Raw genomic sequence first — 144,179 nt, 5'->3', positions numbered from 1 at the left:
TGTTTCTCTTTTTGTCCCTCTGTTTGTCCTTCTGTTTCTGAAAACCTTATTTCCAAAGCTGTGTATTGTATAATACTGAAACCTTATGCTCTTTCTGAGAAAGACGTCTCACTCGTTATAGAGAGGTCCGACTCATTTTTAGAATCTAGCAAATGGGAAGCTGAGGTACACAAAATGGTCCTGCCGACAGCTGACAGTGTGTGTAGTGCTATGAGTCAATGTGTGTATAGTGTATGTAGTGTGTGTAGTTTCTGCGAGTGAGAAGTGAATGAACAGTGTAGCCTTAGCCTTTTACATCATTACATAATTTATTTATAGAACAGTACTGTACACTATGGATAAACCGAATAAGACAGCACTGTTTTACATAGAATGGCCTTGTATTCGGGAGGGTGGAGGCTCCAACCTTCGTCCAGCCATCCTATCTTAGGTTTTCTATGGTTTCCCTAAATTATTTCAGGCAAATGCTAGCATGGTTCTTACTATAAGGTCACGACCGTCTATCTACCCCTTCTTGTCGCTCTAGACCTGTAAGTCTGTAAACGTCTTTGTATGTGAATCACTTTATTTTTGTTGTTCTTAAACTGTAATATCAAGACATTTCCAGTATCCTTATAAAAGAGACCTATGGATGAATAAAACTACGGCTAGTACTACATTTTATATGGTTTCTCAGGTTCAGTTGTGTATCCAAAAGCGTAAGATTACGTTTCTTTGTTCCGATCGGGGCTTTGTCCAGACATGCAATGATCAGTATCGGTCTTTCAGTGAGTCAGCCGTGGATATACGTCGAACTCCACATTACTTTCAATCTTATTTAATAGTATTATGCGTATTTGAAAGTGTTTGGGTTCTTGAATGAAATTTTTACTCTGCTGCGGCGTGTGTGTTGATATAAAAATTTCTGGTAGATTAAAACTGTGTGCCGAACCGAGACTCTAGCTCGTGACCTTTCGCGGGCAAGTGCTCTACCAACTGAGCTACCCAAGCACGACATACGACTTCTCTTCACAGCTTTACTTCCGCCAGTAACTCGTCTCCTACCTTGCAAACTTTACAGACTTTACAGAAGCTCTCCTGCGGACCTTGCAAGACTAGCACCCCTCGTAGAAAGGACATTGCGGAGACATGGCTCAGCCACAGCCTGGGGGATGTTTCCAGAACAGCGGAGTGTGCGGTGATGTGAAACTTCCTGGTAGATTGAAACTGTGTGCCCGACGGAGACTCGAACTCCAGACCTTTGCCTTTCGAGGGCAAGTGCTCTACGAACTGAGCCACCCAAGCACGACTGACGACCGCTCTTCACAGCTTTACTTCCGACAGTAACTTTCGCCAGTACCTGTGGTAGGTAGGAGACGAAGTACTGGCGTAAGCAAAGCTGCGAAGACGGCTACAGAGCCGTGCTTGGAATGCTTCAGTTGGTAGAGCAAGGGTCCCGAGTTCGAGAGTCGGTCTGGCACACGGTTTTAATCTGCCAGGAAGTTTATTTGGATTCTTTTCTGAGTCTGTGAATGTGTGGAATTTGTACAATCATGAGGTCCGATTGTGGACATTTGTATCTATGGTTCAGAATTATCTACGTTTCTTTTGACTAATAATTGAAACTGACTTGAAATTTCTCATGCATTATTTTTTCGTGAACTCATTCTTTACGATTCAGGGCTATTAGAATCAATGGCACAAGCGCTCTTGTAGCCTTTTTCCTGAGTAGTAGAAGGTGCGAGCAGAACTTCCTGTAAATGATCTACCTCCGGCAGAGTCCGGCCATTTAAAAACTGTCTTCAGCAGATGAAATATCTAGCCGATTTTCAGTCCAATAAAGATAAGTCGTGAGTTGCAGAGAATTCGAGACAAGTCTTGTTGCTGTTAACATTTCGAGAAGTTAGATTTGAGCAGTTCATTTTGTTGTTAGTGGGTATTAGGCCATACGAAAAGCAGTTCCTTCTGCATTCGGTACGTCTTTTCTATAACAAAAGATCCATTCACACTCGTAGGTTACTTTAACTACTTTGAAAGCTCCTGTATACTCCAATGTTTTTTATTCCAGTCTTTGATCACAATAACCATTCCTTTGACGAAGACCGGTTTCAGTCAATAACGACTATCTTCAGATCTGCACTACACCATGTCCTGATATGATAAGGCAATAATGGCTTCGCCTTATCACAATAGGATATGGTATAGAACAGATCTGAAGATGGGCATTATTGACTGAAACCGGTCTTCGTCAAAGGAATTGATATTGTGATCAAAGACTGGAATAAAAAACATTTGACAGTATTGGATCACTGTTCATATTCGCTACTATGTCGCAGGTGGTGATCCTGTATACTTCATTGCTCTACAAAAGTTCTCTTATTACTATATATTTCGTTGTCAGTAGTCAGATCGCGTAGTTTGTGAATTCATGAGCCAAATCTTATTGAAAGGTATTATTTTTAGGGCATTAATACTGGATCGTAAATTATATGCACTCTTAGCTAACTAAAAAGCTGGAGTAGCGAAGGCTTTCAAAGCTTACGACTGCCCCTAGTACACGTATGGCGCTGTTGCCTTCCCGCATTACGCGATGCAGACGAGAGCGAAGTGGCGTTTTCTGCAAGCCGAGCTCCCTGCAGGCTGTGCTCCCACGGCGAGTTTCAGACGGCGTCTCGGCTTGCGTGACCGCGAGGCGTTTTCTTTCCACCTCGTGCCCCGGACCGCTGCACGCTCTGTTTATGGCGTCGCATGAAGACTTTATTTTCTCTCATTGCCATAACCTGCAGCTCTCTGTTACTGCGAAGAAGCTCTCGCGAGGCACGGCAGCTCGGCAACAGCCAAATATTGTGGTGTCACGTTCATTTTAATCGATTTATTGCTCATTCAGTATTATCTTTGATTAGCATTCTGGAAAGAAGCAGAAGTCTTCGCTATACTGAATGAAACCTAGCAAGACTGGAGATAACCCAAAGAACTACAGACCAATATCCCTGCTATGTATCTCCTGTAAATTATTCGAGAGATTATTACTGACTAGATTAATTCCGTACATTGACCCCAACGTTCCAACATACCAAGCCGGTTTTCGAGCAAGCAGAAATTGTTGCGATCAAGTGCTGTCCCTTACAACCTACACAGAGAAAGGCTTATAAACAAGATGAAAACTGGATTGCTTCTTATAGATCTTCCATCAGCTTACGATACAGTGTGGATCGAAGGGCTATTGTTCAAACTAACTGGAATCATGAAATGCAAACAGACCTACACACTACTCAAGAACATGTTAACAGGCAGGAAAATCAAAGTCTCACTTCATAGCAAGAACAACAAGAGCGTGATTCTGAGTAAGGGTCTGCCACAGGACTCGACACTAGCACCCGTCCTCTTCAACCTGTGTATAGGTGGCATGCCAGAAACCAAATCACGTAAATTTGCATACGCTGACGACCTGGCCATCGTGTATCAAAGTAAAAATTTCAACAATATCGACGAAACAATGAATGCAGACCTGGAAGCCCTGGACACATACGGGGTGCGACAATGAAGTAATGAGACTGATTTTCTTTGCAAAATGTGGCAACCCTGCAAGCTTCTGTAGGGACAATATCTTTGACCTCAGTCTGTGAGCTGCTTCTAGTCCAAGCGGCATATCGACGCAACTCCTCAGTCGTGAGTTGTGCTGTAATAAGTTAACACGTGTTTGTGTCTCTCGTCACGGAACTGGAACCGCATAATATTGCGCAACGGTATGCCATTTCTTTTTGCGTTAAATTGGGTGAAAACGCGACGACAACTTAGGTTAGCTTCAGAAGGCTTTTGGAGAGGAGGTTATGTTCAAATGGTTCAAATGGCTCTGAGCACTATGGGACTTAACTTCTGTGGTCATCAGTCCCCTAGAACTTAGAACTACTTAAACCTAACTAACCTAAGGACATCGCACACATCCATGCCCGAGGCAGGATTCGAACCTGCGACCGTAACAGTCGCGCGGTTCCGGACTGAGCGCCTTAACCGCGAGACCACCGCGACCGGCGAGGAGGTTATGTCTAGAGCTCAAGTTTTTCATTGGCATAAAATGTTTAGTGAAGGCAGAACGAATGAAGAAGATGAAGACCACAGTGGAAGACCATCAACCTCACAGGCGGATGTCAACTTGGCCAGAGTGTGTAAACTCGTACCATCTGATCGAAGATTATCCATGAAAATGATTGCAGAAGAACTGAACATCAATCGAGAAACGGTTCGTCTAATAATAACTGAAGATCTTGGTATGAGAAAGATTTGTGTAAAAATGGTCTCCAAAACTCTCACACCACAACAGCGAGAAACACGGAAAAATGTGGCAGCCGATCTGTTAGAGCAAACGGAAATCAATCCAGAATTGTTGAGCTGTGTTATCACTGGTGATGAAAGTTGGTTTTTTCAGTCCGATCTGGAGACAAAACGCCAAAGTTCACAATGGTGCTCAAAGGGATCACCCAGACCAATAAAAAGCTCGCATGTCAAATTCAAAAGTGAAATGCATGCTTGTGTGCTTCTTTGATTCCATGGGAATTATTCATAAGGAATGGGCGCCTCCTGGACAAACAGTTAACCAATATTACTACAAAGAAATTTTAGAAAGACTTCATAAAAGAGTTCTTCATGTCCGTACCAACATTGCTGACAATTGGATTCTGCATCACGATTATGTGCCATCTCGTACTGCTCTGTCAGTACAGCAATTTTTAACCTCAAAACAAATTTCAGTACTACCACAGCCACCTTATTCACCAGATATCGCTCCGTGCGACTTTTTTCTATTTCCAAGAGTCAAAACGTTCGTCAAGGGACACCATTTTCAAACAACACAAGATTTCCAAGAAGTTGCGATGAGGCTCTTGGAGGATATTACAGAAGATGAGTTCCAGAAATGTTACCATCAATGGCAGAAGCGCTGGAAAAAGTGTGTGCAATCAGAAGGGAACTACTTTGAAGGTGACAACACTAAACTTGACTAAAACGGTAAGCAACTTCTTTTTTCACATCAGTCTCATAACTTTATTGTCGCACCTCGTATTACTCCAAGTGGCACCTACACCCAAACCCCAATAAAACAACCAGCAAAATAATGCACGTTAACAACAGAAAGGCAAATAGGACAGCAGGTCATACATGAGAATAAGACTAAGTACTTGGGTGTGAAACTAGATCGCACTCTAACATATAACGCACATCTAGAAGACACAAAACAGAAACTAAAATCCCGCAATGGTATCCTTTCTGAACCGGCTGGAACGACATGGGGATTGAGGGCATCAGCACCAGCTCTTGTCTTCTGGAACGACATGGGGATTGAGGACATCAGCACCAGCTCTTGTCTTCTGGAACGACATGGGGATTGAGGACATCAGCACCAGCTCTTGTCTTCTGGAACGACATGTGGATTGAGGACATCAGCACCAGCTCTTGTCTTCTGGGACGACATGGGGATTGAGGACATCAGCACCAGCTCTTGTCTTCTGGAACGACATGGGGATTGAGGACATCAGCACCAGCTCTTGTCTTCTGGAACGACATGGGGATTGAGGACATCAGCACCAGCTCTTGTCTTCTGGAACGACATGGGGATTGAGGACATAAGCACCAGCTCTTGTCTTCTGGAACGACATGGGGATTGAGGACATCAGCACCAGCTCTTGTCTTCTGGAACGACATGGGGATTGAGGACATCAGCACCAGCTCTTGTCTACAGCGTAGCTGAATACTGCTCACCAGTCTGGATGAGAAGTGCACTCGTAGCTAAAGTGGACATCCAGCTGAGGGAGACAATGCGAATAATCCCGGGAACCCTCAGGGCCACCCCCTGTGCCTGGCTTCCTGTCCTAGCCAACATAGAGCCCCCTGAAACCAGGCGATCACAGCTAGCCCTAAGAACATACCAAAAAATCCTAGACAACCTAGACCTCCCTATCCACGAAGATCTAACAGCTACAAACAGGCTTAAATCCAGGACAGCTTCCTGGAAAATCGGCGAAGAGCTTTAAGGCTTCAACTCAAAACCAACCTGGAAGGAACTATGGACCGCAAGTGCACACAAAAAATGCGATTTAGTGGACGACCCCAACAAGAAGATTGTAGGACTCAATCTCCGAAGGAAACTGTGGACAACTTTGAACCGCCTAAGAACTGGTGTAGGTAGATGCAACTAATGAGGTAATGGGGCCTGTTAGACAGCTCTGAATGTGAGTGTCCGCCAACTCTCTTACCGGCTGTTGTTAATTTGCTTGACCTGGAGCCGCTACTTCTCGGTCAAGTAGCTCCTCAATTGGCATCTCGAGGCTGGGTGCACTTCGTACCAGTCCGCCCATCAAGGAAAAATCCCTGGCAGTGCCAGGAATCGAACTCGGTTCCTCCAGAGGGCATTCAGCTTTGCTGGTCACTCATCTACCGAAGAGGACCTCCTGCCTTGATAGTGCCTTCAGTTTTGCGAGGAAGAGAGTCCACAAGTTTCTTCAGGTATGCCACACCCAGTGAAAGGTGGCTACACTGAGCCACAGCGCCAGAGATCGCGCTAGAGAGTATTGTTCGGCCGCCTCCACTGGGAGTGATTATTGAGATGTCGTAATGGGCAGTGCTTTGGGAGAACTCGTGGTAGTCAGTGCTGAGATGTCGTAGTGAGGAGTGTTTGTTGAGATGAGCTAGTAGGCAGTGCTTGCTGAGATGTGATACTGAAAAGTTCTTGTTGAGATGTGATAGTAGCGAGTCGGTGTGGAGAGATTGTAATGTCTAGAGTGCTTTTCATCAATATAAATTAAGGTAACAAACTACTTTTCTTTTCTTTCTCATTATTTCAATGTCCTGAATAATGCGTCATTACAGGTTCAGTCAACAAAGCATCTGGCTTGTGTTCTTGTATTAGAGTGTAATTCTGGTTTTCTTGAGTAATTGTGGTATTTCTATTTTCTTTAATTAATTCAGTATAAATGATATTTAAAATTTCTTGTGTTGTTGAAGAAGAACCGTGCCAGATGCGTACGTTGAGTCATACTTCCACACACAGAACAGTTACACTTGTGCTTTGGTTTCGTAGGTTTTATAGTTGCTGGGGACTTAATTAATTAATTGTGTTAATGAAAATTTCCATTTTATTCTTTGTTGTTGTTCTATGCAGTCAGATTGCGCAATAATACTAGTCAGGGCCAACCGTTTACGAGACTTCGTAATCGGACAAACAGCTACTAAAACAAAAAATTAAAATTATTTAGTAGACAGTAGTATTGTTGTAGTAATTTGTGGTTTAGTAATTGTAGTCTATTTTGCATGTGTAGATTTGGTAATTGTCATTCTTCTAATGGTATTTTTTTCTCAGAATTTGATTTGTTGTCTTGTACACGCGTTTGACGATTTAGTGCATTTATTTCAATTGTTCGTTAATCGTGTTTGAGGGAAACATTTCGAGTGAATGGTATTGTTGATGATAAAGAGTCATTGTGTGTAATTTTCGTACAGTGACGAGTTTTGTATGTTTTGTAAATGATTACGCGATCAATGAAAAAGGCAAAAATGATGAATAGTGAGAATGACGAAATTGTTAACATGGCGAACTCGCCAACAGGGGAAAACAGTATGATGGATAATGAAGTGGAAAACAATTTAATAAGTCGGGAAAATAGTCCGGAACCATTTCAAAATTTTTCACAATCAAAAAATTTTCAGAATCCGAGATTAACGACAGAAGATTCTGGAATAGTATCGAACTCAGATAGCTTTACAGCTATGCAGAAGGAAGTTAGTTTTGCGGGAAATGTTAGGGGCGAAAAGAATTTCGAACCGGGTAATATGGAGCAGTTGATGGGTGCTATATTACATTTGGGATCACAGATGGGAAATTTGGGATCACAAATAGGAACAATTAAAACTGAGATGGGAACTTTGAGATCTGAATTAAAAACAGAGATGGGAACTTTAGGATCTGAATTAAGAACTGATATGGGAACAATGGAAACACGGTTAGACTCACTGGGATCACAGTTGGGATCACAAATAGGAACAATTAAAACAGAGATGGAAACAATGGAAACACGGTTAGATTCACGAATAGGGACATGTTTCAAAAACATGAAAGATGAATTAAAGAAAGAAATTAGAGAAGAAGTACAACCGATTTTGAATTCTCACAATAATAGATTAATTGCAGTAGAGATTAGACAAAGGGAACAAGATAGAGAACAGGAAGAAAGAGATCGCGTGATAGTACAAAAATTTTCAGAGTTAAATTTACAACGTGCACACGATAAGGAAGAAATATTTGAGAGAATCGAGGAATCCGTACCAAATGACAGAATAAATAACCTAACACAATAATATGAACAGTTAACTACCAAATGTGTTAATACTGAAACCCGAGTCGCGACACTTACGGAAGACGTCAATAAACAGAAAGAAAAAATAGGTGACTTATCGGAAAAAGTTGAGGAGATTTCAGATAAATTGACAAATCTTAGTTTACATGGGGACAGAGAGTCGGATGATACAGCTCCATTACCATTTGCAGAAACCGAAGAGTACCAGAACATAAATAAACATGTTGAAAATCAGGGAAAATTTAATGATCGCGTTAAAAGGGAATTTGAGGTATTACGAATGCAAGTCAAACAAATTGAAAGCGAAATCGTAGGAAAAGACAGCAAAAGAAATTTAGAATCACAGATATCAGAGGGGTTTGAAGAAAATAATTTGTTTCATTTACGAGAAGCAACAAGAGAGCGCCAGGCGCGTGAACTTGACAATAATCGACATTCGGACTGGGACAGACGCGGTAGGTCTTTGTCGCCACGAGGCGAAAACTTTGACTATAAACACTTTTTGACTGTTCGGAAATTTAAGATCTTTCGCGATTATGAGAATGACATACATCCATGTTCATGGTTAGATCAATTTACGTACGCACTTCCACCAAATTGGCCACTAGGTCACAAACTGAAATTTATGTGCAGCTATTAATGTCCTCAGGGGATTCACTACACTAAGTGAATATGTGCCGTAGCGCTCACAGGGCCCCGAGCTGTAGTGGTGCTATTTCCCTTTTAGTTTTCTGCACCGCTGCCTACTCTTTCACTATTCTTTGCATCTATAAAAAATAATTCTTCTACTATCAATCTATCTAGACAGTAGGTAAAGATTACCCGGATATGACGATTTTACCCGAAAGTGACTTTGGAAATTACCGTTTGGACTTACTATATTTTCTGCAGCATTCATTCGTAGCTTAAATGAAATTTTACCTGTTTATCTTCGTGACAATATTACTTCATATGTTGACGATATTCTTATTGCTAAACATTCTTGGAGTGAGCATAACAAAATTTTGGATTCATTTTACGTATTTTTGCAAGAGTTGGCATTACTGTGAACTTGGAAAAATCTGAATTTGGTCGTTCTCAGGTGAAATTTCTCGGTCACATTATTTCTACAGAAGGTATTCTTCCTGATCCAGAGAAATTAGACGCTATTCGTAATTATGCTGTTCCTACCACAAAACGTGATGTTCGTAGTTTCCTTGGTGTCTGTAATTTTCTTAGACGTTTGTTAGATTGGATGATTTGGCCACACCTCGTTTACACATTTCAGTTATGCACATTTTGGTCCCAGAAAATGCTTTCATAAATTACGAGAAAATTGCTACTTCAATAATATGGAAAAACGCATTCGATCTGTTCTTGCCAAATGTAAGTTATGTCAAAAGGCTAAGCCGCCAACTGTTTCTCACAGAGCACCGTTGTTTCCTATCATTCCAGCGAAATTAAAGGACATGGCTGCAGTCGATTTGTTCGGTCCAGTGGTTCGTTCTACTAATGGTTTTGCGTACATTTTCGTAGCAGTGGAATTGACATCAAAATATGTGTGTTTTACACCTTTACGCAAAGCAACAGCTCGTTCAGTATCTAACGCTTTCATCAAACATTTTCTTAAAGAAGTTGGTCATGTTGATAAGGTTATATCAGATAATGGATCACAGTTTCGCTCTAAAATTTGACTTCGTACTCTACGGCGTCGTAAGATTAAACCAATTTTTATTTCACTTTTTCACCCTCAATCTAATGCTTCAGAGAGATGGATGAAGGAAATCAATAAATTGTGCCGTCTTTATTGTCATCAGAATCACAGAACTTGGGATCAGTATCTTCATATTTTTCAAAACATTCTGAATGAACTTCCTAATGACTCAACTTCTTTACCGCCTCTATTGATATTAAAAAATAAAGTACCAACAAATCGCATTTCTGAAATCGTTCCTTTTCCGCCTTCACGGAAACTGCGGCATTCTGTAGTTGTCAACCTGGCTCTACAAAATATTGCATCTGCGGCTGCTAGAAGAGAGAAATCAGCTAAGCGTCCTGGTCGTTTAAAAACTTTGTCAGTTGGTCAGAAGGTATTAATTAAGTCCCACCGTTTGTCTCATAAAGGAAAAGGCTTGTGTCGCAAATTTTTTCTGCTTTATAACGGTCCATATAGGGTTCGCAAAATCATTCATGATAACACTGTTGAAGTAGAAACTCTTAAATCTCGACGCTCCAAGGGAATACATCACATATCGAACGTAAAAATTTTTGTGGAATGACATACTTTTGAGAAACCAACAGTTATACGTAAACATGTGGAGAATGCAAGGATACCGCGCCGTGTTCCGGCGGCGGCAGATACTCAAAGCAACAGTGAAGTCTGCGCGCCGCACAAGGCAGTCGTTGACCGCAAACAATCACTTTCTACGTCACACGTCTACAGCTAATCGAGCGCTCAGTGCGAATGCACTGACATACGTAAACAAATACACAGTCTAATTTCTCGGATTAAATTCAGTATAAAGCTATGGTGACTTTATAAATTATGTTATTAACGTTCAGTATTTTTCAGGATACGGTTGTGTAAAATATTTAAGACCTTCAGGTAAATTCTGTGCGTGTCCGACGTTAAGACGACTTGCTATGGAGAAAATTTCAGGAAGAATGTAATTTCGAAGAAAAAAAAGTAATAAACTAAAAAGGGTAACTATTAATTGAGTTTATTTTTCAGGTAACATATTTCCACTTAGGTACGTAATTTAGACATAATTTGCTGCTTGCGATTACGTGACTCATACTTTGTGCTAAATTTCATGTTCTATGAATTCACTTGTGAAGCGACGTGCTTGTGTACATTTACTGATTTTGACGATGATTGATTAATGAACAGGCTTGTTATTTGTATATATTATGCACCGCTTGGCTGCACTGCTTTTTCACTGATGTCATATTTTTCTATTATGTGCCTGCTGTGCTTATTTATTTAAATTATAATTGTCACCTGATTAATTGTGCTGACTGTAGTTAGGTATGTAGGTTACACTTTGTGATTTATCTGCTTGCGCCTTCATGTTTACTTATTAAGATTACATATGAACATTTATTTGCTTATGCTGAATGATGCTAATGACTTGTTTATTACGTAAGATATATGTTTGCTGCTGTGTGTATGGATTGCATATTTACACATTTCTGTTTGTTGTCATAACTATTCTTTAATTTGCTATATATAGAAATGCTGATATGAGGTGTACGTACATGGAGTTTAGGTCACACTATGGTATTAATTATAGATTGTTTGCTTGGCAGAGCCTCGTTGTAGGGATTGTGCTGCATCCACTTGTTGACATTCTGTTCGCTACTGGTATATTGTCGCGATATTGCATGTTTTGCTTACGCTCAGTGCCTTATATTTTTAAGATAAGAAAATGAACTGCTATAATTCTACGAACGACATTGGTACAAGAAACTGCATAGAAGTCGCATGAGCTGGAGGTTTTATGGAAGGTGTATAAATTTATGCTAATAGGAAGGAAGTTAACGACATGACATACCAACACTAGGTTAGACCATTGACAGCTATTACACTGCATTCTTCGTGAGCAATTGAAATAGGAAGTGACACTTGACACAAGAAATACTCCACATGTTTGCTTCTGTTTGCCATAATTTTTGAAGTGGTGTACACACTGAAATATCACGATCATTAACACTTCGTAATCGTACTTAATTACTGAGAGTTATTCGAACTAAGTTTGTTAGAGGTCATGTATGCATTTCTTTTATTTAATGATGGACAAGGAACCAAAATGTATCTTATAATTTATAATGAGTAGCAGATTTGGATCAGATGGATTACACGAGAGGTTGTGTGTTGACATTGTGTCTTCGGATTGTATGAGATGATGAATTGAGGTTTGCATTAGGATTTTATCTGTACTTGTTCGAGGAGACTGACTAGAGGAAAGAGTTGTTATGGAAGTGAAATGATATTGGTGCTGACGTTTATATATATCGACGTATTGAAGAGGTATGATTGAGGTATTGAGATTATATGAAGTTGATGATTATTGGAGTTTTCGTGGACAAGAGGTAAGGTAAATGATATTGATGATAAGGTTTATATGTATCGACGTATTGAAGAGGTATTAGTGAAGTATTGAGATTATGTGATGCTGATGATTAATGGAGTTTTGGTGGATAAGAGGTGAAGTAAGTGAGGAGCATATTTTTTTTGTTGGTCTATATGGAACAAGGAGGATAAAGATGGCAGACTAGAACACTCAAGTAGAAGGAAGATTGTCTACACACACACTTTGTTAAATCACTAAGCAGTATATACTTTTTTTGAAGAGAGGAAGTATTTGCATATCTTGGCTCACTGACAGTTGTTCAGCAACCGTACATTTTGATCTGGCTTGGCAAACATTGGTCTTGACATGATGACTATGACGTTGACTAACTATTATTGACTGTTATACATTTCTGCCACTACTACTTGATACACAAGATGAACATAAAATTTTGACAGAATTGCATTTACACAGTTAACACTATTCAATTACACAGTAGCACTAATGTGGATGAAAGATGAGTGAGTGTGTTTTGTGTGTTTTCCTTTTATAATCCCAGAGAAGTGATCCCAACCTATCTCCTAAATATTATTTTACTTGTTTGTTGTGGCTTGCACTGACACCCATAAATATTATAGGTTTACTGCTATTTGTGTATTGTAATAGTTAATATGACAATTATCTGATATCATTTGTGTGTTTATTATTATTTGTATGATGAACTGTCTAATTAGTGAAAGTGAATATTATGGACTGTTACTTGCACTTTTTCTACATGATTGGTGCCACCTGGACATGTTTAATTTCTGCTGATGAACAGTGTGATTAGTGAAAGTGAATATTATGGACTGCGGTGAGCACCTGTTCAAAATTGCTGGGTGCCACTGATGGACTGCTTCTACCGAAATGATGTCACTTGTTGGTGTCTGCACCTGCTCAACATTGCTGGGTGCCACTGATGGACTGCTTTTACTGAAAAGATGTCACCTGTTGATGTCTGCACCTGCTCAACATTGCTGGGTGCCACTGATGGACTGCTTCTACCGAAATGATGTCACCTGTTGATGTCTGCACCTGCTCAACATTGCTGGGTGCCACTGATGGACTGCTTCTACTGAAATGGTGTCACTTGTTGGTGTCTGCAGCTGCTCAACATTGCTGGGTGCCACTGATGGACTGCTTCTACTGAAATGATGTCACTTGTTGTTGTCTGCATCTGCTCAACATTGATGAGTGCCACTGATGGACTGCTTCTACTGAAAAGATGTTACTTGTGGGTGTCTGCACCTGTTCAACATTGCTGGTGCCACTAATGGAACTGCTTATACTGAAATGGTGTTACTTGTTGGTGTCTGCACCTGTTTAACATTGCTGGGTGCCACTGATGGACTGCTTCTATTGAAATAATGTTACTTGTTGGTATTTGCACCTGTTGACCATTGCTGGGTGCTACTGCTGGAACTGTCAACTACTTGTTTCTTGGGCTATGGAAAGCGTTTATGTGAATATTTGTATAAACTGATTTTTTGTGTATTACTGTTTGTGAAAAGTTATGAGACTCTTACCTGCACATACTCGTCATTGCTGACGCTATTGATTGAACTGTTTAACCACATAATACTTGTGTAAACTATTATGTAAAGTCACAAGTATGAAAGAATTTGTATTGCTTACTGTATTTTATATATTAGGTTATTGAAAGGTCAGTGCAAAGCCAAAATTTTATCTAGTTCTATGATATTTACGCATTAATATTATCTTTTATTTTTGTCTGTTTTTTTTTTTTTTTTTGACGAATTTGGTGGTATTTTCACCACCAATGCTGGCAAAAATACCATCAAATTCTAGCCCGTGGAGGAAGGGCATATGAAAGGTGGCTACACTGAGCCACAGCGCCAGAGATCGCGCTAGAGAGTATTGTTCGGCCGCCTCCACTGGGAGTGATTATTGAGATGTCGTAGTGGGCAGTGCTTTGGGAGAACTCGTGGTAGTCAGTGCTGAGATGTCGTAGTGAGGAGTGTTTGTTGAGATGAGCTAGTAGGCAGTGCTTGCTGAGATGTGATACTGAAAAGTTCTTGTTGAGATGTGATAGTAGCGAGTCGGTGTGGAGAGATTGTAATGTCTAGAGTGCTTTTCATCAATATAAATTAAGGTAACAAACTACTTTTCTTTTCTTTCTCATTATTTCAATGTCCTGAATAATGCGTCATTACAGGTTCAGTCAACAAAGCATCTGGCTTGTGTTCTTGTATTAGAGTGTAATTCTGGTTTTCTTGAGTAATTATGGTATTTCTATTTTCTTTAATTAATTCAGTATAAATGATATTTAAAATTTCTTGTGTTGTTGAAGAAGAACCGTGCCAGATGCGTACGTTGAGTCATACTTCCACACACAGAACAGTTACACTTGTGCCTTGGTTTCGTAGGTTTTATAGTTGCTGGGGACTTAATTAATTAATTGTGTTAATGAAAATTTCCATTTCATTCTTTGTTGTTGTTCTATGCAGTCAGATTGCGTAATAATACTAGTCAGGGCCAACCGTTTACGAGACTTCGTAATCGGACAAACAGCTACTAAAACAAAAAATTAAAATTATTTTCATCATATTTTAATTAAGCCCCCATGCACCAGTTCAAGCAACAAATTGTAGATCACATCTGATAGACAAATCAAGTTACAGGGATGTGGACCGCTACGTTTACCCACTATGTAAAATTCCCAGACATTCCCTCTGCGGCTCAGACTCGTCGATTCAAGGGACCGTTCAGGCTGCAATAAGCTAACTGAGTGCTTGTCAAACCAGAAACGTAAGCCTGCAGCGTTATGGACACACTGTTATGACCTCGGAAGACTGCCCACAGTACTATCATAGCTATGATGTAGTATCGAGGGCAACATAAGGTCACAGCGACTGCTCAAATAAACATCGTGGTTCACGTTCATGGTAACGTGATTGGGTGGATCCGAGAAATGGTGAGAAAAACACCCCCAAAACATCACAGAAACACGTTTATCCTTACCTACACCCTCCACACTATAAGTTAAATGATCTTATCGGGACTTCGGTAAATTCGACACCTGCATCTTTTTAAATGAGGCAAAATCTCGACTCGTCGGGCCATAGTACACGCCTCTAGTCCAGTTTCTGTGGTGTCGGCCCAACGAAGACGTACAGCTTCTTGTGCTGCTGTTACTAATGGCCTTTTGCGAAGTACCCGACTCCTGCTGCCCTTTGCATGCACTACCCTTCGTAATGTTCCCTCGGAAACTGTGATGGACATTCATACACTAAACAACAGCAACTGCTGTCGAGCTGAAGCCGATCTCACTGACAAGGTGCGACACTCGTCTCCGGTCCCTGAAGGTTATGATAAACTTACTATCACTGTTCTTAAGCTGTGTTACGTGCTTGTGAGAGCTACTCCATTTCTTCTAGACACGCTGAACAGTCTGCGTCGATGCACCAACAGATCGCTCATCTTCATCTAGAATGAGATTATGGTAACGTTGAAACATAGGACAGCTCTTAGATTGAGATTTTCACTCTGTAGCGGAGTGTGCGCTGATATGAAACTTCCTGGCAGATTAAAACTGTGTGCCGGACCAAGACTCGAACTCGGAACCTTTGCCTTTTGCGGGCAAGTGCTCTACCATCTGAGCTACTCAAGTAAGACTCACGCCCCGTCATCACAGCTTTACTTCCGCCAGTACCTCGTCTCCTACTTTCCAAGCTTCACAGAAGCTCTCCTGCGAACGTTGCAGAACTAGCACTCCTGGAAGGAAGGATATTGGAGAGTCATGGCTTGCCACAGCCTGGGGGATGTTTCCAGAATGAGATTTTCACTCTGCAGCGGAGTGTGCGGTGATATTAAAGATTCGTACGAGAGCTTCTGTGAAGTTTGGGAAGTAGGAGACGAGGTACTGGCGGAAGTAAAGCTGTGAGGACGGGGCGTGTGTCGTACTTAGGTAGCTCAGATGGTAGAGCACTTGCCCGCGAAAGGCAAAGGTTCCGAGTACGAGTCTCGGTTCGGCACACCGTTTTAATCTGCCAGGAAGTTTCATAGGCCAGCTCCTTTCTATAACGTTTCCACGTCGACCCATCTTACTTGTAGGTTCCATATAAGGGACTGGTGCGCACACACACCACTTCTCTGCCATCATCTACGTTAGTGGTGCGGCCATATGACTTCTTGCAGTCAGTTTCACATCATCGACAGCGTTCCAAGGTGACAAATGGTCTATTTTAAAGTGGGTGAGTTTCTGTTTGGTTTGATGACAGAAAAAGTAAATATAGAAATCAGAACAATAGTCTGCCACAAAGTAGTATGCTAGTACATTGTCTAAACAAACAATTATTCAATTCTCAAGGACGGCAAACATTTTTCTTGTGGAGAATATCTTGTCCTTGTCGTACAATGTCGAACCTGTAAATAGATAGAAGATAATAATGACAAAAGACTTTCCCGTAATATCAACATATTAAAGGTTATAATGCAGGAAGTACAGATCGTTCAGAGACTGAAATACGTAACTTTTATCTGCGTTCAAGGTCAGTACAACTACAGTCTTAGGTATCATGGGAAGGCCAGTTTCTAAAGCACCCAGGTAGCTGGAAAATATTATAGACGGAAATAATGTGTGTTTTAGTCTATAGTCACAATTATTTAATTATTATTTTGCCTACTGGCTACCGGTTTCGGTACACAGTACCATCCTCGGGCCACCCCCTGGTAAGCGGTAGTCACGCTTGCCTCTCAATTACAGTCTAACACAAGAAAACGACGCACTGCTAAGCAATAATCCGAAAGGGATGGAAATGGTCGATGTGATGTGCCTGTGCAGACAAACAAATGATAACAGTTTCAGAAAAAGTGGATGATTTATTCAAGACAAAGAGCTTCCCTCTGGGGAGGGGTATCGTGCCAAATTATGTGCAATTGGCGCTTTCGATAGTCGAAAATCCCCACTCCTTGGAGGGCCCTGCCCACAATGCTCCAAATTGGCGAGGGATCCAGCGATCTTGCTGGCCAAAGTAGACTTTGGCAAAGCGCGAAGAGAAGCAATAGAAACTCTCGCGGTGTGCGGGCAGGCATTATGTTGCTGAAATGTAAGTCCAGGATGGGTCGCCATGAAGGGCAACAAAACGGGGCGTAGAATGTGGTTGACATACCACTGTGCTGTAAGGCTGCCGCGAATAACAAACAAAGGGTGCTGCTATGAAAATAAATCGCATCACTGCTGGTTGTCAGGTTGGTATTCCACCACTGTCCGGGGCGTCTCCACACATGTCTTCGCTGGTCATAGGGCCTCATTTCGAAGTGAGACTGAAGACATTTCTATCCCAGTCAGTGAGACTCCAGGCGGAAGACGTGTCTGGAGATGTCCCGGGCGACAGTGGGATATTGACTGTCGTTCGCCACACGACACCAAAATCAGGACTGATGATTAGGGGTGAGATTTCTTTTCATAGCAGGACCCCTTCGATAATGATAATGAGCGTATGGCATTGGTAGTCCGGGAGACCCGTCGCGGGGCGGTTCGGCCGCCGCTCCACAAGTTCTTTAACGCCACTACGGCGACTTCGATTATCATCCATGACACGCTTACAGTACTGTGTTCTACGCCTCCTTTCGCTGTCCTCCATGGCAAGTCTTCCTGGGATTACATTTCAGCAAGATAACGCCCGCTCACAGAGGGCGAGAGTTTCTGCAACTCTTTTTGCTTGCCAAACCTGACCTTGGCCAGCAACTTCGCCGGATCTCTCCCTGACTGGGAATGTTTGCAGTCTTATGGACAGGGCCCTCCAATCAGCTCGGGATTTTGACGATCTAACGCACCAGTTGGACAGAATTTGACGTGATATCCGCTAGAAGAACATCCAACAATTCTGCCAATCATTGCCAAGCCGAATAACTGCTGGACCAAATTGTTATTCATTTGTTCAATGACGGATGGCCTGAGCAGTTGGGTCCCATAGAACTTACCACTACCATCACTTGTTCAATTTGTGAAACTCTTTCTCTTCAATAAATCATCCAGTTTTTTTTCTAAAATTGTAATCTTTTGTTTGTCTCTATACAGGGTGGTCCATTGATCGCGGCCTGTCCGGGTGGCCGAGTGGTTTTAGGCGCTTCAGTCTGTAACCGCGCGATCGCTACGGCCGCAGGTTCGAATCCTGCCTCGGGCATGGATGTGTGTGATGGCCTTAGGTTAGTTAGGTTTATGTAGTTCTAAGTTCTAGGGAACTGATGACCTCAAATGTTAAGTCCCATAGTGCTCAGAGCCATTTGAACCATTTCAACTATTGATCGTGACCGGGCGAAATATCTCACGAAATAAGCGTCAAACGAAAAAACTACAAAGAACGAAACTTGTCTAGCTTGAAGGGGGAAACCAGATAGCCCTATGGTTGACTCGCTAGATGGCGCTGCCGTAAGTCAAACGGATATCAATTGCGTTTTTTAAAAATAGGAACCCCCATTTTTTATTACATATACCTTTGTGAACTTATCATTTCTGAGAACGCATGCTGTTACAGCGTGATTACCTGTAAATACCACATTATTGCAATAAATGTCCAAAATGGTGTCCGTCAACCTCAATGCATTTGGCAATACGTGTAACGACATTCCTCTCAACAGCGAGTAGTTCGCCTTTTGTAATGTTCGCATATGCATTGACAATGCGCTCACGCATGTCGTCAGGCGTTGTCGGTGGATCACGATAGCAAATATCCTTCAACTTTCCCCACACAAAGAAATCCGGGAACGTCAGATCCGGTGAACGTGCGGGCCATGGTATGGTGCTTCAGCGACCAATCCAACTGTCATGAAATATGCTATTCAATACCGCTTCAACCGCACGCGAGCTATGTGCCGGAAATCTATCATCTTGGAAGTACATTGCCATTGTGTCATGCAGTGAAAACTCTTGTAATAACATCGGTAGAACATTACATAGGAAATCAGCATACAGCGCACCATTTAGATTGCCATCGATAATATAGGGGCCAATTATCCTTCCTCCCATAATTCCGCACCATACATTAACTCGCCAACGTCGCTGATGTTCCACTTGTCGCAGCCATCGTGTAGTTTCCATTGCCCAATAGTGCATATTACGCCGGTTTACGTTACCGCTGTTGCTGAATAACGCTTCGTCGCTAAACAGAACGCGTGCAAAAAGTCTGTCCTCGTCCCGCAGTTTCTTTTGTGCCCAGTGGCAGAACTGTACACGACGTCCAAAGTCGTCGCCATGCAATTCCTGGTGCTTAGAAATATGGTACGGGTGTAATCGATGTTGTAGCATTCTCAACACCGACGTTTTTGAGATTCTCGATTCTCGCGCAATGTGTCTGCTACTGATGTGCGGATTAGCCGCGACTACAGCTAAAACACCTACTTGGACATCATCATTTGTTGCAGGTCGTGGTTGACGTTTCACATGTCGCTGAACACTTCCTGTTTCCTTATATAACGTAACTATCCGGGGAACGGTCCGGACACTTGGATGATGTCGTCCAGGATACCGAGCAGCACACATAGCACACGCCCGTTGGGCATTTTGATCACAATAGCCTTACATCAACACGATATCGACCTTTTCCGCAATTGGTAAACGGTCCATTTTAACACGGGTAATGTATCATGAAGCAAATATTGTCCGCACTGTCGGAATATTACGTGATACGACGTACTTATACGTTTGTGACTATTACAGCGCCATCCATCACAAAGCGAAAAAAGTGGTCCAACTAAAACATTCATATTTCTTTACGTACTACACGAATATGTAATAAAAAATGGGGGCTCCTATTTTAAAAAACGCAGTTGATATCTGTTTGACCTATGGCAGCGCCACCTAGCGGGCCAACCGTAGCGCCATCTGGTTTCCCCCTTGAAGCTAGACGAGTTTGGTTCCTTGTAGTTTTTCGTTTGATGCTCGATGTTTCCGGAAACATCCCCAGGCTGTGCCTAAGCCATGTCTCCGCAATATCCTTTCTTCCAGGAGTGTTAGTTCTGCAAGGTTCGCAGAAGAGCAACTGTGAAGTTTGGAAGTTAGGAGACAAGGGTGCTGGCGGAATTAAAGTTGAGAGGAACGGTCGTGAGTCGTGCTCGGGTAGCTCAGCTGCTAGAGCACTTGCACGCGAGAGGCGAAGGTCCCGAGTTCGAGTATCGGTCGGGCACACAGTTTTAATCTGCCAAGAAGTTTCATATCAGCGCACACTCCGCTGCAGAGTGAAAATCTCACTCTCGTGACGACAGCTTGTCAGGGAATGGCCCGCGGGTAGTACTGTGTACCGAAACCAGTAGCCAATGTCATTTATGTATTTGGCCTCCAGTAGCTAGCGGCCATACAGCCAGCTAAACGTTAAATACGAGACATTTTACAAGAAGCGTTATTCAAAGAAAGTAGAATGGTGTCACTCGTAAGAAACTCTACTTTCAGACGACGTAACTGTTGCAGAGAGAATGTGATTGATGTCACCTTTTGTCGTATTATCACAGTCACAGAGCAAGGTTTGAGAAATCCCAGTGTGGTGGAGGTGCATCCGAAAGATTCCGTGGTTGAATCTCATACGGCAGATAGTTTATATCAGCCATGTGGTTAAGCGAACATAGCGAAACTAGGGTCTACGTGTGACAACAATCAAACACAGGTGTGATATCTTCCTCTGAATAGTTGAGAAACTTGAAGTTCTCTTGCCATTGTTGAAAGACATTCTGCAAGGCAAGCGGTACAGTTCAGTGGGTGAAAGTTTGAGGTCGATGAATGTTCCGGACTTTATGGTTTCTTTGGCGAGATTATGCACTTCTTCATTATGAATTATGCCGCAGTGAGATTTAACCCACAGGAATTCTATGGTCTGCCTTTCGATTTCACACTGGATACATTGCCGAATGATTCCCAAGATGAGGCTGCTGGTTTTAGAACTCAACTTCTTAGGCGTCGAGGCATAAAGTAAGATAAAAATGAGGAGCTTGGAAACCTGAAGGGAACTGACATATTTTACGGCAGTTTTCGCAGAAAAAAATCGAAGTTCCCTTCGGCAGTTGCAATATTTCTGAGACTTGTATTGAGATGTATTTGTGGACAGAGAAAGGTACATCCTACATTTTCTTCCTCTCTTAACTGCGAACTATCAGTATATATGTACAAAAATTCCGGCCATTTCTGTTACACAAGGAGCATAACATCACGATAGATGAGTGGATTTTCCGTTAGTAACATGCCGTCTAAATGTACACGCACTTCATGGGAGAGGTTTGAATAATTGTTCATATAGATGGGGAGCGGACTTGCGCTGAGAATTTTTGTTGACAGAAGACCCCAAGTTCTACAGCTAATCACTAGAGCAGGGGGAGGCGCTATTCCGGTAAATTAAGTCGACGACCTCGAGTTTGGATCGCGAAGGATGATTTAAAAAGGACGTCCTACTGAGTAGTAATCAGTCTGTATCAGTTTCCCTCTGATATGTAATGGCGTTTCATGGTCTTTAATTAAGAGAATGTTCTCAGAGGTAGAGCCCATAGCGCCTAAGCACTGTCGAATACATCTAACATGAAATTTGTGCAACTTCCTCCGGGTGTCCTTTCACCCAGTATGGAACGCTACTCTACCGTAGTCAAGTCTGTATCGAATTAAGGTTTTGTACTACGTCAATAAATGGGTGGGATGAGAGCTGCACTAAGCTCGGAAGACTGATCAGATAATATTTAATGCTTTTTCTCTGTTATTTATTTCATAGCTAACGTGAGGGCCCCACGACAACCGAAGATTGTAGACGAAGCCCAAGAATTGAGCCTGTGATGACGCTGTGTAACACTCAAAATGTAGGACAATCTGTGAAAACGAATGCTTGGAAAGTAGGAGGTTTCCATGACGTGCGCCGGAGCCAGCTTTTCACTCAAAAATGGTTCAGATGGCTCTAAGCACAATGGGACTTAACATCTGAGGTCATCAGTCCCCTAGACTTAGAACTTCTTAAACCTAACTAACCTAAGGACATCACACACATCCATGCCCGAGCCAGGATTCGAACCTGCGACCGTAGCAGCAGCGCGGTTCCCGACTGAAGGGCCTAGAACCGCTCGGCCACAGCGGCTCGTACTTTTCACTCGGGACAAGGCAGAGAAATGCATCGCTTCACATTTCGCAAAAGAAGTAGAGTGAGTATACAAACAGCCATCGACTGCGTACTGAAATATTTTAGTCGACATGAGAAGAGCTGTTTCCAGATGCGTGTAATAGAGGACTGAGAATTTCCCCTTGTGGGAAGCCAGTCGAAACACTGTGGGGCCCGTCAGTTTACCATGGAACTTGATGGAAATCTTCCTTTCCGAAATCATACATCCTAACCCATATACATTTTTTCCAGGATACCTAGAGCTCTCATCTTGTGGAGTAAAAGACCTATGTTTACATTGTCATATGCTCCCTTCATATACAAGAACATAGCCGAGGTCTTTTCGAGAAGGCTCCAAGATATCTGCTGACAAAAGCGTGCTACTATTGACCGTTGTGCCTTTTTCCCTTCTAACTCCAGACTGGAAAACAACCAAGAGACTGTGTGGTTCCAGTCACCACTACAAGCGTTGTTTAACTAATCGTCCCAACGTCTTACCATTGCAAGAGGAAAAACCAGTGGGCCGGCACGAAGTTGACTGACAATTATGTTTGCCTCTTTTCAAGACTGGGACAATTGTTGAAAAAAATTGGAAATTTGTAGTAAGGTCTTATAGGACCAAACTGCTGAGGTCATCGGTTTATAAGCCTACACACCACTTACTCTAACTTATACTAACTTACGCTATGGACAACACACACACCCCTGCCCGAGGGAGGACTCGAAGCTCCGACGGGGGGAGCCTCACGGACCGTGAAAAGGTGTCTAAGACCACGCTGCTGCCCCGCGCGGCGGACAATTGTGTGCGTTCTCCAATCTTCCATGAGATCTTTAGATATCCAGAGTTGATTGTACATACGCAAGAGGAGTAGTAAAGTAGTAATGCATTGGACAGAATGCTGCATATCATAGCTGAATATTATCGGTGCCTAGAGAGCTGTCTGTGGTTGACTGAATTATCCTCTTCAGTTCTACTAGGGTAATAGGAGAAGCAAGGCAGTCACCACCGTGATGGCGACCTGGCATACAAGTGAGCGGTCGAGGATTTACCAAAGGTGGAGAGATTCTATCAGCAAATTCTTTTAACCAAGGATTGTATGCAGATCGCGTTTTCCTGATTTTATTGATTTTGTGTCATAATTCTGTGATATTGCTTCATCCAACTTGTAAGTAGGCTGTTTAGGTTTTTTTATTGGCAACGCCACCTCAGTATGAAAATCACTGGCTGTGCTGTGTGCAGTCTGTGGCTGCTTTGCATTGTTGTAATACTCGCCATTGTAGTGTTAGGCAGCTGGCTGTGAACAGCGCGTAGCGTTGGGCAGTTGGAGGTGAGCCGCCAGCAGTGGTGGATGTGGGGAGAGAGATGGCGGAGTTTTGAAATTTGTCATGAACTGCTCTCTCTCTCTCTCTCTCTCTCTCTCTCTCTCTCTCTCTATATATATATATATATATATATATATATATATATATATATATATATATATATATATATATATATATATGATATCAAGGTAAATACATTGTTTGTTCTCTATTAATATCTTTCATTTGCTAACTATCCCTATCAGTAGTTAGTGCCTTCCATAGTTTGAATCTTTTATTTAGCTGGCAGTAGTGGCGCTCGCTGTATTGCAGTAGTGGGAGTAACCAAGATTTTTGTGAGGTAAGTGATTTGTGAAAAGTACAGGTTAATGTTAGTCAGGGCCCATTCTTTTGTAGGGATTATTGAAAGTCAGATTGCGTTGCGCTAATAAAAATATTGTGCGTCAGTTTAAGCACAGTCGTGTAAAATTGTTAAAAAGGGGACGTTTCATATGTCGACCCTTAGCCAAGGATACCTCACTGGAATCTTCTGATTTTTTCTTGTAGTTTGTGTAATTAGTGTAGCTATTGTTTATTGCTAGCGCGTAATTATAGAGAGAATTTCCTTTGTAGTTGTAGTTTTTCATTGTTGTACAGTAAAACAGTTGTGGCATGCATGTAGATTTGCACGAAGTATTTCGCAGCTGCAATTAACTAGATATTATTTTCAGTGCTATGTTAATGTGTTCTCTTATTTTTGCTCTTCAAATTGTGATTTTCTGTGTTATCGTGTGAAATATTGTGACAATAATGGCGTGTGAAAAACGTAACACTAGGCTCCAAAGTAAACTGAGAAATAATAGTGACGACGAGTGTAGCTTGCCAGCACCACTGTGTAATGAATTAACAGACGTTCAAAGTAGTAATTTGGTAACTGTGCATAGGGAAATGGAGCGGGCGGCAAACAATGGCATGGACAGTGAAACAATTAGTGAAGAGGGAAGCATTATCGATCGATCGGTCGGCAATAGCTCGCCTCAGGAATCCGAAATGACACGACACGATCTCGCAAATACTGTAGATTCAGGTTTTGGGTTCTCACCGTTTTCTCAAATAAGTCAAGACACATTTTCTGCTTGTCAAAATGTGAATGTTTCCGGTGCAAATTCACTGCCGAAAAGCACCGAGGAACATGTTCCAGACACCAGTGCATTGTTATTACAATTAATACAACAAATGGGACAAACACAGCAAAAGCTTCAAAAGTTAGACACAATGGAACAAAATCTTCGAAAGTTAGACACAGTGGAACAAAATCAGAGACAAACGCAGCAACAGTTAGACACAATGGAACAAAATCAGAGACAAACACAGCAACAGCTTCAAAAGTTAGACTCATTCGAACAAACTCTTGAACAAACACGTGAAGATTTAACTACTGAGTTACATAACATTGAATCGAAATGTCAAAAAGCCTGTAATGACGTAAAAACACAGATTTGTGAGCATTTCCAACCTATTTTTTCGCGTCATGAAAATGCATTACAGAATCACGAAGCAGCCATAAAAGAACTGCAGACTATTGTTCATGAAAATCACGACACCTTGCAAGCTAAAATTGACTCAGTTGCATCTACCGATTCGGTTACGCAACTTGCAAAAACTCAGGAAAACTTAAAAGACACAGTAGATACGATTCAAACACAAATGGACACTCTGAAACTTGGTTCAGAAAAACACACTGAGGAAATAAGTACACTATCGGATAAAGTAGCCGAACTATCAGATCAGTTCACTAACTTATCTACAAAGGTAGATGATGATCTGAATGACACAACACCTGTAGCCTTCACTGACACTGAAGAGTATGAAGAAATTAGAAAATTCAAACAAAATCAAAATCAAATCAATACACAGTACAAAAGAGAAATCCGGGAAGTGCAAGATCAGTTGGCACAAGTAGTACAAGAATTACGTATTTCAGAGGACACTCGCGCCCCAATACGGGAAGAGGGACATAGAAATACGGAACAGCCACAAAATAATAACACAGCGCATTTCGGAAATTATGAAAGAAATTGGCAATGTGCACCGAATTTTGAGATTGAACCGCCGACACGACGTAACAATGACCGACATGCGACTCGCCGACACGATGATTTTGACTATAAGCTGTTCATTACTACACGTAAATTCAAAACGTTTAAGAATTCTGCCAACGACATTCATCCACAAGCGTGGCTCCATCAATTCTCTCATTGTTTTCCTCCCAACTGGTCATTAGAACACAGATTAGAATTTATGTGTGGCTACTTAGAGAATGAACCAGCTGTAAGAATGTGATCGGTCATTCACGATTGCCACAGTGAAGGAGAATTTTACCATGCCTTCCTCTCAGCATATTGGTCTCAAGCCACACAAGACCGAGTAAAACATAGCATCATAATGATGAAACGTTTCAAACAATCTGAATTTTCCAGTATTATGAAATATTTTGAAGACATGTTGCATAAGAATCAGTATCTTTCAAACCCATACAGGCCCTCAGAACTCATCAGCATTTGCTTAATGAAATTACCTGAACATTTACAGCATATTATTTTAGCAGGACGTTGCAAAGACGACATTGAAGCTTTTCAGGGACTGTTACAAGAACTGGAAATTGACAATGACAATCGCGGAACGCGAGAACAGGAGCACAACAATTACAGGTCACATCTGTCACAATTCCGCGATGACAGAAATAATACACGACAAGGCTATTCTTATAACGTAAATCGTGACCAAAACAGACGCCACCCATATGACAACCGTTGGCAGAGTAGTAATAATTACAGGGAAAGATCACCTCTCCATAGTAATGAACATGATAGAGATTACCATAGAAACAGACAATATGGGAACCAAAACAATTATTATCAAGGGAGACAGAATAACTTCAGACGCAACAGTTCGGCGCACAGTTACGATTCAGGAAGAAATTCTCCACCACATGATCGACAAGAAAGAAACTATGGAATCTACCGACATGACGACAGACGATGTGATCGTAACGACAGAGCTGAACTGCATCAGAACTGGCGAGCCTCAAACAGGGCAGGGCCTTCTCGTGAAGGCGAATTTGTAGAAGTTCGGTCTCCTAATCCCAATAACGGCGCGCGCCAACAAAGAGACAGACAATGACTCGCACCGCAGGCATCCGCGTGCGCCGGCTGGCTTGAGGAAAATAACATAAGCTAACCTTGAGAAAAATTCCAGTATTCTTTACCGAAGTATACTGCATGATAATTGCATTGAAGTTGAAACTCTGCATACTAGGAAGAGTAAAGGTTTACACCTCATTTCTCACGTAAAACCGTTTATTGAGAGATAATCTGCTTTTTAACTTTGTCTTTGCCATAAAAGTTTTCGCTTCACATTTCTAGTATGCTTTGTCACACTGAGAAACTGTTAACATGCAACAATGTTTTAAAGTTAACTATCCACCCTAGAACCTAGGGAACATTTTTAAACAGAAATTACGAATGCATTGTTATTGTGAACAGACGACACAGTGTTATTGTGTGTGTACATTCTTGCTTGTTAGTTGCACGATTACGTAACGACTATAAGGGTTACGTACTTAGAACATTTACCAGTACTGCTAATGAGATTTTAATGCAACATTTTGGTTTACTTGAAAATACATTCTGGATTTAAAGTACTTTCTGTGAGATACCAGATGACACAGTGGTTAGTTTATGTGACAGCTACACGATTTTATCACGACGCTACTAATGAGTGACAATTTACAATGTTGCTTTTGCGGTGTATCTGTTTTATATCTGCACAGCTTTCTGAATTCTTCTGGAAAGAAAAACATGTTTTAGTAGTAACTCTTGTGGTATAGCGACAATGAGACAGCCTTTTTCGTGGCACAACAATACGTTACAGCACAGTACTTTCCTCATCACGGCAATAAGCGTAATAACTAAGATATCTATACGCAAAGCATTTCACTTTTGTGTATCATGAGGTAAGTACATTGACTTCTGCAGAACTTAGCTTTCGGAGGACGATAACTACGACACTTCCACAGAGATTATCTTACAACAAGAGGCACAGTTTAGCGCTACAGTACACGCATTTGAGTGATTAATTTTGTACTTAAAACATTTATTTTTAAAGATATTTGAAGTACAATGATACAAAGGTATTCCGTGATACATTTCATTCCATTGCTGTAATCTGTAACACCTGAGGGTATTATTCATTTATCCTCAGGGGGGTACAAGCTTACTTTGTGTACCATGTGTGTGGCAACCACAAGGAACCCTAGCTAATATGGTATTTGCTTATACAACTTTACACATCGGTACCATATTTCTCCAACACATAAATTACACAGCTATCTGATTATTTGACAGAGAACTAAACATTCTTTTTACTACATCAGTGACAGATGTTTACGCAATTACACAGTTGGATAACTTCACACTTACGAAATTGTATGTTGTTTGTACTTTGTGAACTGTTCATATTTTTTCAGAACCATTGTGATACTATGAGAGCTTTGAATGATATATTTGGTAAGGGAGCATGATTTTAAAGTACATTTGAGGTAGATGACACTTTTGACATGAGCAGAGAATTTTTTTTAGGTTTTGAAATTATTGGAGGAAGCTACGACGATTTTGAGAGTTGACTGAGGTGTTATGATGTTATTTTTACGACGACGATGTGTATTATGCTGCTGAGGTATGTTTATGGTCAAGAAGCTGATGCTATATGAGGAATTTGATTATGCTACATGTCTGTTATGAGGAAATATTGAAGAAGTGTCGACGAATATGTATATGTGTAATAAGGTAAGGAATAATGAATTAGGGACTCTGCTTTGTGGAAAAGGATGTTGGAAACCGAGAATCGTACTTTTAGAATTATGAAATGTGTGTCAATGAGTGAATGTATCACAATGCCGACGAAAACTTTTTGAACACTGTTATATTCATAGAATTTTGTTTCTACACAAATCTACGCAAATCCTCGACCTGTGAAATACACTCCTGGAAATTGAAATAAGAACACCGTGAATTCATTGTCCCAGGAAGGGGAAACTTTATTGACACATTCCTGGGGTCAGACACATCACATGATCACACTGACAGAACCACAGGCACATAGACACAGGCAACAGAGCATGCACAATGTCGGCACTAGTACAGTGTATATCCACCTTTCGCAGCAATGCAGGCTGCTATTCTCCCATGGAGACGATCGTAGAGATGCTGGATGTAGTCCTGTGGAACGGCTTGCCATGCCATTTCCACCTGGCGCCTCAGTTGGACCAGCGTTCGTGCTGGACGTGCAGACCGCGTGAGACGACACTTCATCCAGTCCCAAACATGCTCAATGGGGGACAGATCCGGAGATCTTGCTGGCCAGGGTAGTTGACTTACACCTTCTAGGGCACGTTGGGTGGCATGGGATACATGCGGACGTGCATTGTCCTGTTGGAACAGCAAGTTCCTTTGCCGGTCTAGGAATGGTAGAACGATGGGTTCGATGACGGTTTGGATGAACCGTGCACTATTCAGTGTCCCCTCGACGATCACCAGTGGTGTACGGCCAGTTTAGGAGATCGCTCCCCACACCATGATGCCGGGTGTTGGCCCTGTGTGCCTCGGTCGTATGCAGTCCTGATTGTGGCGCTCACCTGCACGGCGCCAAACACGCATACGACCATCATTGGCACCAAGGCAGAAGCGACTCTCATCGCTGAAGACGACACGTCTCCATTCGTCCCTCCATTCACGCCTGTCGCGACACCACTGGAGGCGGGCTGCACGATGTTGGGGCGTGAGCGGAAGACGGCCTAACAGTGTGCGGGACCGTAGCCCAGCTTCATGGAGACGGTTGCGAATGGTCCTCGCCGATACCCCAGTAGCAACAGTGTCCCTAATTTGCTGGGAAGTGGCGGTGCGGTCCCCTATGGCACTGCGTAGGATCCTACGGTCTTGGCGTGCATCCGTGCGTCGCTGCGGTCCGGTCCCAGGTCGACGGGCACGTGCACCTTCCGCCGACCACTGGCGACAACATCGATGTACTGTGGAGATCTCACGCCCCACGTGTTGAGCAATTCGGCGGTACGTCCACCCGGCCTCCCGCATGCCCACTATACGCCCTCGCTCAAAGTCCGTCAACTGCACATACGGTTCACGTCCACGCTGTCGCGGCATGCTACCAGTGTTAAAGACTGCGATGGAGCTCCGTATGCCACGGCAAACTGGCTGACACTGACGGCGGCGGTGCACAAATGCTGCGCAGCTAGCGCCATTCGACGGCCAACACCGCGGTTCCTGGTGTGTCCGCTGTGCCGTGCGTGTGATCATTGCTTGTACAGCCCTCTCGCAGTGTCCGGACCAAGTATGGTGGGTCTGACACACCGGTGTCAATGTGTTCTTTTTTCCATTTCGAGGAGTGTATTTTTATATGAGACTGCCACTGTAGCGGAAACTGCTGTCGTAAATATTTCAGTAAGAAAGGTAAGTGACCTTGACGTAATGCGTCTTGAGCGGCCACCTGTGCCAGCCACCTGAAAAAAAAGCCATTAGGTGGTAAAAAAAGGGAGGCCATTATCCTCGCTATTGACGTTCCTTTGTAGAAAGCATTGTAAATACGAGACGCTAATAATAACTTGGAAACATTCTTACATCTGCACACCTGATTAGGACAAGTGTCTATCTACGAGAATTGAGAGAAATGCCATATGGCTTGCTTTATGTATTTATTTACTCATTTTGTTTAATATCTAGTTTCCAGCTGTGTTGCAGCATGGGTTTAAAAAAAATTCATTTGCTAATGTGAACACTTTCTGTCAACAGATCTATTTAATAATTATTTTATGACCCACATTCTTCGAAGAAGGAGCTCTTGGAATGGAAAGAACAATAAGAAGGGACTAATAACAGGAACTGCATACATAATTTTCTTTTCAACTACGTGGTAATTTTTTTTCGTAGAGTAAGTTTTTGTGATGCATCACTCTAGTGTTAAGATGTGACGTAAGTTTTAAACATGGCCATTTTTACTGTAATATTTTTTCTTCTTGAGCTATGTCATGTTTAGGTATAAGTTGCTGCTGTTTGCCAGGCATAGTGTTATTGAATTTGACTTTGTATTATTCTGTTAAGCCAGTTTTACTAATGATTTATTTTATTGTTTGCTGCACATTGCCTTAGATTAGTTGTAATATTACAATTGCTTTGCTAATTTCTTAATGCTGCTTGCTTCGCAAATCTGCGTTTTTTTTCATTGCTGTTTATATTAATTGTTTTATGTGATGCTGCATTGCCTCGTCCCTTAGTTTAGCATCTGAGCTCAGTAGATTTAAGTTAGCTTAAGAGGGGGTAGACTATATAAGAACCTAACTATGGAGAATAGGGAAAGAATGCTTTGAAAGTTATATGAAAACGATCTGGGCCTAAATGAGTATTGTACAATGAGCCATATTTATTTTGAATGAAATATGGTTAGAATACAGAAAAGAGGTACAGATAGGACTTTTTGGGAATAATGATGAGCGAAGGGAGATCTCCAAGAACAAAAAAGGTTTTGTTCGCAAAATACTGCAGTACCAAAAGTTACACTGAAAACGAACCCTGTCCTTTCCATTGTGTTATCCCCCTATGTGTTGGTGTACCCTTGTGTATTTGTTTTCTTCCTGTCTCTGTGTAGTTTCATAGAATTTTTTCTTTTCTAATACTATTCACTATGATGAGGAATACTGTTATCCTCAAATATAATTGGTATTAATAATATGTTATTTAACTTGTAACTATGCTTAGATATTTTTTATTCTGTTTTGTTTTAATGCTCATGTGTGAAGTTGATGTTTCAATAATTATTCTGATCTTTTATGTATTTACTTATGTCATAATTCCTGTAACATTGATGTATATGTTTATTTCTATTGTGTTGTAAAGCCTGTACTACAAATGTTATCTGTATTGTTATGTTCTTTAATGATGTATTTTATACCTTTGTAACTGTACTCTCATGTTATAAAATTGTAATTGACAGCAGTTCATCAAATTAAGTAACTTGTAAGTTCCATTTCACTGCACGCGTTTCTGTTGGTCACACTATATGGACAATATGTGACAAGTAGGAACTAATAGTGTTTGCATATGTGTTAATAATTCAGCAAGGGACTGGTTAACAGCATTGCTGGTTCTAAGGACAATTCCAAAAACTTTGTGAGTGCACAAGTGGTGGTTATGGACTTGCTATATTATCCGCAAGACTCTTCAATGGTGATTGTGCACCTGCACAGTCACAACAGACGGCTGCTGGCCATCTCTACAAGGACTACAGTGGGTCTGCATCTTTGATGACCCAACAATACCATTATTTCTACAAGGACTACAGTGGGTCTACACTTTTGCTGACTCACCAGTACCATTATTTCTACAAGGACTGCAGTGGGTCTGCACCTCTGGTGGCCCACCAGTACCGTAATCTCTACCGGGACTACAGTGGGTCTGCTCTGTGATGACCTAACTACCAATATTCTTCAAAACGTCGACTGACTCTGCTGTGGGTTTACTCTGTTGTGGCCCATTACCTGTCAGCATGTATTGGCAGCACTGTCTTTCCGTTGGACGGACAACACTACTACTTCAAGACTGCATGGAAATCCACTACATCAGTGTGCATTGTCTTTTAATGCTCAGTCTTTGAGAAAAACACTGCAATTCAACGATCAGGACTGTCTTTATGGACTGTGAGAAAATTTTAGCTTTTGACCAACATTGTATCAATAAGTGTGTGCATTTGATTTCTTTGTTATTGTAATTATAAAAAAATTTTTTTCAAATCTGTATTGGCCACTGCCCAAACCAATTTGTAAAATTTTTTGTGGAGAGCATGGGGGCTATGTAAGTAGGCTGTTTAGGTTTTTTTATTGGCAACGCCACCTCAGTATGAAAATCACTGGCTGTACTGTGTGCAGTCTGTGGCTGCTTTGCATTGTTGTAATACTCGCCATTGTAGTGTTAGGCAGCTGGCTGTGAACAGCGCGTAGCGTTGGGCAGTTGGAGGTGAGCCGCCAGCAGTGGTGGATGTGGGGAGAGAGATGGCGGAGTTTTGAAATTTGTCATGAACTGCTCTATATATATATATATATATATATATATATATATATATATATATATATATATATATATGATATCAAGGTAAATACATTGTTTGTTCTCTATTAATATCTTTCATTTGCTAACTATCCCTATCAGTAGTTAGTGCCTTCCATAGTTTGAATCTTTTATTTAACTGGCAGTAGTGGCGCTCGCTGTATTGCAGTAGTGGGAATAACCAAGATTTTTGTGAGGTAATTGATTTGTGAAAAGTACAGGTTAATGTTAGTCAGGGCCCATTCTTTTGTAGGGATTATTGAAAGTCAGATTGCGTTGCGCTAATAAAAATATTGTGCGTCAGTTTAAGCACAGTCGCGGATAATTGTTCAAAAAGGGGACGTTTCAAACTTAGCTTCTTTTCGCGCTTAAGGACTCTCTTAACTTGTCCATTTTATTTTCTTGTATTTCAGGAAATTATTCGTTGCTTGCGATAAGCAAATGCAAATCGACCTTGTGCCACTGCGTGAGAGCAGGTATAGTTACACAAAACTGGAGGGGGACTCCAGGAAACCACACAGTATTTCTTCCAAGGAATGGAAGCACAGGCTGCTTCGTTAACGGTGTCAAGTAGCATCTTGTGGGACGTCTGCGGGATACTGAGCAGCTGACGCGCTAATCTGATTCTACTGGTATCGACGAGTAAAATGGCCAGGACGCCTGCCCGATGTTCCATGGAGATGAAGGGAAAAGTATGTGAGTGCAGTCTAGATGACTTGTGGTCGTTATCGCAATTGCGAACTGATCGGACTCAAGTGAGTCCATTTTCACGCACCATTTGTGGGAAAAACTGAAATCACCTGAAGAAAGTGTGATGTCAACAGCAGAACTGTTTCGGTGTTATGCTGAGACCGTCGTAGGAGATCTATCATTTACAATAACGGCCAGTATCCTCCATCGTCTGCTATATACTTAGGCCATTCGCATTCGCGGTATTACGTCCCCGAGCTTGACAGTGAGCATTAAAATCTCCACAGACTATATACGGAAATGAAATGTCCTGGCAGATTAAAACTGTGTGCCGGACCGAGTCGCGAACTCGGGACCTTTGCCTTTCACGGGCAACTGCTCTACTATCTGAACTACCTAAGCACGACTCACGACCCGTCCTCACAGCTTCAATTCTGCCAGTACCTCATATCCTACCTTCCAAACTTCACAGAAGATGGAAGCAGTCTAAATATGTTTTCTCATGCATTGCTTTGGACTCTACAACGGGAAAGTTTGTACACTGAGGCAATGCTGAGTTCCGAAATAGGAGTCTTGATCTTAACCGCTTTTGCCTGAAGGTCTGACGAAAGTACATTTATAGATACTCGCTGGAAAGGAAACGTAGAGCTTATTGAAAGAGCGACACCGCCTTCATCGTCTTGTCGATCCTGTCTTACTAGCTCATAATCTCGGAAGTAGATGTTAAAATTTGGTTTAAGCCACAGTTCACTCAAGGTACCTCCAAATTAATTGTTCTTGGTAAGTTCTTTCTGAAGAGCTTCTCGATTAGCTACAGTAGAGAGAGCGTTCACTGGAAGAACCATATTAGCCAATATCGTTTATTTTTTTTTTTTTTTAATGTACCAGCCGGCCGCGGTTCTAGGCGCTTCAGTCCGGAACCACGCGACTGCTACGGTCGCGGGTTCGAATCCTGCCTCGGGCATGGATGTGTGTGATGTCCTTAGGTTAGTTGGGTTTAAGTAGTTCTAAGCTCTATGGGACTGATGACCTCAGATGTTAAGTCCTGCCGGCCGCTGGTGGCCGAGCGGTTCTGGCGCTACAGTCTGGAACCGCGCGACCGCTACGGTCGCAGGTTCGAATCCTGCCTCGGGCATGGATGTGTGTGTTGTCCTTAGGTTAGTTAGGTTTAAGTAGTTCTAAGCTCTATGGGACTGATGACCTCAGATGTTAAGTCCTGCCGGCCGCTGGTGGCCGAGCGGTTCTGGCGCTACAGTCTGGAACCGCGCGACCGCTACGGTCGCAGGTTCGAATCCTGCCTCGTGCATGGATGTGTGTGTTGTCCTTAGGTTAGTTAGGTTTAAGTAGTTCTAAGTTCTAGGGAACTTATGACCTCAGCAGTTGAGTCCCATAGTGCTCAGAGCCATTTGAACCATGTTAAGTCTCATAGTGCTCAGAGCCATTTAAACCATTTGTAAATGTACTACTTACGTTCCGTTATTTCTAAACTTTCCCTGTTTTGAACAATTAGTCAAGCGATCTGCGTATGACTCTAATAAGCAATGTCAAGATTCATTATTTTGTCCAGCGTGTGCTGGATATCTGACAGGTCGACTGGTGCCCCTACTTCTGTTTGTTGGACAACTCCTATAGTGGTATTGAGAAGTTTCTTGAGAATCGAACTGGAATTGTGATTTGATGGATTGTTCTTACACGAGACGTCGATTTCTTCTGCTAAATTGGATGTGGATTGTGGACATAATAATGTCGCCGAAGAATATGGGTTGTCTGTTGTAGTGCTAGATAGGCTGGGAGGTTGGCTATAAGCACAGGAGTTGGTGTGAGGTGTGTGTTGGAACAAATCGGTTGACTTGGGCCTTGGTAGCTATGCAGATGTTGCTTCAGGTTAGGAAAGTTGCTTTGTGGTGTGTTTGTGCGATTGTAGTACACCTTTGGCCGAGGCACAATAATTATTTGGTGTTTAGCTGTTGTGTAGCTTACCTGGTCCTCCCTTTGACTGGTGCCAACAACAGGTGCTTGTCTCAAAGAAGCCGACACAATCCGAGCGTAGGAGTGGTTCTCGGAAAACACAGTCCCTTTGACTCTCGCTAAACCCGCCCAAAAATGTAAACAACCATGCTTGAGCGGCGCCCATTAGACGGAGGTGGTCAGACAGCCGATGAGTTCTAGTGATTCCACCAGGAAGAGGTACACGACTCAGGCTGTCTGTAGTTCAACCATGCCTATACGGTTAATAACGCAGTTAGATCGTGTCCGCATTGTTATTTTGTGCCAGGAAGGGCTTTCAACAAAGGAATTGTCCAGGCATGGAGGAGATACGAAAACAGGAACTGTCGATTACATGCCTCGCTCAGGCCGCCCAAGGGCTACTACTGCAGTGATTCAAATTGTTCAAATGGCTCTGAGCACTATGGGATTTAACATCAGAGGTCATCAGTCCCCTAGAACCTAGAACTACTTAAACCTAACTAACTTAAGGACATCACACACATCCATGCCCGAGGCAGAATTCGAACCTGCGACCGTAGCGGTCGCGCGGTTCCAGACAGTAGCGTCTAGAACCGCTCGGCCACTCCGGCCGGCTACTGCAGTGGATGAACTACGGATTATGGCTAGGAGAAACCATTACAGGAACGCCACCATATTGAATAATGCTCTTCGTGCAGCCACAGGACTTCGTGTTACGCTTCAAACTGTGCGTAATAGGCTGCACGATGCGTAACTTCACTCCAAGGCGAGATCCATCTTTGCAACCACGACACCATGTAGCGCGGTAGAGATAGGCCCAACAACATGCCGAATGGACCGCTCAGGATTGGCATCACGTTCTCTTCACCGATGAGTGTCGCATATGCCCTCAACCAGAAAATCATCGGAGACGTGTTTGGAGGCAACCTGGTCAGGCTGAACGCCTTAGAAACACCGCCCAGCGCGTGCAGCAAGGCGGAGGTTACCTGCTGTATTCGGTGTCATTATGTGGGGCCAACGTACGCCGCTGGTGTTTATGGAAGGTGCCGTAACGGCTGTACGATACGTGAATGCCATCCTCCAACCGATAGTGCATTCATATGGGCAGCATATTGGCGAGGCATTCGTCTTCATGGACGACAATTCGCGCCCTCATCGTGCACATCTTGTGAATGACTTCCTTCAGGATAACGACATCGCTCAACTAGAGTGTCCAGCATGTTCTCCAGACATGGACGCTATCGAACATACCTGGGATAGATTGAAAAGGGGTGTTTATGGGCGACATGACCCACCAACCAATCTAAGTGATCTACGCCGTATCACCGTTCAGGAGTGGGACAGTCTGGACCAACAGTGCCTTGATGAACGCGTGGATAATATGCCACGACGAATGTAGGCATGCATCAATGCAAAAGGACGTGCTACTGGGTATTAGAGGTACCGGTGTGTACAGCAATCTGGACCACCATCTCTGAAGGTCTCGCTGTATGGTGGTACAACATGCAATGTGTGGTTTTCATGAGCATTAAAAAGGGCGGAAATGATGTTTATGTTGACCTCTATTCCAATTTTCTGTACAGGTTCTGGAATTCTCGGAACCAAGGTGATGCAAAACTTCTTTTGATGTGTGTATATTATTTGTTAAGTGTATTGGTCGCAGCTCCAATGGACAGGATTTCGTAAAGGCCCCGTCACCAGTTTCGTAAACCCTTGTCGCTACTGTTGTGGAAGCCGAGTTACCGCTGTTACGGTAGGCCGAGTTTGCGAGTTCGTGACGGCGTCTGGTGCAGTACACCGCTAAGACAATTTCTCCATGCCACTGTTACACAGCTATGGCGCAGGGTCAGGTAACAGGAGAGGAGAACGTAAGTCCTACAACACTCCAACAAATTAGTAACAAGTTCGTACAAATGAGTTAATAGGTTCACTTATCTTTGTGACTAGTTGAACCATGAAGTTTGCAACACTGCTTGTAATATAACACAAAAAAGACCCTGAAGGGCTAAGTGCAAATAATCGTAGGTAAACTTCTGAGTACATAGCAGATGCAAATTACAGCAACTGTCTGTTCCCTTCTAAGAGTTCACTAAACGATGTTCTCTGTCTAAGTCAGCTCTGGACGATGATCTACAACCAAGTGGGCGGGAGCTACTCTTGTATCTCCCATGTAGGCTTCCGCCCTTTGTCGTCCAGTCATCGGCAGATTGTACTCTGCCGGAAATTAGCCAAGCCGGTATCTTCGTCCTCAGCGCAGCCCATGGTGCTGGTGGAATTCGCGCAAGTGGCGAATCTCTATGGCAGTGGCACCTGCTCGCATCTTTGCGCCTGTCGTACTTTTGCTCTGATTTGGTCTTGTTCGGACGACACAGCACAGGATGTCGAGAGTATGTATTCCAGATAGGTCTCTCACCTACAAGAACCATCTGAGTACGCAGCCAAGAAACTTGCAGAAAGGAACAAGATCCTTAGAAAATATGTTTGCATCCAGTGTAGTGAAAACCACCTTGTTCTCAAATAACAGTTTGTTTATCTCTGAGGCCGAATGTATTTGCTCAGTTGCAAGCAGTCTTTTTCCGCGCGGAAACGCTATCTGACTGATAATATTGTTCTCAAGTGCATTTACGTTGCGACTTAGTTGATGGGGCGTTGCCGATGCTAGTCGATGGCTACAAAGACGAACTGTATCATTGACTATATGCTCGATCCATGCTGTGCTATCGATACATTTACAGGGGCTGCGCTGTGGTCACTTCTCTGTGAGTTGATCAAAGAAAGGGCGGGTCCCATCCTCTGTTCAGGATTAATCCACTGTCTTTATTTATTAAATCATCCGTATACGAATTTCCACTGCTTCCTTCGCCATCGAGTCCCAGAACTATGAATCCGAACGCTACAATATCGATATCGTTCACTGTCGAACAACGTGTCTGGCCCATGTGTATTCTTGTCACCACAAGTGTAGTGACGCGTCTTTGGTGTTTAAAATAATGGATACGAGTGCTGTAGTTTCAGTCTGCCCCCTCACTCGGAAGACGGCCGAGAGGTATACGGCCTAAATATCAGTTGAAGAAATCGAGTTTCTGCGGCTTCGCGCCCGAGATCTAATGGATCAATTCAGTCATCAGTGAAATGTGACAGGAAGACTCTACAAAAACAGACAGTGCCAAGCACTGCCGCCTTCCACAATTTGTCACAGGTCTGTCCACGTGACGAAAATAGATGCATCGGTACTATTTCATGCCGCTTAATAACGCGTTGCCTGAAGGTCACACCTGTTCAAAGAAGCAGGAACTTTTTCTCCAATAATAGGATGGAAAGCTCATGAATATGATGAGAAACTTAAGCAGGTGAGCCAACGATGAAAATAAAGAAGGCCCTTAAGGTGAATCAAAAGGAGGAGTCGGCTGTCACTGAACTTCCGAGAAAAACCTTGAGAATATTGAATCGTTTACGAGCAGGTGTGGAGCAGGTGAAGTCCAACGAAGCAAGACGGGCCTGAAATCTGAGGGCGATATCTATTGTGAATGCGAACAGATCTAAGACATGCAGCTTCTCATTTTCAATATTTTGTTGAAAATCTGTGGGACGCGAGGAAATCCGCAGTGATGTGGCTCAGTACCGGACTGAGTAGCTGTTAAAAGTCGTGTATTTCCAGGCATGAAAAAGAAAGGAGGATTTAATACTCCATCCATATAAAGCGATAATTTTATAATGTAATTCTCATTATTTCAATGTAATATATCCGTCAAGTACTTGATTATGATAAATATGACACTGAATGACCAAGCCTTATAAAAGCAACTCGAACTGCATCCTTGTACTATAGAAGTGATTGTTCCAGTTGGATATTTGTACTGCTATAGGAGAGTCTACCACGGCAAACATTTGCACCCGACCCGAGATATGGTCAACGTTATTATGCATCGAAATGTCATGTATTCTTGAAATTGAATGATTTTTAATTGCTGCTTTAGTGTTATACGAGGAAATTCATAAATTAGTTAAGGACGTGTTGGGATAGTTTGTACTGTAGATTCAAGGCTAATTACCTGTTCCATCCTTGTGAAAGTAGAGCAGTATATACTGTATGCCTGTATATAGGAAGTAAGTGTTACGCCCTAAACCTAATGGACAAATGCAGCCAGTGATCCAACTTCTTCACTGTGACCCAAGATTCAGACGAAAACATAAAAAGCCTAACCGTCTGCTACTTGTGATTTATGTCCTTATATTTTTATGAATTTTAATATTCTTTTTCTTAAACTGTTGGGTGTATATTATATATACGGTCAATTACGCTTTTATCACTTGGAAGACAGTAAAAGTCTAGTAAATAATTCAGGAACGTCATGCATAATTATTTTTTATCAGTTTACATTCGTGTTTCTAAAACCTTACATGGACGGTGTAGGGAGTACGTATCCATTATATTCTGCGAAAAAGTAGATCACATGTTGAGTTAGGCGCGGTAGCTGTGCGGTAGTATGGACAGTGTAACGCGATCTAGTCCACTAAACCGACTAGCTGTGAACAGTTTGCAATAACGCTGATGTAAATTGTCGCCCTTAGGGAGATGTAGGAATCTCTGATATTCAAATACGGCAGTCGAATTCAGTGCTTTACTCCGGAAACGCATCGTCCAGAAAAAGAACTTACACGCTATGCAAAGCGCTATGTACTCGCATCGCTGTTCGTGTAGAGGTTAACCATGCGAAGAGCGTAATTTCTTTGCATTTCACTTTATGTGAGTGTCTTATATTTTTGATGTATGCTTCACTTCTTCTTGATCTGTTTTCGACAAAGTTCTCGAATTACCTCTTGTTCCGCGTCTTGATTCTAGTTTCGTGTGTATTTTTTCAGCGTTGTGGAGGTACTGCCTGCCACAGTTTTGCATAATTCTCTGTGAACTACTGAGGGTTACCACTGCAGGCACATTTTTTGTATGAACTGAAATCTGTGGGTTCGTAGTAGCGAGCACAACCCGACGTCGTCTGTAATAATACTACATATTCTAGTTAATGCCTTATAAATATTCATTTTGTTAAATTGTGATATTCGGCACAATCAGCACGAGCTTCCTTTTGGCCAGCACACAGCTTCAGTCACACTTTTTGTATCGATATGAGACTTCCAACGAAATTTGTCTTTGCAATTCGGTCTAGCTTTTTCACTTTCCAGCATATCATTTTTGCCAAAGAGACACTATTCTGCACCTGATCTTCGATATTTACACCTACATTCAAGTTCACATTTGTGTACCGCGTAACTCAGAAGGCTTTTTTTTTAAACTTTGCAAGCATTTTGGTTTGGACATAATAATTTCGTGCGGCTCACTGGCCTGATGCAAGCGTTTTGTAAGTAGGCTGTTTAGGTTTTTATGTTGGTAACGCCACGTAGTGCTCTGTATGAAAATCACTGACTGTGCTGTGTGTAGTCTGTGGCTGGTTGGCATTGTTGGAATATTCGCTTGTGTAGTGTTCGGCAGTTGGATGTGAACAGCGCTTAGCGTTGGGCAGTTGGAGGTGAGCCGCCAGCAGTGGTGGATGTGGAGAGAGAGAGATGACAGAGTTTTGAGAGGTTGCTATAAGCGGACGATCTGGACGTGTGCCCGCCAGAAAAAGGAAATTTGTAAAGATGGATGTCATGAATTGATAGATATACAGGGTGTTACAAAAAAGGTACGGCCAAACTTTCAGGAAACATTCCGCACACACAAAGAAAGAAAATATGTTATATGGACATGTGTCCGGAAACGCTTACTTTCCATGTTAGAGCTCATTTTATTACTTCTCTTCAAATCACATTAATCATGGAATGGAAACACACAGCAACAGAACGTACCAGCGTGACTTCAAACACTTTGTTACAGGAAATGTTCAAAATGTCCTCCGTTAGCGAGGATACATGCATCCACCCTCCGTCGCATGGAATCCCTGATGCGCTGATGCAGTCCTGGAGAATGGCGTATTGTATCACAGCCGTCCACAATACGAGCACGAAGGGTCACTACATTTGGTACGGGGTTGCGTAGACAAGAGCTTTCAAATGCCCCCATAAATGAAAGACAAGAGGGTTGAGGTCAGTAGAGCGTGGAGGCCATGGAATTGGTCCGCCTCTACCAATCCATCGGTCACCGAATCTGTTGTTGAGAAGCGTACGAACACTTCGACTGAAATGTGCAGGAGCTCCATCGTGAATGAGCCACATGTTGTGTCGTACTTGTAAAGGCACATGTTCTAGCAGCACAGGTATGAAATCATGATAACGTGCTCCATTGAGCGTAGGTGGAAGAACATGGGGCCCAATCAAGACATCACCAACAATGCCTGCCCAACCGTTCACAGAAAATCTGTGTTGATGACGTGATTGCACAATTGCTTGCGGATTCTCATCAGCTCACACATTTTGATTGTGAAAATTTGCAATTTGATCACGTTGTACAGCACATACTGACGAAACTAAAATGAGCTCTAACATGGAAATTAAGCGTTTCCGGACACATGTCCACATAACATCTTTTCTTTATTTGTGTGTGAGGAATGTTTTCTGAAAGTTTGGCCGTACCTTTTTGTAACACCCTGTATATATGTATGACGACGTTTGAACATTATTAAGGTAAATACATTGTTTGTTCTCTAACAAAATCTTTCATTTGCTAACTATGTCTGTCAGTAGTTAGTGCGTTCAGTGGTTAGAATCATTTATTTAGCTGGCAGTATTGGCGCTCGTGTATTGCAGTAGTTCGAGTAACGAAGATTTTTATAAGGTAAGTGATTCACGAAAGGTATAGGTTATTGTTAGCCAGGGCTATTAATTTGTAGGGATTATTGAAAGTCAGACTGTGTTGCGCTAAAAAAAAAAAAAAAAAAAAAAAAAAAAAAAAAAAAAAAATGTGTCAGTTCAGTGATGATCAGAATAAGTAAAGAGAGAACTGTCTGAGTACGTTCAGTTTTACTCAGCTGTCTTTGTATCAAATAACGTAGAAATTTAACAGCACAGTCATTCATATTTTTTCTACGGGGACGTTTCAGTTTCGGTTGGATGCACGTCGGCGAATTGTGTGCCTCTGACATACCCCTATTGTCCAACTGGGGGAATGGGACCTACAGTTTAACGTGGCATCCGAACCACGTGTCATTTCTGATGACTCCTCACATCGTTGAGAGGTGAAGGCTAGATTAAAACTCAAACCGAGAAATCTAAGGTCAGACCGGCACTCGATCGCGCGACCTCTTGGTTTCCAGTCAAGCGCTTTACCTTTTTTCTTTTCTTTCCTTTTTTTACAATTATGGGTGACAAAGGCAAAAAGGCAACAGGAAATGAAATTTGCGTGTGGCTAGGGCCACCTGCCGGGTAGATAGGTCGCCTGGTGCAAGCCTTTTTCGTTAACTCTATTTCACCGACTTTCACGTCGGTAAGGATGAAAAGATGATAAAGACAATACAAAACCCCGTCGCCAGACGAAGAGAATCTCCGATGGGGCAGAGAATCCAACGCCGCTAGACTACCAGGTCCGACTCTGTTTGGACAAAAAGTGTGTGTGCGCCTGTCGTAAAATATTGACTGACAAAACAAAGTTAAGCGCCCAGAATGGACGAAGGAAACGAAATGGAACTACATCGGTTACGAGAGTGCATGATATTACAAAATCTATTCAACTTCACAAAGAAGTTGTCAGTATGAGCACACTTAATATGGCGTTGTATTTCCTTTCTCTTCGGTGCGTTCACTGACTGGTTTGGGAAGGGGTCACAAACCTGTTGCACCATCTGCTGTGGTAGGCCCTTGACATCCTGCATACTGCCACCGAGGCAGAGCTGACGTCCGACCTGGTCCCACACGTGTCCTACTGTGGACATGTGCGGACGAGCATTATCCTCTTGAAAAATGGCATCACGACACTTCTGCATGAGTGGGAACACATGAGGACGTAGCATGTTCGTGGCGTACCACTGTGCCGTCAGAGATCCCTCAGTCACTACCAGCCGTGACCTGAGGTCACATCCCATGGCTCCCCATGCTATGACGCCAGGAGTGGCACCGCTGTCCCTCTCCAAAACATAGGACCAATTGGATCTACATCTACATGATAATTCTGCAATTAACAATTAAGTGCCTGGGAAATGGTTCATTGGACCACCTTCAAACTATTTCTCTACCAGTACAACGAAAAACTATTCCAAAGTTGCAAATTTTATTTTTTTTATTCACTCGATGACTAGTTTCGGGCCGACACCCATTTTCAAACCATCGTAACTTAGCCAAAAACTTTATTTTCGAATATGTCAAAACAATGTCAAAAATGTGCAACGAACTGTTACAGCGTATACAGATTACTATCTATGCCGAAACTTTATTTTTTCTATTTTATATTTTTACGGCACTTACACTGTAATGAATTGAAATAATGCTCAGTATATTGTATGTATCAATGTTTTTATAAAAGGCATGAAAAGAAAAAGCAAAGGAAAATTTGCAGAAAGGGACAGAACGGAATACATAAGAAATTCGTGTATAAAATTACGTACTCTCATTATTTTGCAGTTGGCGATTTACACATTCGGCGGTGATTTTTCATTGTAAAATAGGGGAAATAGTAATTGTCTCGCTTTTGAAAACTTTATAAACGTCCCGTTTTTACACTTAGATGTTTGTTTTAAATTTTCTTTAAAAAAACAAACTTGGTTGACTTTCATGAAAGATTCTTCGTCGACGAATAGTTTGGTAGCAAAGCAAGCGTAACGCATAATTTGGTCAAATTTTGGCGAAAATAGCTAGTGATGTACGGTGGAATCTATTTTGACGCAGTCTTCTCGATATGTGATTTCGTTTTCTTTCTCGATGGGCCGATTTTACCTACAATGGGATAATATTGTTCACGTGCAGCTGCCGAGGGCTAACGGGTTACGAAGTTCTAAACGCTTTAATTACAATCCTTTTTTGGAAAGGTGTTTGTAGAGTCCTTGTGGATGCTATAAGTGCAATCCTTTCTTCTAAATTTATTTGCAATCTCAAATTTTTCTTGTCAGTCCTATGCACGCCTTTTTATGAAAATATTAATAAATAAAGATATTATGACCATTATTTTGGTGTATTTGCAGTGTAAGTACAGCAATAATTGAAAATAAGAAAATTACTCTACAAAACCGTCCTTCGACTGCTGTCCTGTACTCCTTCTACTGCCCCAACGGCTGCCGACCAATAACGCTATCGTAACAGCCTAATGTCTCGCTCGACCCGCATCAAAGCGCTACTCTCTCTAAACGCTCGGCCATCTGCAGCTTCCATTTCTGTCACTTTCATTTCCGGCCTTGCCCTGCATATTCCATGAATTTGGACGGAATCGGTGATGACGAGCGGACGTGGTCCCTTTGCAAGATTATTACCAAAAATCTGCAATTTTGAATTCTGAAATTAATTTTATTTGGCCCTCTTTCTTTGTGATAGGTACAGGCCTGGAAACCGTTGTGGCCGTACGTGGCGTTATATGCCTTCAAAAGGTCTCCGCGTTCTAGGCTGCCTATGCCTGGGACGGTAATTACCTAGTCCAGCTTCTGCTAGTCTAGTACAGAATCACAGAGAATCCTGCAGGGAATCCATTACTTGGTTGTGAAGGGGTAACAATGTGCTGAGTGCTCCATTGTATTGTGTTGTATTAAACCAAGGACCTAGAAACGACTTAGAGTCTTCGTCCTGCCGTAGCCCTCAGTGGTTCACAACCCCACAACAGGCCACAACAGTCCACCCACCCCACCGCCGCCCCACCCCGAACCCAGGGTTATTGTGAGGTTCGGCCCCCAGTGGACCCCCCCCCCCCTCTCTCTCCGGGAACCGGGAACGTGTCATACCAGACAAGTGTAACCGCAAATGTCAAATGTTTGCGTGGTAGTGTAATGGTGGTGTGTGTGTGTATGAAAATAGTGTTTGCGAGCAGTTGCCGACACAGTGTAACTGAGGCGGAATAAGGGAAACCAGCCCGCATTCGCCGAGGCAGATGGGAAACCGCCTTAAAAACTATCCATAGGCTGGTCGGCACACCGGCCCTCGACACTAATCCGCCGGGGGCGGATTCATGCTGGGGACGGGCACGCCTTCCCGCTCAGGAAGCAGCGCGGTAGACCGCGCGGCTAGCCAGGTGGGCGAGTGCACCATACACCCATTTTATTTTCTATTAGTGAGACGTGGTGGACGGGAACGTGTGCCTACCCTCATGTTCCCATGCTGTCCAACATCGCACCACTTTCATTCCAAAGGCCCCAGAAATGTGGATATTTCCACGATTCGACCAATTGGCCAAATGGAGACCCACAACGAGGCCGCTTTCAAACTTTATCAGGTGCTTATAACTCTGTCTTATCTGAGTACACGGCATCTCTGTGTCCTTACCACTCAACAAATGGTTCAAATGGCTCTGAGCCACTATGGGACTTAACATCTGAGGTCATCAGTCCCCTAGAACTTAGAACTACTTAAACCTAACTAACCTAAGGACATCACACACATCCATACCCGAGGCAGGATTCGAACCTGCGACCGGAGCGGTCGCGCGGTTCCACACTGAAGCGCCTAGCAAAGCTCGCCCACCGCGGCCGGCACCACTCAACATCTGCCACTGCTGACGCCCTTATATAATCTACCAGACCAGACCGTTCTACCTGTCACAGAGATTCGTAACTAATTACTTACGTATCCGCCTATGGTGTATACGTTTACAAAGTTACATTGGCATCCAGCCATATCTTCTGACTGATAGCTGTTTTTTGCCAGACAGTTTAATAATACACAGAAGTCGACTTTCAAAGCAGTGACGGAGCTCTTCTCCTGTTGCAAAACTTTTCTTTCACGGAATTGATACAATTTGCCATTTTTTTACGCGTGTTAACTCGGAACATACGTTAATTTTGTGTTCCAGTCTATAAATTTTTCTTGAAGTATAATGGCGTTCCGCTTCCGTGCGATATATTTCAACGACGTTCATCGTAATTGTTTCTATTTAATTTATTCTGGATTGTGAAAATTCTAGCGACGCCAGTACTCCATTCTACGACGGCAAGTCAAAAAGTATCTACACTTTTGCCATAACGCTTGTTACATTGCGCACGTAGTCTTCTGTTCTCGTACATGTCATTGTTATGCTGTTGTGGTAATGCTGTAGCAGTTTAATTTTATTTCCACCATTTTTCTTCCTTCCGTTGCAGATACAGCATGGCAGCTCCATTAGAAGTGTCCACGAAAGAGGAACAACAGGGGTGATCCGATTCCTCTGGTCGGAGGGTGTCAAAGGGGCAGAAATTCATCGCAGACTGTCACTGCAATATGGGAGAAGTGCACTATCACATAAAACTGTGTTTTTGTGGATCGAGAAGTTTAAAAGTGGTCGACCAAGTGTAACGCATGAAGAGGGAGTGGGACGGTCATCAATCTCCACTACAGACGACAACATTCAGCAACCTCGAGAGATGGTTCTGGCGAATAGGTGAATCACTATCGATGAGCTACCATCCGCTTTGAACATCAGCCATGGCTCCGCCCATCACATCATCCACAACGAGCTCGGTTTCCATAAGGTCTGTGCACGGTGGGTAGCAAGAAACTTAGCAACGATCATAAGCTCTGGGTCTGTCAACGCTTACTCACTCACTTCAACAACGAAGGTGATGCATTTTTGAGCAAAATTGTCACCGAAGATGAAACATGGGTGCATCACCACGAGCCTGAGTGAAAGCGCCAGAATATGGATCACCGACGAGGAAAAAATTCAAGACGGGGCCATCCGCAGGAAAGGTTATGTTAACCGTGTTTTGAGACTCACAGGACCCATACTGGCAGAGTTCATGGAAAAGTGAACGACTGTCAACAGTGCGGGGTACAGTGAACTCTTGGAAAAGAAGCTGAAGCCAGCAATTCGCACCAAATGTCGAGATTTGCTGTCGAAATAGGTGTTTCTGTTGCATGACAGTGCACGGCCACATACGGCCCGTCACAGTATTGAAACTATCAACAACATGAAATTTGAGGTATTGGAACACCCTCCCTGCAGCTCCAAGTAACTTTCACTTGTTTGGGCTACTAAAGGACGCTTTGCGTAGTCGCCGATTTGCCTCAGATGTGGAAGAGCGAAATGTGGTGCAAAAGTGGCTTCACGACCAACCGAAAACCTTTTATTTGGGAGCAATACGTAAGCTGGCTGGCCGTTGGGCCAAGTGCATTGAGAAGGAGGGAGATAACGTAGAAAAATGATGTGCATTGTACACCCCTAACTTAATCTTAATAATCAGTAGAATGAATAGTGTAGACAATTTTTTACTTGCCCTCGTATTACTACTCCAAGGTTCGAGTAATGCGCTGTACGTCAAGAGAGTGATCGTCAACGGAAAGTGGCTACTAGCTTAGAAAACTCCACATGCAATTGCGAGTAATGGCTAGCATATTGGTCAGGTCTAGAACCCACATCTCATTCCATATAAAGGACGACAATTATTGAACTATATGAAGTAAAATTATCATAACGTCTGAACGGTTTGCGTTAGAACGTTCAGACTACACGGTTGGCCGCCGGGCGTGATGGGAATTGTTATGCGCATGTGTTGTTTGGTTTAGCGACGAAGCCGACTCTCATTTGGATGGGTTCGTCAGTAAGCAAAATTAGCGCACTTGGGGGACTGAGAATCCGCATTTCGCCATCGAGAAGTCTCTTCACCTCAACTGTGTGATGTGCAATGTCCAGTCAGGGAATAATCGGTGCGATATTCCTTGATGGCACGGTGACTACCGAATGTACATGAAGGTTTTGGAAGATGGTTTCATCCACATTATTCAAAGTTACCCTCATTTTGACAAGATGTGGTTCATGCAAGACGGAGCTAGACCCCATCGAAGCAGGGAGTATTTGATGTCCTGGAGCAGCGCTTTGGGGACCACGCTATGGTTCTGGGGTACCCACAGGCCAATGGCACGGCCCTCGACTGGCCGCTATATTCTCCGGATCTGAATGCATGTGACTCCTTTTTGTGGAGCTATTTAAAGACAAGGTGTACAGCAATAACCCCAAAACCATTACTGAGCTGAAAACAGCCATTCAGGAAGTCATCGACAGCATCGATGTTCCGACATTTCAGCGGGTCATGAAGAATTTCGCTATTCGTCTGCGCCACATCATCGCCAATCGAACATCTCATAACCTAAATCCGAACCCATGTGGATGACCTCACACTTTTCTTTGTTTAGTGCCAATTGCCACTTTTCGCACCGTACAGAAATTATCTCTAGATCATTTTGTAATTGGAACTGATCGTCTGATGATTTTACTAGACGGTAAATTACAGCGTCATCTGCAAACAATCCAAGGGGGCAGCTCAGATTATCACCTAGATCATTTATGTAAATCAGAAACAGCAGAGGACTATGACACTACCTTGCGGAACGCCAGATATCACTTCTGTTCTACTCGATGATTTACCGTCTATCACTACGAACTGTGATCTCTCTAAGAGGAAATCACGAGTCCAGTCACACAACTGAGACTATACTCCATATGCACGCAATTTGATTAATAGTCGCTTGTGAGGAACGGTATCAAAAGCCTTTTGGAAATTTAGAGACATGGAATCGATCTGAGATCCCTTGTCGACAGCACTCATTACTTCATGGGAATAAAGAGCTAGCTGCGTTGCACAAGAACGATATTTTCTGAATCCGTGTTGGTTATGCATCAATAGGTCATTTTCTTCAAGGTGATTCATAATGTTCGAGTACAGTATGAGCTCCAAAATCCTACTGCAAATTGAGGTCAGTGATATGGGTCTGTAATTCAATGGGTTACTCCTACTTCCTTTCTTGAGTACTGGTGTGACCTGTGCTACTTTTCAGTCTTTAGGAACAGACCTTTCGTAAAGTGAGCGGTTGTGTATGATTGCTAAGAGAGGCGCTATGGTTTCTGAATACTCTGAAAGGAACCTCATTGGTATACATCTGGACCGGAAGACTTGCCTTTCTTATGTGATTTGATCTGTTTCGCAACATCTAAGATATCTACTTTTATGTCACTCGTGCTAACAGCTGTTCTGCTTTCGAATTCTGGAATATTTACTTCGTCCACTTTCGTGAAGGAATTACGGAAAACTGTATTTAGTAACTCCGCTTTAGTGGCACCATCGTCGGTAACATTTCCATCGCTATCGCGCAGTGACGGTATTGACTGTTTTTTGCCACTGGTGTACTTTACATACGACCTGAATCTCTTTGGGTTTTCTACCATATTTTGAGACAATGTTTCATTGTGGAAACTATTAAAAGCATCTCGCATTGACGTCCGCACTAAATTTCGAGCTTCTGTGAAACTTAGCCAGTCTCGGGGATTTTGCGTTCTTCTGAATTTGGCATGCTTTTTTCGTTGCTTCTGCAACAGTGTTCTGACGTGTTTTGTGTACTATGGTGGATCAGTCCCGTCTCTTATTAACTTACGCGATATGAATCTATCTATTGCTGTCGATGCTGTATCTTTGAATTTGAGCCATATCTGGTCTACACTTACATAATTAGCTTGGATGGAATGGAGACTCTCTCTTAGGAAGGCAACAAGCGAATTTTTATCTGCTGTTTTAAACAGATAAATTTTGCGTTTATTTTTAGTGATTTTGGTTGATATGATTTTGAGACTCGATACAATGACCTTGTGTTCACTAATCCCTGTATCTGTCATGACGCTCACTATCAGATCAGGATTATTTGTGGCTAAAAGGTCAAGTGTCTTTTCGCAACCATTTACAATTCGTGTGGGCTCATGAACTAATTGTTCAAAGTAATTCTCAGATAAAGCATTTAGTACAATTTCGGAAGGTGTTTTCTGTCTACCACCGGCTTTAAACATGTATCTTCACCAACAAATCGAGAGTAGATTGAAGCCTCCACCAATTATAACTGTATGAGTGGGGTACTTATTTGTAATGAGATTCAAGTTTGCTTTGAACCGTTCAGCTATTATACCGTCTGAGTCGGGGGGTCGGTAGAAGGAGCCAATTATTATTTTGGTACGACTGTTGTGTATAACCTCTACCCATAGTAAAGCGAAGGAACTATCTATTTCAACTTCACTACAAGATAAACTACAACCAACAGACACAAACACACCACCACCTACTTTATTTAATCTATTCTTTCTGAATACGGTTTGCGCCTCTGTAAAAATTTCGGCAGAATTTATCTCCGGCTTTAGCCAGCTTTCTGTTCCTATAACGATTTCAGCTGCAGTGCTTTCTATCAGCGCTTGAAGCTCTGGTACTTTTCCAACACAGGTAGGACAATTTATAACTAGAATACCGACTGTTGCTTGGTCGATTCTCGTCGTTTCTTTGCCCTGTACCCTTTGAGACTGGAGCTCTTTTTGATCTTTCCCGAGACTGTCTAACCTAAAAAACCGCCCAGTCCACGCCACACAGGCCCTGCTACCCGTGTAGCCGCCTCCTGTGTGTAGTGGACACCGACCTATTTAGCGGAACCCGAAACCCCACCACCCTATAGCGCAAGTCGAGGAATCCGCAGTCTACACGGTCGCAGAACCGTCTGAGCCTCTGATTCAGACCCTCCACTCGGCTCTGTACCAGAGGTCCGCAACCGGTCCTGTCGACGATCCTGCATTGGTGAACACTGCCTTCATCTCGCTAGCAAGACGGGCAGTCTTCAACAACTCACACAGCCGCCGGAAACCAGAGAGACTCTCTTCCGATCCATAGCGACACACGTCATTAGTGCCGACATGAGGCACCCCTTGCAGTTGACTGCACCCTGTCATGGTGTACATACCTCATATTATGCCCACTAATAAGTGTCTGGATACTTTTCATCAAATAGTGTATTTGTTGCGCAGCCTCATGTCTTTGTGGCGCAATGACTTCTCCACTTCTTCTAATATTTCAGCCACACACCATTCGACCATCTTCAAAATGAGCCGAAAGATCTTTACAGCACTCGCACCGCCCTCTTAAACCTGCGGACAGCGCCACTACGCTTGCGGCCATAGATACATAAGCGCCAGAGACGTTGATCGTAGGTAAAGAAATGTGCATGAATTGAAACCATGGCTGTGCGGATGAGCGACGCTGGGAATCGTGGATCCGTCCAATGATTCATTATGGCAGAGCACTGCATTTACACCTCTCACTCTAAGCTGTGCGAAAACGAGGACATTCTAGCATCGACTTCATCTTTACGAGCCTCCGTACGGGAAGAAGCAGTTGACATTACTTTGGCGAAGAAATTAAGAGAGATAGCGATTTCAGTTTGGGCAAACCGCTGGACCCGGTGCTTTCTTTAATATACTTGCAAAGACATCGCCACAGCACAGCTCATAATGATACATCGACTTCCGAGCGTGGATCAGCCGCCTAGCCACAGGTTCAGTTCATGCATGCATCTTTGCCGCCGATCCAACGTCTTTGGCGCTAGTGTATCTGTGACCACAAGCGCAGTGACGCGTGTAAGTAGGCTGTTTAGGTTTTTTATTGGTAACGCCAAGTAGCGTTTTGTATGAAAATCACTGGCTGTGCTGTGTGCAGTTTGTGGCTCGTTTGCATTGTTGTTTGCTATTGTAATGGCTCTGAGCACTATGGGACTTAACTTCTAAGGTTATCAGTCCCCTAGAACTTAGAACTACTTAAACCTAACTAACCTAAGGACATCACACACATCCATGCCCGCGGCAAGATTCGAATCTGCGACCGGAGGGGTCGCGCGGTTCCAGACTGTAGCGCCTAGAAGCGCTCGGCCACCCCGGCCAGCTATTGTAGTGTTGGGCAGCTGGATGTGAACAGCGCGTTGCGCAGTTGGAGGTGAGCCGCCAGCAGTGGTGTGTGGGGAGAGAGATGGCGGAGTTTTGAGAGCGGATGATCTGGACGTGTGTCCATCAGAGACAGTAAATTTGTAAGACTGGATGTCATGAACTGATATATATACACTCCTGGAAATTGAAATAAGAACACCGTGAATTCATTGTCCCAGGAAGGGGAAACTTTATTGACACATTCCTGGGGTCAGATACATCACATGATCACACTGACAGAACCACAGGCACATAGACACAGGCAACAGAGCATGCACAATGTCGGCACTAGCACAGTGTATATGCACCTTTCGCAGCAATGCAGGCTGCTATTCTCCCATGGAGACGATCGTAGAGATGCTGGATGTAGTCCTGTGGAACGGCTTGCCATGCCATTTCCACCTGGCGCCTCAGTTGGACCAGCGTTCGTGCTGGACGTGCAGACCGCGTGAGACGACGCTTCATCCAGTCCCAAACATGCTCAACGGGGGACAGATCCGGAGATCTTGCTGGCCAGGGTAGTTGACTTACACCTTCTAGAGCACGTTGGGTGGCACGGGATACATGCGGACGTGCATTGTCCTGTTGGAACAGCAAGTTCCCTTGCCGGTCTAGGAATGGTAGAACGATGGGTTCTATGACGGTTTGGATGTACCGTGCACTATTCAGTGTCCCCTCGACGATCACCAGTGGTGTACGGCCAGTGTAGGAGATCGCTCCCCACACCATGATGCCGGGTGTTGGCCCTGTGTGCCTCGGTCGTATGCAGTCCTGATTGTGGCGCTCACCTGCACGGCGCCAAACACGCATACGACCATCATTGGCACCAAGGCAGAAGCGACTCTCATCGCTGAAGACGACACGTCTCCATTCGTCCCTCCATTCACGCCTGTCGCGACACCACTGGAGGCGGGCTGCACGATGTTTGGGCGTGAGCGGAAGACGGCCTAACGGTGTGCGGGACCGTAGCCCAGCTTCATGGAGACGGTTGCGAATGGTCCTCGCCGATACCCCAGGAGCAACAGTGTCCCTAATTTGCTGGGAAGTGGCGGTGCGGTCCCCTACGGCACTGCGTAGGATCCTACGGTCTTGGCGTGCATCCGTGCGTCGCTGCGGTCCGGTCCCAGGTCGACGGGCACGTGCACCTTCTGCCGACCACTGGCGACAACATCGATGTACTGTGGAGACCTCACGCCCCACGTGTTGAGCAATTCGGCGGTACGTCCACCCGGCCTCCCGCATGCCCACTATACGCCCTCGCTCAAAGTCCGTCAACTGCACATACGGTTCACGTCCACGCTGTCGCGGCATGCTACCAGTGTTAAAGACTGCGATGGAGCTCCGTATGCCACGGCAAACTGGCTGACACTGACGGCGGCGGTGCACAAATGCTGCGCAGCTAGTGCCATTCGACGGCCAACACCGCGGTTCCTGGTGTGTCCGCTGTGCCGTGCGTGTGATCATTGCTTGTACAGCCCTCTCGCAGTGTCCGGAGCAAGTATGGTGGGTCTGACACACCGGTGTCAATGTGTTCTTTTTTCCATTTCCAGGAGTATATATATATATATATATATATAATATATATATATATATATATATATATATATAAATGACTTTTGAACACTATTAAGGTAAATACATTATTTGTTCTCTATCAAAATCTTTCATTTGCTAACTATGCCTATCAGTAGTTAGTGACTTCAGTAGTTAGACTCTTTTATTTAGCTGGCAGTATTGGCGCTCACTGTATTGCAGTAGTTTGAGTAACGAAATTTTTGTGAGGTAAGTGATTCATGAAAGGTATAGGTTATTGTTAGTCATGGCCATTCTTTCGTAGGGATTATTAAAAGTCAGATTGCGTTGCGCTAAAAATATTGTGTGTCATTTTAGTGTTGATCAGAATAAGTAAAGAGAGTAATGCCTGAGTACGTTCAGTTTTGCTCAGCTGTTTGAAAAGCAAATAATGTAAGAGGTTTATCAGCACAGTCATTCATAAATTTTTCTAATGGGACGTTTCACCCGGTCCGCGGGTTAAAAGGTTGTAGCGAGAGAGGCAGCATCAATCCATCGTCTCACGCTGAAGATGGCCTAGCAGTACACGACCGAAAAATTAGGAGACGTGGAATTTATGTGGCTGCACGACCGAAATTTAATGGATTGGTAATTTTGTTGTTTAAATATCACAATGAGGTAGCACTGCTTAATTTAACTGAAGTATGGTATGATGACTGTTAATTTTATGAAGGGTGGTATTGTGACGTAGCAAGTTATTACGCGATAACATTTATTGCAGTAAGACGCCTCAGCTGTGAATCACCGCGCAGCTGACGCTATGTGGCCGTGTGAACGGGCTGCAGTGTCACCCAGTACGACCGTATATTCATACCCCATACGAATCTAAATAAATCATACTAAATATTAAGCAATTGTTTTCAAACTTGGTATACTACTTTTTGTTATTCAGTAGAAGATCTCATAAAAATTGCAGCTAACTGTTATAGTTTTGAGTGAGAAAATTCCCTAAAAGCCATAAAACCGACACTTAGGGTGTAAAATTCAGTAAGGAACAATAACTGTTTGTCTTCCAAAGATCTCGATGTGTAGAATCATTTAATTGGGATTTTTATTTTCAAAACTTTAATTATTTCGCATTTCGTAGTATGAAATTCATGAAAAATTAATATTTGTTTATTATGTTGTCGTGGGAATAGATAGGAATGAATGAGAGTGTATGTGGTACATACGTAAAATTTGATATTACTTTCTGTAAAACATCACGCAATCGGATCGTGGGAAAGCTGTATTGTACCCACATTGCTGATGGGGTATGTTAAGGTGTGGTCGCTTTTGTAAGAAGGCAGCCGGAATATCAGTCTGAAGTGTAATCCGTTTCTAAATTAATTTCAAGATTATTTTTCTTTTCGGGCTTTTTATTAAACATTATATTAATATTTGCATTTTAGAATGATGCAAATTACTTTCTGAAAAGTTATAGCCCGAGGATAATCCTGAAGGATCATTCTGATTGGTCAGTTAGACTGATCAGCCAATCAGGATTAAGCTGTCCCCACGCGCAGAAACTTAGATATGCAGAGAGTGGGGAGGCATCGAGAGAGTCGATCGCCAGCTACCGGACGCAGAAGGTCATGGTAAATGTCACGGTGCTCATTATGTGTAAAATGAAGAAATATTGAGCTCTCGCGTTTAGTACTAGTCGTGACTAAAGCTGTGGCGCCGGCCGGAGTGGCCGAGCGGTTCTAGGCGCTACAGTCTGGAACAGCGCAACCGCTTCGGTCGCAGGTTCGAATCCTGCCTCGGGCATGGATGTGTGTGATGTCCTTAGGTTAGTTAGGTTTAAGTAGTTCTAAGTTCTAGGGGACTAATGACCTCAGAAGTTAAGTCCCATAGTGCTCAGAGCCATTTGAACCACTTTTAAAAGCTGTCGCATTTGCGAACATTTTGATGAAAGTTTGAAGTTTCTGGATTGTTTTGTTGGAAAGTTACTAGCGTGTAAACTTTCGGCATTAGTGAAAATTCCGCGTGGCACATTCTGTATTCATTTATGGAGTATTTGGCAAACACGTCTTTTATGTAAGACCACTGAATGAGACCGAATGTAGCACTCGCAAATAGTGGCGAATCAGAGACTGTGAGACAGCAAACATGATTTATGGGTACTTTTGTGTAAAATTTGTTGTTTTACTAGGAACTGAGAATGATAGAATAGTACCTCACTAAATGTGGACTTGATAGCCAAAATCGTGTGTTATTAATCAATAAACATTACTGGACTTGAAATTTCAGGACGCTTATTTCAGTCAAAAATACTCCATATTACCACCCGAAATCTTGATAAATAGGAACTTTCAGGAACTGTTTCCACCACTAGAGTTACGCGAACTCTGCTGGGTAGGTATTGGGCGACGTATTCTTCAACGCTGTACGCCCCGATAGCTGAGTGGTCAGCGCGGCGGTCTGTCAAGCCAAGGGGCCGGGGTTCGATTCCCGGCTGGGTCGGAGATTTTCTCCACTCAGTAGGCTGGGTGTTGTGTTGTCCTCATTATCATTTCATCATCATCAGTGGAAGGCAACGGGAAACCACCACTGGATTTGCTTATCTAGACGCTCATGCGGTGGACCTCTCACGAGGCTTCCCCCATGACAAGACCTGCCGTGAGGCAGAACGCAAAGTTTCTTCAGCGCTGCATTTTCGCCGTCCAGTAAGTACCTACGATTGCAGAGTAAAGGGACGTCGAGCGGAAGCCGTACTGAGGTAGGTGGACATTTAATACGAACAGTATGACGAATGTTGGAGACATATATTTTAACCCGCCCCGCCGCAGTATGATGACTGTTAATTTTTCTTAAGAAGCCTATACCTCGTATACACTTGTTCAGTTAATTGGAGGATTGTGTGAGGATGGACCAAAGGAGAAATGTATGTTCGGTAAATTCATATCGATGAAGATAAGCGCTTACGGAAGTCAGTCAAGACCCGTGACGTTCAAGGATTTGCAGAGATTTATACACTGAATAGTATACTTACATCATCCACTTCTATCTGGAGTGCGCCCAGGCGACAGTAGGACCTGTAAGATTACGTTCACCAGCTGTGGTACAAAAGTGCAGTTTTGTCCCAGATGCAAAACGTTCTCAGCTGAGCGGACCAGCAGTACTCAGCCCGAGCGGGCGCAGCATTCACCTTGTGCCCGATGCCGGAATGTGTGTCAGGGCGTCCGTGTTGCCGACTCCCGCCACGCCTGTGACCGGCCACTTATGCTACGGCCTGCATCAAGGGGCCACCAGGCTTACACTGCTCAAAATGCAATCAGTGTAGGACTGGCCCATGTATCTAATTTGATACATTGTAAATGGTTTTTAAAAGTCTGCGACTGTAGAAACAATAGGTTTGTTTACAAATAAATAAATATTCTGCTATCAGTCACGATTTTTGAGACGTTTGTATTCCTTTTTGCCTGCTTCATTTACTGCATTTTTATATTTTCTCCTTTCATCAATTAAGTTCAATATTTCTTCTGTTACCCAAGGATTTCTAGTAGCCCTCGTCTTTTTACCTACTTTATCCTCTGCTGCCTTCAGTATTTCATCCCTCAACGCTACCCATTCTTCTTCCACTGTATTTCTTTCCCCCATTCGTGTCAGTTGTTCTCTTATGCTCTCCCTGAAACTCTGTACAACTTCTGGTTTAGTCAGTTTATCCACGTCCCATCTCCTTAAATTCCCACCTTTTTGCAGTTTCTTCAGTTTTAATCTACAGTTCACAACCAATAGATTGTGGTCAGAGTCCACATCTGCCCCTGGAAATGTCTTACAATTTATAACCTGGTTCCTAAATCTCTGTCTTACCATTATATAATCTATTTGAAACCTGTCAGTATCTCCAGGCTTCTTCCATGTATACGACCTTCTTTTATGATTCTTGAACCAAGTGTTAGCTATGATTAAGTTATACTCTGTGCAAAATTCTACCAGGCGGCTTCCTCTTTCATTTCTTAGCCCCAGTCCATATTCATCTACTACGTTTCCTTCTCTCCCTTTTCCTACTACCGAATTCCAGTCACCCATGACTATTAAATTTTCGTTTCCCTTCACTATCTGAATAATTTCTTTTATCTCATCATACATGTCTTCAATTTCTTCATCATCTGCAGAGCTAGTTGGCATATAAACTTGTACTACTGTAGTAGGCGTGGGCTTCTTATCTATCTTGGCCACAATAATGTGTTCACTATGCTGTTTGTAGTAGCTTACCCGCACTACTATTTTTTTATTCGTTATTAAACCTACTCCTGCATTACCCCTATTTGATTTTGTATTTATAACCCTGTATTCACCTGACCAAAAGTCTTGTTGATCCTGCCATCGAACTTCACTAATTCCCACTATATCTAACTTCAACCTATCCATTTCCCTTTTTAAATTTTCTAACCTACCTGCCCGATTAAGGGATCTGACATTCCACGCTCCGATCCGTAGAACGCCAGTTTTCTTTCTCCTTTAAAAAATTTTTTTCATTCCTTTCTCTGTTCCTGTGCCAAGAGAATGATGCTCCTAGTGGAACGGAAGTTGTGCCGTTCCATATTATTTTCCAATAAATTCCAGTACAGGAGAACTATAGCCAGAGTGCTTCGACTCTGCAGAAGTGAATTCAGTGTATAACAAACAGAAGAGAATGGACCAAGTAGTGTTTATTTATTTATTTATTCATTTTATTTCATGTTTGCCACGTTTCCTTGTATCATTTCCCGTATGCGCCCTTCGACCGTATGAATGAGATAGTATGTGATGTAGCAGAAAGCTCTGGTCACAGGTCGTAGCACTGCATGTGTAGATTCATTCTGTGGTAGGATTGTACCAACCCCATAAATGTGAACAAGTTTAGCCAAGATGGGGGGTAAGTCAGGTCAGAGTGATCGCGAAGGCCCGAGTATTGGCTCTGTTAGGTTGGCGAACCATCCCCTCCACCACCTTTTGAACGAAGAACGGTTAGGCGAGGTGTCCGGTGGAGCACCTGTTACTGGGTCGCGGCGCTGGACAGACGTGGAGACGCAACTCTCGTTTTGGTAATTTTAACAGGGGTATTAGATTGTTTGAAATCTGCTCAGTAATGAGGTCCAGATGTTGAAATCAGGTGCGAGATTACCACTAAACCCCATAAGGGAATTTCTTTTCATAATTTATTAGAATTTCAGTATAACTTTGTGTTTGCGTCTTGGTCAGGCCACACACCATAGGCCTTAAGCTCACGGTCATATTATTGCTCTGTGCTTAACGGAAACTCACTCATTCAATGTATTTTAATCTGCTCTTTCATTTACAGTAATTTTTTGGGGATTTTTATTTATTTTCCATATGTTTTCTTTGTGATCTTGCTTTCGCGCCACGTGGTCGGTTGGAGCAACCACCACATTGATAAATTGTAGTTTCGGTCTGAAAATGTATTGCACAAGGTGAATAATCATACAATAGTGGGCGAGTGTAAAATAGGGAAGGAAAACTCTGGTGTGTTCCTATTTTTCTGGATTTCTGTTGGCTATCGAAACTTGGCCACGTGGGTTGAATAGCCTTGAAGTGAGGATGTTTCTTGTGCTCCACCATAACTATTTGATTCGTTGGCGATGTTGTGCGTCAGCAAAAATACATGCTTTAAGCTAGTGCAACTAGGAAAAGTATCAGATTTTAATGCCCATTGATTTGATAAAGACTTCCACCCCGACCTAATTCTGTTGGTAGAATCTTTGTTGAACTTGTTCTGAGTCATCTATAGCAACTGAATGTAATAAGCATGGGTTTAGGTATAATTGTCTGTTTGTATAAAATTACACTGAAGCCAGGTCTGCGCTCCCCTGTCCCAATCCATAATTACGTGGCGAAACTGATCCATGTTGACTGGAGAGACCAGTTTTGATGGTGTGTATTGTAAGAGAAACACGACTAGTTGTTGAAATACCATCGATACTGAATAAATATCAATTAATCTCTAACTTCGACTGATTATTTGCTCCCTCCATAATAAAGAATTGGTGAAAGTCAGTACCAAAGTCGAGTCCTGGGTCATGAAAGAAAATAAAAGCTATATACTGCCTATTAAGCCCTGTATAGGTGCCTTCTTTAGTGGTTCAAAAAATATCGCCTTATCCGTTGTTTTGGAATTTTTACCGGTTGGGTGAAACCTTCCGCTAGAAATTATTAATGCCCAACAATAACTCGCAGGGGCCAGTAATTTCGTGGACCACACGAATTTAAGATACCATTTACTACAGACGGTAGCTTGCAGGAGCTGTAGGACATGACAAAGCGACGGTAATCTTCCTACTTAGGTAGAGTTTTACCACCACCAGTACTAGAAGTTAACGTTGCACTGGTAAAAGAAGTTTTTTGCTTTCAGTCTTGACCGAAGCAATTTAGTGGAATCTTTTGTCAGACTGAAGTGACAAGTTAAATCATTTAGATCTTTTTGACTAAATAATTTTGGTGCAGAATCTGCTTCTGACATGTAATCGTCACCATCACATTCATTTTCCGAACTCCTCTCCTGCTGATATTCAAGAATTGCGGATGGAATTGGAACATGGAGAGATTCACTATCGTAATTGGTCATAAGGCAGAAGAAATGTTAGGATATTTTGTACCCTTCCTATTTTTTGTGTTACAACCTTCAGTGTTAACCACACTAAAGTGACAATCATGTGCATGATTTTGGAGCTACCTCCAAACCATGGGAATTGCAAAAGGCGTTGATTTCCTTTTCCCATTATTCCACAGTCTGTCCCTCAACCCATGTATGGCATACCTTGTGACGTGCAGGGTCTTGATGACGAAGCCTTGTACTAAAGTATGCATAGTAGACATTTTTCATGAAACTATTAATGTCGTGCCCTGGCTTAGAAGTTACATAGCTACCATAAACTTAAGAGACTGTTTCACTTATTCTAACACTTGTGGGAACTCGTTTCTAAGAAAATGACAAACTACATTTAACAGCACAAATACGAGTATAACCTCACAGTTGCATGTCAACAACGAATTAATGTTTCCCGTCTAACAACCAGATGAGTACGACAAACCTGGCCAACTACTCCATCTCGCTAAAATAAAATTTCCCTTACTTACAATAACATTTCTCTCCATAGAGCTTAGATTTAATTGAAAAATGAGTTTATTTTGTGAAAAAATTGTAAGTGTCAAAAAAGAAAGCGATAAGAGATCTAAAATAAGCGCAAAAAAGTACTTCAGGAACAGCGAAAATCACGCAAACATCAAAAATCGTGCTGCCTAGTGTACTTGCTCTCGATCCACAGAGCATACCTGGCCGACATCTACTGTAGATAATCTTAATGTTATAAATGTTTCCATGGGTGATACGTAATTACTTTTGTATTCAGTAACAGTAAAAATTAATAACTGACTTTTCTAAGCATGGTTTAGAAAGCATTCTCCTTTGTCTTAAAATAAATTTCCTCTTTTTTCATTCACATATACACTACTGACCATTAAAATTGCTACACCACGAAGATGACGTGCTACAGATGCGAAATTTAACCGACAGGAAGAAGATGCTGTGATATGCAAATGATTAGCTTTTCAGAGCATTCACACAATGTTGGTACCGGTGGCGACACCAACAACGTGCTGACATGAGGAAAGTTTCCAACAGATTTCTCATACACAAACAGCAGTTGACCGGCGTTGCCTGGTGAAACGTTGTAGTGATGCCTCGTGTAAGGAGGAGAAATGCACCATCACTTTCATAAAGGTCGGATTGTAGCCTATCGCGATTGCGGTTTATCGTATCGCGACATTGCTGCTCGCGTTGGTCGAGATCCAATGACTGTTAGCAGAATATGGAATCAGTGGGTTCAGGAGGGTAATACGGAACGTCGTGCTGGATCCCAACAGCCTTGTGCAGCCACGTCTCGAACCCTGAGTCAACAGATGGGGAAGTTTGCAAGACAACAACCACCTGCACGAACAGTTCGACGACGTTTTGCAGCAGCATGGACTATCAGCTCGGAGACCATGGCTGCGGTTTCCCTTGACGCTGCATCACAGACAGGAGCGCCTGCGATGGTGTACTCAACGACGAACTTGGCTGCACGAATGGCAAAACGCCATTTTTTTTTCGGATGAATCCAGGTTCTGTTTACAGCATCATGATGGTCGCATCCGTGTTTGGCAACATCGCGGTGAACGCACATTGGAAGCGTGTAATCGTCATCGCCATACTGGCGATGGCACTTTGAACAGTGGACGTTACATTTCAGATGTGTTACGACCCGTGGCTCTACCCTTCATTCGCTCCCTGCGAAACCCTACATTTCAGCAGGATAATGCACGACCGCAAGTTTCAGGTGCTGTACGGGCCTTTGTGGATACACAAAATGTTCGACTGCTGCCCTGGCCAGCACATTCTCCAGATCTCTCACCAATTGAAAACGTCTGACCAATGGTGGCCGAGCAACTGGCTAGTCACAATACGCCAGTCACTGCTCTTGATAACTGTGATATCGTGTCGGAGCTGCACGGGCAGCTGTACCTGTACACGCCATCAAAGCTCTGTTTGACTCGATGCCCAGGCGTATCAAGGCCGTTATTACGACCAGAGGTGGTTGTTCTGGGTACTGATTTCTCAGGATCTATGCACCCAAATTGCGTGAAAATGTAATCACAAGTCAGTTCTAGTATAATATATTCGACCAATGAATACCCGTTTATCATCTGCATTTCTTCTTGGTGTAGCAATTTTAATGGCCATTAGTGCATACTCAATCTGCCAACAGCCGCCACAGCGTCCGGGGCTCCTGTCTTGCCACTTCGTGGCGCGCAAGTCACAGCACACGTTGCAGTTGCAGGCACTAATTTATGTTCGCACGGTCACATGCTCACGTCATACCACGTATGTATCCTTCCGCAGACGTGTACTTAAGTCGGCGCTCCGCCCACGGAGAGCCGGTTACGTCCCGAACTCCGAGCAGCCAACAGCCGACTCCATTCTCCGCTACGGACTCCGCCTGCCTACGAGCTCGCAGCTTCGTAGGGTTCAAATGGTTCTAATGGCTCTGAGCACTAAGGGACTTAACAACTGAGGTCATCTGCCCCTTAGACTTAGAACTACTTACACCTAACTAAACTACGGTCGCCCGCCCGGTTGGCCGTGCGGTCTAACGCACGGCTTTCCGGGCGGGAAGTAGCGCCTGGTCCCCGGCACGAATCCGCCCGGCGCATTTGTGTCGAGGTCCGGTAAGCCGGCCAGTCTATGGATGGTTTTTAGTCGGTTTTCCATCTGCCTCGCAGAATGCGGGCTGGTTCCCCTTATTCCGCCTCAGCTACACTATGTCGGCGATTGCTGCGCAAACAAGTTCTCCACGTACGCGTACACCGCCATTACTCTACCACGCAAACATAGGGGTTACACTCGTCTGGTGTGAGACGTTTCCTGGGGTGTCCACCGGGGGCCGAACCGCACAATAACCCTGGGTTCGGTGTGAGGCGGCGGAGGGGTGAAGTGGACTGCGGCAGTCGTCGTGGGGTTGCGGACCACTGCGGTTACGGCGGGGACGGAGCCTCTCCGTCGTTTCTAGGTCCCCGGTTAACATAACATAACCTACGGACATCACACACATCCATGCCCAAGGGAGGATTCGAACCTGCGACCGTAGCGGTCGCGCGCTCACAACTGCCGGCTAGCTTCGTAGGGCCGTGTCGTTTCAGCAGCTGCTACTCATCAGGAGACTGCCTATGAATTACCAACCTTGTGGCATTGTGTAGTTGTTAATCTCCCCTGCTCCATAATACACCGCTGTTCTCAAGTTTCGCAGATATTATTCTCACAAGGGAACCTCCCCATCGCACCCCCCGCAAATTTAGTTATAAGTTGGCACAGTGGACAGGCCTTGAAAAACTGAACACAGATCAATCGATAAAACAGGAAGAAGTTGTGTGGAACTATGAAAGAAATAAGCAAAATATACAAACTAAGTAGTCCATGCGTAAGATATGCAACATCAAGGTGTTGTGAACTCGGAAGCGCCGTGGTCCCGTGGTTAGCGTGAGCAGCTGCGGAACGAGAGGTCCTCGATTCAAGTCTTCCCGCTCGTGAAAGTTTAATTTTTTATTTTCAGGTTATGTGAAAACTCTTATGTTTTCATCACTTTTTTGGGAGTGATTATCACATCCACAATGAAACCTAAATCGGGCAAGGTAGAAGAATCTTTTTACTCATTCGCCAAGTGTACAAGTTAGGTGGGTCGACAACATATTCATGTCATGTGACGCACATGCCGTCACCAGTGTCGTATAGAAAATATTAGACGTGTTTTCCTGTGGAAGAATCGACCTATGACCTTGCGATCAAATGTTTTCGGTTCCCATTGGAGAGCCACGTCCTTTCTTCTACTAATCGCACGGTTTTGCGGTGCGGTCGCAAAACACAGACACTAAACTTATTACAGTGAACAGTGACGTCAATGAACGAACGTAAAGATCATAACTTTGCGAAAATAAACAAGGTAAACCTTTCACTCGAGGGAAGACTTGAACCAAGGACCTCTCCTTCCGCAGCTGCTCACGCTAACCACGGGACCACGGCGCTCCTGAGCTCTCACGATCCTTGATGTTGCCTATCTTGCACATGGACTACTCAGTTTGTATATTTTGCTTATTTTTTTCATAGTTCGACACAACTTCTTCCTGTTTTCTCGATTGATCTGTGTTCAGTTTTTCAAGGCCTATCCACTGTGCCAACTTATAACTAAATCTGAGGGGGGTGCGATGGGGAGGTTCCCTTGTCAGAGGTTGTATGTAGCTTGCCTCACGGAGTGGTCGCTCAGTTTGAGGCGCCATGTCATGGATTGCGCGGACCTTCCCGCCAGATGTTCGAGTCCTCCCTAGGGCGCGGGTGTGTGTTGTTCTCAGCATAAGCTAGTTTTAGTTTAAAGTACCGTGTAAGTCTAGGGACCGATGACCTCAGCAGTTTGCTCCCTTAGAAATTCACACATTTGAACATTTGTATGTAGCTTAGTTCTTGGAATAAACAGTTGTTATTGCAAATTTCAAACTCGAGAAAAGAGCCATAAAATAATAACCAAAAATACTAGTAGAGCTCATTGTTAAGATCTGTTCACAACACCGGATTTTAACTGCTCCATGTGAATACATTTACCAGTAGCTGTACACATCAAAAATAACATTGGTAATTACTGCACAAGAAGCTCTCTCTACATGCAACAGGAGATAGACTCAACTTATATTTACCAAGAAAAAATAAACATAAAACTCGAAACAGCATTTTCTACCAAGGAATAAAACCGTACAATAAATTACCAAAAGAGATTAAAGAAATTGCACAAATACACTTATTTAAAAAGGCAGCTAAAAAGTACCTGTTATGTAATACATTTTATACAGTGAAGGATTAGTTAGCTAAAACAGAGTAGGGGATTGATAAAAAAAGTTATACAAATAAATAAGAATAATAATGATTATACATTATCCAACATTCCAAATGTTTTTTCTTCTTTTTTTCCTTTCTAGTTATGCATAGCACAATACTAACACCTCTTCCTCTTTCTTAGCTCAACACCTCACTCATTATGGAGGGATGCTGACTCAGTTTTTCAGGATACAAAATGGGAAGTTGCGGTACAGAAAATGGCCCAGAGATCACCACTCTGTGTGTGTGTGTGTGTGTGTGTGTGTGTGTAGTGAGTGAAGTGTTATGAAACAATGTGTGTATAAGGTGTGCAGTGACTGATAGTGAGATATGAGCGAACAGTGTGGTATTACATTATTTAATAAGTTATTTGTAAACAAAGTATTGTATACCAGGAGTAAATCTAATGATTGTCTCTAACTAGAAGTCTGTAAATATATGTGTATACGAAATAGCTTATTTTAAATTGATCTAAATTTGTAAATACTTTGACATGTCCTATATCCTTGTGAAAAGAGATCTACGGATGAATAAAGCTACTACTACTGCTACTACCACTACTAAGTGTATGTCCCACTTCAGTGAGTCTCACTCCTCTAAAGGAAGACAGAACAGACCTGGTAGGCAGTATTTGTTAGGGCTACTCCAACTGCACACTACAAAAATCAAATTGCAAATAACTGCCGAAACGCCAGAGGAAATGTGACTTATGACCTTTACGAGGAACACCCGGCACATGTGTACGGGGTCTCCCATGAGGAATGGTTAGTATTCAGGTAGACGACAGGACAGATCATTCGAAGCAACGAAGCCTTGTAAACATGGGCCCTAAAAGGCCTACGTTAAGGGATTTGGCACTCCATATTCGATACTGTGAAACAAATCTATTCTGCTGCACGCTGTTTGATTTCCATACTTTTGGAGAAAACAGTGAGGATTAAAACAAGAAAATAATTCTAGCAGAGATGGTTTTTAAAATGCATAAATTAAGTCCTATGAGCATTTGTTCAGTAGAAGAGATCTGTTCCATAGTAGCGAAGATGAACAAGCGCCAGTAGCTCTTTAGGTACGCACCTGTTTACTGGACATTTTTGCTTCGAATGATCGTTCCTGGATTATCCCTGAATACTGACCAGTCCTCCTGGAACACCCTGTGTGTAATTTTTTTCAAATCTTCAAATGTTCAAATGTGTGTGAAACCTTATGGGACTTAACTGCTAAGGTCATCAGCCCCTAAGCTTAGACACAACTTAACCTAAATTATCCTAAGGACAAACACACACACCCACACCCGAGGGAGGACTCGAACCTCCGCCGGGACCAGCCGCACAGTCCATGACTGCAGCGCCTGAGACCGCTCTGCTTATCCCGCGCTGTAATTTTCTTCATGTAGCAGAAAAGCCTTTGGCATGTTTGAATGAGATTTTAATTTACATTCTTACGACCGGTAATTAAAAATAAAAATGTTATTTTTATTGAGAAATGTGATTCACTTTTTGTTAATTAAAATTTCCATTTTTTAAATACACTTCTGGAAATTGAAATAAGAACACCGTGAATTCATTGTCCCAGGAAGGGGAAACTTTATTGACACATTCCTGGGGTCAGATACATCACATGATCACACTGACAGAACCACAGGCACATAGACACAGGCAACACAGCATGCACAATGTCGGCACTAGTACAGTGTATATCCACCTTTCGCAGCAATGCAGGCTGCTATTCTCCCATGGAGACGATCGTAGAGATGCTGGATGTAGTCCTGTGGAACGGCTTGCCATGCCATTTCCACCTGGCGCCTCAGTTGGACCAGCGTTCGTGCTGGACGTGCAGACTGCGTGAGACGACGCTTCATCCAGTCCCAAACATGCTCAATGGGGGACAGATCCGGAGATCTTGCTGGCCAGGGTAGTTGACTTACACCTTCTAGAGCACGTTGGGTGGCACAGGATACATGCGGACGTGCATTGTCCTGTTGGAACAGCAAGTTCCCTTGCCGGTCTAGGAATGGTACAACGATGGGTTCGATGACGGTTTGGATGTACCGTGCACTATTCAGTGTCCCCTCGACGATCACCAGTGGTGTATGGCCAGTGTAGGAGATCGCTCCCCACACCATGATGCCGGGTGTTGGCCCTGTGTGCCTCGGTCGTATGCAGTCCTGATTGTGGCGCTCACCTGCACGGCGCCAAACACCACGTCTCCATTCGTCCCTCCATTCACGCCTGTCGCGACACCACTGGAGGCGGGCTGCACGATGTTGGGGCGTGAGCGGAAGACGGCCTAACGGTGTGCGGGACCGTAGCCCAGCTTCATGGAGACGGTTGCGAATGGTCCTCGCCGATACCCCAGGAGCAACAGTGTCCCTAATTTGCTGGGAAGTGGCGGTGCGGTCCCCTACGGCACTGCGTAGGATCCTACGGTCTTGGCGTGCATCCGTGCGTCGCTGCGGTCCGGTCCCAGGTCGACGGGCACGTGCACCTTCCGCCGACCACTGGCGACAACATCGATGTACTGTGGAGACCTCACGCCCCACGTGTTGAGCAATTCGGCGGTACGTCCACCCGGCCTCTCGCATGCCCACTATACGCCCTCGCTCAAAGTCCGTCAACTGCACATACGGTTCACGTCCATGCTGTCGCGGCATGCTACCAGTGTTAAAGACTGCGATGGAGCTCCGTATGCCACGGCAAACTGGCTGACACTGACGGCGGCGGTGCACAAATGCTGCGCAGCTAGCGCCATTCGACGGCCAACACCGCGGTTCCTGGTGTGTCCGCTGTGCCGTGCGTGTGATCATTGCTTGTACAGCCCTCTCACAGTGTCCGGAGCAAGTATGGTGGGTCTGACACACCGGTGTCAATGTGTTCTTTTTTCCATTTCCAGGAGTGTATATGGAATTTCAATTAAAGTAAAAAATTCGAATCGACAACTTCCGACTACAATCTTATAACGCTATGGTTGGTTGTTTGGTTGATTTGGAGGAGGGGACAAACAGCGAGGTCATCGCTCCAATCGAATTAGGGAAGGAAGGGGAAGGATGTTGGCCGTGCTCTTTCAAAGGAACCATCCCGGCATTTGCCTGAGGCGATTTAGGGAAATCAGGACAATCTAAATCAAGATGGCCGGACACGGGTTTGAACCGTCGTCCTCCCGAATGCGCGCCCAGTGTGCTAACCACTGCGACACCTCGCTCTGTTTTACTCTATGCATTCACCCATCGGCGATTCTTATAATAAACGAATAATGCTTTATACTTAACAGCGCTCGAAAATCTAATCATTAAAGATGTAAGTGGGCTGTTTAGGTTTTTATGTTGGTAACGCCACGTAGCGGTCTGTATGAAAATCACTGTGCTGTGTGCAGTCTGTGGCTGGTTGGCATTGTTGGAATATTCGCTATGGTAGTGTTGGGCAGCTGAATGTAACAGCGTGTAGCGTTGTGCAGTTGGAGGTGAGCCGCCAGCAGTGGTGGATATGGGGAGAGAGATGCCAGAGTTTTGAGCGGACGATCTGGACGTGTGTCCGTCATAAAAAGGAAATTTGTTTAATTGGATGTAACAAAATTATATATATTATGACTTTTGAACGCTATTAAGCTAAATACATTGTTTGTACTGTATCAAAATCCTTCATTGGCCAACTATGCCTATCAGTAGTTAGTGCCTACAGTAGTTAGAATCTTTTATTTAGCTGGCAGTATTGGCGCTCGCTGTATTGCAGTAGTTCCAGTAACGAACATTTTTGTGAGGTACATGATTCATGAAAGGTATAGGTTATTGTTAGTCAGGGCCATTCTTTTGTAGGGATTATTGAAAGTCGGATTGCATTGCGCTAAAAAAATACTCTGTGTCAGTTTAGTGATGATCAGAATAAGTAAAGAGAGAACTGTCTGAGTACGTTCAGGTTTACTCAGCTGTCTTTGTATCAAATAACGTAGAAGTTTACCAGCACAGTAATTTTTCTAAGGGGACGTTTCAAAGACTTTGTTTTAATACACTCCTGGAAATGGAAAAAAGAACACATTGACACCGGTGTGTCAGACCCACCATACTTGCTCCGGACACTGCGAGAGGGCTGTACAAGCAATGATCAAACGCACGGCACAGCGGACACACCAGGAACCGCGGTGTTGGCCGTCGAATGGCGCTAGCTGCGCAGCATTTGTGCACCGCCGCCGTCAGTGTCAGCCAGTTTGCCGTGGCATACGGAGCTCCATCGCAGTCTTTAACACTGGTAGCATGCCGCGACAGCGTGGACGTGAACCGTATGTGCAGTTGACGGACTTTGAGCGAGGGCGTATAGTGGGCATGCGGGAGGCCGGGTGGACGTACCGCCGAATTGCGCAACACGTGGGGCGTGAGGTCTCCACAGTACATCGATGTTGTCGCCAGTGGTCGGCGGAAGGTGCACGTGCCCGTCGACCTGGGACCGGACCGCAGCGACGCACGGATGCACGCCAAGACCGTAGAATCCTACGCAGTGCCGTAGGGGACCGCACCGCCACTTCCCAGCAAATTAGGGACACTGTTGCTCCTGGGGTATCGGCGAGGACCATTCGCAACCGTCTCCATGAAGCTGGGCTACGGTCCCGCACACAGTTAGGCCGTCTTCCGCTCACGCCCCAACATCGTGCAGCCCGCCTCCAGTGGTGTCGCGACAGGCGTGAATGGAGGGACGAATGGAGACGTGTCGTCTTCAGCGATGAGAGTCGCTTCTGCCTTGGTGCCAATGATGGTCGTATGCGTGTTTGGCGCCGTGCAGGTGAGCGCCACAATCAGGACTGCATACGACCGAGGCACACAGGGCCAACACCCGGCATCATGGTGTGGGGAGCGATCTTCTACACTGGCCGTACACCACTGGTGATCGTCGAGGGGACACTGAATAGTGCACGCTACATCCAAACCGTCATCGAACCCATCGTTCTACCATTCCTAGACCGGCAAGGGAACTTGCTGTTCCAACAGGACAATGCACGTCCGCATGTATCCCGTGCCACCCAACGTGCTCTAGAAGGTGTAAGTCAACTACCCTGGCCAGCACGATCTCCGGATCTGTCCCCCATTGAGCATGTTTGGGACTGGATGAAGCGTCGTCTCACGCGGTCTGCACGTCCAGCACGAACGCTGGTCCAACTGAGGCGCCAGGTGGAAATGGCATGACAAGCCGTTCCACAGGACTACATCCAGCATCTCTACGATCGTCTCCATGGGAGAATAGCAGCCTGCATTGCTGCGAAAGGTGGATATACACTGTACTAGTGCCGACATTGTGCATGCTCTGTTGCCTGTGTCTATGTGCCTGTGGTTATGTCAGTGTGATCATGTGATGTATCTGACCCCAGGAATGTGTCAATAAAGTTTCCCCTTCCTGGGACAATGAATTTACGGTGTTCTTATTTCAGTTTCCAGGAGTGTAGAAATGAGTGGTTGTACGCTAGGAAATTCGTGTACGAGTACTGACCTCCAAATTGTAGAAGTATGACAAAAACTGAAGTTCCTGTGTGCGTGGTTTCCGTAAACTACCTGGTTAGTTCCTTCCTCAAGCCCCTGGCTAATTTGCTCCCCCATCTTCACGTAAAAGAGTCACCGATCCGTCTCAAATGATCCAGACGTAGACGAGGCGTTAACTTCCAACTTCGGCTTCTTCGTTCCTTTCCTTTTACAGACAGCTGTTAGTGTTCCACCATTTCCATGTTCCGTGGCGAACCCTTGCTCTCTGGCACCAAAACATTCTCGTTTGCTCATAAAATTCTAAACACCGCAAAACGTTGCATAATTCATGTCTTGTGTGAATGTGTTACCCCTTTCGCCGGTAAGTTATTTGCGCCGCATTCTGCACGACTCCGCTGCAGCACAGGTGCGCGTCGGGAAAGTTAATGCGATACAGTATTTCACCCTAATTCGACCCCTAAAAATTCCCCAGCGGAATGACACTTGTGAGTAAGCAGTCTGGGTTGTTTCCAGCGCCTGCGCCGGAGCGTGTTGTAACTACAGGTTTCAGTTGGTCGGAGGTTTCCGGCAAGATTCGAGCACACGCTTGTATACTAGCATTTCTGTAAAGAGCTCCCCGTTCTCAGGTGACCAAAGTTGAGCTGAGAATGTTATCACGATCACAAAACACAATTACTGGTCTGTTACGTGCACTCCCCAACAGTTACACATCCTGCACAAACACATGTATAGGAATAATGAATTCCCTAATGTTTCCGAAATGGAATATCCCATGCATCAAGCTCCAGCTACCATACCGCGTTCAAAATCTGTTCATTCCTGTCGTGGGTCCCTAATCATGTTGGAAATCTTTTCACATGAATCACCTGACATGACAGCTCAGTTAATGCACTGCCAAATGGTTCAAATGGCTCTTAGCACTATGGGTCTCAACTTCTGAAGTCATCAGTTCCCTAGAACTTAGAACTACTTAAACCTAACTAACCTAAGGACATCACACACATCCATGCCCGAGGCAGGATTCGAACCTGCAACCGTAGCGATCGCTCAATTCCAGACTGTAGCGCCTAGAACCGCTCGGCCACTCCGGCCGGCAATTCCCTGCCATTTTACACCTTGTACATGCGATAATACCGCTATCTGTAAATGCATATATCGCTGTCCCATGACAATTGTCACGCCAGTGAATATTGTTACAGTGCAGAAGTGCTGTAACAAATATGATTGAGAAGGCGGCGTGCAGAATCGTGGTTTGCCAGGGGAGGGGAGAGGGGACGGGATGGGGAGGAGTGGAGAAGATATCTTGCTGCTCGGTACCTATCTGAGCTGGGAACATGTGGTGAAAAGTTTTTGTTCAAACCTCGGACAAGTGGCCATTTATATAGCTATTCGAATATCTGTCTTACTATAGATATCTTACAGCATGAATCAGGATTGAAATGTTGTATGAAAGTTCTTGTAGAATGTAAATATTTCGGGATTAAAGGAGATCACTCACTGAAAAGCATAAGCGTTGAGTCGTCGATAGGCACACACAAAAGGAGAAACACATGTTAGGTCTAACTCGTAGAGCTATTCTTTGACAAGCTAGAGTAAAATACACAAACACACACATACTTTCTCTCTCTCTCTCTCTCTCTCTCTCTCTCTCTCTCTCTCTCAAACACGCACACACGCACACACACACGCACACACGCACACACACGCACACACACACACGCACACACACACACACACACACTTATGACCATACATGGTGCCAGCTAGACAGACAGTGCCAATGCTGTTTTGTGGCCGGTGAACTTGTTCTGGTAGGAATAGTGTCCGGTGGGGTCGGTAGAGAAAGAGGGAAGCAGGAGGAAGGGCGAGGGACTGGAGTTGGATGGCTAGCACCTCAGAAGGAGATCTGTTTGCCGGTTAGGAATGCGGGAGGGAGGGGTGACAGGAACGTGGACTGGTACGATTGTAGTGCCAGATGGGAAGTGGCATACGTTGAAGGAGATGTGGGGACGTGAATTGGGAAGTGGTGACAGAACAGAGGATGGGGAAACTTTTGGGTGGAGGGTGTGGGGATAGTGGGTTACCCGATATTGAGACCAGGACGATTACAGGAGAAGAGAACGTGTTACAAGTATAATTTAGAGAAAGTGGTGGCTGACGGAAGGTTCCACATGCTTCATTTTGTGGAACAGACATTGAAATTGAGCAGTTTATGCTCAGCTTAATGTTGTACCACTGGGTGGTCAACTTTGGTTTAGACAACAATTTGGTGGTGGCCATTCAAGTTGGTGGACAGCTGATTGGTAATCATGCCAATACAAAAGGCCGTGCAGTGTTTGCAGCAGGGTTGGTATATGGCATGGCTGCTTTCATATGTGACTCAGCCCCTGATGGGATAGGATAAACCTGTGAGAGTACTGGAGTAGGAGGTGTTGGGGGCATGGCTTGGGAAGATCTTGCAGATTGCTTGGGAATGGAATTGATGTATGGATGAATTAGGCTGTTGTGTAACTTTGGTGGTTGTTGGAACTTTAGGAGTGGTGGGAAGGATCTTGAGTAGACATCGCTCTTTTTGGGGCAGAATGGGAAATAATCTAAGCCCTCATGAAAGATTCAGTTTCTCCAATCCAGGATGATACTGGGAAGTTAGTGGGGCACACCTTAGTAGCTGAATCTTGAGGACAGTATGAGGACTGGGGTTGTGTGGGGATATGACATGGGAAATCTGTTTGGGAAGTAGGTTTGAGGGGTATTGCCTGTCTTTGAAAGCCTTTGTGAAGTCTTCAGTATAGTGAGCAAGGAAGTTCTAAACACTGCAGATATGTCATTCCACGGGTAGCAAGGCTGTATGGGAGGGAGTTTTTGGTGTGGAAGGAATGGAAGCTGACAAAATGCTGGTACTGTTGGTGGTTAGTTGGTTTATGCAGACTGAAATGTGGATGGAATCATCATCGAGATGGAGGTCAGTGTCCAGGAAGATGGCACACTGGTAGCAGGAAGACCAGGTGAAGCAGATTGGAGAAAAGTTATTGAGATTGTGAAGAAATGTGGATAGCGTGTCTTGGCCCTATATACAAATGATGAAGGTATCATCAACGAACCTGAACCAATCTAGAGGATGGAAGTTTTGGGAGGCCGGGAAGGTTTCCTCTAGATGGCTCATAAACAGGCTGGCACAGGAGGGAGCTATGGATTTGTTTGTAAATCTTCTCTTCAAAGGAAAAGTAGATGTGGGTCAGGATACAATTGGTAAGGTGTATAAGGAATGAGGTGGTTGGTTTGGAGTCTGAAAGACTGTGTTTGATAGAGGAAAAGCCATGGGCATGAAGGATGTTGGTGAACAGGGAGGTGGAATTAACTGTGATGAGTGGGGCGAAGGAAGTGTTAAGTATCTTTGCTGTGGGAGGCTGGATTTTGGGCAGTTAATTGCAGATTTTGGTCAACAAGAGCAGACATTCTTTCAGTGGGAACATAATAGCCACCTTCAATGGGGCCTCCAGGATTGTTGGATTTGTTGAATTTTGGGGAACATGTAGAAGGTGGGTGTAATATGTGTTTTTGGAGAGAGGAGAGGTTGAATCAGATGAGAGGTTCTTGGAAGGGTCAATGGAGCCTTTGGATTTCAGCAGGGACTGGAAGTAACGTTGGACTTCCAGGATGGAATCACTCTGGCAGAGCTTGTAGGTGACAGTTGCCTTGTCACTATCAAATACTGCCTTACACATCTCTCTTCAGTCTCCAAACCAACCACTCATTTCTTATACATCTTACCAGTTACATCCTGACCTACAGCTTCTTTTCATTGAAGGGAAGGTTTATAAACAAATGCACAGCACAGCCATGGAGTCTAGTTCAGGTTCACTGATGATGTCCTAATGATCTGAACACTGGGATAAGATCGCAAGTTTTGAGAAGGATGAAATTACGATCTCTGCTATAACCGAGGTCACGCGCCACCACCAAGCAGACGACAGCTACAGCGTCTGATGGCGCGGAACTGTAGCTTTTATAATAAGTATCAAATAAGAAACTTGAAGCAATTGTAAGCCATTTGTTGTCATTTAACAACATAAATTGAATTTACGTAAATCCAGTGCGTGTTCGGCCACAAGTAGGTAGCAAAAAGGAAGAACGTTTGACGCTTTCATGTTGTTACACACTCGTATCATAGTTAACAGAGCATTGTCCCGTGTTGCCCCTGATATTCAGCGTTTGTTGAAAGGTCAAATGCAGGAAGTATCCCTTTCCCTAAATTATCTATTTGCCAAATTTAAGAATGGAGAAAATGATAATCATTTCGTAATTAACGATCCGTTAATACTCGCTTGGGTTACATGCACATCGATAAAGTATAACGAAGTCTGACTTCACAGTTTTCAGCTCCATTGTTCTCTTCGGTAAAAAAAGCTTGTAAGGGCATTTCAGGGTATGTTGTGCTGGGAAATAACTGTTAAGAAAGAAAGTAGATACGTTGCGCCGTTCCGAGGTAATTAGCATTGAAGTTAGCCAATCGGGCCGTTGCGCGCGCATATTCAAGCGACACGCCAAAGACGGTGTCGACAAACGTGTTCTTCGTTTGGTTTCCTAAAACCGAACAATAGAGCTATACAAAAATTGGACATGGGACGGTTAAGGATCGAACCCGAGCCAAGCACTAAGCAATCTCGTGCACAATCATCCACCCTATGAGAAGAACTGAAAGCAACTGTATCTGGCGGGCCACTGGAATTTGCGCACGCAGCGGCTTCATTGGCTAACTTCGATGCTAATTACCTCGGAAACGGCTCAACGTATTGATTTTTTTCTTAAAAATTATTTATGCACTTCTGAGATCGTCAGCGTGGGAGCAATTTGTAGTATTATGAACACAGAATAAATTTTCACCTGCCAAGATCGCTACAATCATTCACTCATGCATTTGGGCAATTATCTGTGCCATCTTCGGATCTGTGCTTACATCATTACAGAATCTTCTCCTTCAGTACCATAAGTTGACCATGTTACAAATCGTAAATTTGTTAAGTGGTGATGAATGTGAACACTAGTAAACAGCGAGTAGCATGGCGTGTACATAGCTCTTATTTTAAAACTGACATGTCGACTTCTAGTATCGATCACGATACCAACATAGATATACACTGTATAGCGTCACCTGATGTAGTATCTATCGCTTGTGCCCATACCCCACGGTTTCGCAGGGTCGGCATGGTTAGTGTCGAATTTGGCAAGGTTAACGTTAAAGGATGGCCTAATGCCCTTCCTGCCGCCAACCTGTACACCCCGGGACGGAATTAGTGTACCGCAGCTGTCTGCATTTAGTGTAATCCATGGAATAGTGTGAATGTGGTCAGATGTCTGCGAGTCGTCTAACTGAGGCGGGACGTGGGGACCAGCCCGGTATTCACCTAGTGGGATGTCGAAAACTGCCTAAAAACTACATATAGGCTGGCCAGCACACTGGTCCTCGTGTGCCAGGCGGATTCGATCTGGGTCTGGCGCACCTACCCGAGTACAGGAAGCAGGGCATTAGCGCTCTTGGCTAGACTGGCAGGTAAGTCGCTTGGTGTGTTAATTGATTGTGTAATGATGTAAACATAGGTCCGAAGGCGGCGACAGAATTGCTGAAACCAGTTATCTATATGAACACGTGACTTTAGCGATTTAGCGGTTGAAAATTTATTCGGCGATCTTTAACAGCTATTTCTCAGCAAAACCTACCCTACACCCTTACAAGTTTTCAGAATGTTTCTGACCACTCTGTGCATCACAGTAAACAGCGTAGGACGAAAAACAATACACTCTGCGCTTTATGTCTAGAAAATACTTCACGTACTGGAAGCACTAAATAAGCTAAACGATGTCAGTCGATATAGTTTCTAAGTACAATATCGATTCCACTTACCACTTGTGAATGATTTAGCACTTAATGTGAGTCGGGAGGCTTAATTAACCCTTATTGCAGAAATGTGAGCACTATTGTCAATACCAACTGTCTCATATAAATTATTTTACGAACAATTACTTAAAAATCAGGATAAATAGTTCTAAGCTGATGGATTCGGAGTAACTTGATCCGGAAAAACTAGACAGTAGAATTGCTAAGGCCTTTAAATCAGCTACTTTTGCTGTAAGAGCTATTGTCGGTGTTTAGGGTGATAGAAATAAAAAAAATTATTAACATATTTTTCATATTTGCAGTGAGTTAACATGTCTTATTTTCATTCATTACATGTACTTCTACTCTCCGCAAGCCACCACACGGTGTGTGGCGGAGGGTACTTTGTGTGCCATTGTCGCTTCTCCCATTTCTTGTTCGAGTCGCGAATGTTCCACGGGAAACACGACTGTAGGAAAGTTTCTGTGTGAGCGAATACCTCCAAATTTACCTTCATGGCCTTTTCGTGATCTGTACATATATTACTTAATTATTCTAGGAACGTACTCTCTTGTAACTTTACCAGTAAACCACACAGTGGTGAAGAACTTCTCTCTTGCAGCGTCTATTACTGATTGGCTGAGCATCTTCGTGACGCTTTCGCTCTTATTAAATGAACCTGTAACGAAACGCGCTGCTCTTCTCTGAATCTTTTCTACTTCCTCTATCAATCCTATGTGGTACGGATCCCAGACTCGGCGTCAAAATTCAAGTATTGGTCGAATAAAGGTTTTATAAGCTACCTCCTTTGTAGATGGAGTACACTTGCTGAGGATTCTTTCAGCGATATCAGATGGCATCTGCCTTACCTAAGTTAGCTTTGTGGTGTCACCGCCAGACACCACACTTGCTAGGTGGTAGCCTTTAAATCGGCCGCGGTCCGTTAGTATACGTCGGACCCGCGTGTCGCCACTATCAGTGATTGCAGACCGAGCGCCGCCACACGGAAGGTCTAGTCCAGAGACTCCCTAGCACTCGCCCAGTTGTACAGCCGACTTTGCTAGCGATGTTTCACTGTTTACATACGCTCTCATTTGCCGAAACGACAGTTTAGCATAGCCTTCAGCTACGCCATTTGCTACGACCTAGCAAGGCGCCATGTTCAGTTACTACGAATGTTTTCAGAACAGGTAATATTGTCAATCATGTACCGTCAAGAGTGACGTTCATCGTTAATGGATTAAAGTTAAGTATCAAACTAATTACGTCCGGTTTCTGAATTCTAATTCCTTGTCATGTTCCAGACCTCACGCCAGTATAGTCCTTCCCTCCTCACGCCAGCCTGCGTGAGCTAAAACGCGTGCATTTCGGCCTCCTCTAGTAACACGGTGTTGGCTCTTCTGCCAACCCAACAACCTTTATGCCGTCGTTCCACTTTAAATCGCTCTGTGTGCGTACCCCCAGATATCTAAGGACGTAACAGCTTCGAGTGATAGTTCTGCAACCAGGTAATAATGGGGCTTTCTGTCTATTTATGGGCAATATATCACACCGAAAGGATCCAAGCCTTGCCTCCTTCTGTTTATATGGTAAATTCATCTGCCCCTCGTCACGGCTGGTGATAGGTAGGACACACCAGTTTTTTTCGTGCTAAAAGTCTCATAACGTTATTTAGCGCTGGAGAATGTACTTTATGAAATTGCTGTGTTTGCCGGCCGAGGCTGGTAGTTCCATCCTAAGAATGCATGTGAACTGCTCAGTTCGCACAGAACTCTGAGAGCAGCAGAGGAGATCACACGGCATTCAGATGCTTTGTTACGGCTTACGCGCTTAACGGAACAATCTGACAAGGCTCACGAAACTCCCCTGTGTATCCGGCTAAGACGGGGTTCGCGGTATTCGTTATGGTTCGGCTCTGCAGAAAGGTGAGGGCGGTAGTCTCAAGCGCTGGCTGCCACTTAACAATTTATGGAGAAATCACAAGTCTTGGAGTACCTAAGCCTACCGCGGCGGAAGGAGGAGCTTCACGGGCTTCCCGTCATGTTGGTTAGGCTTCTGGAAATTCGGGCGGAGCCCCGAATCCTCCCGAAACCAGGTAGGATCCTCCCAAACTGACACAATGCGACAGAGCATTGTGTGCGCTAATGACCACAGCTGCCTTCAGCCACTTCGCAGTTCGCGGCAGATCGGTGTAGGGTGAACATGCCCTCAGACGAGCTTACAGTTTCAGTAAGCGGGAAGGGAAGGAAAATGCTGGTTTTGAAAGGTAACACCTTCGGTTTCCAAAAACTGCTGAAAGGTGGTCTAGCGCGATGGACGTGCAACATTAATGGCTGCAGACGTTTTGTTAAAACTATTTCTGTTGAAGAGCTGGATGTCGTGGAGTGTCAAGAAGAGCACCGTCATGAATAAATGCCTCATAAAAAAATTCAGAGGCAAGAAATCATTTCTGACCTACAGAGAAAAGCCCTAGAAGGTATTTGTGAGAGACCGTCAAAAATAATTTACCAGAAGTTAAAAGGAGAAGATACGCAAGATATAACTACAAGAGATGTCAAAAATTTTCGTACATCTATTTACAGAGCTAGGCGCAAAATCCTGCCAAAACTTCCCACGAATGCTGCAGATGTTCATGATGTCATCAACACGCTGAATGTGGGCACCACAGACGGGACAAAGTGTTTATTAGAAAATAACACCGAGAAAAAAGTGATCATATTTTGTGATTCTGCAAACCTTATAACATTAACGCAGTGTGAATCTATATATGTTGATGGTACGTTCAAGTGCTGTGCAAAGTTTTTTTGTCAGCTGTTTACAATATCTGCGTTAGTTAATGGCCATTCCATTCCATTGGTCTTCTCTTTATTGAACGATAAGAAAACTTCGTCGTATCAGTGTGTATTTCAAAGCCCCGTTGATAAATGTAGTGATATAGGTATGAACTTTTCGCCATCAACAATGTTTTCTGACTTTGAAGAGAGCGTAATGAAAGCTGGAAGTGAGGTCTGGCCTGATATTCGCATTCAAGGATGCAAATTGCATTTAACACAGAGCTGGTGGCGAAAAATACAAACATTGGGGCTTGCACATGACTACTACGCAAAAAATGAAATTGGAAGGTTTCTGTCGTACATATTTGGTTTGCCCGTACTGGCTCCTGATATGGTTGGCGACTGTTTTGTTGACGATTTCATGGCAGAGACACCTACATCGAAAAAAGTGTAAGCCTTTTGTGACTATTTAGTAGAAACTTAAAAAGAAGAGAATGCACTCTTTCCTCTGCCCGTGATATTATGATAAAACTGTTATATCTCTGCTTCTAGGCTGTTTATAAAGAAGAAACATGCACCAGATTTTACATTAGACCCGCAACAATATAAGTGTCAAAATAGCATCTAAATTCGTGTATTACTTTTTGCTTAATGCGAGTGCAAACAGGAACGCAGAAGAAATTATTAAAATATTTTTTGCCATCTATTGCGCTTGTATAGACCATTCAAATTAAGTTTTCTTAACCATCTCCTATATTCAGACGTCGGACACTTATCAATTTGTTGTATGTATAGATTTGCTGGAAATGTAACCATAATTCATAAAGTGAACACTGAGATAGAATATGTGTTGCGAAATGATGATTTGCTACTTTAATAAATTAATTACGAAGAAATCAAGGCTATAAATGTTTCCAGTTTCTAAACATAAATATTTAAATAAGATAAAAGATAAAACTTTTAAACATACAATACACGCGAAAAATTTTTACATCTTCTACTGTAACTTGATATGCTTACTGTTGTGTACATAGTTCTGCGTAGTCAACGCTTACACAACTTTCCCACTAGAGCGCGCCCAGCTAAGTACAACAGCGCTGGCGCAGCGCTCGTCCGTCTCCGCACTACGAGATGGTGCTGCCTTAGAGACGGACCAAATTCTGCTTCCGCCGATCCGCGTATTAATATGTAACGCAGTCAATGAGATTGCTGCTAACGTAGAACCTTTTCTTCTCGCGGATTACACTCGCGCAGTGATACCTGAACGCGCGAGGTATTATAACGAGTGTACAGACCTCCGATTAGTCAGTCTGCATTTGTCTGCACCAGTCTGTACGAGTCTGCATTAGTCTGCATTTGTCTGTACCAGTCTATAGTCAAGTTTCAGTCTGCGCCTAACAAGATTACCATATTCCTGTACGTAGCCATGAAGATAAATGTATAGACACTTTGTCAAGTATCAGAGATATGTGAGAATAAGATTAACGTACCAAGACCAAAGGAACTTCAGATTGTCAGTTGTAAATAGCATCCAGAATCAAGTTACGTAATTTTTATGCTTGTTATTATTTTAATAAATGTGTGTGAAAATTAATCAAGTTCTGTTTAAAGTTGGTCACCGTCAATCTGCTACTCTAAGCGTGCAAGTGGCATTTCTATCGTCTGGCCTAAAGGCAGAAGATAAACACGCCACGATAAGACCACGAGACATATTGCTGACACTCGCCTACTTCGTCAGAGTGACAAGTCAAATAATCTGATGGTCTTACAGTATGCACACCACACTGTCCTTTGCCTGCTTGGTGTATTCATAACGTTTAGAGCTGCTACCTGCTTCAAACGGGAGGATCAGTCCCATCGTTTTTCAGACCCCTGCGGGCTTGGGAGGATTCGATACAATTTTTCTGACCGCAGGAGAATTCAGAGCTGTGCCCGGAAATTCAGAAGTGTATAAACAGCACTCTGATTCACCCATCACCTACAGACGTCAGGCGAGAATTTCTAGAGCAACCTAGCGAGAAAGATGTGCTCTGATGGGCCCATATCTGGAGACATTCTGTAGTAGGAATTTATTAAATGTGGCAGTTTTCATGCTATTGGTGGAAAACAGTAACATTTTTTCTGATTGGTGACTGCGGCCGGACCGACGAAAACAGCAGAGTCGGGAGGAGGGACACGTGAAGATGGACACTCTTGGTTCGGAAGTGGAAGGAGCAAGGTCGCTGGTTTTAGACGTCGGGGACTGGGATCGTGGGGGGGGGGGGGGGGGGGGGATGGGATTTCACTGTGTCCGAGCATCGACGAGTGAGATTCTGGTTCTTCACATGCGACGACGCACGGCTGACTTACCACCACAGCAGATTGGTGAGTATGCTTAGCACCGGCGATAAGTGGACGCTGATGTTTACAAGAGGACGTACTCTTGCCACAGAGCCGCGCGGGAATAGCCGACCGGTCTCAAGCGCTCCAGGCACGAACTGTGCGGCTGGTCCCGATGGAGGTTCGATTCCTCCCTAGGGCATGGGTGTGTGTGTTTGTCCTTAGGATAATTTAGGTTAAGTAGTGTGTAAGGTTAGGGACTGATGAACTTAGCCGTTAAGTCCCATAGGACTTCACACACTTTCTTTTCTTGCCACAGAACTGTTAAGCCCGGTTGCAGTGATAGTATCGTTTTCATTTATTATTCAATTAACCACTCCAACCACTGGAGTAACTAAAACATTTGGTGTGTTGCATACTTATAAATGATTGAATGAGCAGCAGGGACACGGCAGTAGTCCCAGCAGCTGCTTTATACCTTTGTTGCAATCACTTTTTCGAATAATATCAACGAATATTATGCTATATCATGGCCATTAATATAATATAACATCTGTTTAATTTTATTTATATTTATTTGAAGCAACTTGTGGTTTTCTTCAATTCATTTTTATTATTATTTTTCGGTTGGCTGAAAATAGTCATTCAGTACGATTTTCTAGCACCTTAGGATGCCATGTTAGGGTCGTTTTTGACATAGCAATTCCTCTGGGTAATTCAAATTTAACATCGAGTGTTATGGGGTGCGTGAAGGAGTCTGGGCAGTTCCATTATACCGGTACGATTTCACATCGTCACACTTCGGGGTTTTCCAACAGTTATTTATGTTTCGCGACATCTGCCAATTCCTGCATCAAGTTCCCTTGGAGACGTTCAAGGGTTAACTCCTCACTTCAGAAAAAAAGTATTTATTGCAGAAAAGAATGTAATTATAATTACGTGTGGGGTTCACACACATATGTGTTGATGGCACCTGCTTAAGCGCTTATGAACATTAACCACAGCCTCACAGAATATGAACTATGTGATCAAAAGATTCCGCACACTCGCAAAAACATACGTTTTTCATATCAGGTGCATTCTGCTACCACCTACTGCCAGGTGCTCCATATCAGCGACCTCATTAGTCATTAGACATCGTGATAGAGCAGAATGGGGCTCTCCGAGGAACTCACGGACTTCGAACGTGGTCAGGTGATTGGGTGTCACTTGTGTCATACGTCTGCACGGGAGACTTCCACACTCCTAGACATCCCTAGGTCCACTGTTGCCGATGTGATAGTGAAGTAGAAACATGAAAGGACACGTACAGCACAAAAGCGTACAGGCTGACCTCATCTGTTGATTGACATATACCGCCGACACTTGAAGAGGCCAGTGATGTGTAATAATCAGACATCTATCCAGATCATCACACAGGAATTTCAAACTGCATCAGAATCCACTGCAAGTACTATGACAGTTAGGCGGGAGGCTACTCATAAGCCTCACATGACGCCGGTAAATGCCAAACGGCGCCTCGCTTGGTGTAAGGAGCGTAAACATTGGACGATTGAACACTGGAAAAGCGTTGTGTGGAGTCACAAATCACGGAACACAATGTAGCGATCCGATGGCAGGGTGTGGCTATGGCGAATGCCCGGTGAACGTCATCTACCAGAGTGTGTAGTGCCAACAGTGGCGGTGGTGTTATGGTTTGGTGGTGTTTTTCATGGAGGGGGCTTGCACCCCTTGTTGTTTTGCGTGGAACTATCACAGCACAGGCCTACATTGATGTTTTAATCACTTTTTTGGTTCCCACTTTTTAAGATGGCGATTGCATCTTTTAACACAATTGAGCACCTGTTTATAATGCATGGCCTGTGGCGGAGCGGTTACACGACAATAACATCCCTGTAATGTACTGGCCTGAACAGAGTCCTGACCTGACTCCTACAGAACATCTTTGGGATGTTTTGGAACGCCGACTTCGTGCAGGACTCTCCGATCGACTTCAATACCTCTCCTCAGTGCGGCACTCCGTGAAGAATGGGCTGCTATCCCCCAAGGAACCATCCAGCACATGACTGAACGTACGCCTGCGAGAGTGGAAGCTGTCAACGAGGCTAAGGGTAGGCCAACACCATATTTCCAGCATTACCGATGGAGGGCCCCATCAACTTGTAAGTGATTTTCAGCTAGTTGTCCCGATACTTTGGATCACATGGTGTATACTCACTGACCTAATTTGTCGTCTACTGCTTGTTGTTGTATGAGAGAATTAGAGATACACAAAAATACAATACTAGAAAGAAAAATGATTTACACTTCCCTCTAGTGAAACCCACTTTGACACAGAAAAATGTGAAATACATAGCTAACAAACTACGAGGGTGGTTCGGAAAGCAACCGCCATTCTAGCGTGACGTGTGGTTTGTGCCCGGAGCGCCGCCATTGTGACATCTTCTTGTTCTCTGATTCGGTAAACGTGCGGCTGTGACTGATCTCGTTTCTTCGCGCATTCGTCAGTTAGAAACTCAGAACCTGAGCGCGAAATGTGAATTCCGAGCAGTAATAACATTTCTTTCGGCACAAAACGTACCAGCAGCAGACATTCATCGTCAGCTTTGTACTGTATACGGTCCAAAGGTTATGAATCAAGGCGTTGTGCGGTAATTGGTCCAATTTTTTAAATTTTTTTAAAAGTATTAGAACAGGTATTCATGTTGAAGAGAGGAGTGTTAGGCCTTATGTTGTGAGTAATAATTTTGTCAAGAAAACTGACGATGCAGTTCGTGAAAACCGAAGATTTACCATGTCTAAAGTATCTGAACAATTCCCAGAAATATCTCGTACAGTTTTGTGCGAGAATGTCACCGATAACTTATGCTATAGAAAGTTCCGTGCTCGGTGGACAGGGAAATTGCTCACAGAGGTCCACAAAACCAAACGCATAGGCTGTTTCACACTACGACGTGGAAGGAGAAGGTTTTTTGAAGAGAACTGTGACTGGTGACGAGACTTGGGTGGCGAACGGCTACTCCGAAGCAAAGCAACAGTAGATGGTTTGGGGCCATAACAATTCTTCACGCAAGCCGAAGAATGCCCGCCAGACTTTGTCATCGAGAAATGTTATGGCTAGGGTCTTTTGTTCGAACGCCGATTGGTTTCGCTCGTTGAATTTATCGAGTATGGAACGACGATCAGTTCCGGTGTGTACTGTGAAACGTTGAAGAAACTCAAGCGAGCCATTCAAAACAAACGTCGCGGTATGCCCACATTCGGTGTTGTTTCTTTACATGACAACGCTCAAACTCAAAGCGCCCGAAAAACTCTAGAAGTTATACAAAAATTAAAATGCGACGTTTTTGAACATCCCTCACACAGCCCAGACTAGGCGCCAAGCGATTTTCATCTCTGCACCCACATGAAGAACTGACTTGCGTCCCAGTGCTTCGATGACGACGACGAAATTCAAAACCGAAAGACCAAATACGCGCCCGCGCGGTAGAATATTGCAAATTAGTGATACGTTATTTTAGATGCTTACATTTAAAGGAAGAGAAGGAAAGGTAGAAGGTGAATATGGAATGAGGGTAAGAAATGAAAGAAGAAGCCGCCTAGTAGAATTTTGCACAGAGCATAACTTAATCATAGCTAACACTTGGTTCAAGAATCATAAAAGAAGGTTGTATACATGGAAGAAACCTAGAGATACTGACAGGTTTCAGATAGATTACATAATGGTAAGACAGAGATTTAGGAACTAGGTTTTAAATTGTAAGACATTTCCAGGGGCGGATGTGGACTCTGACCACAATCTATTCGTTATGAACTGCAGATTAAAACTGAAGAAACTGCAAAAAGGTGGCAATTTAAGGAGATGGGACCTGGATAAACTGACTAAACCAGAGGTTGTACAGAGTTTCAGGGAGAGCATAAGGGAACAATTGACAAGAATGGGGGAAAGAAATACAGTAGATGAAGTAGCTTTGATGTATGAAATAGTGAAGGCAACAGAGGATTAAGTAGGTAAAAAGACGAGGGATAGTAGAAATCCTTGCGCAACAGAAGATATATTGAATTTAATTGATGAAAGGAGAAAACATAGAAATGCAGTAAATGAAGCAGGCAAAAAGGAATACAAACGTCTCAAAAATGAGATCGACAGGAAGTGCATGATGGCCAAGCAGGGATGGCTAGAGGACAAAATGTAAGGATGTATAGGCATATCTCACTAGGGGTAAGATAGATACTGCCTATACGAAAATTAAAGAGACTTTTGGAGAAAAGAGAACTACTTGTATGAATATCAAGAGCTCAGATGGAAACCCAGTACTAAGCAAAGAAGGGAAAGCAGAAAGGTGGAAGGAGTATATAGAGGATCTATACAAGGGTGATTTACCTGAGGACAATATTATGGTAGTGGAAGAGGATGTAGATGAAGATGAAATGGGAGATATGGTACTGCGTGAAGAGCTTGACAGAGCACTGGAAGACCAAAATCGAAACAAGGCCCCGGGAGTAGACAAGATTCCTTTAGAACCACTGATAGCCTTGGGTCTGGTGAGCAAGAGGTATGAGATAGGCGAAATACCCTCAGACTTCAAGAACAATACAATAATTCCATTTCCAAAGAAAGCAAGTGTTGACAGATGTGAAAATTGCCGAACTATTAGTTTAATAAGCCACGGCTGCTAACACGAATTCTTTACACACGAATGGAAAAACTGGTAGAAGCCGACTTCGGGGAAAATGAATTTGGATTCCGTAGAAATGTTGGAACACGTGAGGCAATAATGACCCTACGACTTATCTTAGAAGATAGATTAAGGAAATTCAAACCTACGTTTCTAGCATTTGTTGACTTAGAGAAAGCTTTTGACAATGTTGACTGGAATACCCTCTGTCAAATTCTGAAGGTGGCAGGGATAAAATACAGGGAGCGAAAGGCTATTTACAATTTGTACAGAAACCAGATGGCAGTTATAAGAGTCGAGGGGCATGAAAGGGAAGCAGTGGTTGGAAAGGGAGTGAGACAGGGTTGTAGCCTATCCCCGATGTTATTCAATCTGTATATTGAGCAAGTGGTAAAGGAAACAAAAGAAAAAATCGGAGTAGGAATTAAAATCCATGGAGAAGAAGTAAAAACTTTGAGGTTCACCGATGACATTGTAATTCTGTCACAGACAGCACAGGACTTAGAAGAGCAGTTGAACGGAATGGACAATGTCTCGAAAGGAGGATATAAGATGGACATTAACAAAAGCAAAACGAGGATAATGTAATGTAGTCGAATTAAATCGGGTGATGCTGAGTGTATTAGATTAGGAAATGAGACGCTTAAAGTAGTAAATGAGTTTTGCTATTTGGGAAGGAAAATAACTGATGATGTTCGAAGTAGAGAGGATATAAAATGTAGATTGGCAAGGAAAGCGTTTCTGAAGAAGAGAAATTTGTTAACATCTAGTATAGATTTAAGTGTCAGGAAATCGTTTCTGAAAGTATTTGTATGGAGTGTGGCCATGTATGGAAGTGAAACATGGACGATAAATAGTTTGGACAAGAAGAGAATAGAAACTTTCGAAATGTGGTGCTATAGAAGAATGCTGAAGATTAGATGGTTAGATTACATAACTAATGAGGAGGTATTGAATAGAATTAAGGAGAAGAGAAATTTGTGGCACACCTTGACCAGAAGAAGGGATCGGTTGGTAGGACATGTTCTGAGGCATCAAGGTATCACCAATTTAGTACTGGAGGGCTGCGTGGGGGGTAAAAATCGTAGAGGAAGACCAAGAGATGAATACACTAAGCAGATTCAGAAGGATGTAGGCTGTAGTAGGTACTGGGAGATGAAGAAGCTTGCACAGGATAGAGCAGCATGGAGAGCTGCATGAAACCAGTCTCTGGACCGAAGACCACCACAACAACAGCATTTAAATTCTGAGTATGTTGAAAAATAGCAAAAGTTGTAGTTTTAAGATGTATATAATTAATTTTTTTTCTCACATACAAGTGGAGTTTGCTTTAAGAATCACATTCATATTTAAGCATCCGCACATGAAAATAAAGTGTTTTTAAAGTAATGTTTCCAAATGTAGATAATTCTTTAGATAACTCTTCCTATACCACATAGGACAGTTTGAATATATGTAGTCAGTTATTAGTCAGTCACAATACTGTGAATAGATAACATGCAGCTATACACGACATTTAATCATAAAATTAAATTGTCAGATCGAGAAAATAAATTAACTTCATTAATTTATTGCTTGTTTTGCAGGTACATGTCTGCACTCCCGTTATATGTTGCTCACAGTACGGTAGCACGCCTCTAGAGGATCTAGCACAAAATGGCGCTGCCCATTTACACTTTATCTTGTAAGCACGAATCTGTAAACAAATAAAAAATAAATTACGTTCAACTTTATGACAGTACCACTTATTAATTGTCTCTGAAGACTATTGTTTAATTTATACGTCTTACCGTTTATCGTGAGCATAATCTACGAAACGTGGATTAAATGACTAACATATCCGAGGCATCAAAGGCTCGTGTTGATCTTCCAGGTGAAGTGTGTAACCCGAAGGACATCGTCTCATTTTGAAAATACTGTCCTGAACTGCTGTACGTCCATCTAGCAGTTGTCTGTTACCCTTCTTAAAATTCTCTCAAAGTGAGAACAGTTCTAGTCATAACTGTTCGTCTTGATCGCTATTTATATTTTCATTAAAAAAAAATATGCACGTAACGCATTTCGGCCACAGAGATCATTAGAATCTGTCAGATAAACAGAACAAACGAGAAGCAATTTTTCTAACAAAAATGCAACAATATATTGTGTAGAACACATTTAAAATATCGGTACACTGTATCTCGTCAATTCACAATATATTGTAGCGTGACTAGAGCTTTTCAGTGAGGTAACCTACATTATATAACAGTCTGCGCCCTTTAGGAGGAGTTAAATACAGTCTGACTTGTCAACTGAAATTCAAGTTAATGTCAGTAAATTAGGCATGCAGATATTTCAAGAACTAATCTAAAAGATATAACGACTTGTAACTGTCATAATGAAATCCAGAGTGGCGTCTGGAAACTGAGCATACAGTCATTTCATACTTAACAGCATACAATCATTTCATAAAAGTAATCTATAAAAATAAAATGGACAATTCTGTTGTTTAAAAATAATTCAACGCATAGCTTTAAAATTATATAAGGCAGAGCGTAATGTAACTTAATCTTAATTTTATTTTAAATCCATACATTAAATTGGTTTTTAACAACACAATCGTCCATATCACTTTTGTACACTACTTTTATCAAATGCCTGTATGTTCAACTTGTAGACATTACTTTGAGTTTTAGCGTGTTGTTTGCAGTCCATTACTTATATTGACAATTTTTTTAAAGGGCTGCGTTCTTAATTTCTAGATGTTAATCTGAATTTTAGAGTCCATTTACATTTAAAGCCATTTAATAGTCACAGACTGTTATATAAGGCAGGCTGCCTCATTAAGTGGCACTAGTCAAGGTAAAATTTAAACATCAATTGATGAGATACTGTGTATCGAGATTTTAAATGTTCCAAGTCTTCGATTTGTTCTATACTATACATTATGGTATTTGTGGTAAAATATTACTTCTTATTTGTTCAGTATACCTTCAGACTCTGACGATGGCTGTCGCCGAAACGCGTTAAGATATATATTTAAAAAATATAAATAGGGATCAAGGCAGACTATTATATTGACTACTGATAAGGATTGCAGACTGCTTTTGTATCATTTATTGGCAGAATAGTTCAAGTTGATCTGTATGGTACTTTTTAGTTTGGCTCAACTTACGAATAGTTCAGTTCGTTTATCCCTTTATCACAAAATTCTACAGTTCTAACAACTTCTACGTATTTCGGTGGTCGATTTTCCTAGTAGATTTCGAGGTTTGAAGAACGTACGTCAGTTCTCAGTTTATCACTGCGAGTATATCACTCACTTTCGAACCAGTAGATGAAATACTGCTCTCTAAAAGCCATGTCTCTTTCTTCATTTCGTCGCATATCCATTTTAAGTGCTGGAGCTAGTAAACGTTTCCATTGAGGACACATAGATCTTTGGTAGCATTATCGTATTCTAGAGTGAGTGTGATATGTAGCAAAGTTCCATTCGTATATTTATTTTCTATTCAGACATACTATATAATTACAATTATCTCTGTGTTTCAAACCTGAAAGACTGATTTCACGTATAATGTCTGTAACTCGTAGATTCCAGCAGACGGGAATATCTTTGGCTACATTAACGTAATATTTAGTTAAATTACTATTTCACACATCACACGGTTATGAAGGCATTAATTTTGCTTTTAATTTCCTGATTTGATTGACACCAGGCACGTTAAATGCGTTTAATCTTGCCGATATCTATGAGTGAATCTAATTACACACATTTACATGCCATGAGAAATTACGCTAATATTTACAGGAAAAAATGAGCGCACATAGCTCATAGAGGATTAATAGACATTGCGGGTGACAGCTTCATTAAACTGATCCAACACAAATGGTTTGTGGCGACTTTCATAATCAGTATTTTATCAACTTGTTTACATCAAGTATCAGACTGAATGAAATGTTCTGCCACGGTAAAGTTGTATTTCAGTTAATACTGAATTAATTAACATAACCACATTAAAACATTAATTACCTCACAAACAGTCAACCCAGAAAGAATATTTGGCCAGAAAAAAACCTTTTCACAAAGCAGTAAAGTGAATGACACAGCCGGCCGCGGTGGTCTCGCGGTTCTAGGCGCGCAGTCCGGAACCGTGGGACTGCTACGGTCGCAGGTTCGAATCCTGCCTCGGGCATGGATGTGTGTGATGTCATTAGGTTAGTTAGGTTTAAGTAGTTCTAAGTTCTAGGGGACTGATAACCACAGCAGTTGAGTCCCATAGTGCTCAGAGCCATTTTTTTTGAATGACACACACCAGCAGGTGAATTTTATTTGCTTTTGTTTTAAACGTCATCCACATTGTATTCTTCTAACTCAGTTCTATCAAATGTTTCTAAACAGTAATTACAACCCAAGTAAATGGAATTCTGCGAAGGATATCATTTAAAATTGGAATTAATTCAATCAAATGCAACTATATGTTTCCAGAGGTCTTTTCAATTACGATGTATACATGCAGACTGATGTGAAGCATTAAAATTTGTACCAAGGCCAGAATTCGAACCTGGGTCTTCTGCACACATGGGTTAACCACTATGTCACCCTGTCACAGCGGCTCTGCATTACCAGTTTGGGCACAGCCCATTCTGAAGTGTATCTATAGCAGCATATGTGGATTCATCATCCTCATCTCGTTAAAAAATTTCAATCCACGCGTTACAGTGCATAGCACAGTCGTCAACATTCATCATCATTTTAATCTTGGCGTGTCCCGAAACTAGTGTGCAGAAAAAAGTAAATTGAAATATAGTCCGTTGGAATAATATCATTCTTCAAATTTATCGGGCGCAATAAAATAATCGATGTATTACCGCGTCTGGAACTGGGCAAAGTGCTGATATATCGATATACCAAGATTAATATGATGATGATGTTGACGACCGTCCTATACACAGAAACAAGTGGCACGCGACTTTTTGACGAGACGAGGAAGATGTATCAACACTTGTTGCTATAGACGCACTTGAAAATCAGCTGTCCCGAAACTACAATGGTGTGCAAAACTTATTGAAGAACGTAGCTTTCACATGATGCATCACAACAAAGTAACATAGCTCGGAGAACAACTACAGTATAGTGAATTACAGTATAGTTTGGAAGGTAGATGAAAGAAATACCCTCTAGGACGACCAGAAATGTCCCTTTTATTCAATGGCAATAATTACATGTAAGCCATCCCGATCAATGATGGTCCAATGAGTACTACAAAAGGTGAGATGTGGTTCTTAATAGGATGTCTTATCATCACGAACAGATATGCATTCTCTGCAACGTGATCTCATCCGGGCCCAAGATTGATAAGGGGTTCTTGTGGTATGGCGTTCCACTCTCCACCAGCTCGTGTGACAACTGCTGGATCGTTCTTGATGCATATGGACGTGTTGCAATATGTCTCCCCAACGAATCTCACGCGTGCTCGATGGGATTTAAGCCTCGGGAACGGGCAGGCCAGTGCATTCGCCGAATATCCTTTCGTCGCATGAGCTCCTCTGCCAGCCCAATTCATTGCTTTCGTGCATTTTCATCCCTAAATATGAAGTCAGGGGTGAATTCCCAACTCAAAAGGCGGGGTACAGAGTCACAATAGCGTTGTCCGATCAGTGTACTGTGTTCAAAGGTTTGGAGCTCAGTACGGCTATGCAACCTTATGCCTTCCTACATCAGAACACCTGGACCATCAGAATGAGCGTGTTCGACAATGTTCCTGAGTGACAACATTCTTCAAATTGAAACGTCCCCTTTGAACAACTATACATGACTGTGCTTAAACTGACACACAATATTTTTAGCGCAACGCAATCTGACTTTCAAAAATCCCTACAAAAGAATGGCCCTGACTAACATTAACCTATACGTTTCACAATTCACTTACCTCACAAAAATCTTCGTTACTCGAACTACTGCAATACAGCGAGCGCCACTACTGCTACCCAGCTAAATAAAAGATTCAAACTGCTGAAGCCACTAACTACTGATAGGCACAGTTAGCAAATGAAAGATTTTGATAGAGAACAAACAATGTATTTACCTTACTAGTGCTCAAAAGTCATAATATATATAGCACTTCATGACATCCAGTCTTACAAATTTCAAAACTCCGCCATTTCTCTCCCCACATCCACCACTGCTGGCGGCTCACCTCCAACTGCGCAACGCTATGCGCTGTTGACAGCCAACAGCCCAACACTACAATGGGGAATATTACAACAATGCCACCCAGCCACAGACTGCACACAGCACAGCCAGTGATTTTCATATAGAGCGCTACATGGCGTTATCAATATAAAAACCTAAGCAGCCTACTTACATAGCCCCCATGGTCCCCCCAAAAAATTTTACAAATTGTTTTGGGCACTGGCCAATACATATTTGTTAAAATTTTTTCACAATCACAATAACAGAGAAATCAAATGCACACACTTATTGATACAATGTTGGTCAAAAGCTAAAATTTTCTCACAGTCCATAAAGACAATCCTGATCGTTCATCACAGTCAGTAAAATAGCAGTGTTTTTCTCAAAGTGTGAGCAGTAAAAGAAAATGCACACGGAAGTAGTGGATTTCCATGCAGTCTTGAAGAAGTAGTGTTGTCCTTCTAACGGAAAGACAGTGCTGACTCTTGACATGCAGACAGGTAATGGTCCACAACAGAGCAAACCCGCAGCAGAGTCAGTCGACGTTTTGAAGAATATTGATAGGTAGGTCATCACAGAGCAAACCCACTGCAGTCCTGGTAGAGATTATGGTATTGGTGGGCCATCAGAGGTGCAGACCCACTGCGGTACTTGTAGAAATAATGGTATTGGTGGGCCATCAAAGATGCAGACCCACTGTAGTCCTTGTAGAAATAATGGTATTGGTGGGCCATCAAAGATCCAGACCCACTGTAGTTCTTGTAGAAATAATGGTATTGGTGGGCCATCAAAGATGCAGACCCACTGTAGTTCTTGTAGAGATGGCCAGCAACCATCTGTTGCGACTGTGCAGGTGCACAATCACCATCGAAGAGTCTTGCGGACAATATAAGAAGTCCATAAACCACCACTTGTGTACTCACAAAACTTTTTGGAATGTCCTTAGAACCAGCAATGCTGTTATCCAGTCCCTTGTTGAATTATCAACACACATGCAAACACTAACAGTCCCTACTTCTCACATATTGTCCATATACTATGACCAACAGAAACGTGTTTAGTGAAATGTAACTTACAATTTACTTAATTTGATGAACTGGTGTCAATTACAATTTTATAACATAAGAATACAATAACAAAGGTGCAAAATACATCATTAAAGAACATAACAATACAGATAACATTTGTGGTAATGCAGGCTTTACAAAAGAATAGAAATAAACATGTACACCAGTGTTACAAGAATTATGACATAAGTACATACATAAAAGATCAGAATAACTTTTGAAACATAAACTTCACACATGAGCATTAAAACAAAACAGAATAAATAATGTCTAAACATCTTTACAAAGTAAATAACATATTATTAGAAAAATTCTCCAAAATAACTCTTATTAGCTAAACACATAAAGACAGGAAAAACAAAAATATACGATAGTACCCAAACAAATAGAGGGATAACACAATGGAAAGGACAGGGTTCGTTTTCAGTGTAACATTTGGTACTGTAGTCCAACCCCAAACTTCATTCCATAGATCTTTCGTCTTATTTCAACATTTGTTTTCACCAAAACATGCTATCCAAGCATTCTTTCTGTATTTATATGTTCACATATTTCTTACCTCATTATTTGTTTTCCATTATCTTACATCATTTATTTCCAAGAAAATCCTACCTAAGCTTGTTGTCTCTAAACCCTACTTTTTGTTCATATCCTCTTTCAAAATACTTTTTTGACCAAACCATATTCTTATAGCTTCTCAATGCATTTCTTCCAATTCATCACAACTCGTTCTCTTATATAGCCTACCCCATTATTTGCAGCTCGCTCCATTTCCCTATGCACAATTACCAAATTACTACTTTGAACATTACTTTATTCATTACATGGTGGCGCTAACACACTGCTTTCGTCTTCACTGTCATTTCTCAGTTTACTTTCGAGCCTAGTATTACGTTTTTCACACGCCATTATTGTCACAATATTTCATACGACAACACATAAAAACACAATTTGAAGAGCAAAAATAAGAGAACACATTAACATAGCACTGAAAATAATATCTAGTTAATTGCAAGCGCAGCTGCGAAATACTTGGTGCAAATTTACATGCGTGCCACACCTGTTTTAATGTACAACAATGAAAGACTGCAACTACAAAGGAGATTCTCTCTACAATTACGCGCTAGCAATAAACAAAATCTACACTAATTATACAAACTACAAGAAAAAATCAGAAGATTCCAGTGAGGTATCCTCAGCTAAGGGTCGACAAATGAAACGTCCCCTTTGAACAATTATACATGACTGTGCTTAAACTGACACACAATATTTTTTAGCGAAACGCAATCTGACTTTCAAAAATCCCTACAAAAGAATGGCCCTGACTAACATTAACCTATACGTTTCACAATTCACTTACCTCACAAAAATCTTCGTTACTCGAACTACTGCAATACAGCGAGCGCCACTACTGGCAGCTAAATAAAAGATTCAAACTACTGAAGGCACTAACTACTGATAGGCATAGTTAGCAAATGAAAGATTTTGATAGAGAACAAACAATGTATTTACCTTACTAGTGTTCAAAAGTCATAATATATATAGCAGTTCATGACAGTCTTACAAATTTCAAAACTCCGCCATTTCTCTCCCCACATGCACCACTGCTGGCGGCTCACCTCCAACTGAGCAACGCTATGCGCTGTTCACAGCCAACAGCCCAACACTACAATGGCGAATATTACAACAATGCCACCCAGCCACAGACTGCACACAGCACAGCCAGTGATTTTCATATAGAGCGCTACATGGCGTTTCCAATATAAAAACCTAAACAGCCTACTTACAAAATTTATCGGGCGCATTAAAATAATCGATGTATTACCGCGCCTGGCATTGGGCAAAGTGCTGATATATCGATATACCAAGATTAATATGTGGTTCTTAATAGGATGTCTTATCATCACGAACAGATATGCATTCTCTGCAACGTGATCTCATCCGGGCCCAAGATTGATAAGGGGTTCTTGTGGTATGGCGTTCCACTCTCCACCAGCTCGTGTGACGACTGCTGGATCGTCCTTGATGCATTTGTCGCTTCAGTCTGTATATATGAAATTAATTTATGCAGGACGCCATATGAGTGCATGTGTCGCACTCAGAAACATGATCGTTTTGGTAAATGTAAATGTCGTGTGACTAGGGCCTCCCGTCGGGTAGACCGTTCGCCGGGTTCAAGTCTTTCGATTTGACGCCACTTCGGCGACTTGCGCGTCGATAGGGACGAAATGATGATGATTAGGACAACACAACATCCAGTCCCTGAGCGGAGAAAATCTCCGACCCAGCCGGGAATCGAACCCGGGCCCTGAGGATTGACATTCTGTCGCGCTGACCACTCAGCTACAGGGGGCGGACATCGTTTTGTTTGCGCAGGTGTTATTGTGTGGAGAAGACTGAGTATGTAGAATGCGTCCATTCGTGGCGTTAATGCTGGCTGTTGATACTAATTATGTAGAATGCTCCCATCGGCAGTGTTGATGCCTGTTAATATAACAAGAATGTGGGCATTGTCCTGAGCATTTTATGGTTAACGCCGTAATTTATATTAGTATGATACACCAGTGATGAATTCGTGGATTTAATACCTGACGCCATTGATTTTTTATGGCGTAGTGTGATGTAAATGCTTTTATGAACCTCATGTTGGTCCTCGGACAGAAAGTGGTTGTTCAGTAAATAAATTTTACCAGTAGCCCTTTGCGGTAAATCATGACGTTCTTCAACCCTTCACTTACATTATCCTTTGCAAACCATTGTTACAAAATAATTAACGTCTTTCCATCACATCTAATGAAATATTAAAAATAATGGAATGCCTATCATAAAAAAATACACTATATGATCAAAAGTACCCGGACAACACAACAAAACATACGCTTTTCATATTAGGTGCATTCTGCTGCCACCTGCTGCCAGGTACTCCATATCAGCGACCCCATTAGTTATTATACATAGTGAGGGAGCAGAATGGGGCGTTCCGTGAAACTCACGGATTTCGAACGTGGTCAGGTGATTGGGTGGCACTTGTGTCATACGTCTACACGGCAGAATTCCACACTCCTAAACATCCCTAGGTCCACTGTTTCCGATGTGATAGTGAAGTGGAAACCTGAAGGGACACGAACAGCACAAAAGCGTACAGGCCGACCTCGTCTGTTGACTGACTGACAGCCGACAGTTGAAGAAGGTCGTAATGTGTAATAGGCAGACATCTATCCAGATCATCACACAGGAATTCCAAACTGCATCAGTATCCACCGCAGGTACTATGACAGTTGAGCGGGAGGTGAGAAAACTTTGATTTCATGGCCGAGTGGCTGCTCATAAGCCTCACATCATGCCAGTAAATGCCAAACGACGCCTCGCTTGGTATAAGGATCGTAAACACTGGACGATTGAACAGTGGAAAAACGTTGTGTGGAGTGACAAATCACGGAACACAATGTGGCGATCCGATGGCAGGGTGTGGCTATGGCGAATGCCCAGTGAACGTAATCCGCGAGCGTGTGTAGTGCCAACAGTGGCGGTGGTATTATGGTTTGGTGGTGTTTTTCATGGAGGGGACTTGCACCCCTTGTTGTTTGGCATGGCACTATCACAGCACAGGTCTACATTGATGTTTTAAGAACCTTCTCGCTTCCCACTTTTGAAGAACAATTCGGGGATGGCGATTGCATCTTTCAACACGATTGAGCACCTGTTCATAATGCGTGGCCTGTGGCGGAATGGTTACATGACAATAACATCCCTGTAATGGACTGGCCTGAACAGAGTCCTGACCTGAATCCTATAAAACACCTTTGGGATGTTTTGGAACGCCGACTTCGTGCAGGCATCTCCGACATCCGATACCTCTCCTCAGTGCAGCACTCCCTGAAGAGTGGGCTGCCATCCCCCCAAGGAACCTTCCAGCACCTGATTGAATGTACGCCTGCGAGAGTGGAAGCTGTCATCAAGGCTAAGAGTAGGCCAACACCATACTGAATTCCAGCGTTACCGATGGAGGCGCTATGTACTTGTAATTCATTTTCAGCCAGGTGTCTGGATACCTTTGATCACATAGTATATTTGTTATGGTAGTTACCAGGGTTTTCCTACTCAAACCATTTGACTTCGAATTGAAGACCATACCGGATGACAACTGAGCGCATCTTCATTTTAGATGCCACATCTCACTTTGGTGAGCGTTTGTCAGTAAACTTCACCTCTTACTGTTGCGAAATTTAATGGTAGCACTTCGCTGACTGTTGTTTTCTGATTTTATCCATTATAAGTGGCTCTGGATGCCTGCGACTATGAAAAAAATAGGTTTCTTTATGAATAATTCTTCTGCTACCACTCACAATTTTCCTTATTTACTTTTCACACGACGCGTTTCAGGAAATGATTCCAATTTTCAAGTACGATTTTTGTGTGTATTATGCCATTGCTATGTGATTTTGTCGATGTGTGAGGGTCTGCTTCATGTGAAGTGAACTATGAACAAATAAAGTTTAATATTTACAACAATTATTCATTCACAACTGTAAATATTATGTACCAAAAGTTTCGCCAAATGGTAATAAACAACAACAATTTTATAGTTAGAAAATAAAAATAAACCAGTGAAGATAGCACAAATAGTGCTGAAACATGTCTAGGTGAAACAAAATAGCAAAAAGATGTGTAGCATAAGGCGTAAATATGCGTGCCCTGTCTGTTTTTTTTTACGTTTGGTAGGTGGTGCCGTTCTGATTGCCGCTTCGATGATGTCATTTCTAAAATCACCCTAAGCTTGAAAGTCTAGTTTTGAAGTTCTGCATTTAATTTTCCCGGCTGCAGTTCATGATCGTCGTATTTTGGGATCATAGTTTGTCTCTTGTGTTTTCCGCGTACTTCAGGCTTAATTCTAAACTTACCTACAGATATGAAGTGATCCAATTCGATATTTGCGCATTTTATAACTCTGACATATTATTTCCTTACATGACTTTCTGCTTATTGCTATGTGGTTCAGCTGTTTTTCCCCACATATATTGGGTTTGTTGACACCCATGTCGTTAGCTTCTTAGGTTTCCTCTCAGAGGACGTGGACTTAACGACTACGTCGTGGTTACCACATAGTTCTGTCAGCCTTTCCCCGTTTCTGTTGGTACGCTTGTGAGCAGAATGTTTATCAGCAGTTTTCCTATAATTTTATTCTTTTGCAGTTTGTGTGTTGAAGGCGCCTAGTAGAATAATAATGTGTTTCTACAGTATTTTACTCATGTAGATATCAATTTTCTCCCATTATTCATCTCCATTAAATCTCGTTTTATTCTGGATTTTGTCATTTTTTGGGGCATGGACATTTAGAATTGTGTACACGTTGTTCGTGGATTTAAATGTTAGAGAGGATGTTCATTCGTCATTTGGCACAAAAATTACTGTTGAGTCAATTATTTTACCAGATATAATGAAACCACTGACGAAAATGGGTCCACCGTTTAGTATCTTGCTGCTCAACATGCTTTTAAAATTTCTGTATCGATTTGATTTAAAAGGTTCATTGTCTACGTATCGGATTTCCTGTACAGCTGTAATCATTACGTTCTTTTAATCTAACAAATATTTTATAGTTTTCAGTTTTCCAAGTTGGATGAGAGATTGGTCATTTAATGTTGCTACATAGTTTATTTGCTTGGATTTAATTTCGCGGGTGCGATCTTCAGGGTGCTCCGATTACCCAAAACTTTATGTTGTGGTCTCCCAGAACCCGAATGACCACTTACCTTACTGATGTGTATGCTGGAGGGTTGACCTCCTGGTGTATTCTGATTACATGAAGCTTTCTTATCCATATTGATTTTTTTTTTTGTGATTGTTTGGTGCTAATTGGGTTCACCTCTTACTTTTGAAGGTAAGAAATACAGGAAATGGCCGCATCTCGCATGGTGAACAGACGCCTAGCAGGGAGTCGCTCAATACGAAACAGACGTTTCTGGACTTAACTTCCTTCCCAGACTGTATAATGCTGCCTCTTCTGCTAGCTTAACCGTACCAGAATCCATCTCTTCCGCTATTGCTAACGTTGAGGTCTTCGTCGTACCCTAACAAGGGAGACTCACAATGTACTATCACCCATGACCAATTGATACAAGATTTTTTTTTAACGGGGTGTTACTCATCCTCTTTTTCTCAACCAGCCTTGGGACCAACTAGGCGAAGTTTTACAACCATTCATTGAAGACCAAATACTTTTGTTCATTGGTACTTGAACATCATAACCCCTGAAAAGAACGAGCTAATTAACCAGATATCTGTAAAGCAGAATTGATAATTGCAGTCACAAAATTTTTAATCCAATCAGAAATCCTTATGGTAATTACAAACAGAATTATTTTAAATTTAAAGACATGGAAATTGACAAAATTTTTAAACACAATTGACAGTTAAAATAACAGATTTTAAATTGAAGGTAAGTAGAATGACCAAAATCTTTAATGCAACTGATAATTGCAATAATTAAATTTTAAAATTCAAAAGGCATTGCGCTACCATCTCCAGTGTGGGAACAACTGACACTAGTTGTATCTCGAGGGGCACTTGACTCTGCGTGTGCAGCGCCATGACTGGCTAACTTCATCGCTAATTAACTCCGAAACTGGTTAACGTCTCGCATTTTTTCTTAACAGTTATTTCTCAGTACAACCTTCAATGCAACACCCTTACAAGCTTTTCAGACTATTTCTGACCATCCTGTAAACATGGTGAAGCAAAGACACTTTTCATCATAAAACTGACAGCCTACGGTGGTTTCTATGGTTCCTAAAAACAATTCAAAGGCCAAGATCGCACTTTCTTTTTAGACAACCTTTTTCAACAGTTTCAGCTGTCATCTTCCGGTCTTAAACATTTTTTTTCGTACTAAAACATGTTCATTTTACGCTGATCTCATACACAAGATGTCCACTGGATAAAACTCAGCACATTATAAACGTTTGTCATAGATAAAATATTTAAAAACACACCGCACCTTGTCCAGAAGGCCAGAAGGCCGTATGCTTATTGCTCACAGTTGCGTGTTACATGATACAAATACGGTATACAATTGCACATCTGTTTACATATGCTGGACACATAGTTGACCATTCAGATCCACTTTCCAACTTGGATTTGAACTGTTTAGTATGTGTCCAGCGTATGTAAGTCCATTTCGTAATCACAATACATTAAACGTTCACTAGCTCAAAATAGTTCATAGTTCAAACTGTTAATTTACCAATTAACACACACGATGATAACAATAGTAACCGATACTCTCTCAGTTCTGTAAATTAAGAGGCAAAAGCTAGAGTCGCACTCCGGAGCACATTAAGACCTCTCAAATAAAAGTCCTTTCAGAAGTATGGTAGCGGCCGTTCACCACTCCGAATCAATCATCTGTATGACTGAATGATGCACGTAACTTCATTAGGTCTGCCTTCTTGAAGAACTCGACATAAAGATCCGGAATCGCTCCCGTGATCTCTTCATTCGAGAAACTTTCAGTCTCCACTTGACTCCCGTAGAATCCTCCGAGATAAGTACATCAGTAGCCTTAACTTTCGCAACTTAAGCCTCCAAAACACCACCTTTGCATCCTTTTAACAGTAAATCACCCCCATCTGCCGAGACATAACAACATCCGTCACCAGCTTACGAGACTATTGCTACGCCGCCTTCGCAAATACCTTCGCAAACTTCCGTCGATATATCACAAAATTCATCTCCCGAAGAGGAGACTACTGCTTCCCAGCCTTCACATATCCCTTCACTTAATTTGTAGTGCCTCGTTAGAATTCGTCTTACATTCCACCTCCACCAAATTCAGGTCCACCTCTGCCTCTCTGTTGATCACAGAACCTCTTAACAAACATATATTCATTCGCTTTTACCAGATAAATTCTCCAGGCTAGTATCATCATTATCGAATCTCTCAACACATTTTACAATATTTCCTCCACTCTCGTTATGGTTTCTCTGCTTTAAATTACTCTTCATTTTATTTTATTACTTTTCTATGTAACTTCTATTTACATCATTTGTCGCTTATTTGCCGAATTTTCGGCACCCACGACTTCTTAACATTACTTGTTCTTCTCAACGCAGATTTAGTTCGCCACCTCCGGCGGTCTCTAGTTTCCGGACCTTTCACTCTGCTGTTGCATTTCACGAGGCCCCTGCCTCTCATATCTTCGTTCCCGGTTTTAATTTCCATTACGAAGGTTCCAGTTCAGCAAACAGCTTTCAAACACTTTGTAGGTAGTAAATGAAGCATTCATTAGATTTTCCGATGCTTTTGCATTGCCCTCAAGATTTTTTTAAACTAATTTAACTATTGTCTCTTCCGACACTTCTCTCACAAAACTATACACTCAACAAGAAAAGCAACTGGATAGTATATTCCATCACTTGCAAAACACTTTGTCGTTCCTGAATTAAGTCGTGGAACAGCTACCACAATAGTGCTTGATTTGCTCCTGAACAATTTAATTCTGCCCTCATGTCCTTAAACTACTATTCATGGTGTTCAGTTTCTTTAATTGTCACAGATTCAAAATGTTCTATGTTATTAAACACTTGCCGGCTGATGTAGACAGATTTTCCTTTGTAGTTGCAGTTTTTCATTGTTGTGCAGTAAAACAGTTGTGGCATGCATGTAGATTTGCACCAAGTATTTCGCAGCTGCGCTTGCAATTAACTGGATATTATTTTCAGTGCTATGTTAATGTGTTTTCTTATTTTTGCTCTTCAAATTGTGCTTTTATTGTTATCGTGTGAAATACGTGATAATTATGGCGTGTGAAAAACGTAACACTAGGCTCCAAAGTAAAATGAGAAATGATAGTGACGACGAGCGTAGCTTATCAGCACCACTGTGTAATGAATTAACAGACACTCAAAGTAGTAATTTGGTAATTGTGCATAGGGAAGTGGAGCGGACGGCAAATAATGGTGTAGACAGTGAAACGATTAGTGAACAGGGAAGCATTATCGATCGATCTGTCGGCAACAGCTCGCCATAGGATTCCGAATTGACAGGACACAATCTTGCAAATACTGTAGATTCAGGTTTTGCGTCTCACAGTTTTCTTTAATAAGTCAAGACACAGTTTCTGCTTTTCAAAATGCGAGTATTGCCGGTTCAAATGCACTGCCGAATAGCACTGAGGAACATGGTTCAGACACCAGTGCATTGTTATTACAGTTAATGCAACAAATGGGACAATGGCTTCAAAAGTTAGACACAACACTTCAACCAAATCAGAAACAAATGCGACAAAAGCTTCAAAAGTTAGACACAATGGAAAAAAAAATCTTCAAAAGTTAGACAGAATGGAACAAAATCTTCAAAAGTTAGACACCACGCTTGAACAAACTCGTGGAGGTTTAACAGCTGAGTTACTTAAAATCGAATCGAAATGTCAAAAAGTCTGTAATGACGTTAAAACCCAAACTTGTGAGCATTTCCAACATATTTTTTCGCGTCATGAAAATGCATTACAGAATCACGAAGCAGCCATAAAAGAACTGCAAACTATTGTTCATCAATATCACAAGACCTTGCAAGCTAGAATTGACTCAGTTGCATCTACCGATTCGGTTACGCAACTTGCAAAAACTCAGGAAAACTTAAAGGGCACAGTAGATACGTTTTCAACACAAATGGACACTCTGAAACTTGGTTCAGAAAAACACACTAAGGAAATCAGTTCATTATCGGAGAAAGTAGCCGAACTTTTGAATCAGTTCACTAACTTATCTACAAAGGTAGATGATGATGTGAATGACACACCTTCACTGACAAAAAATGGTTCAAATGGCTCTGAGTACTATGGGACTTAACATCTGTGGTCATCAGTCCCCTAGAACTTAGAACTACTTAAATCTAACTAGCCTAAGGATATCACACACATCCATGCGCAAGGCAGGATTCTAACCTGCGACCGTAGCGGTCACGCGGTTCCAGACTGAAGCGCCTAGAACCGCAAGGCCACACCGGCCGGCCTTCACTGATACAGAAGAGTATGAACAAATTAAGAAATTTAAACAAAATCAGAATCAAATTAATACGCAACACAAAAAAGAAATCCGGGAAATACAAAATCAGTTAGCACTAGTAGTACAAGAACTACATATTTCAGAGGACACTCGCGCTCCAACATGAGAAAAGAGGGACTTAGAAATACGGATAAGCCGCAAAATAATAACACAGGGCATTTCGGAAATTATGAAAGAAATTAGCAAGGTGCATCGAATTTTGAGATGGAACCGCCGACACGACATAACAATGACCGACATGCGACTCGCCGACACGATGACTTTGAATATAAGCTGTTCATTACTACACGTAAATTCAAAACATTTAAGAACTCTGACAACGAGATTCATCCACAAGCGTGGCTTCATCAATTCTCTCATTGTTTCCCTCCCAACTGGTCATTGGAGTACAGATTAGAATTTAAGTGTGGCTACTTAGAGAATGAACCAGCTGTAAGAATGCGAGAGACCGAGTAAAACATAGCAACATAACGATGAAACATTTAGAACACTATGATTGTTCCAGTCTTGTGAAATATTGTGAAGACATGTTGCATAAAAATAAGTATCTGTCACACCCATACAGCCCCTCAGAACTTATTCGCATTTGCTTAATCAAATTGCCTGAACATTTATGACATATTATTTTGGCAGGTCGTTGCAAAGATGACATTGAGGCTTTTCAGGGACTGTTGCAAGAATTGGAAATTGACACTGACAATCGCGGGACGCGAAAACAGAAACACAACAATTTCAGGTCACATCCGTCACAATTCCGCGATGAAAGAAATAATAACTGGACACAACAAGGCTATTCTTACAACGCAAATCGTGACCAAAACAGACACCACCCATATGACAACCACTGGCAGAGTAGTAATATTTACAGGGAAAGATCACCTCTCCGCGGTAATGACTATGACAGAGACAATCAGAGAAACAGACAATATGGAAACCAAAATAATTATTATCAAGGGACACAGAATAACTTCAGACGCAACGGTCCACCACTCAGTTGCAATTCCGGGAGAAATTCTCCCCCACATGACCGGCAAACAAGAAACTATGGAAACTACCGACATAACGACAGACCTGAATGTCATCAGAACTGGCGGGATTCAAACACGGCAGGGCCCTCTCAACAACGTGAATTCGTAGAAGTTAGGTCTCCTAATCCTAATAACGACGCGCGCCAACAAAGAAACAGACAATGACTCATAACCCGCAGGCAGCCACGTGCGCCGGCTGACTCAGAGAAAAATAACATAGATGCTAACCTTGAGAAAAATTTTAGCATTCCTCATCGATGTATACAATATGATAATTGCTTTGAAGTTGAAACTCTGTGTACTAGGAAGAGTAAAGGTTTACACTACATTTGACATGTAAAACCATTTATTGAGAGACAATCTGCTGTTTAACTTAGTCTTTGCTATAAAAATTTTCACTTCATGTTACTAGACTTAGAAACTGTTAACATGCAACAAAGTTTTGAAGTCCCTAGAACCTAGGGAACATATTTAGACAGTAATTAGGAATTCATTTGTTATAGTGAACAGATGGCACAGTGTTATTATTTGCACCTTCTTGCTTGTTAGTTGCACAATTACGTAACGACTATACGGCTTACATACTTAGAACATATACTGCTAATGAGATTTTAATACAACATTTTGGTTTATGTGAAAATAGATTCTGGATTTAAAGTACTTTCTGAGAGATACCAGATGACACACTGGTTAGTTTATTTGACAGCTACACGATTATATCATGACACTACTAATGTGTGACACAATTTACATTATTGCTTTTGCACTGTGTCTGTTTTACATCTGCACAATTTTTCTACATTATTCTGGAAAGTAAAACATGTTTTAGTAGCAACTTTTGTTGTATAGCTACAATGAGACAGCCTGTTCCATAGCACAACAATACGTTACAGTACAGTACTTTCTTGATCATGGCAATAAGCTTAATAACAACTATATCTACACGCAAAGCATTTCACTTTTGTTTATGTTGAGGTAAGTACATTGACTTCTGCAGAACGTAGCTTACGGAGGACGATAACTGCAACACTTCCACAGAATTATCTTACAGCAAGATGCACATTTAGCGCTAAAGGACATGCATTTGAGTGATTAATTTTGTACTTAAAACATTTATTTTTAAAGATTTTTGAATTACAAAGATACAAAGGTTTTCCATGACACATTTTATTCCATTGCTGTAATCTGTAACACCTGAGGGTATAATTACATTCATCCTCAAGGGGGTACACGCTGACTTTGTGTACCATGTGTGTGGCAAGCACAAGGAGCCCTAGCTAACATGGTATTGCTTATACAACTTTACACATCGGTACCATATTTCTCTGACACATAATTACACAACTGTCTGATCATTTAACTGAGAGAGACAAACATTGTTTTTGCTACATCATTGACACATGTTTACACAATTACACAGTTGGATAACTTCACACTCATGAAATTGTATTTTGTCTGTACTTTGTGAACTCTTCATATTTATTCAGAACCATTGTGATACTATGAGAGCTTTGGATGATGTATTTGGTATGGAATCATGATTTTTAAAGTACGTTTGAGGTGGATGACACTACTGAAATGAGCAGAGAATTTTTTTAGGTTTTGAAATTATTGCAGAAAGCTACCACGTTTCTGAGATTTGGCTGAGGTTTTATGGTGTTATTATTACGACGATGATGTTTATTATGCTGTTGAGGTATGTTTATGATCAATAAGCTGATGCTACCATATATGAGGAATGTGATTATGTGTTTATATGTATATGAATAATGAATAGAAGTTAGGGACTCTAGTTTGTGAAAAAGGATGTTGGAAACCAAGAATCATACTTTAAGAGTTATGAGTTGTGTGTCCACGCGTGAATGTACCACAACACTGCTATTCATGAGATTTCCTTTCTGCACATTTCTACTGTAATTTTTCGACCTGTGAAATTTTATTGGTATCAAACTGTCTCTGTAGCAGAAACTGCTGTTGTAAATTTTTGGGTAAGAAAGCTAAGTGACCTTGACGTTATGTGTTGTGGGCGCCCAGCTGTGCCAGTCGCCTGGAGAAAAAGTCATTAGGTGGAGAAAAAAAGAGGCCATTACCCTCGCTATTGACATTCCTTTATAGAAAGCATCGCAAAAACGACACGCTCATTACCTGGAAACATATGATTACACTTTGGAGCTCATACTTTGTGCTACTTACTGAAATGCTTATGAATTGATGGGAAATATTCTTACATCTGCACACCTGATTATGAAAAGTGTCTTTCTATGAGAGTTGAGAGAATTTCTACTGACTTATGAAATGTCACATGGCTATTGGATGATGTTTTTATGCTTTGCTTTGTGCATAGTTGCTTATTTCATTTGATATCTGGTTTCCAGCTGTGGTGCAGAATTGGTTTTATAAAATAAAATTAAATGCATTTGTTAATGTGAACACTTTCTGTCAACAGATCTATTAAACAATAGTTTTATCATCCACATTCTTTGAAAAAGGAGCACTTGGAAAGGAAAGAACAATAAGAAGGGACTAATAACATAAGAATACAATTACAAAGGTACAAAATACATCATTAAAGAACATAACAATACAGATAACATTTGTAGTAACACACAATTTACAAAAGAATAGAAATCAGTGTTACAGGAATTATGAAAAAATATCAGAATAACTTTCGAAACTTCAACTTCACACATGAGCATTAAAACAAAACAGAATAAATAATGTCTAAACATCTTTACAAAGTAAATAACATAGTATTAGAAAAATTCTACAACATAGCTCTCATCAGCTAAACACATAAAGACAGGAAAAACACAAATACACAAGGGTACACAAACACATAGAGGGATGACACAAAAGGAAAGGACAGGGTTTGTTTTCAGTGTAACATTTGGTACTGCAGTCCAACCCAAAACTTCATTCCATAGATCGTCCCTCTTATTTCAACATTGCTCCAGCCAAAAAAAAATCCTATCCAAGCATGCTTTCTGTATTTATATGTTCACACATTTACTACCTCATTATGTATTTTCCATTATCTTACCTTATCATTTATTTCCAAGAAAATCCTACCTAAACCTGTTGTCCCTAAACCCTACTTTTTAGGTTCATATCCCTATTCAAAATACTTTGTTGGGTAAACCATATTCTTATAGCTTCTCATTGCATTTCTTCCAATTCATCACAACTCGTTCTCACATATAGCCTACCCCATCTTAAGCTAACTTAAATGTACTGAGCTCAGATGCTAAACTAAGGGACGAGGCAATGCAGCAGCACAAAACAATTAACACAAACAGCAATGACAAAAAAAATGGAAATTGGCAAAGCAAGCTACAGTAAATCTAAATTACCAACCAAATACAACATTACAACTAATATGAGCCGATGTGCAGCAACAAGAAAAATAAATCAGTAGTAAAACTAGCTTAACAGAGTAACATAAAGTGAAATTTAGTAGCACTATGCCTGGCAAACAGCAGCAGCAAATGCAATAACTTATGTCTAAACATGACATAGCTCAAGCAGAAAAATAATTACACTAAAGATACCAATGCAGATAAGGGAAATGTGTAATCACATCTTAATGTCTATGTAATTAAAGTGGTGTACCACAACTATTTCTACAAAAGAAATTACCAAGTACTTGAAAAGAAAATTATATATGCAGGTACTGTTATTAGTCCCTTCTTATTGTTCTTTCCATTCCAAGAGCTCCTTTTTTGAAGAATGTGGATCATAAAATTATTATTTAATAGACCTGTTGGCAGAAAGTGTTCACATTAGCAAATGTATTCAATTTTATTTTATAAAACCAATGCTGCAAAACAGCTGGAAACCAGATATAAAATGAAATAAGCAATTACGTAAACCAAAGAATAAAAATATCATTCAATAGTCATGTGACATTTCATAAGTTAGTAGAAATTCTCTCAACTCTCGTAGAAAGACGCTTGTCATAATCAGGCGTGCAGATGTAAGTATCTTTCCAAGTAACGAGCGTGTCGTATTTGCGATGCTTTCTACAAAGGAATGTCAATAGCAAAGATAATGGCTTTTTTTTTCTCTCCACCTAATGGCTTTCTTTTGTCAGACGACTACCTCTCAGCTGGGCGCCCAAAACGCATTACGTCAAGGTCACTTACCTTTCTTACTGAAATATTTACGACAGCAGTTTCCGCTACAGTGGCAGTCTCATATAAAAAATTTCCCAGGTCAAGAATTTGCGTTACAAATCTGTAGAAACAAAATTCTATTGATATAACAGTGTCCAAAAAATTTTCATCGGCATTGTAATACATTCACGCATTTACATACATTTCATAACTCTTAAAGTACGATTCTTGGTTTCCATCAACCTTTTTCACAAACCAGAGTCCCTAACCACTACTCATTATTCCTTACCTTATTACACATATACATATTCGTCGACACTTCTTCAATATTTCATCATAACAAATAAGTAGCATAATCAAATTCCTCATATTGGATCAGCTTATTGATCATAAACATACCTCAGCAGCATAATACACATCTTTGTCGTAAAAATAACATCATAACACCTCAGTCAAATCTCAAAAAAATCGTAGCATTCTGCAATAATTTCAAAACCTAAAAAAAATTCTCTGCTCATTTCAATAGTGTCATCTACCTCAAACGTAGTTTAAAATCATGCTCCCTTACCAAATACATCATTCAAAGCTCTCATAGCATCACAATGGTTCCGAAAAAATATGAACAGTTCACAAAGTACAGACAAAATACAATTTCATAAGTGTGAAGTTACCCAACTGTGAAATTACGTAAACATCTGTCACTGATATAGTAAAATAAATGTTTGTCTCTCTCAGTTAAATGATCAGATAGCTGTGTAATTTATGTGTTAGAGAAATATGGTACCGAAGTGTAAAGTTGCATAAGCAAATACCATATTAGCTAGGGCTCCTTGTGCTTGCCAAACACATGGTACACAAAGTAAGCGTGTACCCCCCTGAGGATTAATGTAATTATACCCTCAGGTGTTACAGATTACAGCAATGGAATGAAATGTATCACGGAAAACCTTTGTATCATTGTACTTCAAATATTTTTAAAAATAAATAATTTAAGTACAAAATTAATCACTCAAATACGTGTCCTGTAGCGCTAAATGTGCGTCTTGCTGTAAGATAATCTCTGTGGAAGTGTCGTAGTAATTGTCCTCCGAAAGCTAAGTTCTACAGAAGCCAATGTACTTACCTCATGATAAACAAAAGTGAAATGCTTTGCGTATAGATATCTTAGTTATTACGCTTATTGCCGTGATGAAGAAAGTACTGTACAGTAACGTATTGTTGTGCCATTATAAAGGCTGTCTCATTGTTGCTAAACCACAAAAGTTGCTACTAAAACATGTTTTACTTTCCAGAATAATGCAGAAAAACTGTGCAGATATAAAACAGAAACACCGCAAAAGCAACATTGTAAATTGTCACTCATTAGTAGCGTCGTGATAAAATCGTGTAGCTGTCACATAAACTAACCACTGTGTCATCTGGTATCTCACAGAAAGTACTTTAAATCCAGAATGTATTTTCAAGTAAACCAAAATGTTGCATTAAAATCTCATTAGCAGTACTGGTAAATGTTCTAAGTACGTAACCCTTATAGTCGTTACGTAATCGTGCAACTAACAAGCAAGAATGTACACACACAATAACACTGTGTCGTCTGTTCACAATAACAATGCATTCGTAATTTCTGTTTAAAAATGTTCCCTAGGTTCTAGGGTGGATAGTTAACTTTAAAACATTGTTGCATGTTAACAGTTTCTCAGTGTGACAAAGCATACTAGAAATGTGAAGCGAAAACTTTTATGGCAAAGACAAAGTTAAAAAGCAGATTATCTCTCAATAAACGGTTTTACGTGAGAAATGAGGTGTAAACCTTTACTCTTCCTAGTATGCAGAGTTTCAACTTCAATGCAATTATCATGCAGTATACTTCGGTAAAGAATACTGGAATTTTTCTCAAGGTTAGCTTATGTTATTTTCCTCAAGCCAGCCGGCGCACGCGGATGCCTGCGGTGCGAGTCATTGTCTGTCTCTTTGTTGGCGCGCGTCGTTATTAGGATTAGGAGACCTAACTTCTACAAATTCACCTTGTCGAGAGTGCCCTGCTGTGTTTGAATCTCGCCAGTTATGATGCAATTCAGGTCTGTCGTTACGATTATATCGTCTGTCATCATGTCGGTAGCTCCTGTAGTTTCTTTCTTGTCGGTTAAGTGGTGGAGAATTTCTCCCAGAATCGTAACTGCGCGCTGGTCCGTTGCGTCTAAAGTTATTCTGTCTCCCTTGATAGTATTTATTTTGGTTCCCATATTGTCTGTTTCTCTGATTGTCTCTGTGATAGTCATTACCGCGGAGAGGTGATCTTTCCCTGTAATTATTACTACTCTGCCAACGGTTGTCATACGGGTGGTGTCTGTTTTGGTCACGATTTGTGTTGTGAGAATAGCCTTGTCGTGCCCAGTTATTATTTCTTTCATCGCGGAATTGCGACGGATGTGACCTGTAATTGTTGTGTTCCTGTTTTCGCGTTCCGCGATTGTCAGTGTCAATTTCCAGTTCTTGTAAGAGTCCCTGAAAAGCTTCAATGTCGTCTTTGCAACGTCCTGCTAAAATGATATGTCATAAATGATCAGGCAATTCCATTAAGCAAATGAGGATGAGTTCTGAGGGGCTGTATGGGTTTGAAAGATACTGATTCTTATGCAACATGTCTTCAAAATATTTCATAAGACTGGAAAATTCAGATTGTTCGAACCGTTTCATCATTATGATGCTATGTTTGACTCGGTCTTGTGTAGCTTGAGACCAATACGCTGAGAGGAAGGCATGATAAAATTCTCCTTCACTGTGACAATCGTGAATGACCGATCGCATTCTTACAGCTGGTTCATTCTCTAAGTAGCCACACATAAATTCTAATCTGTGTTCTAACGACCAGTTGGTAGGAAAACAATGAGAGAATTGATGGAGCCATGCTTGTGGATGAATGTCGTTGTCAGAATTCTTAAATGTTTTGAATTTACGTGTAGTAATGAACAGCTTATAGTCAAAATCATCGTGTCGGCGAGTCGCACATCGCTCATTGTTACTTCGTTTCGGCGGTTCCATCTCAAAATTCAATGCGCCTTGCCAATTTCTTTCATAATTTCCGAAGTTTCCTGTGTTATTATTTTGTGGTTGCTCCGTATTTCTATGTCCCTCTTCCCATACTGGAGCGCGAGTGTCCTCTGAAATATGTAATTCTTGTATTACTTGTGCCAACTGTTCTTGTACTTCCCGGATTTCTCTTTTGTACTGTGTATTGATTTGATTTTGATTTTGTTTGAATTTTCTAATTTGTTCATACTCTTCAGTGTCAGTGAAGGCTACAGGTCTTGTGTCATTCAGATCATCATCTACCTTTGTAGATAAGTTAGTGAACTGATCTGAAAGTTCGGCTACTTAATCCGATAGTGAAATTATTTCCTCTGTGTGTTTTTCTGAACCAAGTTTCAGAGTGTCCATTTGTGTTGAAATCGTATCTACTGTGTCCTTTAAGTTTTCCTGAGTTTTTGCAAGTTGCGTAACCATATCGGTAGATGCAACTGAGTCAATTTTAGCTTGCAAGGTATTGTGATTTTCATGAACAATAATTTGCAGTTCTTTTATGGCTGCTTCGTGATTCTGTAATGCATTTTCATGCCGCGAAAAAATAGGTTGAAAATGCTCACAAATTTGTGTTTTTACGTCATTACAGGCTTTTTGACATTTCGATTCAATGTTATGTAACTCAGTAGTTAAATCTTCACCTGTTTGTTCAAGAGTTTGTTCCAATGAGTTTAACTTTTGAAGCTGTTGCTGTGTTTTTCTCTGATTTTGTTCCATCGTGTCTAACTGTTGCTGTGTTTGTCTCTGATTTTGTTTCATTTGCTGCATTAATTGCAATAATAATGTATTAGTGTCTGGAATCTATTCCTCTATGCTTTTCGGCAATGCATTTGCACCGGCAATATTTACATTTTGACGAGCAGAAAATGTGTCTTGACTTATTTGAGGAAACGGTGAGGACCCAAAACCTGAGTCTACAGTATTTGCAATATTGTGTTCTGTCATTTCGGATTCCTGAGGCAAGCTGTTGCCGACCGATCTATCGATAATGCTTCCCTGTTCACTACTTGTTTCACTGTCTACGCCATTATTTCCCGCCCGCTCGATTTCCCTATGCACAATTACCAAATTACTACTTTGAATGTCTGTTAATTCATTACACAGTGGTGCTGATAAGCTACGCTCGTCGTTACTATTATTTCTCAGTTTACTTTTGAGCCTAGTGTTACGTTTTTCACACGCCATTATTGTCACTATATTTCACACGATAACACAGAAAAGCACAATTTGAAGAGCAAAAATAAGAAAACACATTAACATAGCACTGAAAATAATATCTACATAATTGCAAGCGCAGCTGCGAAATACTTGGTGCAAATCTACATGCATGCCACAACTGTTTTACTGTACAACAATGAAAGACTGCAACTACAAAGGAGATTTTCTCTACAATTACGCGGTAGTAATAAACAAAAGCTACACTAATTACACAAACTACAAGAAAAAATCAGAAGGTTCCAGTGAGGTATCCTCGGCTAAGGGTCGTCATATGAAACGTCCCCTTTGAACAATTATACAAGACTGTGCTTAAACTGACACACAATATTTTTTTAGCGCAACGCAATCTGACTTTCAATAACCCCAACAAAGATTGGCCCTGACTAACATTAACCTATACCTTTCACAAATCACTTACCTCACAAAATCTTCGTTACTCGAACTACTGCAAAACAGCGAGCGCCACTACTGCCAGCTAAATAAAAGATTCAAACTACGGAAGGCACTGACTACTGATAGGCATAGTTAGCAAATGAAAGATTTTAATAGAGAACAAACAATGTATTTACCTTAATAGTCATAATATATATAGCAGTTCACGAGATCCAGTCTTACAAATTTCAAAACTCCGCCATCTCTCTCCCCACATCCACCACTGCTGGCGGCTCACCTCCAACTGCGCAACGCTATGCGCTGTTCACATCCAGCTGCCCAACACTACAATGGCTGACAACAATGCAAACTAGCCACAGACTGCACACAGCACAGCCAGTGATTTTCATACAGAGCGCTACGTGGCGTTACCAATAAGAAAAAACCTAAATAGCCTACTTACAATTTGTGAGACTGGATCTAATGAACTGATATATATATATATATATATATATTGGTTGGTTGGTTGGGGGAAGGAGACCAGACAGCGTGGTCATCGGTCTCATCGGATTAGGGAAGGATGGGGAAGGAAGTCGGCCGTGCCCTTTCAGAGGAACCATCCCGGCATTTGCCTGGAGTGATTTAAACACTATTAAGGTAAATGCATTGTTTATTCTCCATCAAAATCTTTTATTCGCTAACTATGCCTATGAGTAGTTAGTGCCTTCAGTAGTTAGAATCTTTTATTTAGCTGACAGTATTGGCGCTCGCTGTTTTGCAGTAGTTCGAGTAACGAAGATTTTTGTGAGGTAAGTGATTCATGAAAGGTATACGTTATTGTTAGTCAGGGCCACTCTTTTGTAGGGATTTTTGAAAGTCAGATTGCGTTGCGCTAAAAATATTGTGTGTCAGTTTAGTGTTGATCAGAATAAGTAAAGAGAGAAATGTCTGAGTACGTTCAGTTTTGCTCAGCTGTTTGAAAATCAAATAACGTAGAGGTTTCCCAGCACTGTCATTCATAATTTTCCAAAGGGGACATTTCAACACTCAGATCATCCACAATAATTGCAAACAAAGGGTTTTTCATACATAAATAAGCTAGTATTCTTGCGCAAGTGTGATCACATTATATGCCAACGAACTGTCTTTAAAGATTATTTAAATAATTACTTATGGCTCTTTTGAGGCTCTATCCCATTGTGGCGTCCGCTAACACATGCGTTTGACCACTTTCCACTAGCACAGTTTTTTGCAATCAACATTTAAATAAAGGTACTGTCAGAAGAGTAAACTGTTCATTAAAGCCGGCCGGAGTGGCCGAGCGGTTCTAGACGCTACAGTCTGGAACCGCGCGACCGCTACGGTCGCAGGTTCGAATCCTGCCTCAGGCATGATTGTGTGTGGTGTCCTTAGGTCAGATAGATTTAATTAGTTCCAAGCTCTAGGGGACTGATGACCTCAGCAGTTAAGTCCCATAGTGCTCAGAACCATTTTTTGTTCATTAAATAAATGCACAAGTATCACAAAATATGAGGTAATCTTGTTGTATTCATTTTCTGCGTAATTGTGGCGGATACGGTGTTCAGAAAAACATTTACATAATGAAACAGATATGAAAGACGTGCTTTTCCAATAAATAAAATAGATATAGATATACAGCTTTCAGGGACAACAGCTATTGTGCAATGCTATCATCTGAGATAACAACTGTTTAAATCGTATGATGTGATTGCAAGATGTTAATTCAGAGGGAAATTGTGAAAATGTTTATTCGTTGTCAGATTTTAACTTCTGTAGTTTTAAAGATAGTCTCAGAATACTAGATGTGCCTCGTTTTTCTGGGATCGCCGATGGATTCAGATTTGCATTGATACTTGTTAGTAAATTAATACTGACTCTCAAAGAGCTGTAAGAAGCCATTTTTGAAGATTGTCCGACACCGCGCCATTTCTTGGAGCGTCTCCTGCACGCAGGGCATGTGAGTAACGGCCGTCCAAATTCCCAGCATTGGGATGTAGCCGTGTCAGGTGGGGCTGCTCGCCTCTGCAGCTGGCTGGCCGGAAACCGTCAACTGGCCTGGCTGGCCGCGTTCCTAGGCCCGCACAGGCTCACCTCTCCTCAGTACCAGGACTACGTGGACGAATATCTCACCCATTCTCCACACAACCTGCCCTGAAACGCAGTTACAGACTTTTCAGAATGGTCTGCGCTTCCGGTTTTCTAATAGAAGGTCTTTTCATAATTGACTCTCTTTTGTTAAACCCATAGCGTCCGTGCCACCGGTCCTCCCTTCCTCCCTCCCTTGCCTTCTTTCCCCGCACTCAATCCCATTTGTTTCAGTTTATAATTTTACAATTTTATGTCGTTTACTTTTTACATATGCATTGTTCTACACTATTTATACTTTAACGAGAAATTTTACATACTTACACCTCCTATAATTTTAGTAAGACCACTTTTGTTAAACTCATGACATCCCCACCACCCTCTCCCAGCTTCCTTCCCCCTCCCTCCCAATCACCCTCACTCTGTTCCCCTTCCCCTTTCTCCCTACCTTCTACGTATACCTGTTTGAAACACTGACTGCAGTTTCAAAATACAGTTCTCTGATATGTGATTCTGAATGCAGGAGATGGGTTGCTGATGCAACTACAAGGCCTGTTCAGAAAGTAAGCTCCGATTGATTGCCAAATTGAAACCACAGTGAACATCAGAAATGTTTTACTTGTAACAGTTAGCTACACCTTTCAGCTACTTCTCTACGTAGTCGCCGTTCTGACTTAGACTTTTGTCATAGCGTTGTACCAACTTTTCAACAGCCTCATCATAGAAGGCAGCCGCCAGTGCTTTCCGCCAATTCTCCACGCTGGCCTACACCTCGTTGTCTGTGTCAAAATGTTGTCTTCAAAGACAGCGGTTCATGTGACCAGAGATGAAACTCAGGGGGAGACAATTGCGGCCTGTATTGTGGGTAATCTCACATTTCCATTTGAAAACGATGCAGGAGCATCGTCATTGCCCCTGCAGAATGCGGCTGAGAATTGTCTTGAAGAAGAAACAGCACGACAGTTATGTAATGTTAGCTGCATAGCTTCAGGCGAAATTTCTCACCAGGCCCTCGTACTTGGCGGCAGACACTATTTTCTAGACATCTTTACGCACTCACTGCGAGCTCAGAAATGAGAAGAGCGACGTGATGCTAACTGGGGTTATACTAGAGACACTACCCAACACATCTGTGCAAAGCTTTATCGGATTTTCATAGTCGTTTCCATTTCGCGACCGATCGGAGCTTACTTTCTGAACGCCCCTCGTACTTAGGTAAATTCTACATTTATGTACAATACTTTCTCCCTACTTACTGTAAAATATTACATGATGCATATTTACGATTACTTTGTTTTAGATATGAAGATGATACTGAGTGATCGAAACATGTAATTTAATTAAAAATTAGACTAAACAATAAATGAAAATTATCTTACATATGAAAACAGTTGCTGACTTACGAGACGAATATGGCGGCTATAGTACTTGCAAAACATTGGTGGTGTGTGTGTCACATCTAAAACTTCTTTCGTGCTATACTGAACGTTTACATACATGGTCTTGTACACCACAACCTGCTTCCCAGCACACATTATACATTACGTCATGTACACGCATCTTCAGTTAACGTGAACAATATGTGAATTTTCTTCCTCATACAAAAGCACACCTGCTACAAAAACGCGAAAAACATGCATCATCCACATGTAGTCTTCGGATGAGGCGTGTTTTCCGCATTATTGCAACAGACATATTTTTGTACGAGGAAGCAAACGGCCATATTGTGTCGTTAAATGACGTTCTAAGGACCAGGAAGTTAGCTGTTACTAATATTTTGACGTACATGACTTTTTTATAAAGTGTGCTTCGAAGTAGGCGGTGGTGTGCAAGACCATACATTATGTAAGCGCTTGACATGCGCGCTTGTGTGTGTATGTGTATGTGTCTGTCTGTGTGTGTGTGTGTGTGTGTGTGTGTGTGTGTGTAATTAATTTAACAACAATTGTAATATGCAAGCATAATGATGATCACCAACGAGCCTTATTGTTTATTATTCTTTTGGCACTATATTCGTAGACATTTGAAAATGGCCAAAGGTCGAGACAGACCAGTTATGTGGAACATATACATGGTGCAGAAAAGCACTTTTCATAATAAAACTGATAGCCTACGGTGGTTTAAAATGGTTGTATCAATTTGAAATTTGCAGCCTTTGGTACGTAGAAATGCTCGTCAAAGCTAGCACGGAAATTCTGAGAAATTTTTTTCTGTTTATGGGATTTCGTTTTAACAGGTGCCAGAACAAATGAGCCATCATGTGCAATCAGGTGATACTTCCGAAAATCTCATAGCACCTTACGCTATTACGAAAAAATGAAGAATAAGGAGTAAAGCGGTTAGTGGTTTATTACAGGGCGGTCGAACCCCGAAGAGGATATCCCGGCCAATAAATGCCATACGATCATTGCGTTCCATTTCAGCCAAGTCGCACAGATAGTAAAAGTTGTCACAGCGATGATGTGCGACGAGTATTGTCAAACAAAAGGGCCATGAAGTGTTTCAATGTTGTGGTATGCAGGACAAAAGAGTACAGAGGTGTAGCATGTCAGAGTTCTGGAGGTTACACTATTATTTCTTCCCCTCCGTGTTTCTCGGAAGTAAACACGATATTGCTGCCACACTGGCCGGCTCCTCATTTTGGTTTATAGGGTAACACACTACAAAGAAACTCAACGAGAATACATTGTTGTTAACAGACTGAGCTTTTATTTTTTACTGTAGTGTGGGACGGAGGCTCAAATTCCTATCAGGTCATCCCAGTTAAGCTTCCCATGGATTCCCTAAATTACTTCAGACAAATGACGGAATCATTCCCAGCAATAGCCTGTGAGTGTCCATATCTGTCAGACTAGGTTTCCAAGTACGTAAATGCCAGTATATGTGAATTATGTTTTTGCTTTTTTTCTGGTAATACCATGACATGTTACATATCCCTGTAAAATTATCCACAGATGAATAAAACCGCTACTAGCGACATTATTACACGGTCTAACAGGCCATACAGCATTTGTTCAGTGTTGACTCATCGCTGTAGCAACGTAGCAGATGTGGACCAATCTGGGGAAAGTTGTCATTCACTCATAGGATCTGTTTCCTTCAGTGGGCTCTAAGACATTCCAGTTAACTGGCCTTTTTCGACCAGTCGCGTGTTAGTGACTTCTCAATTCGTAAATAATTTTATGCAGCCGAATGTCTGTACCTGTCCAACAAGTAACTAACGTTGCTAGCAGTGTCTCATGGTGAAATTATTATTTTACTAGCTTAGCGTCCGCCACTTCACTCACATAGATTGTATTGAATGAACAGATATTTTTTGTTTCTTTTTTATAGAATTGGAATGTTATTACGTCCATTGCTAAATCTAGAGTTTGTGGTCCTTTACATGGTTGCCGTCATTCCATAATTAAAGTGTTCCAACGGATTTGTTATAATTTCATATTGCGGGTTAACAAAAGAAAATGGTTGAAATGGCTCTAAGCACTAAGGGTCTTAACATCTGAGGTCACCAGTCCCCTAGACTTAGAACTACTTAAACCTAACTAACCTAAGGACATCAAACACATACATGCCCGAGGCAGGATTCGAACCTGCCACCGTAGCAGCAGCGCGATTCCGGACTAAAGCGCCTAGAACCGCTCGGCCACAGCGGCCGGCTTAACAGAAGAAAGAGACAAATCGGATAAGTAGTTCTATAGTTATCAGCGGCAGTCTTACACCCGGTACTGAATTCTCTCATCTCAAACAGGTATTTCTGCAAATGGCATCGCATTTAGACGTGGTATCTATTTTGCCATCAGTATTGATTAGTTTGTGTAGTAACTACGATACTAGAAAAATAATATATTAAAGATCCGTTTCTTCTTTTTTGCAATTTTGACAAAGCCAATTTGTAGTGGTCACTATTAAATAGCTTTATTTGATTTAGTTCACAAATTGCAGCACCTTCTAAACTTTTCACGCTAGTTAAGGCCATAGAAACATGGTCCTTCTCACTAAAATGTGACTCAGTTTTCATAATCAAATATTTCTATGAAAAATTTGATCCCCTGTTTCTCCTCATTAGGGAATGGGTTTCCAACATCACTCAAATACAAATTCTTTTTTTTTTTTTTTTTTTTAATTTCCAACCGAGAAGTCAAACACCAGTTTACACAGATATAGTTTTAAAAATACTTTAATAGTTCGTTAACAATGATTTATTCTCAAAAAAATTTTCACCCACTATTTAAACCCCGTAGAGGTTGTACTCCATTACTGCTGAAGCAAATTTTTTTTTTGTCGTTTTATTTCTGACCGAGATACGAAACAACAGTTTCCGTAGTTCCAGCATCAGACTTCATCTCATATTTCAACCCCATAGTGGTGGAATTCCAAAAAAATACCTCCTTAAACGATGCCTACAGCATAAGACCAAGCCGGCCGCGGTGGCCGAGGGGTTCTAGGCGCTACAGTCTGGAACCGCGCGACCGCTACGGTCGCAGGTTCGAATCCTGCCTCGGGCATGGATGTGTGTGATGTCCTTAGGTTAGTTAGGTTTAAGTAGTTTTAAGTTCTAGGGGACTGATGACCTCAGAAGTTAAGTCCCATAGTGCTCAGAGCCAGCCATAAGACCAACACTCTCTCCAAAATTCAAGCTTATATCCTTTGCAGTTTGGACTAGACGATAATGAGTCATTGTGTCAAGACGAAATTTTGCTTTTATGCACTGACCAGTCACATTGATGTGACAACTTGTCAAAAGTCTGAATAAGCAAGTTTCGCAGCGCGAGATGTGCAGCAAGAGGGCCAACGTTCTGGATGGCACAGACGGGGATGTGGAACCATGCCGATTCCAGTGCTGTGGACAGCTGCGCTACCTTTCTCGGTTGAGGATTCTAGGCGCCAGTAGCCCGATCGAGGTGGTCCTACAGATTCTCGATTAGGTTGAAATCAGGGGAGTATTGTGGCCAGGAGACTACGATAAACGCATCCTGGTGCTCTTCGAGCCACGCATGTACATTGCGTGTTGTGTGACACGTTGCATTTTTCTACTGGTAGATGCCATCGTGCCGAGGCAAAACAAACTGGAGGTTGGGGTGGATATGGTTCCCAAGGATAGATATCTGTATTGATCCATTGTGGCTTCCAGAATAACGAGATCACCCAGGAAATGCCGCGAAACCTTTCCTCTTTCCCTTGACCATAACGTTCGCTCGTCCGGTCTGGACCCTTCCGACAATTGTTGTAGGATGTTTGCTTTCAGACGTTTCACGCCGTACACGTCAATGCAATCTGTCCGATGGAGCATGAAATGTGATTCATCTGGAAACACCACCTGTCACCATTCAGTGGACGTCAAGTTGCGGTACTGTGTGCAGCCTCCAGCCTTCGTTGGCCATGAACAGCAGTCAGCATGGCTGCATGAACCAAGCATATACTGTGGAGGCCCATACGCAACAACGTTCGATGAACGGCCGTTGAGAAGACGTTGTTGGCAGCGCCTTCGTTCATCTGGACGGTCAGTTGCTCAACAGTTGTTCGTCTATTCGCCCGACACACTTCGGCAGCCGTCGTTTACCCCTGTCATATGTGGTCGCCCTTGATGCACCACAGCTGCTCGGCGCGGGATTCGCCTAGCAACATTTTGCCATGTACATTATACTGTACTCACGGTGGCAAGCGAACAGTTCAGAACTTCGTCGTTTCGGAATTGCTTCCATCAATGGCCCGAAAGCTAAAGATCCTGCCCTTTTGGACGTCGTTTCCGCATTATGACGACGACCGCACTGTTTTTCCCGATCCTCCGACACGTTTTCTACATCTACATCTACACCCATACTCCGCAAGCCACCTGACGGTGTGTGGCGGAGGGTACCCTGAGTACCTCTATCGGTTCTCCCTTCTATTCCAGTCTCGTATTGTTCGTGGAAAGAAGGACTGTCGGTATACCTCTGTGTGGGCTCTAATCTCTCTGATTTTATCCTCATGGGCTCTTCGCGAGATATACGTAGGAGGGAGCAATATACTGCTCGATTCCTCGGTGAAGGTATGTTCTCGAAACTTCAACAAAAGCCCGTACCGAGCTACTGAGCGTCTCTCCTGCAGAGTCTTCCACTGGAGTTTATCTATCATCTCCGTAATGCTTTCGCAATTACTAAATGATCCTGTAACGAAGCGCGCTGCTCTCCGTTGGATCTTCTCTATCTCTTCTATCAAACCTATCTGGTACGGATCCCACATCGGTGAGCAGTATTCAAGCAGTGGGCGAACAAGCGTACTGTAACCTACTTCCTTTGTTTTCGGATTGCATTTCCTTAGGATTCTTCCAATGAATCTCAGTCTGGCATCTGCTTTACCGACGATCAACTTTATATGATCATTCCATTTAAATCACTCCTAATGCGCACTCCCAGATAATTTATGGAATTAACTGCTTCCAGTTGCTGACCTGCTATATTGTAGCTAAATGATATGGGATCTTTCTTTCTGTGTATTCGCAGCCCATTAAACTTCTCTACATTGAGATTCAATTGCCATTCCCTGCACCATGCGTCAATTCGCTGCAGATCCTCCTGCATTTCAGTACAATTTTCCATTGTTACAACCTCTCGATATACCACAGCATCATCCGCAAAAAGCCTCAGTGAACTTCCGATGTCATCCAAAATGTCATTTATGTTTATTGTGAATAGCAACGGTCCTACGACACTCCCCTGCGGCACACCTGAAATCACTCTTACATCGGAAGACTTCTCTCCATTGAGAATGACATGCAGCGTTCTGTTATCTAGGAACTTTTCAATCCAATCACACAATTGGTCTGATAGTCCATATGCTCTTACTTTCTTCATTAAACGACTGTGGGGAACTGTATCGAACGCCTTGCGGAAGTCAAGAAACACGGCATCTACCTGGGGACCCGTGTCTATGGCCCTCTGAGTCTCGTGGACGAATAGCGCGAGCTGGGTTTCACACGATCGTCTTTTTCGAAATCCATGCTGATTCCTACAGAGTAGATTTCTATTTTCCAGAAAAGTCATTATACTCGAACTTAACACGTGTTCCAAAATTCTGCAACTGATCGACGTTAGAGATATAGGTCTATAATTCTGCACATCTGTTCGATGTCCCTTCTTGAAAACGGGGATGACCTGTGCCCTTTTCCAATCCTTTGGAACTCTACGCTCTTCTAGAGACCTCCACTGCTGGTGCTCCTACCTTCCGTCCTTGAATGGTTATTGCATGTTGGCGTCGAACATAGACGGTGGTCACATTTAATGGAACTTGACAATGTTGTTTCCTTACATTTTTTCGATTCCCTTGTATTGTTTTCTTTCTAGCTATTTTCTGATTTCTATAATTCATGTTATTACGCACCTCTTATTCCACAGTTTATGATGTAACAATATACGCGAAACTCTAATTTTGGTGGGGACGAAAAACGGCATATAGCGACTGCTAGAATCTGACGTTCCGTGCTACGAACGCATCTCTGTGTCTTACCGAACCAAAGATTTTATTTTAGGGACTCTTTGTGAAGAAAATGGAGAGATCGGACGTGTGAGAAGAGGAGAGAAAGTGTATTGTTGTGAGACGCCATTACAGTATATAGTAAATGTTCAAATAGAGTTTTTCACAAAGTAAAATCCAATAACTAACATCAAGTATTAAAGGTGTGTGTATCTCCATACCAAAATTAGTGAATTATCGCAGTACAGGTATTACGAAACCTAGTTCGCTCGGAAGTGAAGTTTGGGACGATAGTGCGAACCTGCATTTTCCACGGTCAGAATTTGTCGAGAGAGTATCTACGAATTAATAAAATTCAACTTGCTAAATTGTTGGACCTTCCACCCAGACTCATCAAAGTAGTCTACATAGCAAACTGTTGTGCCGAACTATCTGCGTAGCGAGTAAACGTTTTAGAGATTTCAGGTGGAGCAGATAACGACGAGCAATTTCCACGAGATCGCCGCTGCGGAATGCATCTCTTGCTCTCCTGTGGTGTTTAAAACGAAATATTTATATTTTCCAGGTTTTCAGGAGAGTAATGTTACAACGAACTAAGGAACTAAACAAAACCCTAAAACCAATAACTAAACCAATAATTAAAACAAAAGCACACATAAAGAATATTTATTTATAATAATAAATGAATGAAGAATATTTTTAATTAACTAACCAAGAATAATATATTAAAAGTTATAGGAATATTTGGTTTGCTAGCTTAATGAAGCCGAAAGAAGAAAAAACACTTCGCCGCTACTTGTGAAATTTTCTATATATTTTGGGAGATGTCTTCTCCACTTCTCCTTTTCCAACCTTTTGCTGTTTTTACTGCACGAACTTTTTTTTAATATTCAGCTTGTAGTTCATTATTAAGCACTCAATGAATATAAATATTCCAGCCTTAGGTTTTTCGTGGTAAGTTTCTATGGGACTAAACTGCTGAGGTCATCGGTCCATAGGCTGTTTAATATAACTTAAACTAACTTACGCTAAGGACAACACACACCCATGCCTGAAGGAGGACTCGAACCTTCGACGGGGGAGCCTCGTGAACCGTCGCAAGACGCCTGAGACCGCACCGCTACCCCGCGCGTGCTGTGTATATTTTTAATTAAATCATATGCTTTCTGCAAAGTACTAACTCTTACATCTATTATGAACCTGTCTTGTTTATACTTTTTCTAAGATCTTTACATTTTCTAACTTCTTCTATTTTATCTAGTTAAAGTTGCATATCATTCAAGATGATTTATTCGAGTAGCTGCTTCTGACATATTTTCGGACAATATTTCAGTCGTCTATAAAAGCTATGCAATTTATTTCCATTGCATACGATTCCCTTACCAGAATTACTGGCGCAGTTTCATGATTTCTTAGCTGCAAATTCAAGATTTTTACAGATTTCTCTAGACCATTGTTAAACACGAAAGGTGATAAACCGTCTCCTTCCTTTACATCATTTCTTATTTGAAGTGGGTGAGAGGTATCTGTGGTAACTTTCACTTGATCCGTCATATTTGTCGAAGTTTCATGAGTCATGTTTCTTAATTTTGCTTTAACATCACATTCTCTGTTGGTTTAGCTAGTATATCTCTGTCTACTGAATCAAATACTTCCTGCGAATCAAAGATTTTACTAGTATGTGTTTGCTGGTTAACATTCTGTGGCGAATTAACGATTTTCAGTTAAAAATCTATTTTGTTAGGCCTCTTATAATCTTTTCTTCTGAGCGTTTCAATACTTGTACTGTAAGGGAGTTTTCACAACTTGCTTAGCTGTTTTTCAGTGTTTTGATGGCTTGTTGAATTTCTATCTCTGTTCATAAGAAGTTTTTCTAAAGACTTGCTGAGTATTCCAATTTAAATATTGAATCTGTATAGCTTAAAACGCTGCCAAAATGTTTCAAAACTTTACAGTTATACTCATTATTAAATCCTATTTCAACATTTTCATGTTTGAAACAAGTGTTTGGTATTTAAGTATATCTTTAAAAATTTTGTAAAAATTTCTTGTATTATTTTTGCAAGCTGAGATTTTCGATGGATATTTTCATTTCCTGGGTTGTTTTTAGTGTTTCTTTTCTTTGTTTTCATAATTGTTTTAATAATTCTTCTTTCTTTTAACATTTCGCTATCCCCATTTGATGTAGTGCTTCTTCACATTCCTCATGCCACCATGATTTCGCTTTATCGCATCCATTCTAATGTCTTCTTTGCTGCCTTAGTAATCTTCTTTTGTATTTCGCTTTATTGTTGGTATTTTATAGTTTGGCTGTTTTGTTTCGTGTTCTTTTAGGAAGATCTGCATAAGGTATGAGATAATGTATACCATTTTGTGCTGACAGAGACGTATAACTGAACAAGAAATAAATATACAATACTGTCCATTAAAATTACAACACCACGAAGATTGCGTGCTACAGCAGCACCCCCTATAGAGGGGGTGCTGGGTACAGAGGCAAAATTTAACCGACAGGAAGAAGATGCTGTGATATGCAAATGATCAGCTTTTCAGAGCATTCACACAAGGTTGGCTCCGGTGGCGACACCTACAACGTGCTGACATGAGGAAAGTTTCCAACCGATTTCCCATACACAAACAGCAGTTGACCGGCGTTGCCTGGTGAAAAGTTGTTGTGATGCCTCGTGTAAGGAGGAGAAATGCGTACCATCACGTTTCCGACTTTGATAAAGGTCGGATTGTAGCCTATCGCGATTGCGGTTTATCGTATCGCGACATTGGCCTATCACCCGGCGTGATAGTATGGGGTGCCATTAGTTACACTTCTCGGTCACCTCTTGTTCGCATTGACGGCCCTTTGAACAGTGGACGCTACATTTCAGATGTGTTACGACCCGTGGCTCTACCCTTCATTCGATCCCTGCGAAACCCTACATTTCAGCAGGATAATGGACAACCGCATGTTGCAGGTCCTGTACGGGCCTTTCTGGATACAGAAAATGTTCGACTGCTGCCCTGGCCAGCACATTCTCCAGATCTCTCACCAATTGAAAACGTCAGGTCAATCGTGGCCGAGCAACTGGCCCGTCACAATACGCCAGTCACTAATCTTGATGAACTGTGGTATCGTGTTGAAGCTGCATGGGCAGCTGTACCTGTACACGCGATACAAGCTCTGCTTGACTCAATGCCCAGGCATATCAAGGCCGTTTTTACGGCCAGAGGTGGTTGTTCTGGGTACTGATTTGTCAGGATCTATGCACCCAAATTGGGTGAAAATGTAATCACATGTCAGTTCTAGTATAATACATCTGTCCAATGAATACCCGTTTATCATCTGCATTTCTTCTTGGTGTAGCAATTTTAATGGCCAGTAGTGTAGAAATATAATTCAAAAGTATCTTCAGTATTCGTGAGAAGTTTTAAACGCCATGAGTATGCGTAACAAATCTCATTGATGTTCCGTGAATTTGATGTTTGGATTTCGCCGGGCGGAGTGGCCGAGCTGTTCTAGGCGCTGCAGTCTGGAACCGCGCGACCGCTACGGTCGCAGGTTCGAATCCTGCCTCGGGCATGGATGTGTGTTATGTCCTTAGGTTAGTTAGGTTTAAGTAGTTCTAAGTTCTAGGGGACTGATGACCTCAGAAGTTAAGTCTCATAGTGCTCAGAGCCATTTTTCATGTTTGAATTTCGAGCAATTTTTGTTTGAGTTCTTCTTTTGTAGCAGTTCTCGCGCCGTAACAAAAAAAAAAGAACTTTATGAAGCGAAGTGAAATGAAATAACCGCATATATTTAAAAACTTAATCGCTTTATCGTCTCACGCGAGGTAGGTACGCATGTTCTGAATAACGTTAAACAGTGAAAATATAAAAAAACCGACAGCTTTATCCCCGCAGAGAGTTATATTTCAGAATGCTGAATGCACAAAACGTGGAAACGCTTTGCTAGGGCCCGAATACGTCTCGTGTGAGGGCCATAACGCGACCATAAATCGAGCCCCGCACAAACATATTTCTCTCCGCGCTCCGCCGCGTCGGCAAATGGAATAACAACCACAGCCAATTGAGCCCGGTCCAAGCGGCGGGTGTTCGCTTAACACCAGACTAGACCTGCCTGCACTTCCTGAGCCGCACCTCGACTTCACAAAACGTCCGCTGACGATATGATTTTACTCAATTCCAGTAACAGCGCTGGTACTACTATATGTGCGTGTGTTACAGTACTCTTGATTGCCAAATTTATGAAGGGCTTTAGGTAGAAGACGCTCTCGCGCAAACGCACTACAAGCGTACGTTCCAATGACTCACGTAGCTGTACGTATTTGCATTGGTGCATTAAGTTCATAACGTCTTAGTGTTTCGTGTTGGTATTCCGGTTGCTATTGGTTTATTTATCGATTGTCATTTTTTATTTGTAGTTCACTGTTCCTAATCGAGATTGCATATTGTCATTTTCTAATTTGAAGATAGTGAGTGGAGGTGTGGCCGCTAGAAAGTGGAGTGCCAAGTGGAAAAATTGGAACATTTCCGACGTATTCTTCTGTTTGAGCTCAGTAGTGGAGTAACAGTGAAAGATGGCTACACTGAGCCACAGCGCCAGAGATCGCGCTAGAGAGCATTCTTCCGCCGCCTCCACTGGCAGTGATTATTGAGATGTCGTAGTGGGCAGTGCTTGGGGAGAGCTCGTAGTAGTCAGTGCTTGTTAAGAACTCGTAGCAGAGAGTGTTTGTTGAGATGTGCTAGTAGAGAGTGCTTGCTGAGATGTGATACTGAAAAGTTCTTGTTGAGATGTGGTAATAGCGAGTTGGTGTGGAGATATATTGTAATGATTAGAGTGATTTTGGTCAATATATGAAGGTAACGAAACTTGATTTATTTTTCATTATTTCCATGTTTTAAATAATGCGTCATTACAGGTTCAGTCAACAAAGCATCTGGCTTGTGTTCTTGTATTAGAGTGTAATTCTGGTTATCTTGAGTAATTATGGTATTTTTATTTTCTTTAATTAATTCAGTATAAATGATATTTAAAATTTCTTGTGTTATTGAAGAAGAACCGTGCCAGATGCGTACGTTGAGTCATACTTCCACACACAGAACAGTTACACTTGTGCTTTGGTTTCGTAGGTTTTATAGTTTCTGGGGACTTAATTAATTAATTGTGTTAATGAAAATTTCCATTTCATTCTTTGTTATTGTTCTATGCAGTCAGATTGCGTAACAATACTAGTCAGGGCCAACCGTTACGAGACTTCGTAACCGAACAGACAGCTACTAAATCAAAAAATTAAAATTATTTGCATTTATTTTAATTAAGCCCCCATGCACGTGGCGACCGCTGCTTCGGATCGTCCCTTGGAATTCTTCCGATTGTAGAAATAGTAGACAGTAGGATTGTTGTAGTAATTTGTAGTTTAGTAATTGTAGTCTATTTGCATGAGTAGATTTGGTAATTGTCATTCTTTTAATGGTATATTGGCAGAATTTAATTTTCATTGTCTTGTCTACGGGTTTGACAATTAGTGCAATTATTTCAATTGCTCGATTAATCGTGTTTGAGGGAAACATTTCGTGTGAATGGTATTGTTGGAGATAAAGTGTCATTGTGTGTAATTTTCATATAGTGACGAGTTTTGTATGTTTTGTAAATGATTACACGATCGATGAAAAAGGCAAAAATGATGGATAGTGAGAATGACGAAATTGTTAACATGGCGAACTCGCCAACAGAGGAAAACAGTATCATGAATAATGAAGTGGAAAACAATTTAATAAGTCGGGAAAATAGTCCGGAACCAATTCAAAATTTTTCTCAATCAGAAAATTCACAGAATACGAGATTAACGATAGAAGATTCTGAAATAGTATCGAACACAGATAGCTTTACAGCCATGACGAAAGAAGGTTTCGCGGGAAATGTTAGGGGCGAAAAGAATTTCGAACCGGCTATTATGGAGCAGTTGATGGGTGCAATATTAAATTTGGGATCTGAATTAAAAACAGTGACAACACGGTTAGACTTACAAAGGGGAACAATGGAAACACGGTTAGACTCACTGGGATCACAAATGGGAACAATGGAAACACGGTTAGACTCACAAATAGGAACAATCAAAACCGAGATGGGAACTTTGGGATCTGAATTAAAAACTGATATGGGAACACTGGAAACACGGTTAGATTCACGAATAGGGACATGTTTCAAAAACATGAAAGATGAATTAAAGAAAGAAATCAGAGAAGAAGTACAACCGATTTTGAATTCTCACAATAATAGATTAATTGCAGTAGAGATTAGACAAAGGGAACAAGATAGAGAACAGGAAGAAAGAGATCGCGTGATAGTACAAAAATTTTCAGAGTTAAATTTACAACGTGCACATGATAAGGAAGAAATATTTGAGAGAATCGAGGAATCCGTACCAAATGACAGAATAAATAATCTAACACAACAATATGAACAGTTAACTACCAAATGTGTCAATACTGAAACCCGAGTCGCGACACTTACGGAAGACGTAAGTAAACAGAAAGAAAAAATAGGTGACTTATCGGAAAGAGTTGAGGAGATTTCAGATAAATTGACAAGTCTTAGTTTAAATGGGGATAGAGATTCAGATGATACAGCTCCATTACCATTTGCAGAAACCAAAGAGTACCAGAACATAAGTAAGCATGTTGAAAATCAGGGAAAATTTAATGAACGTGTTAAAAGGGAAGTTGAGGCATTACGAAAGCAAGTCAAACAAATTGACGGCGAAATCGTAGGAAAAGACAGCAGACGAATTTTAGAATCACAGATAGCAGAGGGCTTTGAAGAAAGTAATTTGTTTCACTTACGGGATGCAACAAGAGAGCGCCAGGGGCGTGAACTTGACAATAATCGACATTCGGAGTGGGACAGACGCGGTAGGCCTTTGTCGCCACGAGGAGAAAATTTTGACTATAAACACTTTTTGACTGTTCGGAAATTTAAGATCTTCCGCAATTCTAAGAATGACATACATCCATGTGCATGGTTAGATCAATTTATGTATGCACTCCCACCAAATTTGCCACTAAGTCACAAACTGAAATTTATGTGCAGCTATTAAAGTCCTCAGGGGATTCACTATACTAAGTGAATATGTGCCGTAGCGTTCACAGGGCCCCGAGCTGTAGTGGTGCTATTTCCCTCTTAGTTTTCTGCACCGCTGCCTACTCTTTCACTATTCTTTGCATCTATAAAAAACAACTCTTCTACTATCCATCTATCTAGACAGTAGGTAAACAATAACCGGATTTGACTGTTTTACTCAAAAGTGACTTTGGACTTACTATATTTTCTGCAGCATTCATTCGTAGTTTAAACGAAATTTTACCTGTTTATCTTCTTGACAATATTACTTCTTATGTTGATGACATTCTTATTGCTAAACATTCTTGGAGTGAGCATAACAAAATTTTGGATTCATTGTTACGGATTTTTGCACGAGTTGGCATTACAGTGAACTTGAAAAAATCTGAATTTGGTCGTTCTTAGATGAAATTTCTCGGTCACATTATTTCTACAGACGGTATTCTTCCCGATCCAAAAAAACTAGACGCTATTCGTAATTATGCTGTTCCTTCCACAAAACGTGATGTTCGTAGTTTCCTTGGTGTCTGTAATTTTCTTAGACGCTTTGTTAGATTGGATGATTTGGCCACACCTCGTTTACACATTTCAGTTATGCACATTTTGGTCCCAGAAAATGCTTTCATAAATTAGGAGAAAATTGTTACTTCAGTAATATGGAAAAACGTATTCGATCTGTTCTTGACAAATGCAAATTATGTCAAAAGGCTAAGCCGCCAACTGTTTCTCACAGAGCACCGTTGTTTCCTATCATTCCAGCGAAATTAAAGGACATGGCTGCAGTCGATTTGTTCGGTCCAGTGGTTCGTTCTACTAATGGTTTTGCGTACATTTTCGTAGCAGTGGAATTGACATCAAAATATGTGTGTTTTACACCTTTACGCAAAGCAATAGCTCGTTCAGTATCTAACGCTTTCATCAAACATTTTCTTAAAGAAGTTGGTCATGTTGATAAGGTTATATAAGATAATGGATCACAGTTTCGCTCTAAAATTTGGCTTAGTACTCTACGGCGTCGGAAAATTAAACCAATTTTTATTTCACTTTTTCACCCGCAATCTAACGCTTCAGAGAGATGGATGAAGGAAATCAATAAATTGTGTCGTCTTTATTGTCATCAGAATCACAGAACTTGGGATCAGTATCTTCATATTTTTCAAAACATTCTGAATGAACTCCCTAATGACTCAACTTCTTTACCGCCTCTATTGATATTAAAAAATAAAGTACCAACAAATCGCATTTCTGAAATCGTTCCTTTTCCGCCTTCACGGAAACTGCGGCATTCTGAAGTTGTCAACCTGGCTCTACAAAATATTGCATCTGCGGCTGCTAGAAGAGAGAAATCAGCGAAACGTACTGGTCGTTTAAAAATTTTGTCAGTTGGCCAAAAGGTGTTAATTAAGTCTCATCGTTTGTCTCATAAAGGAAAAGGCTTCTGTCGCAAATTTTTTCTGCTTTATAACGGTCCATATAGAATTCGCAAAATCATTCATGATAACACTGTTGAAGTAGAAACTCTTAAATCACGACGCTCTAAAGGAATACATCATATATCGAACGTAAAAATTTTTGTGGAATGACATACTTTAGAGAAACTAACAGCTACATGTAAACATGCGGAGAATACAAGGATACCGCGCCGTGTTCCGGCGGCGGCGCGTACTCAAAGCAACAGTGAAGTCTGCGCGCCGCACAAGGCAGTCGTTGACCGCAAACAATCACTTTGTACGTCACGCGCCTACAGCTGATCGAGCGCACAGTGTGAATGCACTGACAGCCGTAAACAAATACACAGTCTAATTTTTCCGACTAAATTCTGTATAAAGCTATGGTGACTTTATAAATTATGTTATTAACGTTCAGTATAAAATATTTAAGACCTTCAGGTAAATTCTGTGCATGTCCGACGTTAAGACGACTTGCTATGGAGAAAATTTCAGGAAGAATGTAATTTCAAAGAAAAAAGTAATAAACTAAAAAAAAGGTAACTATTAATTGAGTTATTTTTCAGGTAACATATTTCCACTTAGGTACGTACTTTAGACGTAATTTGCTGCTCGCGATTACGTGATTCATACTTTGTGCTAATTTCATGTTCTATGAATTTACTTGTGAAGCGACGTGCTTGTGTACATTTGCTGACTTTGACAATTATTGATTAATGAACAGTGTTGTTACTTGCGTATATTATGCATCGCTTGGCTGCACTGCTTTTTCACTGATGTCATATTTTTTTTAATTATGTGCCTGCTGTGCTTATTTATTTAAATTATAATTGTCACCTGATTAATTGTGCTGACTGTAGTTAGGTATGTAGGTTACACTTTGTGATTTATCTGCTTGTGCCTTCATGTTTACTTATTAAGATTACATATGAACATTTATTTGCTTTTGCTGAATGATGCTAATGACTTGTTTATTACGTAAGATATATGTTTGCTGCTGTGCGTATGGATTGCATATTTACACACTTCTGTTTTGTTGTCATAAATACTCTTCAATTTGGAATATAGAAATGCTGATATACTGTGTACGAACATAGAGTTTAGGTTACACTGTGGTATTAATTATAGATTGTTTGCTTGGCAGAGCCTCGTTGTAGGGATTGTGCTGCATCCACTTGTTGACATTATGTTCTATACTGGTATATTTACTCGCTATTGCATGTTTTGCTTACGCTCAGTGCCTTATATTTTAAGATAAGAAAATGAACTGCAGTAATTCGACGAACGACATTAGTACAAGAAACTTCATAGAAGTCACATGAGCTGGAGGTTTTATGGAAGCTGTATAAATTTATGTTAATAGGAAGGAAGCTAACGACATGACATACCAACACTAGGTTTAGACAATTGACAGTTATTACACTGCATTCTTCGTGAGCAATTGAAATAGGAAGTGACACGTGACACAAGAAATACTCCACATGTATGCTTCTGTTTGCCATAATTTTTGAAGTGGTGGACACACTGAAATATCACGATCATTAAAACTTCGTAATCGTACTTAATTACTGAGAGTTATTCGAACTAAGTCTGTTAGACGTCATGTATGCATTTCTTTTATTTAATGATGGACAAGGAACCAAAATGTATCTTATAATTTATAATGAGTAGAAAATTTGGGTCAGATGGATTTCACAGAGGTTGTGTGTGGACACTGTGTCTTCGGATTGTATGGGATGCTGAATTGAAGTTGCACTAGGATTTTGTCTGTACTTGTTCGAGGAGACTGACTAGAGGAAAGAGTTGTTATGGAAGTGAAATGATATTGGTGCTGTTGTTGTTGTTGTTGTTGTGGTCTTCAGTCCTGAGACTGGTTTGATGCAGCTCTCCATGCTACTCTATCCTGTGCAAGCTTCTTCATCTCCCAGTACCTACTGCAACCTACATCCTTCTGAATCTGCTTAGTGTATGCATCTCTTGGTCTCCCCCTACGATTTTTACCCTCCACGCTGCCCTCCAATACTAAATTGGTGATCCCTTGATGCCTCAGAACATGTCCTACCAACCGATCCCTTCTTCTGGTCAAGTTGTGCCACAAACTCCTCTTCTCCCCAATCCTATTCAGTACCTCCTCATTAGTTATGTGATCTACCCACCTAATCTTCAGCATTCTTCTGTAGCACCACATTTCGAAAGCTTCTATTCTCTTCTTGTCCAAACTATTTATCGTCCATGTTTCACTTCCATACATGGCTACACTCCATACAAATACTTTCAGAAATGACTTCCTGACACTTAAATCTATACTCGATGTTAACAAATTTCTCTTCTTCAGAAACGCTTTCCTTGCCATTGCCAGTCTACATTTTATATCCTCTCTACTTCGACCATCATCAGTTATTTTGCTCCCCAAATAGCAAAACTCCTTTACTACTTTAAGTGTCTCATTTCCTAATCTAATACCCTCAACATCACCCGACTTAATTCGACTACATTCCATTATCCTCGTTTTGCTTTTGTTGATGTTCATCTTATATCCTCCCTTCAAGACACCATCCATTCCATTCAACTGCTCTTCCAAGTCCTTTGCTGTCTCTGACAGAATTACAATGTCATCGGCGAACCTCAAAGTTTTTATTTCTTCTCCATGGATTTTAATACCAACTCCGAATTTTTCTTTTGTTTCCTTTACTGCTTGCTCAATATACAGATTGAATAACATCGGGGAGAGGCTACAACCCTGTCTTACTCCCTTCCCAACCACTGCTTCCCTTTCATGTCCCTCGACTCTTATAACTGCCATCTGGTTTCTGTACAAATTGTAAATAGCCTTTCGCTCCCTGTATTTTACCCCTGCCACCTTTAGAATTTGAAAGAGAGTATTCCAGTCAACATTGTCAAAAGCTTTCTCTAAGTCTACAAATGCTAGAAACGTAGGTTTGCCTTTCCTTAATCTTTCTTCTAAGATAAGTCGTAAGGTCAGTATTGCCTCACGTGTCCCAGTATTTCTACGGAATCCAAACTGATCTTCCCCGAGGTCGGCTTCTACTAGTTTTTCCATTCGTCTGTAAAGAATTCGTGTTAGTATTTTGCAGCTGTGGCTTATTAAACTGATTGTTCGGTAATTTTCACATCTGTCAACACCTGCTTTCTTTGGGATTGGAATTATTATATTCTTCTTGAAGTCTGAGGGTATTTCGCCTGTTTCATACATCTTGCTCACCAGATGGTAGAGTTTTGTCAGGACTGGCTCTCCCAAGGCCGTCAGTAGTTCCAATGGAATGTTGTCTACTCCGGGGGCCTTGTTTCGACTCAGGTCTTTCAGTGCTCTGTCAAACTCTTCACGCAGTATCGTATCTCCCATTTCATCTTCATCTACATCCTCTTCCATTTCCATAATATTGTCCTCAAGTACATCGCCCTTGTATAGACCCTCTATATACTCCTTCCACCTTTCTGCTTTCCCTTCTTTGCTTAGAACTGGGTTTCCATCTGAGCTCTTGATGTTCATACAAGTGGTTCTCTTATCTCCAAAGGTCTCTTTAATTTTCCTGTAGGCAGTATCTATCTTACCCCTAGTAAGATAAGCCTCTACATCCTTACATTTGTCCTCTAGCCATCCCTGCTTAGCCATTTTGCACTTCCTGTCGATCTCATTTTTGAGACGTTTGTATTCCTTTTTGCCTGCTTCATTTACTGCATTTTTATATTTTCTCCTTTCATCAATTAAATTCAATATTTCTTCTGTTACCCAAGGATTTCTACTAGCCCTCGTCTTTTTACCTACTTGATACTCTGCCTTCACTACTTCATCCCTCAAAGCTGGTGCTGAGGTTTATATATATCGACGTATTGAAGAGGTATGATTGAGGTATTGAGATTATGTGAAGTTGATGATTATTGGAGTTTTCGTGGACAAGAGGTAAGGTAAATGATATTGATGATAAGGTTTATATGTATCGACGTATTGAAGAGGTATTAGTGAAGTATTGAGATTATGTGATGCTGATGATTATTGGAGTTTTGGTGGATAAGAGGTAAAGTAAGTGAGGAGCATATTTTTTTTGTTGGTCTATGTGGAACAAGGAGGATGAAGATGGCAGACTAGAACACTCAAGTAGAAAGAAGATTGTCTACACACACACTCTGTTAAATCACTAAGCAGTATATACTTTTTTTTTTTTGGAGAGAGGAAGCATTTGCATATCTTGGCTCACTGACAGTTGTTCAGCAACCGTACAATTTGATCTGGCTTGGCAAACATTGGTCTTTACATGATGATTATGACGTTGACTAACTATTATTGACTGTTATACATTGTTGCCACTACTACTTGATACACATGATGAACATAAAATTTTGACAGAATTGCATTTACACAGTTAACACTATTCAACTACACAGTAGCACTAAATGTGGATGAAAGATGAGTGAGTGTAATTTGTGTGTTTTCCTTTTATAATCCCAGAGAAGTGATCCCAACCTATCTCCTAAATATTATTTTACTTGTTTGTTGTGGCTTGCACTGACACCCATAAATATTATAGGTTTACTGCTATTTGTGTATTGTAATAGTTAATATGACAATTATCTGATATCATTTGTGTGTTTATTATTATTTGTATGATGAACTGTCTAATTAGTGATAGGGAATATTATGGACTGTTATTTGCACTTTTTCTACATGATTGGTGCCACTAGAACATGTTTAATTTCTGCTGATGAACAGTGTGATTAGTGAAAGTGAATATTATGAACTGCGGTCAGCACCTATTCAACATTACTGGGTGCCACTGATGGACTGCTTATACTGAAATGGTGTCACTTGTTGCTGTGTGTACCTGTTCAACATTGCTGGTGCCACCAATGGAACTGCTTATACTGAAATGGTGTTACTTGTTGGTGTCTGCACCTATTCAACATTACTGGGTGCCACTGATGGACTGCTTCTACTGAAAAGATGTCACCTGTTGATATCTGCACCTGTTCAACATTGCTGGTGCCACTGATGGAACTGCTTATACTGAAATGGTGTCACTTGTTGGTGTCTGCACCTATTCAACATTACTGGGTGCCACTGATGGACTGCTTCTACCGAAATGATGTCACTTGTTGGTGTCGGCACCTGCTCAACATTGCTGGGTGCCACTGATGGACTGTTTCTACTGAAAAAATGTCACTTGTTGGTTTTTGCACCTGTTGACCATTGCTGGGTGCTACTGCTGGAACTGTCAACTACTTGTTTCTTGGGCTATGGAAAGCGTTTATGTGAATATTTGTATAAACTGATTTTTTGTGTATTACTGTTTGTGAAAAGTTATGAGACTCTTACCTGCACATATTCGTCATTGCTGACGCTATTGATTGAACTGTTTAACCATGTAATATTTGTGTTAACTGTTATGTAAAGTCACATGTATGAAAGAATTTGTATTGCTTACTGTATTTTATATATTAGGTTATTGAAAGGTCAGTGCAAAGCCAAAATTTTATCTAGTTATATGATATTTACGCATTAATATTATCTTTTATTTTTGTCTGTATTTTTTTGACGAATTTGGTGGTATTTTCACCACCAATGCTGGCAAAAATACCATCAAATTCTAGCAAAATTATTTGCATTTATTTTAATTAAGCCCCCATGCAACAGCCGCAGAGGCAGCCAGAAACATTTGCGCCGTTATCGTGGTAACGCCATTGGACAGCGCACGACAAGAAATTGATTTTTTCGTTTTAAGGAGGGTAGTTTTGACATTAGTGACTCTTTACGTTCAGGAAGACATTCGTGGTTTTGTGACGATCGTTTAAACGCATTAATCCACAATGCTCCACGTCATTGCACTCGAGTACTGGCACATGGAAGAATTGACCCGTCAGGGTAGCAGAGAGTGCTAACGTGCTGCTTCCTGGACTCGCGTAGGCGCTCTGGCTCCCTCATCGAAGCCGCCCGGCCGACTAACTACGAGGGCCGGTGAGCTGGCCAGCCTGGATGTGTTTTTAGGCTGTTTTCCACATCCCGATAGGTGAATGCAGGGCTGGGTCCCACGTTTCGCCTCAGTTACATGACTCACAGACATCTAAACCACATTCGCACTATTCCGTGGATTACACTAGACGCAGACAGTTGGGGTACAGACATTCCGTCCTGGGGGGTTACAGGGTGGCGACAGGAAGGGCATCTGACCATCCCGTAAAATTAACACGCCAAATCCAGTTACCCATAAGAGCAGACCGCCAGTCGGCATAAATGCTTGGAAAGAGAGACTGGCAGATGGATGAATTGTGACCATTCCACCATCGCGTAACATTTGCAAGCAATGGGGAAGGTTCAGAGATCGGGTGTATAGGTACCGCACGCTCTAAACCAAAATCACAAAACTCAGTGGGTTGCCATATGTACATTTCTGGTTGCTCGCCATCAACTGGCTCGATAATGACACCGTCCATTCCTATACTGTATCGTTATTGGTGACGAGGAATGGCTTCTTTATGCTAACAAACGGAAAATAAAGGAACAGTTGAGCCCAAACTAAGCATCAACTCCCCGTAAAAACATCTGCGCACATCCACAAAAGATAATGTTACGCACCTGGTGGAACAGGGACGGTGTGGTGTACTACTAACTGCTTCCACGAAGTGGAACCATCACTGCTGGCATATATTGTCAACAACTGAGACGTCCTGCAGACCAAATCGAAAAGCACCGACCAGTAAGACAGCGTTTAATGATGCTACTCCACGATAACGCATGCCCGCATTCCGCTAGACTGATAAAAAAACACTATACAGTAATGGAGTTAGGAAGTCATTCCGTACTCACCTTATTCACGTGATTCTGCACCTTCAAAGTTTCACCTTTCTCGCTCTCTATCGAACAAGCTTCAAGGAACTTCCTTCCAGGACGAAAATGCGCTCCGAACGTGGCTCCACGAGTTCTTCGCCTAAAAACCACGTGATTTCCACAGTCGCGGAATAGAAAAGTTACTCCAGCATTCGCAGACTGTTGTAAACAGTGGAGGAGAATGTGTTATCGATGACTTAAGTCTCTGCCACGTGTATCTGTTGTATGGAAAAAGCGCTACGAACTTATGCACCAGCCTAATACTTCAATGTTCGCCAGTGTTTTCCGCATGAATATCTCATTCTCAGTAGACCGTACGCCAGAATGATATACCTCGTCACATGTTGACCACGGCGCTTTCCAGTCTTACGCACTACTTGATCAAAAGAACAGAACACCAAAATATGAGAAGCGCAGGGCCCATGTTCCGGTACGGAAACAGAGACCGACAGTATCGCTCCTAGTGGCCTGGCAATGAATTTCGAATTTCTGAAAATACGGAGCAATATTCCATAGTCTTGCTTTGCGAAATACGAGTACTAGATGATAAAATTTTTCATTCACACTTTAAGAATGAACCTGTTAGTGTGGTAGTAAGGTGTATTTATTTGCAAAACCCAATATCGCTATTTTGACCGAACGGCTGTGATCAAGTGGAAGTTATGTTCCTGATTACGAACTTCTTGTGTGTACTGCACTCTTTGAATCGCATTGTTGATATGTTATTCGTATTCTGTTTAATTTTTGCTCTCATTTGTAATATTTGGTGGGTTAAATTATTTCATATTTGTTTTTATTTCATATGAAACAAAAGCTGGTTTCGTCGCATGGTATTCAGTGGACTCATGTCTATGTGTTACTACTTGAGAATCCGTGTCAGAACTGCTCGCTGTGCGGAGTGGCCGCGCGTTTTGAGGCGCGGATTGCGCGTCAACTCCTGAAAGAAATGGTTCAAATGGCTCTGTGCACTATGGGACTTAACATCTGAGGTCATCAGTCCCCTAGAACCTAGAACTACTTAAACCTTACTAACCTAAGGACATCACACACATCAATGCCCGAGGCAGGATTCGAACCTGCGACCGTAGCGGTCGCGCAGTTCTAGAATGTAGCGCCTAGAATCGCTCGGCTACCCCCGGCCGGCCGCGGCCCCTCCTGCCGGAGGTTCGAGTCCTCCCTCGGGCATGGGTGTGTGTGTTGTACTTAGCATAAGTTAGTTTAAGTAGTGTACAACACTAGGGACTGATGACCTCAGCAGTTTGGTCCCTTAGGAATTCACACACATTTGAACAGAACTGCTCGATTTAAAAGCATCATAAGTTTATAGCTCGTATTCTCTGTTATTTTTGTTCCCATTAGTTTTCCGTACTCTCACATTTAATTGAGACACCGAAATGTTAATTTACTTTTGCTAAAATGCGTTGTTTGTAGTATCTGTCACAAACGCGTGAAAAGATTTGCGTAATTGCTGTCGCATTTTTTGCATTTACAAGAAAGAATGTTCTAGTCACCAACGTTACAAAGACTTCTCATCATCAGTGTTCTGCCAAAAGGCAGGTTTTTACATGGTAGTTCTCCAGGCTGTCCGGTCTTCTGCCATCCTCTTCAGGTCTGCATAATTTCCTCTTCCCCTTATGTCGTCTGCCATCTGGTATCTCCTCCTTCCTTTCAGTCAACTCGCACAAGCCAATCCTTCCAAAGCATCTGCTAGCAAGCACTCCCTTCTCAATGAATGTCCCAACCAGTTCTTTTTCCTTTCTCTTACAACCTTCAGCAGACATCTTCTCTCACCAACCATTTCCAATACTCTTTCAGTACTCACTCTTTCCATCCAGCTTATTCTCTCCATTCTCCTCCACATCCACATCTCAAATGTTTCTAACCTTTTCTCTTCCTCTCGTCTCGGCGTCCATGTTTCTGCCCCATATAGTGCCACACTCTAGACAAAACATTTGCAAACATTTTTCCGCAGACCTTTATCTAATTTGCCACATAAGAGTCTCTTCTTTCTGTTGAATGCCTCCTTCGCTACTCATCGACGTCTACATTCATACTCTGCATGCCACTGTGACATCCAAGGCACTCAGTGGCAAGAGGCAACACAATTCAAAGCAGAATTACTTACTCATTCCGTGAAAAGAGATAATAAAGTTGACTACCAGTTCCGTCAATAAGTGCAAATACGGACTTCTCCAGTAAATACAAGAAAGTACGGAAAAACGTATGGAAGCAAATGTAAAGTATAATAAAAGCAATACACTTACACTGCATTTCAATCGAGCAGTTCACACCCAGATTCGTAAAAAATAACAAACACGTAAGTCGACAGAAAGGTACGTAACAAAAGCACTTTCTGTTTCTTATGAAACAAAAAGAAATAATCATTACCTCGTCCAATATGGCGGATGCCAGCAGAACGCAGTCAAAAGACGAGCAACATATTTACAGTGCAATTCAAATAATGCAGTACACACGAGAAGTCGTTATTAGAAGCACAGTGTTAGGAAACCAGCTTCTGCTAACCATGAAACGAAACAAGGAAGACTAAAAATTAATCCAGTAAGAGAGCGAGGTGATGGATTACCCGCCAGGGTAGCCGAGAACGCTAACGCGCTGCTTCCTGGACTCGGGTAGGCGCGCCGGTCCCGGATCGATTCCGCCCGGCGGATTAACGAAGACGGCCGGTGTGCCGGCCAGTCTGGAAGTGGTTTTTAGGCGGTTTTCCACATCCTCCTAGGTGAATACCGGGCTGGTCCCCACGTCCCGCTTCAGTTACACGACTCGCAGACATTTGAAACACATTCACACTATTTCACGATTTAAACTTGACGCAGACAGCTGGGGTACACTATTTCCGTCCTGGGGGGTTTGGGGTGGCGGCAGGAAGGGCATCCGGCCACCCCTTACAATTAACCATGCCAAATCCGTACTTAGCCCCGCCGACCCTGCGCACAATGTGGGGTAAAGGTAGTAGCGAAAGAAAGAAAGAAAGCAAGAGCTAGGTGATGGATTGATGAACATGCATTGCCCCAAGTAGTCTGTCAATGAACCACGATCGTGTTACCGAAAGTCTCTATACAAGTTTCACTCAGTAATCAAAAGGCCCATACGTAATGCCGAATTGACCACTAGTTGCGCTAGAGGAGACTCGCCAGTGTAATTAAAGGTGGGTGGTATGGTTTTGTCAGTATAGAAGCAGAAACAGTAGAATAGGTCGATCATGAGAGCTAGGCGACTTCCAACATGAACTTTTCACTGGATGTCACACGTGTCAGAGCGCTGCCTCGACACTGCAACACTGGCCGCTCTGTGCTGTCTGATAACAGATAAGCTTTCTATATAATTTATCTATACATTAAATAATGAATATGTTCTGTGATGTCTTTAGGTTAGTTAAGTTTAAGTAGTTCTAAGTTCTAGGGGACTGATGACCATAGAAGTTAAGTCCCACCGAGCGAGGTGGCGCAGTGGTTAGACACTGGACTCGCATTCGGGAGGACGACGGTTCAATCCCGCGTCCGGCCATCCTGATTTAGGTTTTCCGTGATTTCCCTAAATCGCTCCAGGCAAATGCCGGGATGGTTCCTTTCAAAGGGCACGGCCGAATTCCTTCCCCGTCCTTCCCCCACCCGATGAGACCGATGACCTCGCTGTCTGGTCTCCTTCCCCAAAACAACACACAGTTAAGTCCCATAGTGCTCAGAGCCATTTGAACCATTTGAAATAATGAATATTCTGTTTCAAGAACTTTCCCCTCGTGTAACGTGTCCTTAAGATATCTTATTCAACGGCTGAGCGATACTGACTGTTGTTTGGCCAAGAATTACGGCTGTGAACACTGTCGTGAAACAGAACATTCATCTTAGTGAAATGCTGAATTTGAAGTAACGAAAATGAATCTAATTAAATTCCGGAAGAAATTTATTGTGTACTCAGTGAAACCTTCTTAAATTACACTCAATACTGAACTACTTTATGAAAGTTACGTAACATAAAGTGCAATGTCTGACTTGACATACGCCCAAAATAAAATACTGCTCAATTCGGAAGAAAAATAACTATTTAGTTTATCGTCACTGTTCTCTGTAATTAATCCGCTTCCTTAGCACATCAAATGAATATTCTGACTACGTACGCTCAAAAAGAATGCAAAGCATGATTTGCCCTGAAAGCATACTATTTTGTGTCTGGTGTAGTGACATTCTCGAAAGAAAATTGTAATCCACAAATGCATCATCAGAAGAAAAATGACCTACTCACTACTGGTTCAAGTGGCTCTAAGCACTATGGGACTTAACATCTGAGGTCATCAGTCCCCTAGACTTAGAACTTCTTAAACCTAACTAACCTAAGGATATCACACACATCCGTGCCCAAGGCGGGATTCGAACCTGCGACCGTAGCAGCAGCGCGGTTCCGGACTGAAGCGCCTAGAACCGCTCGGTCACACTCACTACTAAATTTTTCTTTACATGTCAGAAATATTTTGTGGCTGCACGTGGTATGAGGTGCAATGAACACACGATAAAATATTTAGAACTTTACGAAGAATTATATAGCAAGGCAATACTTAAAGAAAAGTGTTCTTGGAAAAGTAAACTCTGATGAGGGCAAAAAAATAATGTACAACACAAGAAGAGTCTAACAATTACGAAATTCACTCATTGCAAAATTTATAGACTTTTAAACCAAATGCGTTATTTGAGACTGAGAAAACAAAGAGATCAATTTAACACTAATCATGAATAATGTTATCTAAGGGATAAAGATTTCCTTCAGTTAATAAATCTGACAAACAAACATTTCATTCTTGCACGTGCATTGGTTATCTTGAAATAATTTTCCAAAAATTTCCATCCATACTGTCAAACGAATATCTTTAGAAACAAGCTTTCATCTCCATAATAAAATATTCGAGATAATTTCTCCCAGACTTACAAATATCATATCTCTTTCCCTAAAACTCAACTGCTGGCTACTATGCTTCTAATAAGAATGCCTTAGCGCTGCAAAACTGATCATAATGAAAAATAGCTCCAAATGCTCCAGAGGTAACATTACTCACAGGGTCAAGGATATCACCCACTACTCGTGCAGCACGCTCATGCCTCTCCATCGCAGTACCGTAAAAGTAAAATATTTACAATGGCAGAAAATGTATGAAAACCTTACAGATATAGAAATTCTAGCATCGACGTCATCATTATGAGACTCGGAGGCGAAAGAAAGAGTGGAAAATCGTTTCACGAAGGATCCAATTTACAGATATGGTGGGCAATTCAGGTAATCCGGCACTTTCTGCAATCAACTCGCAAAGATGTCGCTACGGTGCAGATCCTATTGATGAGTCTGCATTCCAGCACGGGTCGAGGTCTACCAACAGATTCCGTTAATACAGAGCTCTTTCCCGCTGAACAACGTCTCTGACCCCTTTGTGTATCTGCGGCCTCATTCGCATTGGCAAGACTCTCCCGTTTAAAAGGAAGGACGCGCGCGAGAGTTGTAGCTTCTGTGGCCTTTGAATATGCGGTGGTTTCGTCTAGCAGCAAGCGGAATGTACCTTCAGTCGTCTGCACAGTCTTCAGAGC

The sequence above is a fragment of the Schistocerca nitens genome, chromosome 8, assembly GCF_023898315.1.
Source record: "Schistocerca nitens isolate TAMUIC-IGC-003100 chromosome 8, iqSchNite1.1, whole genome shotgun sequence".
Taxonomy (NCBI): Eukaryota; Metazoa; Arthropoda; class Insecta; order Orthoptera; family Acrididae; genus Schistocerca; species Schistocerca nitens.
This window is presented reverse-complemented; position numbering follows the sequence as displayed.